The sequence below is a fragment of the Sinohyriopsis cumingii genome, chromosome 7 (genome assembly GCF_028554795.1).
Source record: "Sinohyriopsis cumingii isolate HCF-2022 chromosome 7, ASM2855479v2, whole genome shotgun sequence".
In the NCBI taxonomy this organism is placed as follows: Eukaryota; Metazoa; Mollusca; class Bivalvia; order Unionida; family Unionidae; genus Sinohyriopsis; species Sinohyriopsis cumingii.
The window spans coordinates 51,669,103-51,795,032 of record NC_142967.1 but is presented as its reverse complement, the minus strand read 5'-3'; the positions used below and the strand labels follow the sequence as shown (position 1 = coordinate 51,795,032).

The 125,930-nt window shown below is 37.0% G+C and overlaps 12 protein-coding genes and 1 pseudogene across 14 annotated transcripts; 12 read left to right on the top strand and 1 right to left on the bottom strand.

The window, feature by feature from the left end:
* The first annotated feature begins 1,378 nt into the window (after positions 1–1,378).
* LOC149795240 (uncharacterized) lies at positions 1,379–2,602 on the top strand. Its single transcript, XM_089964062.1, has one exon. It carries the CDS (start codon positions 1,850–1,852, stop codon positions 2,228–2,230), a length of 381 nt encoding a protein of 126 aa, XP_089820188.1. The 5' UTR covers positions 1,379–1,849; the 3' UTR covers positions 2,231–2,602.
* Positions 2,603–7,306: 4,704 nt separating this feature from the next.
* LOC149795239 (uncharacterized) lies at positions 7,307–9,841 on the top strand. Its single transcript, XM_089964061.1, has 2 exons — positions 7,307–7,375; positions 9,436–9,841. The coding sequence occupies exon 2, from the start codon at positions 9,445–9,447 to the stop codon at positions 9,823–9,825; it is 381 nt and encodes a 126-aa protein (XP_089820187.1). The 5' UTR covers positions 7,307–7,375; positions 9,436–9,444; the 3' UTR covers positions 9,826–9,841.
* Positions 9,842–14,923: 5,082 nt separating this feature from the next.
* LOC149795238 (uncharacterized) lies at positions 14,924–17,294 on the top strand. Its single transcript, XM_089964060.1, has 2 exons — positions 14,924–14,992; positions 16,889–17,294. Exon 2 carries the CDS (start codon positions 16,898–16,900, stop codon positions 17,276–17,278), a length of 381 nt encoding a protein of 126 aa, XP_089820186.1. The 5' UTR covers positions 14,924–14,992; positions 16,889–16,897; the 3' UTR covers positions 17,279–17,294.
* Positions 17,295–22,376: 5,082 nt separating this feature from the next.
* LOC149795237 (uncharacterized) lies at positions 22,377–24,761 on the top strand. The gene is made up of 2 exons (XM_089964059.1): positions 22,377–22,445; positions 24,356–24,761. The coding sequence occupies exon 2, from the start codon at positions 24,365–24,367 to the stop codon at positions 24,743–24,745; it is 381 nt and encodes a 126-aa protein (XP_089820185.1). The 5' UTR covers positions 22,377–22,445; positions 24,356–24,364; the 3' UTR covers positions 24,746–24,761.
* Positions 24,762–29,845: 5,084 nt separating this feature from the next.
* Positions 29,846–39,787, top strand: LOC149795236 (uncharacterized). Its single transcript, XM_089963769.1, has 3 exons — positions 29,846–29,914; positions 31,819–32,150; positions 39,475–39,787. Exons 2-3 carry the CDS (start codon positions 31,828–31,830, stop codon positions 39,785–39,787), a joined length of 636 nt encoding a protein of 211 aa, XP_089819895.1. The 5' UTR covers positions 29,846–29,914; positions 31,819–31,827.
* A 5,108-nt stretch (positions 39,788–44,895) lies between these two features.
* Positions 44,896–55,197, top strand: LOC149795235 (uncharacterized). Its single transcript, XM_089964967.1, has 3 exons — positions 44,896–44,957; positions 46,954–47,282; positions 54,510–55,197. The coding sequence occupies exons 2-3, from the start codon at positions 46,963–46,965 to the stop codon at positions 54,820–54,822; spliced, it is 633 nt and encodes a 210-aa protein (XP_089821093.1). The 5' UTR covers positions 44,896–44,957; positions 46,954–46,962; the 3' UTR covers positions 54,823–55,197.
* A 4,722-nt stretch (positions 55,198–59,919) lies between these two features.
* On the top strand, positions 59,920–62,278 carry LOC149795234 (uncharacterized). Its single transcript, XM_089964965.1, has 2 exons — positions 59,920–59,988; positions 61,889–62,278. Exon 2 carries the CDS (start codon positions 61,898–61,900, stop codon positions 62,276–62,278), a length of 381 nt encoding a protein of 126 aa, XP_089821091.1. The 5' UTR covers positions 59,920–59,988; positions 61,889–61,897.
* A 5,102-nt stretch (positions 62,279–67,380) lies between these two features.
* On the top strand, positions 67,381–69,699 carry LOC149795233 (uncharacterized). The gene is made up of 2 exons (XM_089964966.1): positions 67,381–67,442; positions 69,313–69,699. The coding sequence occupies exon 2, from the start codon at positions 69,322–69,324 to the stop codon at positions 69,697–69,699; it is 378 nt and encodes a 125-aa protein (XP_089821092.1). The 5' UTR covers positions 67,381–67,442; positions 69,313–69,321.
* A 5,099-nt stretch (positions 69,700–74,798) lies between these two features.
* LOC149795232 (uncharacterized) lies at positions 74,799–77,157 on the top strand. The gene is made up of 2 exons (XM_089964964.1): positions 74,799–74,867; positions 76,768–77,157. The coding sequence occupies exon 2, from the start codon at positions 76,777–76,779 to the stop codon at positions 77,155–77,157; it is 381 nt and encodes a 126-aa protein (XP_089821090.1). The 5' UTR covers positions 74,799–74,867; positions 76,768–76,776.
* Positions 77,158–82,253: 5,096 nt separating this feature from the next.
* On the top strand, positions 82,254–84,644 carry LOC149795231 (uncharacterized). Its single transcript, XM_089964058.1, has 2 exons — positions 82,254–82,322; positions 84,239–84,644. Exon 2 carries the CDS (start codon positions 84,248–84,250, stop codon positions 84,626–84,628), a length of 381 nt encoding a protein of 126 aa, XP_089820184.1. The 5' UTR covers positions 82,254–82,322; positions 84,239–84,247; the 3' UTR covers positions 84,629–84,644.
* A 5,090-nt stretch (positions 84,645–89,734) lies between these two features.
* Positions 89,735–92,138, top strand: LOC149795230 (uncharacterized). The gene is made up of 2 exons (XM_089964963.1): positions 89,735–89,791; positions 91,680–92,138. The coding sequence occupies exon 2, from the start codon at positions 91,689–91,691 to the stop codon at positions 92,067–92,069; it is 381 nt and encodes a 126-aa protein (XP_089821089.1). The 5' UTR covers positions 89,735–89,791; positions 91,680–91,688; the 3' UTR covers positions 92,070–92,138.
* A 5,124-nt stretch (positions 92,139–97,262) lies between these two features.
* LOC149795229 (uncharacterized) lies at positions 97,263–105,246 on the top strand (annotated as a pseudogene). Its single transcript, XR_016422042.1, has 3 exons — positions 97,263–97,636; positions 100,859–100,934; positions 104,459–105,246. The product of XR_016422042.1 is annotated as an uncharacterized LOC149795229 (transcript).
* A 2,906-nt stretch (positions 105,247–108,152) lies between these two features.
* Positions 108,153–110,953, bottom strand: LOC149795228 (uncharacterized). Of its 2 annotated transcripts, none has more exons than XM_089964961.1 (3): positions 110,845–110,953; positions 108,529–108,896; positions 108,153–108,283 (listed from the first exon to the last, which is right to left on the bottom strand). In XM_089964961.1, exons 2-3 carry the CDS (start codon positions 108,885–108,887, stop codon positions 108,277–108,279), a joined length of 366 nt encoding a protein of 121 aa, XP_089821087.1. In that variant the 5' UTR covers positions 108,888–108,896; positions 110,845–110,953; the 3' UTR covers positions 108,153–108,276. The 2 variants fall into 2 exon arrangements, with proteins under 2 accessions (XP_089821087.1, XP_089821088.1); XM_089964962.1 differs by having other exon boundaries at positions 108,529–108,893; positions 110,845–110,943.
* Positions 110,954–125,930: the final 14,977 nt, after the last annotated feature.

The window sequence follows — 125,930 nt, the reverse complement described above, 5'->3', positions numbered from 1 at the left end:
GCAAAGTTTGGATGGGTTTTTGCCAAAACATCAGCTCGCTAAAAGCATGATACATGAATGACTGCAGACTACAAAGCAGTGAAAAAGCTGGTTATTTGTTTGGGTGGAGTGTACCTGTAAGCGGCATTTAGAAAATCTCGACGCATGTCATAGACGAACGGCATTCGTCGGCTGATATGGTGAGTACACATTCACAATTGAAATTAAATAACAGTGAGAACAAATATTAACATACTATCCGTCTATCATGTCATGCCTTCTTCAGCATCATTACTGCAAACACCGTCGGATTATGGTGTCCGTTTAATGACAATCCAAATAGTGAGTCTCTAAACCAAGAAGCTTGCACATCTAATATGGCCAGTGCAAGCGCAGGCATTGATGCCGATTTTAAGGTCGTGTACTTAATTAACGGCAGATAGCATCATGCCGGTCAGCAAAATTAACGAAAACGGGATTTGGTTCATATCGCTGTTATTCGAAAGAAATTTTAAGAATGTTAGTTGTTTCACTCACAGCTGAAATAGCGAAACTATCCACATCACAATCACGGGTTGTAATTCGTTAACCACAATGGAAATCGTAGTGATGGAACATGGTGAACGCCTTTAAACCGTGGAAACGTATACATACGCGTTCACTTTGGCAGCAGTAATTAGTCTGTAGTTCCCATTAACGCCTTACATGAAATATTTACAACTAGATTTGCGCTTTTGTATGTCGCTTTAAACTGCGTCAGGTGTTTGGTCCTCAATGGGAACGCACAAGCATTGAATATTGCAACCGTTCTAACCATCTTTGGCTTCCTCAGTTGGAAATCGAACTATACCTAGCTCAAAGGCGAGAATAACTAGCAATTAGACATAGGCAAACAACAAAAATAATTTATGCAGTCATTGTGTTTATAATTGTAAGAACTTCCTTATCTGCTATTTTCTATTGTCTAACATCGCGAAACGTGATGATGGCCGCTCGTCGAGTCGACCATACACTCTCTTACCTTATATCTATCTATCTATCTATTTATCTATCTATCTCCCTCTCTCTCTCTCTCTCTCTCTCTCTCTCTCTCTCTCTCTCTCTCTCTCTCTCTCTCTATATATATATATATATATATATATATATATATATATATATATATATACTGCGTTTCAGAAGGAAGAATTGATCTTCAAACTAATGCTTATTTTCTTCTATTGCAATATATGAACTAAACGGGTGGTATAAGATATATGAAAAATGAAGTTCGTCGTCGATGGGACATTAATATTAAAAGTAGTGAAATTCTCTTAAGGAGACATCATTTTTTTTCCATCAAAACCTATTGTAAAGTCATGCGGTCTTTTAGCGAGAGTCGGGTGTATTTCTCCTTCAGAAGCATGACACTATACACACACGTATATTTTCAAGCAGCCCAGTATAGGAGATCTCGATATCATTAGGCAGTTCCAGAAGATGGTGCCCAGGAATTGACCCCATAACGGAGCTCGAATAATCTCGAGAGTATTAATTTAATATTCTAAAATTTGGAGGTGATGGAATCGATGCTTTATTAAGAAATTTACCTTGAGCACCAGTAAAAACGCATGGAATCGATATAGTTCAATTTTTGAACCTTAAATATACTTTTTTTATTATTAATATTTTAGTTTTCCATTGAGACATTTACAATTACCTTGCAACAAGGACACTATGGAAGCAAACCCCTTCGTCTTTCATTCTTTAAAGCAGAAGATATAATATCAACATGCATGCGGAGGAATCGTATAAACCACACCACGAAGGAAAACGTTTGTTACATTTAATATTGTCATTTATTTTGTAAACGTACTTTCTCTAGCAGACGGAAATGAAGACTGCACTAGTTCTCCTAGCCTGCATAGTAGGTGCTGCCGTCGGTACATTCTACGGTGGCCATGGGGGCTATGGCGGTTATGGTGGGTACGGAGGATATGGTGGCTACGACGGACATGGCGGCTATGGTGGCTATGGTGGCTACGGCGGTTATGGAGGATATGGAGGTCACGGTAGCTATGCAGGATATGGTGGATATAGTAGCGGCAGGGGCTTGGGCTGGGGATTGGGATTCGGCGGTGGATATGGGGGATATGGAGGATACAGCGGAGGCAAGGGGTGGGGTTTAGGATTCGGCGGAGGAATTGGAGGATTCGGAGGTGGATTTGGCTGGGGTAGAGGTGGCTACGGATACAGCAAACGCCATGGAAAGTAAGAAATATCAGTCTTGCCCGTAACATGTTTGTCACATCTTATGTCTGATATACGAGTTTGACTTAAACGTTAGCTTATCAACCTGAATTTCAAGTTATTCTCTACATTTATTAGCTCTCTAGATTCGAATGAACAAAGCAAATTAGTTTTCAAGATGCATATCCTTAGAAAACCAATACTGTACTTTATTTTTGCAACTCACCCACTGCAAATGCTCTTAATGCCTCTCATTTCTATTACAGATATTAGGAAAATCTCATAGAACCAAAGACGGAGACGAAAAAGAAAGGAATAGCACGCGATAATTGAATCATTTTTGTATCCATTGTTGTATGTAATGACTTAATAAATTGTTTCATTGAAGATAATAAAAGGACATTATAGTCATTATTTTATTACATTCTATAATCTCTCTCTCTCTCTCTACATAGTCAACCTTTAAACCTATTACTGTAAATAAATTTGCTCTTTCTGTAACTGTATTTGTTCTTTTTATAACTGCATTTGTCTTTCTGTCTCTCTTTCTTCCTTATCAAACTGCATTTGCATCTGTTTTTCTTTTTCTCTTTCCTGTCTCACTCTTGATCGTATTGATATCAAAACAACCGTTCAGCATGTGTTCGATACAATTATTCAACGATTGCCTGATCACAATGAATCGCAGTGTGCCATCGTCTGATTGTGTTGTTATGTTATTGCATCGGAGATGTTATTGCACCAAGAAACTCTCCGCAACGATCAACATGTAACGACTGTGGCCATCGCAGGCCGCCACGTTCATAAATTCGTTCAAAAGTAGATTGAGCTTTAGTTGCTGTCTTTGTTGATAGTTGTTCTGATTCTTTATATCTACCTGCAACGTCAGCAACAGTCAACGCGTAATTTGATGTTCGCGATTGACGTCTACCAGTTTTAATAGTATCATGTGGTAAAAACAAAATATCTACTTGATGAACTTCATTTCGAGTGTTGACATCAAAATGTTCGTACTGAATTTGTTTAGGTGGTGGCAATAAATGTGCCATATTGCCTGTCGTGCTAACCAAATTTCAGTAACAGAACGTGCGACCCCTGCTGCATCAGCAAGTTTACTAATCGCTGCTCTACCCCTCCAATATCCTCTTGGGCTATAATAGTCCATATAATAGTTATCCATGTTTAAATACAGGACCCTAGAACTAGTATACCTTTCATCGCAGACGTTATTAAAATTAGCAAACGATTCTCTGAGATATTTATCTTTTACAGACTTTAGAGTCTGAATCAACTTCACGTCTGCAATATGTCGTTGTTTGGAATTTTATTCCCAAGGTCATGAACATGGATCGCTTGATCAATCGTATATAATGGATACCCTTCAGGTCTTGTTTGATTTTTCTCGTCAAGTAGGATATCAAGACGGGTTGAAGGACCACGATAATTATATCCAGGAAGATGCTTCTCGCCAGGACACCTAGTCCATCGAGCCCCTGGTAATTGTCCCAGTGAAGCAGTGATATCCCCGCCTGTTGCATGAAGAATGCATTTGAAGTTTTTTACCACATTTCACACTCTTGCCCGTAAGTGCACGCTTTCTATTCCTCGTCGTTATTGTACTTATTTCACTGGTATTGGTGGGTACTCTGCATAGAATACAATATAATGCCATCTACTTATTATATTTCTTCGAGGGGCCCCGAGTTGTCTAAAGTGCTTATCGTTACGGAACACTGCTATGTCACCTCAGTCTGCGTGGGTTCGAGTCTCGGATTCGGCCAATGTGGGTATGTGAGAAAGCTTGACAGTAGTTTTTCGTGGGTCGGTGGTTCTTTCCGGTGTTTTTCTGGGTTCTTCCTCCACCATTACTTCTGGCCGCCATGTATAGCCTATCGTGTGCTGAAACATTGCGTTAAACCGCACAACAACAACAACAACAACAACAAACAACATGGATGTCATTGACTTCTCAGCAATAGAAAAACAAGATCCAGTCAAGCATCATCGAGCGCTACCAAATTCTATCAGAGCAATTATCATAGGTCTATAAGGGTCTGGTAAGAGGCTATTTCTACTTGGACGAGGATGGTAGTGATCGTATTGACTTTATTACGATCAACGATGCACCGTTGGTAGATGATCTCAACGAGGTATAAACATTCTCGTAGTATACGATGATGTGATACGAGACAAACAATCGAATTCAGCTCGGATATTTTCCCGAGGCAGACACAAAAACACTGGTATTATATATGTTACTCAGCGATATGTGAAAAAACCTAAAGTGATCATAAATAACTGCAACATTCTGGTGATGTTTAATGGTGTTGATACCCACACGCTAAGAAACATCCACCAGGCTTGGTATTCAGGGGACATTGATATGATGAAGCTTAAAAACTTCTTCTCAGAAGTTTAGAAACTTCTTCGCAAAAGCGCGAGCGATACCTCATGATTTTTACTATACATTTACATGATTTCCAGTCGCGATATCGCACTGGTCTCGATAATATATTTGGTCGAGAGTCCTGCCACTTGATAGCTACGTTTTTACACAGACAGTAACAGAGAAGAGGATGACGCTTAATAGTGAATGTATTGGAACGGTAAACGAGGAGGCATACAAATTAGCACACATATACATTCACCGAGACGTGCGCTCTCATAGCTATGTACAGCATAATCCTTATTCAAGTGTAGACAAAACATATGGTCACAAGTCACATCGCAATGCTACCTATAAGTTGCAAAGGTGTCTTATAACGCTTGCACATTTTGCATGGCTCATCTTTTTCTTGACGTACCAGTACTTCTGGTGCAGGTGATTCAGAAACGCAAACTTTTCATGCTTAGTTGATTGCGATTTTGGTTGGTAATGCTTGTAATAATTTTCAAATTTATATACACCTTGGTACCCATTGTAATTTTGTCTTAATCCGTTGGCCTTAAGCTCTTAAATGCTTAATAGACGATTTCTGTTCTTACAAAAGAGCTATACATTTAAGGTTTCTTTGCATCAGGGATAACCCAAAACGTATGTTAAGACGGTTACATTGAGATGCACTGCCGCTACTTTTACATCTACTGTCTTGTGCAAAGGAGACGATGTACACTTTTCCAGCGTACATACAAACAAATGCATTCTGGAGCAAGACCTGGTTTAAATTTTTTATCAGGTAGATAGTCATACATCGTGACAAGGCAATGACTTTGGCTATGCTGCCGAAGCCAGTCAAAGGTTTTATTCATATTTAAATTGTTCCAAAGAACTCGTAGGGAACAATTTCACTTGTTTTTAAAAGCTTTCCACTCTGTCTATCCCAGACGGGAACATCATATCTAAATGAAAATCCTTTATCACTTGATAGTAAACATGAAACTGATGACAACTGCGCCTTATAACATGCAGTCCTCCCCACCACCCTCCCCCCCCCCCGACCTGCTGCAGGTGGGTATAGACAGTGGATCCACAAATGATGGTCGCCTACCAAGCAAAGTTTGGATGGGTTTTTGCCAAAACATCAGCTCGCTAAAAGCATGATACATGAATGACTGCAGACTACAAAGCAGTGAAAAAGCTGGTTATTTGTTTGGGTGGAGTGTACCTGTAAGCGGCATTTAGAAAATCTCGACGCATGTCATAGACGAACGGCATTCGTCGGCTGATATGGTGAGTACACATTCACAATTGAAATTAAATAACAGTGAGAACAAATATTAACATACTATCCGTCTATCATGTCATGCCTTCTTCAGCATCATTACTGCAAACACCGTCGGATTATGGTGTCCGTTTAATGACAATCCAAATAGTGAGTCTCTAAACCAAGAAGCTTGCACATCTAATATGGCCAGTGCAAGCGCAGGCATTGATGCCGATTTTAAGGTCGTGTACTTAATTAACGGCAGATAGCATCATGCCGGTCAGCAAAATTAACGAAAACGGGATTTGGTTCATATCGCTGTTATTCGAAAGAAATTTTAAGAATGTTAGTTGTTTCACTCACAGCTGAAATAGCGAAACTATCCACATCACAATCACGGGTTGTAATTCGTTAACCATAATGGAAATCGTAGTGATGGAACATGGTGAACGCCTTTAAACCGTGGAAACGTATACATACGCGTTCACTTTGGCAGCAGTAATTAGTCTGTAGTTCCCATTAACGCCTTACATGAAATATTTACAACTAGATTTGCGCTTTTGTATGTCGCTTTAAACTGCGTCAGGTGTTTGGTCCTGAATGGGAACGCACAAGCATTGAATATTGCAACCGTTCTAACCATCTTTGGCTTCCTCAGTTGGAAATCGAACTATACCTATCTCAAAGGCGAGAATAAATAGCATTTAGACATAAGCGAACAAGAAAAATAATTTGTGCAGTCACTGTGTTTATAATTGTAATACCTTCCTTATCTGCTATTTTAGTTATCATTAAGACAGAAGAGAAATGTTAAAAGCAGCGGTGTGTCATCCGGATCAGTAAAGTGTGCATCAATGTATTTACAAACTGTGAGATAACCGTTTTATGAAGCACTATACAGACACATTGGAAACGTATACTTGGTCCATTGGAACAAGATATTAAAAGTCAGTTGAACGTACATTAGCCGTAGCATCCTTGCAATCTCATTCCTTCCTCTCTATTCACTTATTTTGAATTAACATTGAAATATTACAAGTTTTGCAGAAAGCAATAGAAATCGTGAAGTCGGATTCCTTTACAGTATGTAATTGAAAAGCAACAACAGTAATACCCTTTTCGCTAACACTGATGGCTAGTAGTTATGCTTACTATATTAGTAAATTCCAATGACATATCTGTCTTTATAGTAATGTTGAAGGTTAATAAATTAAACTTCATTAAGCTAATGAAACTCTTCACGATAGCTCTAGATGTAGACGTGGCTGTTTTGTTGTTGTTGTGAAATTATGTTTTCAAATGCTATGCGGAAAAATCCGTAAATATTTCAAGTCTCAAATTAATCTTGTTGAATAATGTGTTTCCTTCTTCTTTATCAATCATCGTCTTTGATTAAATGTGACAGATACTTAGTCTAAAATTGGTATAAAAGTGCTGCATATCTGACGAAGCAGCACAGGCAACTGCCAGTCCTTAGTCGAACGTTCAGGTCTTTAGTGTCCTTTACATCGGCACCAACCATACAGGTAAGTGACATTACTGAAAATGCTAATTAACTTTCTTGATTAATCCACATAATATACCCTTAGAAAGTTAGAAATAAATAACAATTTTAACATTTTTAGAAGATGAATGTCTTACTATACGCGAAAGGGAAGTCTCAAGAAAGGTAAACCTCTCTTGATCGTGCTTTACAGAAAAAGATACTGTTCTAAATTATTTGTAAAACATACCATTCTAGTATTGGATCTAATTACAAAATCTTTATCCACAGCCTATTTTAGCAACATTTTCATTTTGTAAGAATAAAATATTTTATGCATTCGGTAAACAATGTCTGTATCACTACGATGTCTACAAGAGCTCTAAATGTGTATAGGGATGTGCAAATCATTGCTCATATTTTATTTTAATAAGACCATTGAAAAATCAACACCTAACAATGTATTACTTCGAGGAACATAATATCGATTTACAAATAAATATTTCAATGCATCCTTTCTTTTCAATACTCTGCAGGAGCATTTTATTTTGTTTTGTATTAAAATGTTATCATCAATGTTCGTATTTAGACGCATATGTGTTTAGAAATTAGTTATTTTCATATTACGTTTTGCAAAGATGCATAGGAACAGCTGGATGATAAAGCAGATTTTTTTAATAAATGAAAAGAAGATGCATTGCACAAGTATACTTAATGATAATTACGTCCAATTTAATTCATCGTGAAAAATATCAAATAAAAGGGACCTGGGATAAGAACAGGAGATACATTTTCAGAACTTAAAAACGAAAAAATGCAGAAGACTTTTAAGGTTTAGAACCATTAGTTCTTATAGATGAGAATGTTTATTTCATATAAACAAAACATACATATTTAAATGTTAAACAGTTTACGTGTGGTGTTCATTTTATTGGTTTCACTCATCTACCTAGTAACTTGTGAAAGCTACGAAAGAGATATACAATGACAATGCAGAGCAGGAATGAAGTCTTAGATTTTCAGACTGTTAACCTAAACGTTTCACTTAAGGCTATTTAATTGTTCACTATGGAACTTAATTTGTCTAACATCGCGAAACGTGATGATGGCAGCTCGTCGAGTCGATCATTCACTTTCTTACCTTACATATATATATATATATATATATATATATATATATATATATATATATATATATATATATATATATATATATATATATATATATATATATATATATATATATATATATATATATATAGATATATATATATATATATATATACACACACACACACACATATATATATATATATATATATATATATATATATATATATATATATATATATATATATATATATATATATATATATATATATATATATATATATATATATATATATACTGCGTTTCACAAGCAATTATTGATCTTCAAACCAATGCTTATTTTCTTCTATTGCAATATATGAACTAGACGGGTGGTATAAGATATATGAAAAATGAAGTTCGTCGTCGATGGGACATTAATATTAAAAGTAGTGAAATTCTCTTAAGGAGACTTCATTTTTTTCCCATCAAAACCTATTGTAAAGTCATGCGGTCTTTTAGCGAGAGTCGGGTATATTTCTCCTTCAGAAGCATGACACTATACACACACGTATATTTTCAAGCAGCCCAGTATAGGAGATCTCGATATCATTAGGCAGTTCCAGAAGATGGTGCCCAGGAATTGACCCCATAACGGAGCTCGAATAATCTCGAGAGTATTAATTGAATATTCTAAAATTTGGAGGTGATGGAATCGATGCTTTATTAAGAAATTTACCTTGAGCACCAGTAAAAACGCATGGAATCGATATAGTTCAATTTTTGAACCTTAAATATACTTTTTTTATTATTAATATTTTAGTTTTCCATTGAGACATTTACAATTACCTTGCAACAAGGACACTATGGAAGCAAACCCCTTCGTCTTTCATTCTTTAAAGCAGAAGATATAATATCAACATGCATGCGGAGGAATCGTATAAACCACACCACGAAGCAAAACGTTTGTTTCATTTAATATTGTCATTTATTTTGTAAACGTACTTTCTCTAGCAGACGGAAATGAAGACTGCACTAGTTCTCCTAGCCTGCATAGTAGGTGCTGCCGTCGGTACATTCTACGGTGGCCATGGCGGCTATGGCGGTTATGGTGGCTACGGAGGATATGGTGGCTACGGCGGACATGGCGGCTATGGTGGCTATGGTGGCTACGGCGGTTATGGAGGATATGGAGGTCATGGTGGCTATGGAGGATATGGTGGATATAGTAGCGGCAGGGGCTTGGGCTGGGGATTGGGATTCGGCGGTGGATATGGGGGATATGGAGGATACAGCGGAGGCAAGGGGTGGGGTTTAGGATTCGGCGGAGGAATTGGAGGATTCGGAGGTGGATTTGGCTGGGGTAGAGGTGGCTACGGATACAGCAAACGCCATGGAAAGTAAGAAATATCAGTCTTGCCCGTAACATGTTTGTCACATCTTATGCCTGATATACGAGTTTGACTTAAACGTTAGCTTATCAACCTGAATTTCAAGTTATTCTCTACATTTATTAGCTCTCTAGATTCGAATGAACAAAGCAAATTAGTTTTCAAGATGCATATCCTTAGAAAACCAATACTGTACTTTATTTTTGCAACTCACCCACTGCAAATGCTCTTAATGCCTCTCATTTCTTTTACAGATATTAGGAAAATCTCATAGAACCAAAGACGGAGACGAAAAAGAAAGGAATAGCACGCGATAATTGAATCATTTTTGTATCCATTGTTGTATGTTATGACTTAATAAATTGTTTCATTGAAGATAATAAAAGGACATTATAGTCATTATTTTATTACATTCTATAATCTTTCTCTCTCTCTATATATATATAGTCAACCTTTAAACCTATTACTGTAAATAAATTTGCTCTTTCTGTAACTGTATTTGTTCTTTTTATAACTGCATTTGTCTTTCTGTCTCTCTTTCTTCCTTATCAAACTGCATTTGCATCTGTTTTTCTTTTTCTCTTTCCTGTCTCACTCTTGATCGTATTGATATCAAAACAACCGTTCAGCATGTGTTCGATACAATTATTCAACGATTGCCAGATCACAATGAATCGCAGTGTGCCATCGTCTGATTGTGTTGTTATGTTATTGCATCGGAGATGTTATTGCACCAAGAAACTCTCCGCAACGATCAACATGTAACGACTGTGGCCATCGCAGGCCGCCACGTTCATAAATTCGTTCAAAAGTAGATTGAACTTTAGTTGCTGTCTTTGTTGATAGTTGTTCTGATTCTTTATATCTACCTGCAACGTCAGCAACAGTCAACACGTAATTTGATGTTCGCGATTGACGTCTACCAGTTTTAATAGTATCATGTGGTAAAAACAAAATATCTACTTGATGAACTTCATTTCGAGTGTTGACATCAAAATGTGCGTACTGAATTTGTTTAGGTGGTGGCAATAAATGTGCCATATTGCCTGTCGTGCTAACCAAATTTCAGTAACAGAACGTGCGACCCTTGCTGCATCAGCAAATTTACTAATCGCTGCTCTACCCCTCCAATATCCTCTTGGGCTATAATAGTCCATATAATAATTATCCATGTTTAAATACAGGACCCTAGCACTAGTATACCTTTCATCGCAGACGTTATTAAAATTAGCAAACGATTATCTGAGATATTTATCTTTTACAGACTTTAGAGTCTGAATCAACTTCACGTCTGCAATATGTCGTTGTTTGGAATTTTATTCCCAAGGTCATGAACATGGATCGCTTGATCAATCGTATATAATGGATACCCTTCAGGTCTTGTTTGATTTTTCTCGTCAAGTAGGATATAAAGACGGGTTGAAAGATCACAATAATTATATCCAGGAAGATGCTTCTCGCCAGGACACCTAGTCCATCGAGCCCCTGGTAATTTTCCCAGTGAAGCAGTGATATCCCCGCCTGTTGCATGCAGAATGCATTTGTAGTTTTTGTACCACATTTAACACTCTTGCCCGTAAGTGCACGCTTTCTATTCCTCGTCGTTATTGTACTTATTTCACTGGTATTGGTGGGTACTATGCATAGAATACAATATAATGCCATCTACTTATTATATTTCTTCGAGGGGCCCCGAGTTGTCTAAAGCGGTTATCGTTACGGAACACTGCTATCTCACCTGAGTCTGCGTGGGTTCGAGTCTCGGATTCGGCCAATGTGGGTATGTGAGAAAGCTTGACAGTAGTTTTTCGTGGGTCGGTGGTTCTTTCCGGGGTTTTCCGGGGTTTTCCTCCACCATTACTTCTGGCCGCCATGTATAGCCTATCGTGTGCTGAAACATTGCATTAAACCGCACAACAACAACAAACAACATGGATGTAATTGACTTCTCAGCAATTGGAAAACAAGAGCCAGTCAAGCATCATCGAGCGCTACCAAATTCTATCAGAGCAATTATCATAGGTCTATAAGGGTCTGGTAAGAGGCTATTTCTACTTGGACGAGGATGGTAATGATCGTATTGATTTTATTACGATCAACGATGCACCGTTGGTAGATGATCTCAACGAGGTATAAACATTCTCGTAGTATACGATGATGTGATACTAGACAAACAATCGAATCCAGTTCGGATATTTTCCCGAGGCAGATACAAAAACACCGGTATTATATATGTTACTCAGCGATATGTGAAAATACGTAAAGTGATCATAGATAACTGCAATATTCTGATTTTGTTTAATGGTGTTGATACCCACACGCTAAGAAACATCCACCAGGCTTGGTATTCAGGGGACATTGATATGATGAAGCTTAAAAACTTCTTCTCAGAAGTTTAGAAACTTCTTCGCAAAAGCGCGAGCGATACCTCATGATTTTTACTATACATTTACATGATTCTCAGTCGCGATATCGCACTGGTCTCGATAATATATTTGGTCGAGAGTCCTGCCACTTGATAGCTACGTTTCTATACAGACAGTAATAGAGAAGAGGATGACGCTTAATAGTGAATGATCGGATCGGTAAACGAGGACGCATACAAATGAGCACACATATACATTCACTGAGACGTGCGCTCTCATAGCTATGTACAGCATGTTCCTTGTTCAAGTGTAGACAAAACATATGGTCACAAGTCACATCGCAATGCTACCTATAAGTTGCAAAGGTATCTTATGACGCTTGCACATTTTGCATGGCTCACCTTTTTCTTGACGTACCAATACTTCTGGTGCAGGTGATTCAAAAACGCAAACGTTTCATGGTTAGTTGATTGCGATTTTCATGCTCTTGTTGCTCTGCCAGCATTGACAGTATCGTTGGTAATGCTTGTAATAATTTTCAAATTTACATACACCTTGGTACCCATTGTAATTTTGTCTTAATCCGTTGGTCATTTGCTCTTAAATGCTTAATAGACGATTTCTGTTCTTACAAAAGAGCTATACATTTAAGGTTTCTTTGCATCAGGGATAACCCAAAACGTATGTTAAGACGATTACATTGAGCTGCACTGCCGCTACTTTTACATCTACTATCTTGTGCAAAGGAGACGATGTACACTTTTCCAGCGTACATACAAACAAATGCTTTCTGGAGTAAGACCTGGTTTAAATTTTTTATCAGGTAGATAGTCATACTTCGTGACAAGGCAATGACTTTGGCTATGCTGCCGAAGCCAGTCTAAGGTTTTATTCATATTTAAATTGTTCGAAAGAACTCGTAGGGAACAATTTCACTTGTTTTTAAAAGCTTTCCACTCTGTCTATCCCAGACGGGAACATCATATCTAAATGAAAATCCTTTATCACTTGATAGTAAACATGAAACTGATGACAACTGCGCCTTATAACAGGCAGCCCTCCCCTCTCCCCCCCCCCCCCGACTTGCTGCAGGGGGGTATAGACAGTGGATCCACAAATGGTGGTCGCCTACCAAGCAATGTTTGGATGGGTTTTTGCCAAAACATCAGCTCGCTAAAATCATGATACATGAATGACTGCAGACTACAAAGCAGTGAAAAAGCTGGTTATTTGTTTGGGTGGAGTGTACCTGTAAGCGGCATTTAGAAAATCTCGACGCATGTCATAGACGAACGGCATTCGTCGGCTGATATGGTGAGTACACATTCACAATTGAAATTAAACAACAGTGAGAACAAATATTAACATACTATCTGTCTATCATGTCATGCCTTCTTTAGCAACATTACTGTAATCGCCATCGGACTATCGTGTCCGTTTAACGACAATCCAGATAGTGAGTCTCTAAACCAAGAAGCCTGCACTTCTAATATGGCCAGTGCAAGCGCAGGCATTGATGCCGATTTTAAGGTCGTGTACTTAATTAACGATAATAGCATCATGCCGTTCAGCAAAATCAGCGAAAACGTGATTTGGTTCATATCGCTGTTATTCAAAACAAATTTTAAGAATGATAGTTGTTTCACTCACGGCTGAAACAGCGAAACTAGCCACATGACAGACACCTGATTGTAATTCAATCACCACAATGGAAATCGTAGTGATGGAACATGGTTAACGCCTTTAAGCCGTACAAACGTAGACATACGTGTTCACGTTGGCAGCAGTAATTAGTCTGTAGTTCCCATTAACGCCTTACATGAAATATTTACAACTAGATTTGCGTTTTTGTTTGTCGCTTTAAACTCCCTCAGGTGTTTGGACCTCAATGGGAACGCACAAGCATTGGAAATTGCAACCATTCTGACCATCTTTGGCTTCCTCAGTTAGAAATCGAACTATACCTATCTCGAAGGCGAGAATAAATAGCATTTAGACATAAGCGAACAAGAAAAATAATTTGTGCAGTCACTGTGTTTATAATTGTAATACCTTCCTTTTCTGATATTTTAGTTATCATTAAGAAAGAAGAGAAATGTTAAAAGCAGCGGTGTGTCATCCGGATCAGTAAAGTGTGCATCAATGTATTTACAAACTGTGAGATAACCGTTTTATGAAGCACTATACAGACACATTGGAAACGTATACTTGGTCCATTGGAACAAGATATTAAAAGTCAGTTGAATGTACATTAGCCGTAGCATCCTTGCAATCTCATTCCTTCCTCTCTATTCACTTATTTTGAATTAACATTGAAATATTACAAGTTTTGCAGAAAGCAATAGAAATCGTGAAGTCGGATCCCTTTACAGTATGAAATTGGAAAGCAACAACAGTAATACCCTTTTCGCTAACACTGATGGCTAGTAGTTATGCTTACTATATTAGTAAATTCCAATGACATATCTGTCTTTATAGTAATGTTGAAGGTTAATAAATTAAACTTCATTAAGCTAATGAAACTCTTCACGATAGCTCTAGATGTAGACGTGGCTGTTTTGTTGTTGTTGTGAAATTATGTTTGCAAATGCTATGCGGAAAAATCCGTAAATATTTCAAGTCTCAAATTAATCTTGTTGAATAATGTGTTTCCTTCTTCTTTATCAATCATCGTCTTTGATTAAATGTGACAGATACTTAGTCTAAAATTGGTATAAAAGTGCTGCATATCTGACGAAGCAGCACAGGCAACTGCCAGTCCTTAGTCGAACGTTCAGGTCTTTAGTGTCCTTTACATCGGCACCAACCATACAGGTAAGTGACATTATTGAAAATGCTAATTAACTTTCGTGATTAACCCGCATAATATACCCTTAGAAAGTTAGAAATAAATAACAATTTTAACATTTTTAGAAGATGAATGTCTTACTATACGCGAAAGGGAAGTCTCAAGAAAGGTAAACCTCTCTTGATCGTGCTTTACAGAAAAAGATACTGTTCTAAATTATTTGTAAAACATACCATTCTAGTATTGGATCTAATTACAAAATCTTTATCCACAGCCTATTTTAGCAACATTTTCATTTTGTAAGAATAAAATATTTTATGCATTCGGTAAACAATGTCTGTATCACTACGATGTCTACAAGAGCTCTAAATGTGTATAGGGATGTGCAAATCATTGCTCATATTTTATTTTAATAAGACCATTGAAAAATCAACACCTAACAATGTATTACTTCGAGGAACATAATATCGATTTACAAATAAATATTTCAATGCATCCTTTCTTTTCAATACTCTGCAGGAACATTTTATTTTGTTTTGTATTTAAATGTTATCATCAATGTTCGTATTTAGACGCATATGTGTTTAGAAATTAGTTATTTTCATATTAAGTTTTGCAAAGTTGCATAGGAACAGCTGGATGATAAAGCAGATTTTTTTAATAAATGAAAAGAAGATGCATTGCACAAGTATACTTAATGATAATTACGTCCAATTTAATTCATCGTGAAAAATATCAAATAAAAGAGACCTGGGATAAGAACAGGTAATACATCTTCAGTACTTAAAAACGAAAAAATGCAGAAGACGTTTAAGGTTTAGAACCATTAGTTCTTATAGATGAGAATGTTTATTTCATATAAACAAAACATACATATTTAAATATTAAACAGTTTACGTGTGGTGTTCATTTTATTGGTTTCACTCATCTACCTAGTAACTTGTGAAAGCTACGAAAGAGATATACAATGACAATGCAGAGCAGGAATGAAGTCTTAGATTTTCAGACTGTTAACCTAAACGTTTCACTTAAGGCTATTTAATTGTTCACTATGGAACTTAATTTGTCTAACATCGCGAAACGTGATGATGGCAGCTCGTCGAGTCGATCATTCACTTTCTTACCTTACATATATATATATATATATATATATATATATATATATATATATATATATATATATATATATATATATATATATATATATATATATATATATCTATATACTGCGTTTCACAAGCAAGAATTGATCTTCAAACTAATGCTTATTTTCTTCTATTGCAATATATGAACTAGACGGGTGGTATAAGATATATGAAAAATGAAGTTCGTCGTCGATGGGACATTAATATTAAAAGTAGTGAAATTCTCTTAAGGAGACTTCATTTTTTTCCCATCAAAACCTATTGTAAAGTCATGCGGTCTTTTAGCGAGAGTCGGGTATATTTCTCCTTCAGAAGCATGACACTATACACACACGTATATTTTCAAGCAGCCCAGTATAGGAGATCTCGATATCATTAGGCAGTTCCAGAAGATGGTGCCCAGGAATTGACCCCATAACGGAGCTCGAATAATCTCGAGAGTATTAATTGAATATTCTAAAATTTGGAGGTGATGGAATCGATGCTTTATTAAGAAATTTACCTTGAGCACCAGTAAAAACGCATGGAATCGATATAGTTCAATTTTTGAACCTTAAATATACTTTTTTTATTATTAATATTTTAGTTTTCCATTGAGACATTTACAATTACCTTGCAACAAGGACACTATGGAAGCAAACCCCTTCGTCTTTCATTCTTTAAAGCAGAAGATATAATATCAACATGCATGCGGAGGAATCGTATAAACCACACCACGAAGCAAAACGTTTGTTTCATTTAATATTGTCATTTATTTTGTAAACGTACTTTCTCTAGCAGACGGAAATGAAGACTGCACTAGTTCTCCTAGCCTGCATAGTAGGTGCTGCCGTCGGTACATTCTACGGTGGCCATGGCGGCTATGGCGGTTATGGTGGCTACGGAGGATATGGTGGCTACGGCGGACATGGCGGCTATGGTGGCTATGGTGGCTACGGCGGTTATGGAGGATATGGAGGTCATGGTGGCTATGGAGGATATGGTGGATATAGTAGCGGCAGGGGCTTGGGCTGGGGATTGGGATTCGGCGGTGGATATGGGGGATATGGAGGATACAGCGGAGGCAAGGGGTGGGGTTTAGGATTCGGCGGAGGAATTGGAGGATTCGGAGGTGGATTTGGCTGGGGTAGAGGTGGCTACGGATACAGCAAACGCCATGGAAAGTAAGAAATATCAGTCTTGCCCGTAACATGTTTGTCACATCTTATGCCTGATATACGAGTTTGACTTAAACGTTAGCTTATCAACCTGAATTTCAAGTTATTCTCTACATTTATTAGCTCTCTAGATTCGAATGAACAAAGCAAATTAGTTTTCAAGATGCATATCCTTAGAAAACCAATACTGTACTTTATTTTTGCAACTCACCCACTGCAAATGCTCTTAATGCCTCTCATTTCTTTTACAGATATTAGGAAAATCTCATAGAACCAAAGACGGAGACGAAAAAGAAAGGAATAGCACGCGATAATTGAATCATTTTTGTATCCATTGTTGTATGTTATGACTTAATAAATTGTTTCATTGAAGATAATAAAAGGACATTATAGTCATTATTTTATTACATTCTATAATCTTTCTCTCTCTCTATATATATATAGTCAACCTTTAAACCTATTACTGTAAATAAATTTGCTCTTTCTGTAACTGTATTTGTTCTTTTTATAACTGCATTTGTCTTTCTGTCTCTCTTTCTTCCTTATCAAACTGCATTTGCATCTGTTTTTCTTTTTCTCTTTCCTGTCTCACTCTTGATCGTATTGATATCAAAACAACCGTTCAGCATGTGTTCGATACAATTATTCAACGATTGCCAGATCACAATGAATCGCAGTGTGCCATCGTCTGATTGTGTTGTTATGTTATTGCATCGGAGATGTTATTGCACCAAGAAACTCTCCGCAACGATCAACATGTAACGACTGTGGCCATCGCAGGCCGCCACGTTCATAAATTCGTTCAAAAGTAGATTGAACTTTAGTTGCTGTCTTTGTTGATAGTTGTTCTGATTCTTTATATCTACCTGCAACGTCAGCAACAGTCAACACGTAATTTGATGTTCGCGATTGACGTCTACCAGTTTTAATAGTATCATGTGGTAAAAACAAAATATCTACTTGATGAACTTCATTTCGAGTGTTGACATCAAAATGTGCGTACTGAATTTGTTTAGGTGGTGGCAATAAATGTGCCATATTGCCTGTCGTGCTAACCAAATTTCAGTAACAGAACGTGCGACCCTTGCTGCATCAGCAAATTTACTAATCGCTGCTCTACCCCTCCAATATCCTCTTGGGCTATAATAGTCCATATAATAATTATCCATGTTTAAATACAGGACCCTAGCACTAGTATACCTTTCATCGCAGACGTTATTAAAATTAGCAAACGATTATCTGAGATATTTATCTTTTACAGACTTTAGAGTCTGAATCAACTTCACGTCTGCAATATGTCGTTGTTTGGAATTTTATTCCCAAGGTCATGAACATGGATCGCTTGATCAATCGTATATAATGGATACCCTTCAGGTCTTGTTTGATTTTTCTCGTCAAGTAGGATATAAAGACGGGTTGAAAGATCACAATAATTATATCCAGGAAGATGCTTCTCGCCAGGACACCTAGTCCATCGAGCCCCTGGTAATTTTCCCAGTGAAGCAGTGATATCCCCGCCTGTTGCATGCAGAATGCATTTGTAGTTTTTGTACCACATTTAACACTCTTGCCCGTAAGTGCACGCTTTCTATTCCTCGTCGTTATTGTACTTATTTCACTGGTATTGGTGGGTACTATGCATAGAATACAATATAATGCCATCTACTTATTATATTTCTTCGAGGGGCCCCGAGTTGTCTAAAGCGGTTATCGTTACGGAACACTGCTATCTCACCTGAGTCTGCGTGGGTTCGAGTCTCGGATTCGGCCAATGTGGGTATGTGAGAAAGCTTGACAGTAGTTTTTCGTGGGTCGGTGGTTCTTTCCGGGGTTTTCCGGGGTTTTCCTCCACCATTACTTCTGGCCGCCATGTATAGCCTATCGTGTGCTGAAACATTGCATTAAACCGCACAACAACAACAAACAACATGGATGTAATTGACTTCTCAGCAATTGGAAAACAAGAGCCAGTCAAGCATCATCGAGCGCTACCAAATTCTATCAGAGCAATTATCATAGGTCTATAAGGGTCTGGTAAGAGGCTATTTCTACTTGGACGAGGATGGTAATGATCGTATTGATTTTATTACGATCAACGATGCACCGTTGGTAGATGATCTCAACGAGGTATAAACATTCTCGTAGTATACGATGATGTGATACTAGACAAACAATCGAATCCAGTTCGGATATTTTCCCGAGGCAGATACAAAAACACCGGTATTATATATGTTACTCAGCGATATGTGAAAATACGTAAAGTGATCATAGATAACTGCAATATTCTGATTTTGTTTAATGGTGTTGATACCCACACGCTAAGAAACATCCACCAGGCTTGGTATTCAGGGGACATTGATATGATGAAGCTTAAAAACTTCTTCTCAGAAGTTTAGAAACTTCTTCGCAAAAGCGCGAGCGATACCTCATGATTTTTACTATACATTTACATGATTCTCAGTCGCGATATCGCACTGGTCTCGATAATATATTTGGTCGAGAGTCCTGCCACTTGATAGCTACGTTTCTATACAGACAGTAATAGAGAAGAGGATGACGCTTAATAGTGAATGATCGGATCGGTAAACGAGGACGCATACAAATGAGCACACATATACATTCACTGAGACGTGCGCTCTCATAGCTATGTACAGCATGTTCCTTGTTCAAGTGTAGACAAAACATATGGTCACAAGTCACATCGCAATGCTACCTATAAGTTGCAAAGGTATCTTATGACGCTTGCACATTTTGCATGGCTCACCTTTTTCTTGACGTACCAATACTTCTGGTGCAGGTGATTCAAAAACGCAAACGTTTCATGGTTAGTTGATTGCGATTTTCATGCTCTTGTTGCTCTGCCAGCATTGACAGTATCGTTGGTAATGCTTGTAATAATTTTCAAATTTACATACACCTTGGTACCCATTGTAATTTTGTCTTAATCCGTTGGTCATTTGCTCTTAAATGCTTAATAGACGATTTCTGTTCTTACAAAAGAGCTATACATTTAAGGTTTCTTTGCATCAGGGATAACCCAAAACGTATGTTAAGACGATTACATTGAGCTGCACTGCCGCTACTTTTACATCTACTATCTTGTGCAAAGGAGACGATGTACACTTTTCCAGCGTACATACAAACAAATGCTTTCTGGAGTAAGACCTGGTTTAAATTTTTTATCAGGTAGATAGTCATACTTCGTGACAAGGCAATGACTTTGGCTATGCTGCCGAAGCCAGTCTAAGGTTTTATTCATATTTAAATTGTTCGAAAGAACTCGTAGGGAACAATTTCACTTGTTTTTAAAAGCTTTCCACTCTGTCTATCCCAGACGGGAACATCATATCTAAATGAAAATCCTTTATCACTTGATAGTAAACATGAAACTGATGACAACTGCGCCTTATAACAGGCAGCCCTCCCCTCTCCCCCCCCCCCCCGACTTGCTGCAGGTGGGTATAGACAGTGGATCCACAAATGGTGGTCGCCTACCAAGCAATGTTTGGATGGGTTTTTGCCAAAACATCAGCTCGCTAAAATCATGATACATGAATGACTGCAGACTACAAAGCAGTGAAAAAGCTGGTTATTTGTTTGGGTGGAGTGTACCTGTAAGCGGCATTTAGAAAATCTCGACGCATGTCATAGACGAACGGCATTCGTCGGCTGATATGGTGAGTACACATTCACAATTGAAATTAAACAACAGTGAGAACAAATATTAACATACTATCTGTCTATCATGTCATGCCTTCTTTAGCAACATTACTGTAATCGCCATCGGACTATCGTGTCCGTTTAACGACAATCCAGATAGTGAGTCTCTAAACCAAGAAGCCTGCACTTCTAATATGGCCAGTGCAAGCGCAGGCATTGATGCCGATTTTAAGGTCGTGTACTTAATTAACGATAATAGCATCATGCCGTTCAGCAAAATCAGCGAAAACGTGATTTGGTTCATATCGCTGTTATTCAAAACAAATTTTAAGAATGATAGTTGTTTCACTCACGGCTGAAACAGCGAAACTAGCCACATGACAGACACCTGATTGTAATTCAATCACCACAATGGAAATCGTAGTGATGGAACATGGTTAACGCCTTTAAGCCGTACAAACGTAGACATACGTGTTCACGTTGGCAGCAGTAATTAGTCTGTAGTTCCCATTAACGCCTTACATGAAATATTTACAACTAGATTTGCGTTTTTGTTTGTCGCTTTAAACTCCCTCAGGTGTTTGGACCTCAATGGGAACGCACAAGCATTGGAAATTGCAACCATTCTGACCATCTTTGGCTTCCTCAGTTAGAAATCGAACTATACCTATCTCGAAGGCGAGAATAAATAGCATTTAGACATAAGCGAACAAGAAAAATAATTTGTGCAGTCACTGTGTTTATAATTGTAATACCTTCCTTTTCTGATATTTTAGTTATCATTAAGAAAGAAGAGAAATGTTAAAAGCAGCGGTGTGTCATCCGGATCAGTAAAGTGTGCATCAATGTATTTACAAACTGTGAGATAACCGTTTTATGAAGCACTATACAGACACATTGGAAACGTATACTTGGTCCATTGGAACAAGATATTAAAAGTCAGTTGAATGTACATTAGCCGTAGCATCCTTGCAATCTCATTCCTTCCTCTCTATTCACTTATTTTGAATTAACATTGAAATATTACAAGTTTTGCAGAAAGCAATAGAAATCGTGAAGTCGGATCCCTTTACAGTATGAAATTGGAAAGCAACAACAGTAATACCCTTTTCGCTAACACTGATGGCTAGTAGTTATGCTTACTATATTAGTAAATTCCAATGACATATCTGTCTTTATAGTAATGTTGAAGGTTAATAAATTAAACTTCATTAAGCTAATGAAACTCTTCACGATAGCTCTAGATGTAGACGTGGCTGTTTTGTTGTTGTTGTGAAATTATGTTTGCAAATGCTATGCGGAAAAATCCGTAAATATTTCAAGTCTCAAATTAATCTTGTTGAATAATGTGTTTCCTTCTTCTTTATCAATCATCGTCTTTGATTAAATGTGACAGATACTTAGTCTAAAATTGGTATAAAAGTGCTGCATATCTGACGAAGCAGCACAGGCAACTGCCAGTCCTTAGTCGAACGTTCAGGTCTTTAGTGTCCTTTACATCGGCACCAACCATACAGGTAAGTGACATTATTGAAAATGCTAATTAACTTTCGTGATTAACCCGCATAATATACCCTTAGAAAGTTAGAAATAAATAACAATTTTAACATTTTTAGAAGATGAATGTCTTACTATACGCGAAAGGGAAGCCTCAAGAAAGGTAAACCTCTCTTGAAAAAGATACTGTTCTAAATTATTTGTAAAACATACCATTCTAGTATTGGATCTAATTACAAAATCTTTATCCACAGCCTATTTTAGCAACATTTTCATTTTGTAAGAATAAAATATTTTATGCATTCGGTAAACAATGTCTGTATCACTACGATGTCTACAAGAGCTCTAAATGTGTATAGGGATGTGCAAATCATTGCTCATATTTTATTTTAATAAGACCATTGAAAAATCAACACCTAACAATGTATTACTTCGAGGAACATAATATCGATTTACAAATAAATATTTCAATGCATCCTTTCTTTTCAATACTCTGCAGGAACATTTTATTTTGTTTTGTATTTAAATGTTATCATCAATGTTCGTATTTAGACGCATATGTGTTTAGAAATTAGTTATTTTCATATTAAGTTTTGCAAAGTTGCATAGGAACAGCTGGATGATAAAGCAGATTTTTTTAATAAATGAAAAGAAGATGCATTGCACAAGTATACTTAATGATAATTACGTCCAATTTAATTCATCGTGAAAAATATCAAATAAAAGAGACCTGGGATAAGAACAGGTAATACATCTTCAGTACTTAAAAACGAAAAAATGCAGAAGACGTTTAAGGTTTAGAACCATTAGTTCTTATAGATGAGAATGTTTATTTCATATAAACAAAACATACATATTTAAATATTAAACAGTTTACGTGTGGTGTTCATTTTATTGGTTTCACTCATCTACCTAGTAACTTGTGAAAGCTACGAAAGAGATATACAATGACAATGCAGAGCAGGAATGAAGTCTTAGATTTTCAGACTGTTAACCTAAACGTTTCACTTAAGGCTATTTAATTGTTCACTATGGAACTTAATTTGTCTAACATCGCGAAACGTGATGATGGCAGCTCGTCGAGTCGATCATTCACTTTCTTACCTTACATATATATATATATATATATATATATATATATATATATATATATATATATATATATATATATATATATATATATATATATATATATATATATATATATATATATATATATATATATATCTATATACTGCGTTTCACAAGCAAGAATTGATCTTCAAACTAATGCTTATTTTCTTCTATTGCAATATATGAACTAGACGGGTGGTATAAGATATATGAAAAATGAAGTTCGTCGTCGATGGGACATTAATATTAAAAGTAGTGAAATTCTCTTAAGGAGACTTCATTTTTTTCCCATCAAAACCTATTGTAAAGTCATGCGGTCTTTTAGCGAGAGTCGGGTATATTTCTCCTTCAGAAGCATGACACTATACACACACGTATATTTTCAAGCAGCCCAGTATAGGAGATCTCGATATCATTAGGCAGTTCCAGAAGATGGTGCCCAGGAATTGACCCCATAACGGAGCTCGAATAATCTCGAGAGTATTAATTGAATATTCTAAAATTTGGAGGTGATGGAATCGATGCTTTATTAAGAAATTTACCTTGAGCACCAGTAAAAACGCATGGAATCGATATAGTTCAATTTTTGAACCTTAAATATACTTTTTTTATTATTAATATTTTAGTTTTCCATTGAGACATTTACAATTACCTTGCAACAAGGACACTATGGAAGCAAACCCCTTCGTCTTTCATTCTTTAAAGCAGAAGATATAATATCAACATGCATGCGGAGGAATCGTATAAACCACACCACGAAGCAAAACGTTTGTTTCATTTAATATTGTCATTTATTTTGTAAACGTACTTTCTCTAGCAGACGGAAATGAAGACTGCACTAGTTCTCCTAGCCTGCATAGTAGGTGCTGCCGTCGGTACATTCTACGGTGGCCATGGCGGCTATGGCGGTTATGGTGGCTACGGAGGATATGGTGGCTACGGCGGACATGGCGGCTATGGTGGCTATGGTGGCTACGGCGGTTATGGAGGATATGGAGGTCATGGTGGCTATGGAGGATATGGTGGATATAGTAGCGGCAGGGGCTTGGGCTGGGGATTGGGATTCGGCGGTGGATATGGGGGATATGGAGGATACAGCGGAGGCAAGGGGTGGGGTTTAGGATTCGGCGGAGGAATTGGAGGATTCGGAGGTGGATTTGGCTGGGGTAGAGGTGGCTACGGATACAGCAAACGCCATGGAAAGTAAGAAATATCAGTCTTGCCCGTAACATGTTTGTCACATCTTATGCCTGATATACGAGTTTGACTTAAACGTTAGCTTATCAACCTGAATTTCAAGTTATTCTCTACATTTATTAGCTCTCTAGATTCGAATGAACAAAGCAAATTAGTTTTCAAGATGCATATCCTTAGAAAACCAATACTGTACTTTATTTTTGCAACTCACCCACTGCAAATGCTCTTAATGCCTCTCATTTCTTTTACAGATATTAGGAAAATCTCATAGAACCAAAGACGGAGACGAAAAAGAAAGGAATAGCACGCGATAATTGAATCATTTTTGTATCCATTGTTGTATGTTATGACTTAATAAATTGTTTCATTGAAGATAATAAAAGGACATTATAGTCATTATTTTATTACATTCTATAATCTTTCTCTCTCTCTATATATATATAGTCAACCTTTAAACCTATTACTGTAAATAAATTTGCTCTTTCTGTAACTGTATTTGTTCTTTTTATAACTGCATTTGTCTTTCTGTCTCTCTTTCTTCCTTATCAAACTGCATTTGCATCTGTTTTTCTTTTTCTCTTTCCTGTCTCACTCTTGATCGTATTGATATCAAAACAACCGTTCAGCATGTGTTCGATACAATTATTCAACGATTGCCAGATCACAATGAATCGCAGTGTGCCATCGTCTGATTGTGTTGTTATGTTATTGCATCGGAGATGTTATTGCACCAAGAAACTCTCCGCAACGATCAACATGTAACGACTGTGGCCATCGCAGGCCGCCACGTTCATAAATTCGTTCAAAAGTAGATTGAACTTTAGTTGCTGTCTTTGTTGATAGTTGTTCTGATTCTTTATATCTACCTGCAACGTCAGCAACAGTCAACACGTAATTTGATGTTCGCGATTGACGTCTACCAGTTTTAATAGTATCATGTGGTAAAAACAAAATATCTACTTGATGAACTTCATTTCGAGTGTTGACATCAAAATGTGCGTACTGAATTTGTTTAGGTGGTGGCAATAAATGTGCCATATTGCCTGTCGTGCTAACCAAATTTCAGTAACAGAACGTGCGACCCTTGCTGCATCAGCAAATTTACTAATCGCTGCTCTACCCCTCCAATATCCTCTTGGGCTATAATAGTCCATATAATAATTATCCATGTTTAAATACAGGACCCTAGCACTAGTATACCTTTCATCGCAGACGTTATTAAAATTAGAAAACGATTATCTGAGATATTTATCTTTTACAGACTTTAGAGTCTGAATCAACTTCACGTCTGCAATATGTCGTTGTTTGGAATTTTATTCCCAAGGTCATGAACATGGATCGCTTGATCAATCGTATATAATGGATACCCTTCAGGTCTTGTTTGATTTTTCTCGTCAAGTAGGATATAAAGACGGGTTGAAAGATCACAATAATTATATCCAGGAAGATGCTTCTCGCCAGGACACCTAGTCCATCGAGCCCCTGGTAATTTTCCCAGTGAAGCAGTGATATCCCCGCCTGTTGCATGCAGAATGCATTTGTAGTTTTTGTACCACATTTAACACTCTTGCCCGTAAGTGCACGCTTTCTATTCCTCGTCGTTATTGTACTTATTTCACTGGTATTGGTGGGTACTATGCATAGAATACAATATAATGCCATCTACTTATTATATTTCTTCGAGGGGCCCCGAGTTGTCTAAAGCGGTTATCGTTACGGAACACTGCTATCTCACCTGAGTCTGCGTGGGTTCGAGTCTCGGATTCGGCCAATGTGGGTATGTGAGAAAGCTTGACAGTAGTTTTTCGTGGGTCGGTGGTTCTTTCCGGGGTTTTCCGGGGTTTTCCTCCACCATTACTTCTGGCCGCCATGTATAGCCTATCGTGTGCTGAAACATTGCATTAAACCGCACAACAACAACAAACAACATGGATGTAATTGACTTCTCAGCAATTGGAAAACAAGAGCCAGTCAAGCATCATCGAGCGCTACCAAATTCTATCAGAGCAATTATCATAGGTCTATAAGGGTCTGGTAAGAGGCTATTTCTACTTGGACGAGGATGGTAATGATCGTATTGATTTTATTACGATCAACGATGCACCGTTGGTAGATGATCTCAACGAGGTATAAACATTCTCGTAGTATACGATGATGTGATACTAGACAAACAATCGAATCCAGTTCGGATATTTTCCCGAGGCAGATACAAAAACACCGGTATTATATATGTTACTCAGCGATATGTGAAAATACGTAAAGTGATCATAGATAACTGCAATATTCTGATTTTGTTTAATGGTGTTGATACCCACACGCTAAGAAACATCCACCAGGCTTGGTATTCAGGGGACATTGATATGATGAAGCTTAAAAACTTCTTCTCAGAAGTTTAGAAACTTCTTCGCAAAAGCGCGAGCGATACCTCATGATTTTTACTATACATTTACATGATTCTCAGTCGCGATATCGCACTGGTCTCGATAATATATTTGGTCGAGAGTCCTGCCACTTGATAGCTACGTTTCTATACAGACAGTAATAGAGAAGAGGATGACGCTTAATAGTGAATGATCGGATCGGTAAACGAGGACGCATACAAATGAGCACACATATACATTCACTGAGACGTGCGCTCTCATAGCTATGTACAGCATGTTCCTTGTTCAAGTGTAGACAAAACATATGGTCACAAGTCACATCGCAATGCTACCTATAAGTTGCAAAGGTATCTTATGACGCTTGCACATTTTGCATGGCTCACCTTTTTCTTGACGTACCAATACTTCTGGTGCAGGTGATTCAAAAACGCAAACGTTTCATGGTTAGTTGATTGCGATTTTCATGCTCTTGTTGCTCTGCCAGCATTGACAGTATCGTTGGTAATGCTTGTAATAATTTTCAAATTTACATACACCTTGGTACCCATTGTAATTTTGTCTTAATCCGTTGGTCATTTGCTCTTAAATGCTTAATAGACGATTTCTGTTCTTACAAAAGAGCTATACATTTAAGGTTTCTTTGCATCAGGGATAACCCAAAACGTATGTTAAGACGATTACATTGAGCTGCACTGCCGCTACTTTTACATCTACTATCTTGTGCAAAGGAGACGATGTACACTTTTCCAGCGTACATACAAACAAATGCTTTCTGGAGTAAGACCTGGTTTAAATTTTTTATCAGGTAGATAGTCATACTTCGTGACAAGGCAATGACTTTGGCTATGCTGCCGAAGCCAGTCTAAGGTTTTATTCATATTTAAATTGTTCGAAAGAACTCGTAGGGAACAATTTCACTTGTTTTTAAAAGCTTTCCACTCTGTCTATCCCAGACGGGAACATCATATCTAAATGAAAATCCTTTATCACTTGATAGTAAACATGAAACTGATGACAACTGCGCCTTATAACAGGCAGCCCTCCCCTCTCCCCCCCCCCCCCCCGACTTGCTGCAGGTGGGTATAGACAGTGGATCCACAAATGGTGGTCGCCTACCAAGCAATGTTTGGATGGGTTTTTGCCAAAACATCAGCTCGCTAAAATCATGATACATGAATGACTGCAGACTACAAAGCAGTGAAAAAGCTGGTTATTTGTTTGGGTGGAGTGTACCTGTAAGCGGCATTTAGAAAATCTCGACGCATGTCATAGACGAACGGCATTCGTCGGCTGATATGGTGAGTACACATTCACAATTGAAATTAAACAACAGTGAGAACAAATATTAACATACTATCTGTCTATCATGTCATGCCTTCTTTAGCAACATTACTGTAATCGCCATCGGACTATCGTGTCCGTTTAACGACAATCCAGATAGTGAGTCTCTAAACCAAGAAGCCTGCACTTCTAATATGGCCAGTGCAAGCGCAGGCATTGATGCCGATTTTAAGGTCGTGTACTTAATTAACGATAATAGCATCATGCCGTTCAGCAAAATCAGCGAAAACGTGATTTGGTTCATATCGCTGTTATTCAAAACAAATTTTAAGAATGATAGTTGTTTCACTCACGGCTGAAACAGCGAAACTAGCCACATGACAGACACCTGATTGTAATTCAATCACCACAATGGAAATCGTAGTGATGGAACATGGTTAACGCCTTTAAGCCGTACAAACGTAGACATACGTGTTCACGTTGGCAGCAGTAATTAGTCTGTAGTTCCCATTAACGCCTTACATGAAATATTTACAACTAGATTTGCGTTTTTGTTTGTCGCTTTAAACTCCCTCAGGTGTTTGGACCTCAATGGGAACGCACAAGCATTGGAAATTGCAACCATTCTGACCATCTTTGGCTTCCTCAGTTAGAAATCGAACTATACCTATCTCGAAGGCGAGAATAAATAGCATTTAGACATAAGCGAACAAGAAAAATAATTTGTGCAGTCACTGTGTTTATAATTGTAATACCTTCCTTTTCTGATATTTTAGTTATCATTAAGAAAGAAGAGAAATGTTAAAAGCAGCGGTGTGTCATCCGGATCAGTAAAGTGTGCATCAATGTATTTACAAACTGTGAGATAACCGTTTTATGAAGCACTATACAGACACATTGGAAACGTATACTTGGTCCATTGGAACAAGATATTAAAAGTCAGTTGAATGTACATTAGCCGTAGCATCCTTGCAATCTCATTCCTTCCTCTCTATTCACTTATTTTGAATTAACATTGAAATATTACAAGTTTTGCAGAAAGCAATAGAAATCGTGAAGTCGGATCCCTTTACAGTATGAAATTGGAAAGCAACAACAGTAATACCCTTTTCGCTAACACTGATGGCTAGTAGTTATGCTTACTATATTAGTAAATTCCAATGACATATCTGTCTTTATAGTAATGTTGAAGGTTAATAAATTAAACTTCATTAAGCTAATGAAACTCTTCACGATAGCTCTAGATGTAGACGTGGCTGTTTTGTTGTTGTTGTGAAATTATGTTTGCAAATGCTATGCGGAAAAATCCGTAAATATTTCAAGTCTCAAATTAATCTTGTTGAATAATGTGTTTCCTTCTTCTTTATCAATCATCGTCTTTGATTAAATGTGACAGATACTTAGTCTAAAATTGGTATAAAAGTGCTGCATATCTGACGAAGCAGCACAGGCAACTGCCAGTCCTTAGTCGAACGTTCAGGTCTTTAGTGTCCTTTACATCGGCACCAACCATACAGGTAAGTGACATTATTGAAAATGCTAATTAACTTTCGTGATTAACCCGCATAATATACCCTTAGAAAGTTAGAAATAAATAACAATTTTAACATTTTTAGAAGATGAATGTCTTACTATACGCGAAAGGGAAGTCTCAAGAAAGGTAAACCTCTCTTGATCGTGCTTTACAGAAAAAGATACTGTTCTAAATTATTTGTAAAACATACCATTCTAGTATTGGATCTAATTACAAAATCTTTATCCACAGCCTATTTTAGCAACATTTTCATTTTGTAAGAATAAAATATTTTATGCATTCGGTAAACAATGTCTGTATCACTACGATGTCTACAAGAGCTCTAAATGTGTATAGGGATGTGCAAATCATTGCTCATATTTTATTTTAATAAGACCATTGAAAAATCAACACCTAACAATGTATTACTTCGAGGAACATAATATCGATTTACAAATAAATATTTCAATGCATCCTTTCTTTTCAATACTCTGCAGGAACATTTTATTTTGTTTTGTATTTAAATGTTATCATCAATGTTCGTATTTAGACGCATATGTGTTTAGAAATTAGTTATTTTCATATTAAGTTTTGCAAAGTTGCATAGGAACAGCTGGATGATAAAGCAGATTTTTTTAATAAATGAAAAGAAGATGCATTGCACAAGTATACTTAATGATAATTACGTCCAATTTAATTCATCGTGAAAAATATCAAATAAAAGAGACCTGGGATAAGAACAGGTAATACATCTTCAGTACTTAAAAACGAAAAAATGCAGAAGACGTTTAAGGTTTAGAACCATTAGTTCTTATAGATGAGAATGTTTATTTCATATAAACAAAACATACATATTTAAATATTAAACAGTTTACGTGTGGTGTTCATTTTATTGGTTTCACTCATCTACCTAGTAACTTGTGAAAGCTACGAAAGAGATATACAATGACAATGCAGAGCAGGAATGAAGTCTTAGATTTTCAGACTGTTAACCTAAACGTTTCACTTAAGGCTATTTAATTGTTCACTATGGAACTTAATTTGTCTAACATCGCGAAACGTGATGATGGCAGCTCGTCGAGTCGATCATTCACTTTCTTACCTTACATATATATATATATATATATATATATATATATATATATATATATATATATATATATATATATATATATATATATATATATATATATATATATATATATATATATACTGCGTTTCACAAGCAAGAATTGATCTTCAAACTAATGCTTATTTTCTTCTATTGCAATATATGAACTAGACGGGTGGTATAAGATATATGAAAAATGAAGTTCGTCGTCGATGGGACATTAATATTAAAAGTAGTGAAATTCTCTTAAGGAGACTTCATTTTTTTCCCATCAAAACCTATTGTAAAGTCATGCGGTCTTTTAGCGAGAGTCGGGTATATTTCTCCTTCAGAAGCATGACACTATACACACACGTATATTTTCAAGCAGCCCAGTATAGGAGATCTCGATATCATTAGGCAGTTCCAGAAGATGGTGCCCAGGAATTGACCCCATAACGGAGCTCGAATAATCTCGAGAGTATTAATTGAATATTCTAAAATTTGGAGGTGATGGAATCGATGCTTTATTAAGAAATTTACCTTGAGCACCAGTAAAAACGCATGGAATCGATATAGTTCAATTTTTGAACCTTAAATATACTTTTTTTATTATTAATATTTTAGTTTTCCATTGAGACATTTACAATTACCTTGCAACAAGGACACTATGGAAGCAAACCCCTTCGTCTTTCATTCTTTAAAGCAGAAGATATAATATCAACATGCATGCGGAGGAATCGTATAAACCACACCACGAAGCAAAACGTTTGTTTCATTTAATATTGTCATTTATTTTGTAAACGTACTTTCTCTAGCAGACGGAAATGAAGACTGCACTAGTTCTCCTAGCCTGCATAGTAGGTGCTGCCGTCGGTACATTCTACGGTGGCCATGGCGGCTATGGCGGTTATGGTGGCTACGGAGGATATGGTGGCTACGGCGGACATGGCGGCTATGGTGGCTATGGTGGCTACGGCGGTTATGGAGGATATGGAGGTCATGGTGGCTATGGAGGATATGGTGGATATAGTAGCGGCAGGGGCTTGGGCTGGGGATTGGGATTCGGCGGTGGATATGGGGGATATGGAGGATACAGCGGAGGCAAGGGGTGGGGTTTAGGATTCGGCGGAGGAATTGGAGGATTCGGAGGTGGATTTGGCTGGGGTAGAGGTGGCTACGGATACAGCAAACGCCATGGAAAGTAAGAAATATCAGTCTTGCCCGTAACATGTTTGTCACATCTTATGCCTGATATACGAGTTTGACTTAAACGTTAGCTTATCAACCTGAATTTCAAATTATTCTCTACATTTATTAGCTCTCTAGATTCGAATGAACAAAGCAAATTAGTTTTCAAGATGCATATCCTTAGAAAACCAATACTGTACTTTATTTTTGCAACTCACCCACTGCAAATGCTCTTAATGCCTCTCATTTCTTTTACAGATATTAGGAAAATCTCATAGAACCAAAGACGGAGACGAAAAAGAAAGGAATAGCACGCGATAATTGAATCATTTTTGTATCCATTGTTGTATGTTATGACTTAATAAATTGTTTCATTGAAGATAATAAAAGGACATTATAGTCATTATTTTATTACATTCTATAATCTTTCTCTCTCTATATATATATATAGTCAACCTTTAAACCTATTACTGTAAATAAATTTGCTCTTTCTGTAACTGTATTTGTTCTTTTTATAACTGCATTTGTCTTTCTGTCTCTCTTTCTTCCTTATCAAACTGCATTTGCATCTGTTTTTCTTTTTCTCTTTCCTGTCTCACTCTTGATCGTATTGATATCAAAACAACCGTTCAGCATGTGTTCGATACAATTATTCAACGATTGCCAGATCACAATGAATCGCAGTGTGCCATCGTCTGATTGTGTTGTTATGTTATTGCATCGGAGATGTTATTGCACCAAGAAACTCTCCGCAACGATCAACATGTAACGACTGTGGCCATCGCAGGCCGCCACGTTCATAAATTCGTTCAAAAGTAGATTGAACTTTAGTTGCTGTCTTTGTTGATAGTTGTTCTGATTCTTTATATCTACCTGCAACGTCAGCAACAGTCAACACGTAATTTGATGTTCGCGATTGACGTCTACCAGTTTTAATAGTATCATGTGGTAAAAACAAAATATCTACTTGATGAACTTCATTTCGAGTGTTGACATCAAAATGTGCGTACTGAATTTGTTTAGGTGGTGGCAATAAATGTGCCATATTGCCTGTCGTGCTAACCAAATTTCAGTAACAGAACGTGCGACCCCTGCTGCATCAGCAAATTTACTAATCGCTGCTCTACCCCTCCAATATCCTCTTGGGCTATAATAGTCCATATAATAATTATCCATGTTTAAATACAGGACCCTAGCACTAGTATACCTTTCATCGCAGACGTTATTAAAATTAGCAAACGATTATCTGAGATATTTATCTTTTACAGACTTTAGAGTCTGAATCAACTTCACGTCTGCAATATGTCGTTGTTTGGAATTTTATTCCCAAGGTCATGAACATGGATCGCTTGATCAATCGTATATAATGGATACCCTTCAGGTCTTGTTTGATTTTTCTCGTCAAGTAGGATATAAAGACGGGTTGAAAGATCACAATAATTATATCCAGGAAGATGCTTCTCGCCAGGACACCTAGTCCATCGAGCCCCTGGTAATTTTCCCAGTGAAGCAGTGATATCCCCGCCTGTTGCATGCAGAATGCATTTGTAGTTTTTGTACCACATTTAACACTCTTGCCCGTAAGTGCACGCTTTCTATTCCTCGTCGTTATTGTACTTATTTCACTGGTATTGGTGGGTACTATGCATAGAATACAATATAATGCCATCTACTTATTATATTTCTTCGAGGGGCCCCGAGTTGTCTAAAGCGGTTATCGTTACGGAACACTGCTATCTCACCTGAGTCTGCGTGGGTTCGAGTCTCGGATTCGGCCAATGTGGGTATGTGAGAAAGCTTGACAGTAGTTTTTCGTGGGTCGGTGGTTCTTTCCGGGGTTTTCCGGGGTTTTCCTCCACCATTACTTCTGGCCGCCATGTATAGCCTATCGTGTGCTGAAACATTGCATTAAACCGCACAACAACAACAAACAACATGGATGTAATTGACTTCTCAGCAATTGGAAAACAAGAGCCAGTCAAGCATCATCGAGCGCTACCAAATTCTATCAGAGCAATTATCATAGGTCTATAAGGGTCTGGTAAGAGGCTATTTCTACTTGGACGAGGATGGTAATGATCGTATTGATTTTATTACGATCAACGATGCACCGTTGGTAGATGATCTCAACGAGGTATAAACATTCTCGTAGTATACGATGATGTGATACTAGACAAACAATCGAATCCAGTTCGGATATTTTCCCGAGGCAGATACAAAAACACCGGTATTATATATGTTACTCAGCGATATGTGAAAATACGTAAAGTGATCATAGATAACTGCAATATTCTGATTTTGTTTAATGGTGTTGATACCCACACGCTAAGAAACATCCACCAGGCTTGGTATTCAGGGGACATTGATATGATGAAGCTTAAAAACTTCTTCTCAGAAGTTTAGAAACTTCTTCGCAAAAGCGCGAGCGATACCTCATGATTTTTACTATACATTTACATGATTCTCAGTCGCGATATCGCACTGGTCTCGATAATATATTTGGTCGAGAGTCCTGCCACTTGATAGCTACGTTTCTATACAGACAGTAATAGAGAAGAGGATGACGCTTAATAGTGAATGATCGGATCGGTAAACGAGGACGCATACAAATGAGCACACATATACATTCACTGAGACGTGCGCTCTCATAGCTATGTACAGCATGTTCCTTGTTCAAGTGTAGACAAAACATATGGTCACAAGTCACATCGCAATGCTACCTATAAGTTGCAAAGGTATCTTATGACGCTTGCACATTTTGCATGGCTCACCTTTTTCTTGACGTACCAATACTTCTGGTGCAGGTGATTCAAAAACGCAAACGTTTCATGGTTAGTTGATTGCGATTTTCATGCTCTTGTTGCTCTGCCAGCATTGACAGTATCGTTGGTAATGCTTGTAATAATTTTCAAATTTACATACACCTTGGTACCCATTGTAATTTTGTCTTAATCCGTTGGTCATTTGCTCTTAAATGCTTAATAGACGATTTCTGTTCTTACAAAAGAGCTATACATTTAAGGTTTCTTTGCATCAGGGATAACCCAAAACGTATGTTAAGACGATTACATTGAGCTGCACTGCCGCTACTTTTACATCTACTATCTTGTGCAAAGGAGACGATGTACACTTTTCCAGCGTACATACAAACAAATGCTTTCTGGAGTAAGACCTGGTTTAAATTTTTTATCAGGTAGATAGTCATACTTCGTGACAAGGCAATGACTTTGGCTATGCTGCCGAAGCCAGTCAAAGGTTTTATTCATATTTAAATTGTTCGAAAGAACTCGTAGGGAACAATTTCACTTGTTTTTAAAAGCTTTCCACTCTGTCTATCCCAGACGGGAACATCATATCTAAATGAAAATCCTTTATCACTTGGTAGTAAACATGAAACTGATGACAACTGCGCCTTATAACAGGGAGCCCTCCCCTCCCCCCCCCCCCGACTTGCTGCAGGTGGGTATAGACAGTGGATCCACAAATGGTGGTCGCCTACCAAGCAATGTTTGGATGGGTTTTTGCCAAAACATCAGCTCGCTAAAATCATGATACATGAATGACTGCAGACTACAAAGCAGTGAAAAAGCTGGTTATTTGTTTGGGTGGAGTGTACCTGTAAGCGGCATTTAGAAAATCTCGACGCATGTCATAGACGAACGGCATTCGTCGGCTGATATGGTGAGTACACATTCACAATTGAAATTAAACAACAGTGAGAACAAATATTAACATACTATCTGTCTATCATGTCATGCCTTCTTTAGCAACATTACTGTAATCGCCATCGGACTATCGTGTCCGTTTAACGACAATCCAGATAGTGAGTCTCTAAACCAAGAAGCCTGCACTTCTAATATGGCCAGTGCAAGCGCAGGCATTGATGCCGATTTTAAGGTCGTGTACTTAATTAACGATAATAGCATCATGCCGTTCAGCAAAATCAGCGAAAACGTGATTTGGTTCATATCGCTGTTATTCAAAACAAATTTTAAGAATGATAGTTGTTTCACTCACGGCTGAAACAGCGAAACTAGCCACATGACAGACACCTGATTGTAATTCAATCACCACAATGGAAATCGTAGTGATGGAACATGGTTAACGCCTTTAAGCCGTACAAACGTAGACATACGTGTTCACGTTGGCAGCAGTAATTAGTCTGTAGTTCCCATTAACGCCTTACATGAAATATTTACAACTAGATTTGCGTTTTTGTTTGTCGCTTTAAACTCCCTCAGGTGTTTGGACCTCAATGGGAACGCACAAGCATTGGAAATTGCAACCATTCTGACCATCTTTGGCTTCCTCAGTTAGAAATCGAACTATACCTATCTCGAAGGCGAGAATAAATAGCATTTAGACATAAGCGAACAAGAAAAATAATTTGTGCAGTCACTGTGTTTATAATTGTAATACCTTCCTTTTCTGATATTTTAGTGATCATTAAGAAAGAAGAGAAATGTTAAAAGCAGCGGTGTGTCATCCGGATCAGTAAAGTGTGCATCAATGTATTTACAAACTGTGAGATAACCGTTTTATGAAGCACTATACAGACACATTGGAAACGTATACTTGGTCCATTGGAACAAGATATTAAAAGTCAGTTGAATGTACATTAGCCGTAGCATCCTTGCAATCTCATTCCTTCCTCTCTATTCACTTATTTTGAATTAACATTGAAATATTACAAGTTTTGCAGAAAGCAATAGAAATCGTGAAGTCGGATCCCTTTACAGTATGAAATTGGAAAGCAACAACAGTAATACCCTTTTCGCTAACACTGATGGCTAGTAGTTATGCTTACTATATTAGTAAATTCCAATGACATATCTGTCTTTATAGTAATGTTGAAGGTTAATAAATTAAACTTCATTAAGCTAATGAAACTCTTCACGATAGCTCTAGATGTAGACGTGGCTGTTTTGTTGTTGTTGTGAAATTATGTTTGCAAATGCTATGCGGAAAAATCCGTAAATATTTCAAGTCTCAAATTAATCTTGTTGAATAATGTGTTTCCTTCTTCTTTATCAATCATCGTCTTTGATTAAATGTGACAGATACTTAGTCTAAAATTGGTATAAAAGTGCTGCATATCTGACGAAGCAGCACAGGCAACTGCCAGTCCTTAGTCGAACGTTCAGGTCTTTAGTGTCCTTTACATCGGCACCAACCATACAGGTAAGTGACATTATTGAAAATGCTAATTAACTTTCGTGATTAACCCGCATAATATACCCTTAGAAAGTTAGAAATAAATAACAATTTTAACATTTTTAGAAGATGAATGTCTTACTATACGCGAAAGGGAAGTCTCAAGAAAGGTAAACCTCTCTTGATCGTGCTTTACAGAAAAAGATACTGTTCTAAATTATTTGTAAAACATACCATTCTAGTATTGGATCTAATTACAAAATCTTTATCCACAGCCTATTTTAGCAACATTTTCATTTTGTAAGAATAAAATATTTTATGCATTCGGTAAACAATGTCTGTATCACTACGATGTCTACAAGAGCTCTAAATGTGTATAGGGATGTGCAAATCATTGCTCATATTTTATTTTAATAAGACCATTGAAAAATCAACACCTAACAATGTATTACTTCGAGGAACATAATATCGATTTACAAATAAATATTTCAATGCATCCTTTCTTTTCAATACTCTGCAGGAACATTTTATTTTGTTTTGTATTTAAATGTTATCATCAATGTTCGTATTTAGACGCATATGTGTTTAGAAATTAGTTATTTTCATATTAAGTTTTGCAAAGTTGCATAGGAACAGCTGGATGATAAAGCAGATTTTTTTAATAAATGAAAAGAAGATGCATTGCACAAGTATACTTAATGATAATTACGTCCAATTTAATTCATCGTGAAAAATATCAAATAAAAGAGACCTGGGATAAGAACAGGTAATACATCTTCAGTACTTAAAAACGAAAAAATGCAGAAGACGTTTAAGGTTTAGAACCATTAGTTCTTATAGATGAGAATGTTTATTTCATATAAACAAAACATACATATTTAAATATTAAACAGTTTACGTGTGGTGTTCATTTTATTGGTTTCACTCATCTACCTAGTAACTTGTGAAAGCTACGAAAGAGATATACAATGACAATGCAGAGCAGGAATGAAGTCTTAGATTTTCAGACTGTTAACCTAAACGTTTCACTTAAGGCTATTTAATTGTTCACTATGGAACTTAATTTGTCTAACATCGCGAAACGTGATGATGGCAGCTCGTCGAGTCGATCATTCACTTTCTTACCTTACATATATATATATATATATATATATATATATATATATATATATATATATATATATATATATATATATATATATATATATATATATATATATATATATATATATATATATATATATATATATATATATATATATATATATATATATATATATATATATATATATATATATATATATATATATATATATATATATATATATATATATATATATATATATATATATCTATATACTGCGTTTCACAAGCAAGAATTGATCTTCAAACTAATGCTTATTTTCTTCTATTGCAATATATGAACTAGACGGGTGGTATAAGATATATGAAAAATGAAGTTCGTCGTCGATGGGACATTAATATTAAAAGTAGTGAAATTCTCTTAAGGAGACTTCATTTTTTTCCCATCAAAACCTATTGTAAAGTCATGCGGTCTTTTAGCGAGAGTCGGGTATATTTCTCCTTCAGAAGCATGACACTATACACACACGTATATTTTCAAGCAGCCCAGTATAGGAGATCTCGATATCATTAGGCAGTTCCAGAAGATGGTGCCCAGGAATTGACCCCATAACGGAGCTCGAATAATCTCGAGAGTATTAATTTAATATTCTAAAATTTGGAGGTGATGGAATCGATGCTTTATTAAGAAATTTACCTTGAGCACCAGTAAAAACGCATGGAATCGATATAGTTCAATTTTTGAACCTTAAATATACTTTTTTTATTATTAATATTTTAGTTTTCCATTGAGACATTTACAATTACCTTGCAACAAGGACACTATGGAAGCAAACCCCTTCGTCTTTCATTCTTTAAAGCAGAAGATATAATATCAACATGCATGCGGAGGAATCGTATAAACCATACCACGAAGCAAAACGTTTGTTTCATTTAATATTGTCATTTATTTTGTAAACGTACTTTCTCTAGCAGACGGAAATGAAGACTGCACTTCTCCTAGCCTGCATAGTAGGTGCTGCCGTCGGTACATTCTACGGTGGCCATGGCGGCTATGGCGGTTATGGTGGCTACGGAGGATATGGTGGCTACGGCGGACATGGCGGCTATGGTGGCTATGGTGGCTACGGCGGTTATGGAGGATATGGAGGTCATGGTGGCTATGGAGGATATGGTGGATATAGTAGCGGCAGGGGCTTGGGCTGGGGATTGGGATTCGGCGGTGGATATGGGGGATATGGAGGATACAGCGGAGGCAAGGGGTGGGGTTTAGGATTCGGCGGAGGAATTGGAGGATTCGGAGGTGGATTTGGCTGGGGTAGAGGTGGCTACGGATACAGCAAACGCCATGGAAAGTAAGAAATATCAGTCTTGCCCGTAACATGTTTGTCACATCTTATGCCTGATATACGAGTTTGACTTAAACGTTAGCTTATCAACCTGAATTTCAAGTTATTTTCTACATTTATTAGCTCTCTAGATTCGAATGAACAAAGCAAATTAGTTTTCAAGATGCATATCCTTAGAAAACCAATACTGTACTTTATTTTTGCAACTCACCCACTGCAAATGCTCTTAATGCCTCTCATTTCTTTTACAGATATTAGGAAAATCTCATAGAACCAAAGACGGAGACGAAAAAGAAAGGAATAGCACGCGATAATTGAATCATTTTTGTATCCATTGTTGTATGTTATGACTTAATAAATTGTTTCATTGAAGATAATAAAAGGACATTATAGTCATTATTTTATTACATTCTATAATCTTTCTCTCTCTATATATATATATAGTCAACCTTTAAACCTATTACTGTAAATAAATTTGCTCTTTCTGTAACTGTATTTGTTCTTTTTATAACTGCATTTGTCTTTCTGTCTCTCTTTCTTCCTTATCAAACTGCATTTGCATCTGTTTTTCTTTTTCTCTTTCCTGTCTCACTCTTGATCGTATTGATATCAAAACAACCGTTCAGCATGTGTTCGATACAATTATTCAACGATTGCCAGATCACAATGAATCGCAGTGTGCCATCGTCTGATTGTGTTGTTATGTTATTGCATCGGAGATGTTATTGCACCAAGAAACTCTCCGCAACGATCAACATGTAACGACTGTGGCCATCGCAGGCCGCCACGTTCATAAATTCGTTCAAAAGTAGATTGAACTTTAGTTGCTGTCTTTGTTGATAGTTGTTCTGATTCTTTATATCTACCTGCAACGTCAGCAACAGTCAACACGTAATTTGATGTTCGCGATTGACGTCTACCAGTTTTAATAGTATCATGTGGTAAAAACAAAATATCTACTTGATGAACTTCATTTCGAGTGTTGACATCAAAATGTGCGTACTGAATTTGTTTAGGTGGTGGCAATAAATGTGCCATATTGCCTGTCGTGCTAACCAAATTTCAGTAACAGAACGTGCGACCCCTGCTGCATCAGCAAATTTACTAATCGCTGCTCTACCCCTCCAATATCCTCTTGGGCTATAATAGTCCATATAATAATTATCCATGTTTAAATACAGGACCCTAGCACTAGTATACCTTTCATCGCAGACGTTATTAAAATTAGCAAACGATTATCTGAGATATTTATCTTTTACAGACTTTAGAGTCTGAATCAACTTCACGTCTGCAATATGTCGTTGTTTGGAATTTTATTCCCAAGGTCATGAACATGGATCGCTTGATCAATCGTATATAATGGATACCCTTCAGGTCTTGTTTGATTTTTCTCGTCAAGTAGGATATAAAGACGGGTTGAAAGATCACAATAATTATATCCAGGAAGATGCTTCTCGCCAGGACACCTAGTCCATCGAGCCCCTGGTAATTTTCCCAGTGAAGCAGTGATATCCCCGCCTGTTGCATGCAGAATGCATTTGTAGTTTTTGTACCACATTTAACACTCTTGCCCGTAAGTGCACGCTTTCTATTCCTCGTCGTTATTGTACTTATTTCACTGGTATTGGTGGGTACTATGCATAGAATACAATATAATGCCATCTACTTATTATATTTCTTCGAGGGGCCCCGAGTTGTCTAAAGCGGTTATCGTTACGGAACATTGCTATCTCACCTGAGTCTGCGTGGGTTCGAGTCTCGGATTCGGCCAATGTGGGTATGTGAGAAAGCTTGACAGTAGTTTTTCGTGGGTCGGTGGTTCTTTCCGGGGTTTTCCGGGGTTTTCCTCCACCATTACTTCTGGCCGCCATGTATAGCCTATCGTGTGCTGAAACATTGCATTAAACCGCACAACAACAACAAACAACATGGATGTAATTGACTTCTCAGCAATTGGAAAACAAGAGCCAGTCAAGCATCATCGAGCGCTACCAAATTCTATCAGAGCAATTATCATAGGTCTATAAGGGTCTGGTAAGAGGCTATTTCTACTTGGACGAGGATGGTAATGATCGTATTGATTTTATTACGATCAACGATGCACCGTTGGTAGATGATCTCAACGAGGTATAAACATTCTCGTAGTATACGATGATGTGATACTAGACAAACAATCGAATCCAGTTCGGATATTTTCCCGAGGCAGATACAAAAACACCGGTATTATATATGTTACTCAGCGATATGTGAAAATACGTAAAGTGATCATAGATAACTGCAATATTCTGATTTTGTTTAATGGTGTTGATACCCACACGCTAAGAAACATCCACCAGGCTTGGTATTCAGGGGACATTGATATGATGAAGCTTAAAAACTTCTTCTCAGAAGTTTAGAAACTTCTTCGCAAAAGCGCGAGCGATACCTCATGATTTTTACTATACATTTACATGATTCTCAGTCGCGATATCGCACTGGTCTCGATAATATATTTGGTCGAGAGTCCTGCCACTTGATAGCTACGTTTCTATACAGACAGTAATAGAGAAGAGGATGACGCTTAATAGTGAATGATCGGATCGGTAAACGAGGACGCATACAAATGAGCACACATATACATTCACTGAGACGTGCGCTCTCATAGCTATGTACAGCATGTTCCTTGTTCAAGTGTAGACAAAACATATGGTCACAAGTCACATCGCAATGCTACCTATAAGTTGCAAAGGTATCTTATGACGCTTGCACATTTTGCATGGCTCACCTTTTTCTTGACGTACCAATACTTCTGGTGCAGGTGATTCAAAAACGCAAACGTTTCATGCTTAGTTGATTGCGATTTTCATGCTCTTGTTGCTCTGCCAGCATTGACAGTATCGTTGGTAATGCTTGTAATAATTTTCAAATTTACATACACCTTGGTACCCATTGTAATTTTGTCTTAATCCGTTGGTCATTTGCTCTTAAATGCTTAATAGACGATTTCTGTTCTTACAAAAGAGCTATACATTTAAGGTTTCTTTGCATCAGGGATAACCCAAAACGTATGTTAAGACGATTACATTGAGCTGCACTGCCGCTACTTTTACATCTACTATCTTGTGCAAAGGAGACGATGTACACTTTTCCAGCGTACATACAAACAAATGCTTTCTGGAGTAAGACCTGGTTTAAATTTTTTATCAGGTAGATAGTCATACTTCGTGACAAGGCAATGACTTTGGCTATGCTGCCGAAGCCAGTCTAAGGTTTTATTCATATTTAAATTGTTCGAAAGAACTCGTAGGGAACAATTTCACTTGTTTTTAAAAGCTTTCCACTCTGTCTATCCCAGACGGGAACATCATATCTAAATGAAAATCCTTTATCACTTGATAGTAAACATGAAACTGATGACAACTGCGCCTTATAACAGGCAGCCCTCCCCTCTCCCCCCCCCCCCCCCCGACTTGCTGCAGGTGGGTATAGACAGTGGATCCACAAATGGTGGTCGCCTACCAAGCAATGTTTGGATGGGTTTTTGCCAAAACATCAGCTCGCTAAAATCATGATACATGAATGACTGCAGACTACAAAGCAGTGAAAAAGCTGGTTATTTGTTTGGGTGGAGTGTACCTGTAAGCGGCATTTAGAAAATCTCGACGCATGTCATAGACGAACGGCATTCGTCGGCTGATATGGTGAGTACACATTCACAATTGAAATTAAACAACAGTGAGAACAAATATTAACATACTATCTGTCTATCATGTCATGCCTTCTTTAGCAACATTACTGTAATCGCCATCGGACTATCGTGTCCGTTTAACGACAATCCAGATAGTGAGTCTCTAAACCAAGAAGCCTGCACTTCTAATATGGCCAGTGCAAGCGCAGGCATTGATGCCGATTTTAAGGTCGTGTACTTAATTAACGATAATAGCATCATGCCGTTCAGCAAAATCAGCGAAAACGTGATTTGGTTCATATCGCTGTTATTCAAAACAAATTTTAAGAATGATAGTTGTTTCACTCACGGCTGAAACAGCGAAACTAGCCACATGACAGACACCTGATTGTAATTCAATCACCACAATGGAAATCGTAGTGATGGAACATGGTTAACGCCTTTAAGCCGTACAAACGTAGACATACGTGTTCACGTTGGCAGCAGTAATTAGTCTGTAGTTCCCATTAACGCCTTACATGAAATATTTACAACTAGATTTGCGTTTTTGTTTGTCGCTTTAAACTCCCTCAGGTGTTTGGACCTCAATGGGAACGCACAAGCATTGGAAATTGCAACCATTCTGACCATCTTTGGCTTCCTCAGTTAGAAATCGAACTATACCTATCTCGAAGGCGAGAATAAATAGCATTTAGACATAAGCGAACAAGAAAAATAATTTGTGCAGTCACTGTGTTTATAATTGTAATACCTTCCTTTTCTGATATTTTAGTGATCATTAAGAAAGAAGAGAAATGTTAAAAGCAGCGGTGTGTCATCCGGATCAGTAAAGTGTGCATCAATGTATTTACAAACTGTGAGATAACCGTTTTATGAAGCACTATACAGACACATTGGAAACGTATACTTGGTCCATTGGAACAAGATATTAAAAGTCAGTTGAATGTACATTAGCCGTAGCATCCTTGCAATCTCATTCCTTCCTCTCTATTCACTTATTTTGAATTAACATTGAAATATTACAAGTTTTGCAGAAAGCAATAGAAATCGTGAAGTCGGATCCCTTTACAGTATGAAATTGGAAAGCAACAACAGTAATACCCTTTTCGCTAACACTGATGGCTAGTAGTTATGCTTACTATATTAGTAAATTCCAATGACATATCTGTCTTTATAGTAATGTTGAAGGTTAATAAATTAAACTTCATTAAGCTAATGAAACTCTTCACGATAGCTCTAGATGTAGACGTGGCTGTTTTGTTGTTGTTGTGAAATTATGTTTGCAAATGCTATGCGGAAAAATCCGTAAATATTTCAAGTCTCAAATTAATCTTGTTGAATAATGTGTTTCCTTCTTCTTTATCAATCATCGTCTTTGATTAAATGTGACAGATACTTAGTCTAAAATTGGTATAAAAGTGCTGCATATCTGACGAAGCAGCACAGGCAACTGCCAGTCCTTAGTCGAACGTTCAGGTCTTTAGTGTCCTTTACATCGGCACCAACCATACAGGTAAGTGACATTATTGAAAATGCTAATTAACTTTCGTGATTAACCCGCATAATATACCCTTAGAAAGTTAGAAATAAATAACAATTTTAACATTTTTAGAAGATGAATGTCTTACTATACGCGAAAGGGAAGTCTCAAGAAAGGTAAACCTCTCTTGATCGTGCTTTACAGAAAAAGATACTGTTCTAAATTATTTGTAAAACATACCATTCTAGTATTGGATCTAATTACAAAATCTTTATCCACAGCCTATTTTAGCAACATTTTCATTTTGTAAGAATAAAATATTTTATGCATTCGGTAAACAATGTCTGTATCACTACGATGTCTACAAGAGCTCTAAATGTGTATAGGGATGTGCAAATCATTGCTCATATTTTATTTTAATAAGACCATTGAAAAATCAACACCTAACAATGTATTACTTCGAGGAACATAATATCGATTTACAAATAAATATTTCAATGCATCCTTTCTTTTCAATACTCTGCAGGAACATTTTATTTTGTTTTGTATTTAAATGTTATCATCAATGTTCGTATTTAGACGCATATGTGTTTAGAAATTAGTTATTTTCATATTAAGTTTTGCAAAGTTGCATAGGAACAGCTGGATGATAAAGCAGATTTTTTTAATAAATGAAAAGAAGATGCATTGCACAAGTATACTTAATGATAATTACGTCCAATTTAATTCATCGTGAAAAATATCAAATAAAAGAGACCTGGGATAAGAACAGGTAATACATCTTCAGTACTTAAAAACGAAAAAATGCAGAAGACGTTTAAGGTTTAGAACCATTAGTTCTTATAGATGAGAATGTTTATTTCATATAAACAAAACATACATATTTAAATATTAAACAGTTTACGTGTGGTGTTCATTTTATTGGTTTCACTCATCTACCTAGTAACTTGTGAAAGCTACGAAAGAGATATACAATGACAATGCAGAGCAGGAATGAAGTCTTAGATTTTCAGACTGTTAACCTAAACGTTTCACTTAAGGCTATTTAATTGTTCACTATGGAACTTAATTTGTCTAACATCGCGAAACGTGATGATGGCAGCTCGTCGAGTCGATCATTCACTTTCTTACCTTACATATATATATATATATATATATATATATATATATATATATATATATATATATATATATATATATATATATATATATATATGTATATATATATATATATATATATATATATATATATATATATATATATATATATATATATATATATATATATATATATATATATATATATATATATATATATATATATATCTATATACTGCGTTTCACAAGCAAGAATTGATCTTCAAACTAATGCTTATTTTCTTCTATTGCAATATATGAACTAGACGGGTGGTATAAGATATATGAAAAATGAAGTTCGTCGTCGATGGGACATTAATATTAAAAGTAGTGAAATTCTCTTAAGGAGACTTCATTTTTTTCCCATCAAAACCTATTGTAAAGTCATGCGGTCTTTTAGCGAGAGTCGGGTATATTTCTCCTTCAGAAGCATGACACTATACACACACGTATATTTTCAAGCAGCCCAGTATAGGAGATCTCGATATCATTAGGCAGTTCCAGAAGATGGTGCCCAGGAATTGACCCCATAACGGAGCTCGAATAATCTCGAGAGTATTAATTTAATATTCTAAAATTTGGAGGTGATGGAATCGATGCTTTATTAAGAAATTTACCTTGAGCACCAGTAAAAACGCATGGAATCGATATAGTTCAATTTTTGAACCTTAAATATACTTTTTTTATTATTAATATTTTAGTTTTCCATTGAGACATTTACAATTACCTTGCAACAAGGACACTATGGAAGCAAACCCCTTCGTCTTTCATTCTTTAAAGCAGAAGATATAATATCAACATGCATGCGGAGGAATCGTATAAACCATACCACGAAGCAAAACGTTTGTTTCATTTAATATTGTCATTTATTTTGTAAACGTACTTTCTCTAGCAGACGGAAATGAAGACTGCACTTCTCCTAGCCTGCATAGTAGGTGCTGCCGTCGGTACATTCTACGGTGGCCATGGCGGCTATGGCGGTTATGGTGGCTACGGAGGATATGGTGGCTACGGCGGACATGGCGGCTATGGTGGCTATGGTGGCTACGGCGGTTATGGAGGATATGGAGGTCATGGTGGCTATGGAGGATATGGTGGATATAGTAGCGGCAGGGGCTTGGGCTGGGGATTGGGATTCGGCGGTGGATATGGGGGATATGGAGGATACAGCGGAGGCAAGGGGTGGGGTTTAGGATTCGGCGGAGGAATTGGAGGATTCGGAGGTGGATTTGGCTGGGGTAGAGGTGGCTACGGATACAGCAAACGCCATGGAAAGTAAGAAATATCAGTCTTGCCCGTAACATGTTTGTCACATCTTATGCCTGATATACGAGTTTGACTTAAACGTTAGCTTATCAACCTGAATTTCAAGTTATTTTCTACATTTATTAGCTCTCTAGATTCGAATGAACAAAGCAAATTAGTTTTCAAGATGCATATCCTTAGAAAACCAATACTGTACTTTATTTTTGCAACTCACCCACTGCAAATGCTCTTAATGCCTCTCATTTCTTTTACAGATATTAGGAAAATCTCATAGAACCAAAGACGGAGACGAAAAAGAAAGGAATAGCACGCGATAATTGAATCATTTTTGTATCCATTGTTGTATGTTATGACTTAATAAATTGTTTCATTGAAGATAATAAAAGGACATTATAGTCATTATTTTATTACATTCTATAATCTTTCTCTCTCTATATATATATATAGTCAACCTTTAAACCTATTACTGTAAATAAATTTGCTCTTTCTGTAACTGTATTTGTTCTTTTTATAACTGCATTTGTCTTTCTGTCTCTCTTTCTTCCTTATCAAACTGCATTTGCATCTGTTTTTCTTTTTCTCTTTCCTGTCTCACTCTTGATCGTATTGATATCAAAACAACCGTTCAGCATGTGTTCGATACAATTATTCAACGATTGCCAGATCACAATGAATCGCAGTGTGCCATCGTCTGATTGTGTTGTTATGTTATTGCATCGGAGATGTTATTGCACCAAGAAACTCTCCGCAACGATCAACATGTAACGACTGTGGCCATCGCAGGCCGCCACGTTCATAAATTCGTTCAAAAGTAGATTGAACTTTAGTTGCTGTCTTTGTTGATAGTTGTTCTGATTCTTTATATCTACCTGCAACGTCAGCAACAGTCAACACGTAATTTGATGTTCGCGATTGACGTCTACCAGTTTTAATAGTATCATGTGGTAAAAACAAAATATCTACTTGATGAACTTCATTTCGAGTGTTGACATCAAAATGTGCGTACTGAATTTGTTTAGGTGGTGGCAATAAATGTGCCATATTGCCTGTCGTGCTAACCAAATTTCAGTAACAGAACGTGCGACCCCTGCTGCATCAGCAAATTTACTAATCGCTGCTCTACCCCTCCAATATCCTCTTGGGCTATAATAGTCCATATAATAATTATCCATGTTTAAATACAGGACCCTAGCACTAGTATACCTTTCATCGCAGACGTTATTAAAATTAGCAAACGATTATCTGAGATATTTATCTTTTACAGACTTTAGAGTCTGAATCAACTTCACGTCTGCAATATGTCGTTGTTTGGAATTTTATTCCCAAGGTCATGAACATGGATCGCTTGATCAATCGTATATAATGGATACCCTTCAGGTCTTGTTTGATTTTTCTCGTCAAGTAGGATATAAAGACGGGTTGAAAGATCACAATAATTATATCCAGGAAGATGCTTCTCGCCAGGACACCTAGTCCATCGAGCCCCTGGTAATTTTCCCAGTGAAGCAGTGATATCCCCGCCTGTTGCATGCAGAATGCATTTGTAGTTTTTGTACCACATTTAACACTCTTGCCCGTAAGTGCACGCTTTCTATTCCTCGTCGTTATTGTACTTATTTCACTGGTATTGGTGGGTACTATGCATAGAATACAATATAATGCCATCTACTTATTATATTTCTTCGAGGGGCCCCGAGTTGTCTAAAGCGGTTATCGTTACGGAACATTGCTATCTCACCTGAGTCTGCGTGGGTTCGAGTCTCGGATTCGGCCAATGTGGGTATGTGAGAAAGCTTGACAGTAGTTTTTCGTGGGTCGGTGGTTCTTTCCGGGGTTTTCCGGGGTTTTCCTCCACCATTACTTCTGGCCGCCATGTATAGCCTATCGTGTGCTGAAACATTGCATTAAACCGCACAACAACAACAAACAACATGGATGTAATTGACTTCTCAGCAATTGGAAAACAAGAGCCAGTCAAGCATCATCGAGCGCTACCAAATTCTATCAGAGCAATTATCATAGGTCTATAAGGGTCTGGTAAGAGGCTATTTCTACTTGGACGAGGATGGTAATGATCGTATTGATTTTATTACGATCAACGATGCACCGTTGGTAGATGATCTCAACGAGGTATAAACATTCTCGTAGTATACGATGATGTGATACTAGACAAACAATCGAATCCAGTTCGGATATTTTCCCGAGGCAGATACAAAAACACCGGTATTATATATGTTACTCAGCGATATGTGAAAATACCTAAAGTGATCATAGATAACTGCAATATTCTGATTTTGTTTAATGGTGTTGATACCCACACGCTAAGAAACATCCACCAGGCTTGGTATTCAGGGGACATTGATATGATGAAGCTTAAAAACTTCTTCTCAGAAGTTTAGAAACTTCTTCGCAAAAGCGCGAGCGATACCTCATGATTTTTACTATACATTTACATGATTCTCAGTCGCGATATCGCACTGGTCTCGATAATATATTTGGTCGAGAGTCCTGCCACTTGATAGCTACGTTTCTATACAGACAGTAATAGAGAAGAGGATGACGCTTAATAGTGAATGATCGGATCGGTAAACGAGGACGCATACAAATGAGCACACATATACATTCACTGAGACGTGCGCTCTCATAGCTATGTACAGCATGTTCCTTGTTCAAGTGTAGACAAAACATATGGTCACAAGTCACATCGCAATGCTACCTATAAGTTGCAAAGGTATCTTATGACGCTTGCACATTTTGCATGGCTCACCTTTTTCTTGACGTACCAATACTTCTGGTGCAGGTGATTCAAAAACGCAAACGTTTCATGGTTAGTTGATTGCGATTTTCATGCTCTTGTTGCTCTGCCAGCATTGACAGTATCGTTGGTAATGCTTGTAATAATTTTCAAATTTACATACACCTTGGTACCCATTGTAATTTTGTCTTAATCCGTTGGTCATTTGCTCTTAAATGCTTAATAGACGATTTCTGTTCTTACAAAAGAGCTATACATTTAAGGTTTCTTTGCATCAGGGATAACCCAAAACGTATGTTAAGACGATTACATTGAGCTGCACTGCCGCTACTTTTACATCTACTATCTTGTGCAAAGGAGACGATGTACACTTTTCCAGCGTACATACAAACAAATGCTTTCTGGAGTAAGACCTGGTTTAAATTTTTTATCAGGTAGATAGTCATACTTCGTGACAAGGCAATGACTTTGGCTATGCTGCCGAAGCCAGTCTAAGGTTTTATTCATATTTAAATTGTTCGAAAGAACTCGTAGGGAACAATTTCACTTGTTTTTAAAAGCTTTCCACTCTGTCTATCCCAGACGGGAACATCATATCTAAATGAAAATCCTTTATCACTTGATAGTAAACATGAAACTGATGACAACTGCGCCTTATAACAGGCAGCCCTCCCCTCTCCCCCCCCCCCCGACTTGCTGCAGGTGGGTATAGACAGTGGATCCACAAATGGTGGTCGCCTACCAAGCAATGTTTGGATGGGTTTTTGCCAAAACATCAGCTCGCTAAAATCATGATACATGAATGACTGCAGACTACAAAGCAGTGAAAAAGCTGGTTATTTGTTTGGGTGGAGTGTACCTGTAAGCGGCATTTAGAAAATCTCGACGCATGTCATAGACGAACGGCATTCGTCGGCTGATATGGTGAGTACACATTCACAATTGAAATTAAACAACAGTGAGAACAAATATTAACATACTATCTGTCTATCATGTCATGCCTTCTTTAGCAACATTACTGTAATCGCCAACGGACTATCGTGTCCGTTTAACGACAATCCAGATAGTGAGTCTCTAAACCAAGAAGCCTGCACTTCTAATATGGCCAGTGCAAGCGCAGGCATTGATGCCGATTTTAAGGTCGTGTACTTAATTAACGATAATAGCATCATGCCGGTCAGCAAAATCAGCGAAAACGTGATTTGGTTCATATCGCTGTTATTCAAAACAAATTTTAAGAATGATAGTTGTTTCACTCACGGCTGAAACAGCGAAACTAGCCACATGACAGACACCTGATTGTAATTCAATCACCACAATGGAAATCGTAGTGATGGAACATGGTTAACGCCTTTAAGCCGTACAAACGTAGACATACGTGTTCACGTTGGCAGCAGTAATTAGTCTGTAGTTCCCATTAACGCCTTACATGAAATATTTACAACTAGATTTGCGTTTTTGTTTGTCGCTTTAAACTCCCTCAGGTGTTTGGACCTCAATGGGAACGCACAAGCATTGGAAATTGCAACCATTCTGACCATCTTTGGCTTCCTCAGTTAGAAATCGAACTATACCTATCTCGAAGGCGAGAATAAATAGCATTTAGACATAAGCGAACAAGAAAAATAATTTGTGCAGTCACTGTGTTTATAATTGTAATACCTTCCTTTTCTGATATTTTAGTTATCATTAAGAAAGAAGAGAAATGTTAAAAGCAGCGGTGTGTCATCCGGATCAGTAAAGTGTGCATCAATGTATTTACAAACTGTGAGATAACCGTTTTATGAAGCACTATACAGACACATTGGAAACGTATACTTGGTCCATTGGAACAAGATATTAAAAGTCAGTTGAATGTACATTAGCCGTAGCATCCTTGCAATCTCATTCCTTCCTCTCTATTCACTTATTTTGAATTAACATTGAAATATTACAAGTTTTGCAGAAAGCAATAGAAATCGTGAAGTCGGATCCCTTTACAGTATGAAATTGGAAAGCAACAACAGTAATACCCTTTTCGCTAACACTGATGGCTAGTAGTTATGCTTACTATATTAGTAAATTCCAATGACATATCTGTCTTTATAGTAATGTTGAAGGTTAATAAATTAAACTTCATTAAGCTAATGAAACTCTTCACGATAGCTCTAGATGTAGACGTGGCTGTTTTGTTGTTGTTGTGAAATTATGTTTGCAAATGCTATGCGGAAAAATCCGTAAATATTTCAAGTCTCAAATTAATCTTGTTGAATAATGTGTTTCCTTCTTCTTTATCAATCATCGTCTTTGATTAAATGTGACAGATACTTAGTCTAAAATTGGTATAAAAGTGCTGCATATCTGACGAAGCAGCACAGGCAACTGCCAGTCCTTAGTCGAACGTTCAGGTCTTTAGTGTCCTTTACATCGGCACCAACCATACAGGTAAGTGACATTATTGAAAATGCTAATTAACTTTCGTGATTAACCCGCATAATATACCCTTAGAAAGTTAGAAATAAATAACAATTTTAACATTTTTAGAAGATGAATGTCTTACTATACGCGAAAGGGAAGTCTCAAGAAAGGTAAACCTCTCTTGATCGTGCTTTACAGAAAAAGATACTGTTCTAAATTATTTGTAAAACATACCATTCTAGTATTGGATCTAATTACAAAATCTTTATCCACAGCCTATTTTAGCAACATTTTCATTTTGTAAGAATAAAATATTTTATGCATTCGGTCAACAATGTCTGTATCACTACGATGTCTACAAGAGCTCTAAATGTGTATAGGGATGTGCAAATCATTGCTCATATTTTATTTTAATAAGACCATTGAAAAATCAACACCTAACAATGTATTACTTCGAGGAACATAATATCGATTTACAAATAAATATTTCAATGCATCCTTTCTTTTCAATACTCTGCAGGAACATTTTATTTTGTTTTGTATTTAAATGTTATCATCAATGTTCGTATTTAGACGCATATGTGTTTAGAAATTAGTTATTTTCATATTAAGTTTTGCAAAGTTGCATAGGAACAGCTGGATGATAAAGCAGATTTTTTTAATAAATGAAAAGAAGATGCATTGCACAAGTATACTTAATGATAATTACGTCCAATTTAATTCATCGTGAAAAATATCAAATAAAAGAGACCTGGGATAAGAACAGGTAATACATCTTCAGTACTTAAAAACGAAAAAATGCAGAAGACGTTTAAGGTTTAGAACCATTAGTTCTTATAGATGAGAATGTTTATTTCATATAAACAAAACATACATATTTAAATATTAAACAGTTTACGTGTGGTGTTCATTTTATTGGTTTCTCTCATCTACCTAGTAACTTGTGAAAGCTACGAAAGAGATATACAATGACAATGCAGAGCAGGAATGAAGTCTTAGATTTTCAGACTGTTAACCTAAACGTTTCACTTAAGGCTATTTAATTGTTCACTATGGAACTTAATTTGTCTAACATCGCGAAACGTGATGATGGCAGCTCGTCGAGTCGATCATTCACTTTCTTACCTTACACATATATATATATATATATATATATATATATATATATATATATATATATATATATATATATATATATATATATATATATATATATATATATATATATATATATATATATATATATATATATATATACTGCGTTTCACAAGCAAGAATTGATCTTCAAACTAATGCTTATTTTCTTCTATTGCAATATATGAACTAGACGGGTGGTATAAGATATATGAAAAATGAAGTTCGTCGTCGATGGGACATTAATATTAAAAGTAGTGAAATTCTCTTAAGGAGACTTCATTTTTTTCCCATCAAAACCTATTGTAAAGTCATGCGGTCTTTTAGCGAGAGTCGGGTATATTTCTCCTTCAGAAGCATGACACTATACACACACGTATATTTTCAAGCAGCCCAGTATAGGAGATCTCGATATCATTAGGCAGTTCCAGAAGATGGTGCCCAGGAATTGACCCCATAACGGAGCTCGAATAATCTCGAGAGTATTAATTTAATATTCTAAAATTTGGAGGTGATGGAATCGATGCTTTATTAAGAAATTTACCTTGAGCACCAGTAAAAACGCATGGAATCGATATAGTTCAATTTTTGAACCTTAAATATACTTTTTTTATTATTAATATTTTAGTTTTCCATTGAGACATTTACAATTACCTTGCAACAAGGACACTATGGAAGCAAACCCCTTCGTCTTTCATTCTTTAAAGCAGAAGATATAATATCAACATGCATGCGGAGGAATCGTATAAACCACACCACGAAGCAAAACGTTTGTTTCATTTAATATTGTCATTTATTTTGTAAACGTACTTTCTCTAGCAGACGGAAATGAAGACTGCACTAGTTCTCCTAGCCTGCATAGTAGGTGCTGCCGTCGGTACATTCTACGGTGGCCATGGCGGCTATGGCGGTTATGGTGGCTACGGAGGATATGGTGGCTACGGCGGACATGGCGGCTATGGTGGCTATGGTGGCTACGGCGGTTATGGAGGATATGGAGGTCATGGTGGCTATGGAGGATATGGTGGATATAGTAGCGGCAGGGGCTTGGGCTGGGGATTGGGATTCGGCGGTGGATATGGGGGATATGGAGGATACAGCGGAGGCAAGGGGTGGGGTTTAGGATTCGGCGGAGGAATTGGAGGATTCGGAGGTGGATTTGGCTGGGGTAGAGGTGGCTACGGATACAGCAAACGCCATGGAAAGTAAGAAATATCAGTCTTGCCCGTAACATGTTTGTCACATCTTATGCCTGATATACGAGTTTGACTTAAACGTTAGCTTATCAACCTGAATTTCAAGTTATTCTCTACATTTATTAGCTCTCTAGATTCGAATGAACAAAGCAAATTAGTTTTCAAGATGCATATCCTTAGAAAACCAATACTGTACTTTATTTTTGCAACTCACCCACTGCAAATGCTCTTAATGCCTCTCATTTCTTTTACAGATATTAGGAAAATCTCATAGAACCAAAGACGGAGACGAAAAAGAAAGGAATAGCACGCGATAATTGAATCATTTTTGTATCCATTGTTGTATGTTATGACTTAATAAATTGTTTCATTGAAGATAATAAAAGGACATTATAGTCATTATTTTATTACATTCTATAATCTTTCTCTCTCTCTATATATATATAGTCAACCTTTAAACCTATTACTGTAAATAAATTTGCTCTTTCTGTAACTGTATTTGTTCTTTTTATAACTGCATTTGTCTTTCTGTCTCTCTTTCTTCCTTATCAAACTGCATTTGCATCTGTTTTTCTTTTTCTCTTTCCTGTCTCACTCTTGATCGTATTGATATCAAAACAACCGTTCAGCATGTGTTCGATACAATTATTCAACGATTGCCAGATCACAATGAATCGCAGTGTGCCATCGTCTGATTGTGTTGTTATGTTATTGCATCGGAGATGTTATTGCACCAAGAAACTCTCCGCAACGATCAACATGTAACGACTGTGGCCATCGCAGGCCGCCACGTTCATAAATTCGTTCAAAAGTAGATTGAACTTTAGTTGCTGTCTTTGTTGATAGTTGTTCTGATTCTTTATATCTACCTGCAACGTCAGCAACAGTCAACACGTAATTTGATGTTCGCGATTGACGTCTACCAGTTTTAATAGTATCATGTGGTAAAAACAAAATATCTACTTGATGAACTTCATTTCGAGTGTTGACATCAAAATGTGCGTACTGAATTTGTTTAGGTGGTGGCAATAAATGTGCCATATTGCCTGTCGTGCTAACCAAATTTCAGTAACAGAACGTGCGACCCTTGCTGCATCAGCAAATTTACTAATCGCTGCTCTACCCCTCCAATATCCTCTTGGGCTATAATAGTCCATATAATAATTATCCATGTTTAAATACAGGACCCTAGCACTAGTATACCTTTCATCGCAGACGTTATTAAAATTAGCAAACGATTATCTGAGATATTTATCTTTTACAGACTTTAGAGTCTGAATCAACTTCACGTCTGCAATATGTCGTTGTTTGGAATTTTATTCCCAAGGTCATGAACATGGATCGCTTGATCAATCGTATATAATGGATACCCTTCAGGTCTTGTTTGATTTTTCTCGTCAAGTAGGATATAAAGACGGGTTGAAAGATCACAATAATTATATCCAGGAAGATGCTTCTCGCCAGGACACCTAGTCCATCGAGCCCCTGGTAATTTTCCCAGTGAAGCAGTGATATCCCCGCCTGTTGCATGCAGAATGCATTTGTAGTTTTTGTACCACATTTAACACTCTTGCCCGTAAGTGCACGCTTTCTATTCCTCGTCGTTATTGTACTTATTTCACTGGTATTGGTGGGTACTATGCATAGAATACAATATAATGCCATCTACTTATTATATTTCTTCGAGGGGCCCCGAGTTGTCTAAAGCGGTTATCGTTACGGAACACTGCTATCTCACCTGAGTCTGCGTGGGTTCGAGTCTCGGATTCGGCCAATGTGGGTATGTGAGAAAGCTTGACAGTAGTTTTTCGTGGGTCGGTGGTTCTTTCCGGGGTTTTCCGGGGTTTTCCTCCACCATTACTTCTGGCCGCCATGTATAGCCTATCGTGTGCTGAAACATTGCATTAAACCGCACAACAACAACAAACAACATGGATGTAATTGACTTCTCAGCAATTGGAAAACAAGAGCCAGTCAAGCATCATCGAGCGCTACCAAATTCTATCAGAGCAATTATCATAGGTCTATAAGGGTCTGGTAAGAGGCTATTTCTACTTGGACGAGGATGGTAATGATCGTATTGATTTTATTACGATCAACGATGCACCGTTGGTAGATGATCTCAACGAGGTATAAACATTCTCGTAGTATACGATGATGTGATACTAGACAAACAATCGAATCCAGTTCGGATATTTTCCCGAGGCAGATACAAAAACACCGGTATTATATATGTTACTCAGCGATATGTGAAAATACGTAAAGTGATCATAGATAACTGCAATATTCTGATTTTGTTTAATGGTGTTGATACCCACACGCTAAGAAACATCCACCAGGCTTGGTATTCAGGGGACATTGATATGATGAAGCTTAAAAACTTCTTCTCAGAAGTTTAGAAACTTCTTCGCAAAAGCGCGAGCGATACCTCATGATTTTTACTATACATTTACATGATTCTCAGTCGCGATATCGCACTGGTCTCGATAATATATTTGGTCGAGAGTCCTGCCACTTGATAGCTACGTTTCTATACAGACAGTAATAGAGAAGAGGATGACGCTTAATAGTGAATGATCGGATCGGTAAACGAGGACGCATACAAATGAGCACACATATACATTCACTGAGACGTGCGCTCTCATAGCTATGTACAGCATGTTCCTTGTTCAAGTGTAGACAAAACATATGGTCACAAGTCACATCGCAATGCTACCTATAAGTTGCAAAGGTATCTTATGACGCTTGCACATTTTGCATGGCTCACCTTTTTCTTGACGTACCAATACTTCTGGTGCAGGTGATTCAAAAACGCAAACGTTTCATGGTTAGTTGATTGCGATTTTCATGCTCTTGTTGCTCTGCCAGCATTGACAGTATCGTTGGTAATGCTTGTAATAATTTTCAAATTTACATACACCTTGGTACCCATTGTAATTTTGTCTTAATCCGTTGGTCATTTGCTCTTAAATGCTTAATAGACGATTTCTGTTCTTACAAAAGAGCTATACATTTAAGGTTTCTTTGCATCAGGGATAACCCAAAACGTATGTTAAGACGATTACATTGAGCTGCACTGCCGCTACTTTTACATCTACTATCTTGTGCAAAGGAGACGATGTACACTTTTCCAGCGTACATACAAACAAATGCTTTCTGGAGTAAGACCTGGTTTAAATTTTTTATCAGGTAGATAGTCATACTTCGTGACAAGGCAATGACTTTGGCTATGCTGCCGAAGCCAGTCTAAGGTTTTATTCATATTTAAATTGTTCGAAAGAACTCGTAGGGAACAATTTCACTTGTTTTTAAAAGCTTTCCACTCTGTCTATCCCAGACGGGAACATCATATCTAAATGAAAATCCTTTATCACTTGATAGTAAACATGAAACTGATGACAACTGCGCCTTATAACAGGCAGCCCTCCCCTCTCCCCCCCCCCCCGACTTGCTGCAGGTGGGTATAGACAGTGGATCCACAAATGGTGGTCGCCTACCAAGCAATGTTTGGATGGGTTTTTGCCAAAACATCAGCTCGCTAAAATCATGATACATGAATGACTGCAGACTACAAAGCAGTGAAAAAGCTGGTTATTTGTTTGGGTGGAGTGTACCTGTAAGCGGCATTTAGAAAATCTCGACGCATGTCATAGACGAACGGCATTCGTCGGCTGATATGGTGAGTACACATTCACAATTGAAATTAAACAACAGTGAGAACAAATATTAACATACTATCTGTCTATCATGTCATGCCTTCTTTAGCAACATTACTGTAATCGCCATCGGACTATCGTGTCCGTTTAACGACAATCCAGATAGTGAGTCTCTAAACCAAGAAGCCTGCACTTCTAATATGGCCAGTGCAAGCGCAGGCATTGATGCCGATTTTAAGGTCGTGTACTTAATTAACGATAATAGCATCATGCCGTTCAGCAAAATCAGCGAAAACGTGATTTGGTTCATATCGCTGTTATTCAAAACAAATTTTAAGAATGATAGTTGTTTCACTCACGGCTGAAACAGCGAAACTAGCCACATGACAGACACCTGATTGTAATTCAATCACCACAATGGAAATCGTAGTGATGGAACATGGTTAACGCCTTTAAGCCGTACAAACGTAGACATACGTGTTCACGTTGGCAGCAGTAATTAGTCTGTAGTTCCCATTAACGCCTTACATGAAATATTTACAACTAGATTTGCGTTTTTGTTTGTCGCTTTAAACTCCCTCAGGTGTTTGGACCTCAATGGGAACGCACAAGCATTGGAAATTGCAACCATTCTGACCATCTTTGGCTTCCTCAGTTAGAAATCGAACTATACCTATCTCGAAGGCGAGAATAAATAGCATTTAGACATAAGCGAACAAGAAAAATAATTTGTGCAGTCACTGTGTTTATAATTGTAATACCTTCCTTTTCTGATATTTTAGTTATCATTAAGAAAGAAGAGAAATGTTAAAAGCAGCGGTGTGTCATCCGGATCAGTAAAGTGTGCATCAATGTATTTACAAACTGTGAGATAACCGTTTTATGAAGCACTATACAGACACATTGGAAACGTATACTTGGTCCATTGGAACAAGATATTAAAAGTCAGTTGAATGTACATTAGCCGTAGCATCCTTGCAATCTCATTCCTTCCTCTCTATTCACTTATTTTGAATTAACATTGAAATATTACAAGTTTTGCAGAAAGCAATAGAAATCGTGAAGTCGGATCCCTTTACAGTATGAAATTGGAAAGCAACAACAGTAATACCCTTTTCGCTAACACTGATGGCTAGTAGTTATGCTTACTATATTAGTAAATTCCAATGACATATCTGTCTTTATAGTAATGTTGAAGGTTAATAAATTAAACTTCATTAAGCTAATGAAACTCTTCACGATAGCTCTAGATGTAGACGTGGCTGTTTTGTTGTTGTTGTGAAATTATGTTTGCAAATGCTATGCGGAAAAATCCGTAAATATTTCAAGTCTCAAATTAATCTTGTTGAATAATGTGTTTCCTTCTTCTTTATCAATCATCGTCTTTGATTAAATGTGACAGATACTTAGTCTAAAATTGGTATAAAAGTGCTGCATATCTGACGAAGCAGCACAGGCAACTGCCAGTCCTTAGTCGAACGTTCAGGTCTTTAGTGTCCTTTACATCGGCACCAACCATACAGGTAAGTGACATTATTGAAAATGCTAATTAACTTTCGTGATTAACCCGCATAATATACCCTTAGAAAGTTAGAAATAAATAACAATTTTAACATTTTTAGAAGATGAATGTCTTACTATACGCGAAAGGGAAGTCTCAAGAAAGGTAAACCTCTCTTGATCGTGCTTTACAGAAAAAGATACTGTTCTAAATTATTTGTAAAACATACCATTCTAGTATTGGATCTAATTACAAAATCTTTATCCACAGCCTATTTTAGCAACATTTTCATTTTGTAAGAATAAAATATTTTATGCATTCGGTAAACAATGTCTGTATCACTACGATGTCTACAAGAGCTCTAAATGTGTATAGGGATGTGCAAATCATTGCTCATATTTTATTTTAATAAGACCATTGAAAAATCAACACCTAACAATGTATTACTTCGAGGAACATAATATCGATTTACAAATAAATATTTCAATGCATCCTTTCTTTTCAATACTCTGCAGGAACATTTTATTTTGTTTTGTATTTAAATGTTATCATCAATGTTCGTATTTAGACGCATATGTGTTTAGAAATTAGTTATTTTCATATTAAGTTTTGCAAAGTTGCATAGGAACAGCTGGATGATAAAGCAGATTTTTTTAATAAATGAAAAGAAGATGCATTGCACAAGTATACTTAATGATAATTACGTCCAATTTAATTCATCGTGAAAAATATCAAATAAAAGAGACCTGGGATAAGAACAGGTAATACATCTTCAGTACTTAAAAACGAAAAAATGCAGAAGACGTTTAAGGTTTAGAACCATTAGTTCTTATAGATGAGAATGTTTATTTCATATAAACAAAACATACATATTTAAATATTAAACAGTTTACGTGTGGTGTTCATTTTATTGGTTTCACTCATCTACCTAGTAACTTGTGAAAGCTACGAAAGAGATATACAATGACAATGCAGAGCAGGAATGAAGTCTTAGATTTTCAGACTGTTAACCTAAACGTTTCACTTAAGGCTATTTAATTGTTCACTATGGAACTTAATTTGTCTAACATCGCGAAACGTGATGATGGCAGCTCGTCGAGTCGATCATTCACTTTCTTACCTTACATATATATATATATATATATATATATATATATATATATATATATATATATATATATATATATATATATATATATATATATATATATATATATATCTATATACTGCGTTTCACAAGCAAGAATTGATCTTCAAACTAATGCTTATTTTCTTCTATTGCAATATATGAACTAGACGGGTGGTATAAGATATATGAAAAATGAAGTTCGTCGTCGATGGGACATTAATATTAAAAGTAGTGAAATTCTCTTAAGGAGACTTCATTTTTTTCCCATCAAAACCTATTGTAAAGTCATGCGGTCTTTTAGCGAGAGTCGGGTATATTTCTCCTTCAGAAGCATGACACTATACACACACGTATATTTTCAAGCAGCCCAGTATAGGAGATCTCGATATCATTAGGCAGTTCCAGAAGATGGTGCCCAGGAATTGACCCCATAACGGAGCTCGAATAATCTCGAGAGTATTAATTGAATATTCTAAAATTTGGAGGTGATGGAATCGATGCTTTATTAAGAAATTTACCTTGAGCACCAGTAAAAACGCATGGAATCGATATAGTTCAATTTTTGAACCTTAAATATACTTTTTTTATTATTAATATTTTAGTTTTCCATTGAGACATTTACAATTACCTTGCAACAAGGACACTATGGAAGCAAACCCCTTCGTCTTTCATTCTTTAAAGCAGAAGATATAATATCAACATGCATGCGGAGGAATCGTATAAACCACACCACGAAGCAAAACGTTTGTTTCATTTAATATTGTCATTTATTTTGTAAACGTACTTTCTCTAGCAGACGGAAATGAAGACTGCACTAGTTCTCCTAGCCTGCATAGTAGGTGCTGCCGTCGGTACATTCTACGGTGGCCATGGCGGCTATGGCGGTTATGGTGGCTACGGAGGATATGGTGGCTACGGCGGACATGGCGGCTATGGTGGCTATGGTGGCTACGGCGGTTATGGAGGATATGGAGGTCATGGTGGCTATGGAGGATATGGTGGATATAGTAGCGGCAGGGGCTTGGGCTGGGGATTGGGATTCGGCGGTGGATATGGGGGATATGGAGGATACAGCGGAGGCAAGGGGTGGGGTTTAGGATTCGGCGGAGGAATTGGAGGATTCGGAGGTGGATTTGGCTGGGGTAGAGGTGGCTACGGATACAGCAAACGCCATGGAAAGTAAGAAATATCAGTCTTGCCCGTAACATGTTTGTCACATCTTATGCCTGATATACGAGTTTGACTTAAACGTTAGCTTATCAACCTGAATTTCAAATTATTCTCTACATTTATTAGCTCTCTAGATTCGAATGAACAAAGCAAATTAGTTTTCAAGATGCATATCCTTAGAAAACCAATACTGTACTTTATTTTTGCAACTCACCCACTGCAAATGCTCTTAATGCCTCTCATTTCTTTTACAGATATTAGGAAAATCTCATAGAACCAAAGACGGAGACGAAAAAGAAAGGAATAGCACGCGATAATTGAATCATTTTTGTATCCATTGTTGTATGTTATGACTTAATAAATTGTTTCATTGAAGATAATAAAAGGACATTATAGTCATTATTTTATTACATTCTATAATCTTTCTCTCTCTATATATATATATAGTCAACCTTTAAACCTATTACTGTAAATAAATTTGCTCTTTCTGTAACTGTATTTGTTCTTTTTATAACTGCATTTGTCTTTCTGTCTCTCTTTCTTCCTTATCAAACTGCATTTGCATCTGTTTTTCTTTTTCTCTTTCCTGTCTCACTCTTGATCGTATTGATATCAAAACAACCGTTCAGCATGTGTTCGATACAATTATTCAACGATTGCCAGATCACAATGAATCGCAGTGTGCCATCGTCTGATTGTGTTGTTATGTTATTGCATCGGAGATGTTATTGCACCAAGAAACTCTCCGCAACGATCAACATGTAACGACTGTGGCCATCGCAGGCCGCCACGTTCATAAATTCGTTCAAAAGTAGATTGAACTTTAGTTGCTGTCTTTGTTGATAGTTGTTCTGATTCTTTATATCTACCTGCAACGTCAGCAACAGTCAACACGTAATTTGATGTTCGCGATTGACGTCTACCAGTTTTAATAGTATCATGTGGTAAAAACAAAATATCTACTTGATGAACTTCATTTCGAGTGTTGACATCAAAATGTGCGTACTGAATTTGTTTAGGTGGTGGCAATAAATGTGCCATATTGCCTGTCGTGCTAACCAAATTTCAGTAACAGAACGTGCGACCCCTGCTGCATCAGCAAATTTACTAATCGCTGCTCTACCCCTCCAATATCCTCTTGGGCTATAATAGTCCATATAATAATTATCCATGTTTAAATACAGGACCCTAGCACTAGTATACCTTTCATCGCAGACGTTATTAAAATTAGCAAACGATTATCTGAGATATTTATCTTTTACAGACTTTAGAGTCTGAATCAACTTCACGTCTGCAATATGTCGTTGTTTGGAATTTTATTCCCAAGGTCATGAACATGGATCGCTTGATCAATCGTATATAATGGATACCCTTCAGGTCTTGTTTGATTTTTCTCGTCAAGTAGGATATAAAGACGGGTTGAAAGATCACAATAATTATATCCAGGAAGATGCTTCTCGCCAGGACACCTAGTCCATCGAGCCCCTGGTAATTTTCCCAGTGAAGCAGTGATATCCCCGCCTGTTGCATGCAGAATGCATTTGTAGTTTTTGTACCACATTTAACACTCTTGCCCGTAAGTGCACGCTTTCTATTCCTCGTCGTTATTGTACTTATTTCACTGGTATTGGTGGGTACTATGCATAGAATACAATATAATGCCATCTACTTATTATATTTCTTCGAGGGGCCCCGAGTTGTCTAAAGCGGTTATCGTTACGGAACACTGCTATCTCACCTGAGTCTGCGTGGGTTCGAGTCTCGGATTCGGCCAATGTGGGTATGTGAGAAAGCTTGACAGTAGTTTTTCGTGGGTCGGTGGTTCTTTCCGGGGTTTTCCGGGGTTTTCCTCCACCATTACTTCTGGCCGCCATGTATAGCCTATCGTGTGCTGAAACATTGCATTAAACCGCACAACAACAACAAACAACATGGATGTAATTGACTTCTCAGCAATTGGAAAACAAGAGCCAGTCAAGCATCATCGAGCGCTACCAAATTCTATCAGAGCAATTATCATAGGTCTATAAGGGTCTGGTAAGAGGCTATTTCTACTTGGACGAGGATGGTAATGATCGTATTGATTTTATTACGATCAACGATGCACCGTTGGTAGATGATCTCAACGAGGTATAAACATTCTCGTAGTATACGATGATGTGATACTAGACAAACAATCGAATCCAGTTCGGATATTTTCCCGAGGCAGATACAAAAACACCGGTATTATATATGTTACTCAGCGATATGTGAAAATACGTAAAGTGATCATAGATAACTACAATATTCTGATTTTGTTTAATGGTGTTGATACCCACACGCTAAGAAACATCCACCAGGCTTGGTATTCAGGGGACATTGATATGATGAAGCTTAAAAACTTCTTCTCAGAAGTTTAGAAACTTCTTCGCAAAAGCGCGAGCGATACCTCATGATTTTTACTATACATTTACATGATTCTCAGTCGCGATATCGCACTGGTCTCGATAATATATTTGGTCGAGAGTCCTGCCACTTGATAGCTACGTTTCTATACAGACAGTAATAGAGAAGAGGATGACGCTTAATAGTGAATGATCGGATCGGTAAACGAGGACGCATACAAATGAGCACACATATACATTCACTGAGACGTGCGCTCTCATAGCTATGTACAGCATGTTCCTTGTTCAAGTGTAGACAAAACATATGGTCACAAGTCACATCGCAATGCTACCTATAAGTTGCAAAGGTATCTTATGACGCTTGCACATTTTGCATGGCTCACCTTTTTCTTGACGTACCAATACTTCTGGTGCAGGTGATTCAAAAACGCAAACGTTTCATGCTTAGTTGATTGCGATTTTCATGCTCTTGTTGCTCTGCCAGCATTGACAGCATCGTTGGTAATGCTTGTAATAATTTTCAAATTTACATACACCTTGGTACCCATTGTAATTTTGTCTTAATCCGTTGGTCATTTGCTCTTAAATGCTTAATAGACGATTTCTGTTCTTACAAAAGAGCTATACATTTAAGGTTTCTTTGCATCAGGGATAACCCAAAACGTATGTTAAGACGGTTACATTGAGATGCACTGCCGCTACTTTTACATCTACTATCTTGTGCAAAGGAGACGATGTACACTTTTCCAGCGTACATACAAACAAATGCTTTCTGGAGTAAGACCTGGTTTAAATTTTTTATCAGGTAGATAGTCATACTTCGTGACAAGGCAATGACTTTGGCTATGCTGCCGAAGCCAGTCAAAGGTTTTATTCATATTTAAATTGTTCGAAAGAACTCGTAGGGAACAATTTCACTTGTTTTTAAAAGCTTTCCACTCTGTCTATCCCAGACGGGAACATCATATCTAAATGAAAATCCTTTATCACTTGGTAGTAAACATGAAACTGATGACAACTGCGCCTTATAACAGGCAGCCCTCCCCTCCCCCACCCCCCGACTTGCTGCAGGTGGGTATAGACAGTGGATCCACAAATGGTGGTCGCCTACCAAGCAATGTTTGGATGGGTTTTTGCCAAAACATCAGCTCGCTAAAATCATGATACATGAATGACTGCAGACTACAAAGCAGTGAAAAAGCTGGTTATTTGTTTGGGTGGAGTGTACCTGTAAGCGGCATTTAGAAAATCTCGACGCATGTCATAGACGAACGGCATTCGTCGGCTGATATGGTGAGTACACATTCACAATTGAAATTAAACAACAGTGAGAACAAATATTAACATACTATCTGTCTATCATGTCATGCCTTCTTTAGCAACATTACTGTAATCGCCATCGGACTATCGTGTCCGTTTAACGACAATCCAGATAGTGAGTCTCTAAACCAAGAAGCCTGCACTTCTAATATGGCCAGTGCAAGCGCAGGCATTGATGCCGATTTTAAGGTCGTGTACTTAATTAACGATAATAGCATCATGCCGGTCAGCAAAATCAGCGAAAACGTGATTTGGTTCATATCGCTGTTATTCAAAACAAATTTTAAGAATGATAGTTGTTTCACTCACGGCTGAAACAGCGAAACTAGCCACATGACAGACACCTGATTGTAATTCAATCACCACAATGGAAATCGTAGTGATAGAACATGGTTAACGCCTTTAAGCCGTACAAACGTAGACATACGTGTTCACGTTGGCAGCAGTAATTAGTCTGTAGTTCCCATTAACGCCTTACATGAAATATTTACAACTAGATTTGCGTTTTTGTTTGTCGCTTTAAACTCCCTCAGGTGTTTGGACCTCAGTGGGAACGCACAAGCATTGGAAATTGCAACCGTTCTGACCATCTTTGGCTTCCTCAGTTAGAAATCGAACTATACCTATCTCAAAGGCGAGAATAAATAGCATTTAGACATAAGCGAACAAGAAAAATAATTTGTGCAGTCACTGTGTTTATAATTGTAATACCTTCCTTTTCTGATATTTTAGTGATCATTAAGAAAGAAGAGAAATGTTAAAAGCAGCGGTGTGTCATCCGGATCAGTAAAGTGTGCATCAATGTATTTACAAACTGTGAGATAACCGTTTTATGAAGCACTATACAGACACATTGGAAACGTATACTTGGTCCATTGGAACAAGATATTAAAAGTCAGTTGAATGTACATTAGCCGTAGCATCCTTGCAATCTCATTCCTTCCTCTCTATTCACTTATTTTGAATTAACATTGAAATATTACAAGTTTTGCAGAAAGCAATAGAAATCGTGAAGTCGGATCCCTTTACAGTATGAAATTGGAAAGCAACAACAGTAATACCCTTTTCGCTAACACTGATGGCTAGTAGTTATGCTTACTATATTAGTAAATTCCAATGACATATCTGTCTTTATAGTAATGTTGAAGGTTAATAAATTAAACTTCATTAAGCTAATGAAACTCTTCACGATAGCTCTAGATGTAGACGTGGCTGTTTTGTTGTTGTTGTGAAATTATGTTTGCAAATGCTATGCGGAAAAATCCGTAAATATTTCAAGTCTCAAATTAATCTTGTTGAATAATGTGTTTCCTTCTTCTTTATCAATCATCGTCTTTGATTAAATGTGACAGATACTTAGTCTAAAATTGGTATAAAAGTGCTGCATATCTGACGAAGCAGCACAGGCAACTGCCAGTCCTTAGTCGAACGTTCAGGTCTTTAGTGTCCTTTACATCGGCACCAACCATACAGGTAAGTGACATTATTGAAAATGCTAATTAACTTTCGTGATTAACCCGCATAATATACCCTTAGAAAGTTAGAAATAAATAACAATTTTAACATTTTTAGAAGATGAATGTCTTACTATACGCGAAAGGGAAGTCTCAAGAAAGGTAAACCTCTCTTGATCGTGCTTTACAGAAAAAGATACTGTTCTAAATTATTTGTAAAACATACCATTCTAGTATTGGATCTAATTACAAAATCTTTATCCACAGCCTATTTTAGCAACATTTTCATTTTGTAAGAATAAAATATTTTATGCATTCGGTAAACAATGTCTGTATCACTACGATGTCTACAAGAGCTCTAAATGTGTATAGGGATGTGCAAATCATTGCTCATATTTTATTTTAATAAGACCATTGAAAAATCAACACCTAACAATGTATTACTTCGAGGAACATAATATCGATTTACAAATAAATATTTCAATGCATCCTTTCTTTTCAATACTCTGCAGGAACATTTTATTTTGTTTTGTATTTAAATGTTATCATCAATGTTCGTATTTAGACGCATATGTGTTTAGAAATTAGTTATTTTCATATTAAGTTTTGCAAAGTTGCATAGGAACAGCTGGATGATAAAGCAGATTTTTTTAATAAATGAAAAGAAGATGCATTGCACAAGTATACTTAATGATAATTACGTCCAATTTAATTCATCGTGAAAAATATCAAATAAAAGAGACCTGGGATAAGAACAGGTAATACATCTTCAGTACTTAAAAACGAAAAAATGCAGAAGACGTTTAAGGTTTAGAACCATTAGTTCTTATAGATGAGAATGTTTATTTCATATAAACAAAACATACATATTTAAATATTAAACAGTTTACGTGTGGTGTTCATTTTATTGGTTTCACTCATCTACCTAGTAACTTGTGAAAGCTACGAAAGAGATATACAATGACAATGCAGAGCAGGAATGAAGTCTTAGATTTTCAGACTGTTAACCTAAACGTTTCACTTAAGGCTATTTAATTGTTCACTATGGAACTTAATTTGTCTAACATCGCGAAACGTGATGATGGCAGCTCGTCGAGTCGATCATTCACTTTCTTACCTTACATATATATATATATATATATATATATATATATATATATATATATATATATATATATATATATATCTATATACTGCGTTTCACAAGCAAGAATTGATCTTCAAACTAATGCTTATTTTCTTCTATTGCAATATATGAACTAGACGGGTGGTATAAGATATATGAAAAATGAAGTTCGTCGTCGATGGGACATTAATATTAAAAGTAGTGAAATTCTCTTAAGGAGACTTCATTTTTTTCCCATCAAAACCTATTGTAAAGTCATGCGGTCTTTTAGCGAGAGTCGGGTATATTTCTCCTTCAGAAGCATGACACTATACACACACGTATATTTTCAAGCAGCCCAGTATAGGAGATCTCGATATCATTAGGCAGTTCCAGAAGATGGTGCCCAGGAATTGACCCCATAACGGAGCTCGAATAATCTCGAGAGTATTAATTTAATATTCTAAAATTTGGAGGTGATGGAATCGATGCTTTATTAAGAAATTTACCTTGAGCACCAGTAAAAACGCATGGAATCGATATAGTTCAATTTTTGAACCTTAAATATACTTTTTTTATTATTAATATTTTAGTTTTCCATTGAGACATTTACAATTACCTTGCAACAAGGACACTATGGAAGCAAACCCCTTCGTCTTTCATTCTTTAAAGCAGAAGATATAATATCAACATGCATGCGGAGGAATCGTATAAACCATACCACGAAGCAAAACGTTTGTTTCATTTAATATTGTCATTTATTTTGTAAACGTACTTTCTCTAGCAGACGGAAATGAAGACTGCACTTCTCCTAGCCTGCATAGTAGGTGCTGCCGTCGGTACATTCTACGGTGGCCATGGCGGCTATGGCGGTTATGGTGGCTACGGAGGATATGGTGGCTACGGCGGACATGGCGGCTATGGTGGCTATGGTGGCTACGGCGGTTATGGAGGATATGGAGGTCATGGTGGCTATGGAGGATATGGTGGATATAGTAGCGGCAGGGGCTTGGGCTGGGGATTGGGATTCGGCGGTGGATATGGGGGATATGGAGGATACAGCGGAGGCAAGGGGTGGGGTTTAGGATTCGGCGGAGGAATTGGAGGATTCGGAGGTGGATTTGGCTGGGGTAGAGGTGGCTACGGATACAGCAAACGCCATGGAAAGTAAGAAATATCAGTCTTGCCCGTAACATGTTTGTCACATCTTATGCCTGATATACGAGTTTGACTTAAACGTTAGCTTATCAACCTGAATTTCAAGTTATTTTCTACATTTATTAGCTCTCTAGATTCGAATGAACAAAGCAAATTAGTTTTCAAGATGCATATCCTTAGAAAACCAATACTGTACTTTATTTTTGCAACTCACCCACTGCAAATGCTCTTAATGCCTCTCATTTCTTTTACAGATATTAGGAAAATCTCATAGAACCAAAGACGGAGACGAAAAAGAAAGGAATAGCACGCGATAATTGAATCATTTTTGTATCCATTGTTGTATGTTATGACTTAATAAATTGTTTCATTGAAGATAATAAAAGGACATTATAGTCATTATTTTATTACATTCTATAATCTTTCTCTCTCTATATATATATATAGTCAACCTTTAAACCTATTACTGTAAATAAATTTGCTCTTTCTGTAACTGTATTTGTTCTTTTTATAACTGCATTTGTCTTTCTGTCTCTCTTTCTTCCTTATCAAACTGCATTTGCATCTGTTTTTCTTTTTCTCTTTCCTGTCTCACTCTTGATCGTATTGATATCAAAACAACCGTTCAGCATGTGTTCGATACAATTATTCAACGATTGCCAGATCACAATGAATCGCAGTGTGCCATCGTCTGATTGTGTTGTTATGTTATTGCATCGGAGATGTTATTGCACCAAGAAACTCTCCGCAACGATCAACATGTAACGACTGTGGCCATCGCAGGCCGCCACGTTCATAAATTCGTTCAAAAGTAGATTGAACTTTAGTTGCTGTCTTTGTTGATAGTTGTTCTGATTCTTTATATCTACCTGCAACGTCAGCAACAGTCAACACGTAATTTGATGTTCGCGATTGACGTCTACCAGTTTTAATAGTATCATGTGGTAAAAACAAAATATCTACTTGATGAACTTCATTTCGAGTGTTGACATCAAAATGTGCGTACTGAATTTGTTTAGGTGGTGGCAATAAATGTGCCATATTGCCTGTCGTGCTAACCAAATTTCAGTAACAGAACGTGCGACCCCTGCTGCATCAGCAAATTTACTAATCGCTGCTCTACCCCTCCAATATCCTCTTGGGCTATAATAGTCCATATAATAATTATCCATGTTTAAATACAGGACCCTAGCACTAGTATACCTTTCATCGCAGACGTTATTAAAATTAGCAAACGATTATCTGAGATATTTATCTTTTACAGACTTTAGAGTCTGAATCAACTTCACGTCTGCAATATGTCGTTGTTTGGAATTTTATTCCCAAGGTCATGAACATGGATCGCTTGATCAATCGTATATAATGGATACCCTTCAGGTCTTGTTTGATTTTTCTCGTCAAGTAGGATATAAAGACGGGTTGAAAGATCACAATAATTATATCCAGGAAGATGCTTCTCGCCAGGACACCTAGTCCATCGAGCCCCTGGTAATTTTCCCAGTGAAGCAGTGATATCCCCGCCTGTTGCATGCAGAATGCATTTGTAGTTTTTGTACCACATTTAACACTCTTGCCCGTAAGTGCACGCTTTCTATTCCTCGTCGTTATTGTACTTATTTCACTGGTATTGGTGGGTACTATGCATAGAATACAATATAATGCCATCTACTTATTATATTTCTTCGAGGGGCCCCGAGTTGTCTAAAGCGGTTATCGTTACGGAACATTGCTATCTCACCTGAGTCTGCGTGGGTTCGAGTCTCGGATTCGGCCAATGTGGGTATGTGAGAAAGCTTGACAGTAGTTTTTCGTGGGTCGGTGGTTCTTTCCGGGGTTTTCCGGGGTTTTCCTCCACCATTACTTCTGGCCGCCATGTATAGCCTATCGTGTGCTGAAACATTGCATTAAACCGCACAACAACAACAAACAACATGGATGTAATTGACTTCTCAGCAATTGGAAAACAAGAGCCAGTCAAGCATCATCGAGCGCTACCAAATTCTATCAGAGCAATTATCATAGGTCTATAAGGGTCTGGTAAGAGGCTATTTCTACTTGGACGAGGATGGTAATGATCGTATTGATTTTATTACGATCAACGATGCACCGTTGGTAGATGATCTCAACGAGGTATAAACATTCTCGTAGTATACGATGATGTGATACTAGACAAACAATCGAATCCAGTTCGGATATTTTCCCGAGGCAGATACAAAAACACCGGTATTATATATGTTACTCAGCGATATGTGAAAATACGTAAAGTGATCATAGATAACTGCAATATTCTGATTTTGTTTAATGGTGTTGATACCCACACGCTAAGAAACATCCACCAGGCTTGGTATTCAGGGGACATTGATATGATGAAGCTTAAAAACTTCTTCTCAGAAGTTTAGAAACTTCTTCGCAAAAGCGCGAGCGATACCTCATGATTTTTACTATACATTTACATGATTCTCAGTCGCGATATCGCACTGGTCTCGATAATATATTTGGTCGAGAGTCCTGCCACTTGATAGCTACGTTTCTATACAGACAGTAATAGAGAAGAGGATGACGCTTAATAGTGAATGATCGGATCGGTAAACGAGGACGCATACAAATGAGCACACATATACATTCACTGAGACGTGCGCTCTCATAGCTATGTACAGCATGTTCCTTGTTCAAGTGTAGACAAAACATATGGTCACAAGTCACATCGCAATGCTACCTATAAGTTGCAAAGGTATCTTATGACGCTTGCACATTTTGCATGGCTCACCTTTTTCTTGACGTACCAATACTTCTGGTGCAGGTGATTCAAAAACGCAAACGTTTCATGCTTAGTTGATTGCGATTTTCATGCTCTTGTTGCTCTGCCAGCATTGACAGTATCGTTGGTAATGCTTGTAATAATTTTCAAATTTACATACACCTTGGTACCCATTGTAATTTTGTCTTAATCCGTTGGTCATTTGCTCTTAAATGCTTAATAGACGATTTCTGTTCTTACAAAAGAGCTATACATTTAAGGTTTCTTTGCATCAGGGATAACCCAAAACGTATGTTAAGACGATTACATTGAGCTGCACTGCCGCTACTTTTACATCTACTATCTTGTGCAAAGGAGACGATGTACACTTTTCCAGCGTACATACAAACAAATGCTTTCTGGAGTAAGACCTGGTTTAAATTTTTTATCAGGTAGATAGTCATACTTCGTGACAAGGCAATGACTTTGGCTATGCTGCCGAAGCCAGTCTAAGGTTTTATTCATATTTAAATTGTTCGAAAGAACTCGTAGGGAACAATTTCACTTGTTTTTAAAAGCTTTCCACTCTGTCTATCCCAGACGGGAACATCATATCTAAATGAAAATCCTTTATCACTTGATAGTAAACATGAAACTGATGACAACTGCGCCTTATAACAGGCAGCCCTCCCCTCTCCCCCCCCCCCCCCGACTTGCTGCAGGTGGGTATAGACAGTGGATCCACAAATGGTGGTCGCCTACCAAGCAATGTTTGGATGGGTTTTTGCCAAAACATCAGCTCGCTAAAATCATGATACATGAATGACTGCAGACTACAAAGCAGTGAAAAAGCTGGTTATTTGTTTGGGTGGAGTGTACCTGTAAGCGGCATTTAGAAAATCTCGACGCATGTCATAGACGAACGGCATTCGTCGGCTGATATGGTGAGTACACATTCACAATTGAAATTAAACAACAGTGAGAACAAATATTAACATACTATCTGTCTATCATGTCATGCCTTCTTTAGCAACATTACTGTAATCGCCATCGGACTATCGTGTCCGTTTAACGACAATCCAGATAGTGAGTCTCTAAACCAAGAAGCCTGCACTTCTAATATGGCCAGTGCAAGCGCAGGCATTGATGCCGATTTTAAGGTCGTGTACTTAATTAACGATAATAGCATCATGCCGGTCAGCAAAATCAGCGAAAACGTGATTTGGTTCATATCGCTGTTATTCAAAACAAATTTTAAGAATGATAGTTGTTTCACTCACGGCTGAAACAGCGAAACTAGCCACATGACAGACACCTGATTGTAATTCAATCACCACAATGGAAATCGTAGTGATGGAACATGGTTAACGCCTTTAAGCCGTACAAACGTAGACATACGTGTTCACGTTGGCAGCAGTAATTAGTCTGTAGTTCCCATTAACGCCTTACATGAAATATTTACAACTAGATTTGCGTTTTTGTTTGTCGCTTTAAACTCCCTCAGGTGTTTGGACCTCAATGGGAACGCACAAGCATTGGAAATTGCAACCATTCTGACCATCTTTGGCTTCCTCAGTTAGAAATCGAACTATACCTATCTCGAAGGCGAGAATAAATAGCATTTAGACATAAGCGAACAAGAAAAATAATTTGTGCAGTCACTGTGTTTATAATTGTAATACCTTCCTTTTCTGATATTTTAGTTATCATTAAGAAAGAAGAGAAATGTTAAAAGCAGCGGTGTGTCATCCGGATCAGTAAAGTGTGCATCAATGTATTTACAAACTGTGAGATAACCGTTTTATGAAGCACTATACAGACACATTGGAAACGTATACTTGGTCCATTGGAACAAGATATTAAAAGTCAGTTGAATGTACATTAGCCGTAGCATCCTTGCAATCTCATTCCTTCCTCTCTATTCACTTATTTTGAATTAACATTGAAATATTACAAGTTTTGCAGAAAGCAATAGAAATCGTGAAGTCGGATCCCTTTACAGTATGAAATTGGAAAGCAACAACAGTAATACCCTTTTCGCTAACACTGATGGCTAGTAGTTATGCTTACTATATTAGTAAATTCCAATGACATATCTGTCTTTATAGTAATGTTGAAGGTTAATAAATTAAACTTCATTAAGCTAATGAAACTCTTCACGATAGCTCTAGATGTAGACGTGGCTGTTTTGTTGTTGTTGTGAAATTATGTTTGCAAATGCTATGCGGAAAAATCCGTAAATATTTCAAGTCTCAAATTAATCTTGTTGAATAATGTGTTTCCTTCTTCTTTATCAATCATCGTCTTTGATTAAATGTGACAGATACTTAGTCTAAAATTGGTATAAAAGTGCTGCATATCTGACGAAGCAGCACAGGCAACTGCCAGTCCTTAGTCGAACGTTCAGGTCTTTAGTGTCCTTTACATCGGCACCAACCATACAGGTAAGTGACATTATTGAAAATGCTAATTAACTTTCGTGATTAACCCGCATAATATACCCTTAGAAAGTTAGAAATAAATAACAATTTTAACATTTTTAGAAGATGAATGTCTTACTATACGCGAAAGGGAAGTCTCAAGAAAGGTAAACCTCTCTTGATCGTGCTTTACAGAAAAAGATACTGTTCTAAATTATTTGTAAAACATACCATTCTAGTATTGGATCTAATTACAAAATCTTTATCCACAGCCTATTTTAGCAACATTTTCATTTTGTAAGAATAAAATATTTTATGCATTCGGTAAACAATGTCTGTATCACTACGATGTCTACAAGAGCTCTAAATGTGTATAGGGATGTGCAAATCATTGCTCATATTTTATTTTAATAAGACCATTGAAAAATCAACACCTAACAATGTATTACTTCGAGGAACATAATATCGATTTACAAATAAATATTTCAATGCATCCTTTCTTTTCAATACTCTGCAGGAACATTTTATTTTGTTTTGTATTTAAATGTTATCATCAATGTTCGTATTTAGACGCATATGTGTTTAGAAATTAGTTATTTTCATATTAAGTTTTGCAAAGTTGCATAGGAACAGCTGGATGATAAAGCAGATTTTTTTAATAAATGAAAAGAAGATGCATTGCACAAGTATACTTAATGATAATTACGTCCAATTTAATTCATCGTGAAAAATATCAAATAAAAGAGACCTGGGATAAGAACAGGTAATACATCTTCAGTACTTAAAAACGAAAAAATGCAGAAGACGTTTAAGGTTTAGAACCATTAGTTCTTATAGATGAGAATGTTTATTTCATATAAACAAAACATACATATTTAAATATTAAACAGTTTACGTGTGGTGTTCATTTTATTGGTTTCTCTCATCTACCTAGTAACTTGTGAAAGCTACGAAAGAGATATACAATGACAATGCAGAGCAGGAATGAAGTCTTAGATTTTCAGACTGTTAACCTAAACGTTTCACTTAAGGCTATTTAATTGTTCACTATGGAACTTAATTTGTCTAACATCGCGAAACGTGATGATGGCAGCTCGTCGAGTCGATCATTCACTTTCTTACCTTACACACATATATATATATATATATATATATATATATATATATATATATATATATATATATATATATATATATATATATATATATATATATATATATATATATACTGCGTTTCACAAGCAAGAATTGATCTTCAAACTAATGCTTATTTTCTTCTATTGCAATATATGAACTAGACGGGTGGTATAAGATATATGAAAAATGAAGTTCGTCGTCGATGGGACATTAATATTAAAAGTAGTGAAATTCTCTTAAGGAGACTTCATTTTTTTCCCATCAAAACCTATTGTAAAGTCATGCGGTCTTTTAGCGAGAGTCGGGTATATTTCTCCTTCAGAAGCATGACACTATACACACACGTATATTTTCAAGCAGCCCAGTATAGGAGATCTCGATATCATTAGGCAGTTCCAGAAGATGGTGCCCAGGAATTGACCCCATAACGGAGCTCGAATAATCTCGAGAGTATTAATTTAATATTCTAAAATTTGGAGGTGATGGAATCGATGCTTTATTAAGAAATTTACCTTGAGCACCAGTAAAAACGCATGGAATCGATATAGTTCAATTTTTGAACCTTAAATATACTTTTTTTATTATTAATATTTTAGTTTTCCATTGAGACATTTACAATTACCTTGCAACAAGGACACTATGGAAGCAAACCCCTTCGTCTTTCATTCTTTAAAGCAGAAGATATAATATCAACATGCATGCGGAGGAATCGTATAAACCACACCACGAAGCAAAACGTTTGTTTCATTTAATATTGTCATTTATTTTGTAAACGTACTTTCTCTAGCAGACGGAAATGAAGACTGCACTAGTTCTCCTAGCCTGCATAGTAGGTGCTGCCGTCGGTACATTCTACGGTGGCCATGGCGGCTATGGCGGTTATGGTGGCTACGGAGGATATGGTGGCTACGGCGGACATGGCGGCTATGGTGGCTATGGTGGCTACGGCGGTTATGGAGGATATGGAGGTCATGGTGGCTATGGAGGATATGGTGGATATAGTAGCGGCAGGGGCTTGGGCTGGGGATTGGGATTCGGCGGTGGATATGGGGGATATGGAGGATACAGCGGAGGCAAGGGGTGGGGTTTAGGATTCGGCGGAGGAATTGGAGGATTCGGAGGTGGATTTGGCTGGGGTAGAGGTGGCTACGGATACAGCAAACGCCATGGAAAGTAAGATATATCAGTCTTGCCCGTAACATGTTTGTCACATCTTATGCCTGATATACGAGTTTGACTTAAACGTTAGCTTATCAACCTGAATTTCAAGTTATTCTCTACATTTATTAGCTCTCTAGATTCGAATGAACAAAGCAAATTAGTTTTCAAGATGCATATCCTTAGAAAACCAATACTGTACTTTATTTTTGCAACTCACCCACTGCAAATGCTCTTAATGCCTCTCATTTCTTTTACAGATATTAGGAAAATCTCATAGAACCAAAGACGGAGACGAAAAAGAAAGGAATAGCACGCGATAATTGAATCATTTTTGTATCCATTGTTGTATGTAATGACTTAATAAATTGTTTCATTGAAGATAATAAAAGGACATTATAGTCATTATTTTATTACATTCTATAATCTTTCTCTCTCTCTATATATATATATAGTCAACCTTTAAACCTATTACTGTAAATAAATTTGCTCTTTCTGTAACTGTATTTGTTCTTTTTATAACTGCATTTGTCTTTCTGTCTCTCTTTCTTCCTTATCAAACTGCATTTGCATCTGTTTTTCTTTTTCTCTTTCCTGTCTCACTCTTGATCGTATTGATATCAAAACAACCGTTCAGCATGTGTTCGATACAATTATTCAACGATTGCCAGATCACAATGAATCGCAGTGTGCCATCGTCTGATTGTGTTGTTATGTTATTGCATCGGAGATGTTATTGCACCAAGAAACTCTCCGCAACGATCAACATGTAACGACTGTGGCCATCGCAGGCCGCCACGTTCATAAATTCGTTCAAAAGTAGATTGAACTTTAGTTGCTGTCTTTGTTGATAGTTGTTCTGATTCTTTATATCTACCTGCAACGTCAGCAACAGTCAACACGTAATTTGATGTTCGCGATTGACGTCTACCAGTTTTAATAGTATCATGTGGTAAAAACAAAATATCTACTTGATGAACTTCATTTCGAGTGTTGACATCAAAATGTTCGTACTGAATTTGTTTAGGTGGTGGCAATAAATGTGCCATATTGCCTGTCGTGCTAACCAAATTTCAGTAACAGAACGTGCGACCCCTGCTGCATCAGCAAATTTACTAATCGCTGCTCTACCCCTCCAATATCCTCTTGGGCTATAATAGTCCATATAATAATTATCCATGTTTAAATACAGGACCCTAGCACTAGTATACCTTTCATCGCAGACGTTATTAAAATTAACAAACGATTATCTGAGATATTTATCTTTTACAGACTTTAGAGTCTGAATCAACTTCACGTCTGCAATATGTCGTTGTTTGGAATTTTATTCCCAAGGTCATGAACATGGATCGCTTGATCAATCGTATATAATGGATACCCTTCAGGTCTTGTTTGATTTTTCTCGTCAAGTAGGATATAAAGACGGGTTGAAAGATCACAATAATTATATCCAGGAAGATGCTTCTCGCCAGGACACCTAGTCCATCGAGCCCCTGGTAATTTTCCCAGTGAAGCAGTGATATCCCCGCCTGTTGCATGCAGAATGCATTTGTAGTTTTTGTACCACATTTAACACTCTTGCCCGTAAGTGCACGCTTTCTATTCCTCGTCGTTATTGTACTTATTTCACTGGTATTGGTGGGTACTATGCATAGAATACAATATAATGCCATCTACTTATTATATTTCTTCGAGGGGCCCCGAGTTGTCTAAAGCGGTTATCGTTACGGAACACTGCTATCTCACCTGAGTCTGCGTGGGTTCGAGTCTCGGATTCGGCCAATGTGGGTATGTGAGAAAGCTTGACAGTAGTTTTTCGTGGGTCGGTGGTTCTTTCCGGGGTTTTCCGGGGTTTTCCTCCACCATTACTTCTGGCCGCCATGTATAGCCTATCGTGTGCTGAAACATTGCATTAAACCGCACAACAACAACAAACAACATGGATGTAATTGACTTCTCAGCAATTGGAAAACAAGAGCCAGTCAAGCATCATCGAGCGCTACCAAATTCTATCAGAGCAATTATCATAGGTCTATAAGGGTCTGGTAAGAGGCTATTTCTACTTGGACGAGGATGGTAATGATCGTATTGATTTTATTACGATCAACGATGCACCGTTGGTAGATGATCTCAACGAGGTATAAACATTCTCGTAGTATACGATGATGTGATACTAGACAAACAATCGAATCCAGTTCGGATATTTTCCCGAGGCAGATACAAAAACACCGGTATTATATATGTTACTCAGCGATATGTGAAAATACCTAAAGTGATCATAGATAACTGCAATATTCTGATTTTGTTTAATGGTGTTGATACCCACACGCTAAGAAACATCCACCAGGCTTGGTATTCAGGGGACATTGATATGATGAAGCTTAAAAACTTCTTCTCAGAAGTTTAGAAACTTCTTCGCAAAAGCGCGAGCGATACCTCATGATTTTTACTATACATTTACATGATTCTCAGTCGCGATATCGCACTGGTCTCGATAATATATTTGGTCGAGAGTCCTGCCACTTGATAGCTACGTTTCTATACAGACAGTAATAGAGAAGAGGATGACGCTTAATAGTGAATGATCGGATCGGTAAACGAGGACGCATACAAATGAGCACACATATACATTCACTGAGACGTGCGCTCTCATAGCTATGTACAGCATGTTCCTTGTTCAAGTGTAGACAAAACATATGGTCACAAGTCACATCGCAATGCTACCTATAAGTTGCAAAGGTATCTTATGACGCTTGCACATTTTGCATGGCTCACCTTTTTCTTGACGTACCAATACTTCTGGTGCAGGTGATTCAAAAACGCAAACGTTTCATGGTTAGTTGATTGCGATTTTCATGCTCTTGTTGCTCTGCCAGCATTGACAGTATCGTTGGTAATGCTTGTAATAATTTTCAAATTTACATACACCTTGGTACCCATTGTAATTTTGTCTTAATCCGTTGGTCATTTGCTCTTAAATGCTTAATAGACGATTTCTGTTCTTACAAAAGAGCTATACATTTAAGGTTTCTTTGCATCAGGGATAACCCAAAACGTATGTTAAGACGGTTACATTGAGCTGCACTGCCGCTACTTTTACATCTACTATCTTGTGCAAAGGAGACGATGTACACTTTTCCAGCGTACATACAAACAAATGCTTTCTGGAGTAAGACCTGGTTTAAATTTTTTATCAGGTAGATAGTCATACTTCGTGACAAGGCAATGACTTTGGCTATGCTGCCGAAGCCAGTCAAAGGTTTTATTCATATTTAAATTGTTCGAAAGAACTCGTAGGGAACAATTTCACTTGTTTTTAAAAGCTTTCCACTCTGTCTATCCCAGACGGGAACATCATATCTAAATGAAAATCCTTTATCACTTGGTAGTAAACATGAAACTGATGACAACTGCGCCTTATAACAGGCAGCCCTCCCCTCCCCCCCCCCCGACTTGCTGCAGGTGGGTATAGACAGTGGATCCACAAATGGTGGTCGCCTACCAAGCAATGTTTGGATGGGTTTTTGCCAAAACATCAGCTCGCTAAAATCATGATACATGAATGACTGCAGACTACAAAGCAGTGAAAAAGCTGGTTATTTGTTTGGGTGGAGTGTACCTGTAAGCGGCATTTAGAAAATCTCGACGCATGTCATAGACGAACGGCATTCGTCGGCTGATATGGTGAGTACACATTCACAATTGAAATTAAACAACAGTGAGAACAAATATTAACATACTATCTGTCTATCATGTCATGCCTTCTTTAGCAACATTACTGTAATCGCCATCGGACTATCGTGTCCGTTTAACGACAATCCAGATAGTGAGTCTCTAAACCAAGAAGCCTGCACTTCTAATATGGCCAGTGCAAGCGCAGGCATTGATGCCGATTTTAAGGTCGTGTACTTAATTAACGATAATAGCATCATGCCGTTCAGCAAAATCAGCGAAAACGTGATTTGGTTCATATCGCTGTTATTCAAAACAAATTTTAAGAATGATAGTTGTTTCACTCACGGCTGAAACAGCGAAACTAGCCACATGACAGACACCTGATTGTAATTCAATCACCACAATGGAAATCGTAGTGATGGAACATGGTTAACGCCTTTAAGCCGTACAAACGTAGACATACGTGTTCACGTTGGCAGCAGTAATTAGTCTGTAGTTCCCATTAACGCCTTACATGAAATATTTACAACTAGATTTGCGTTTTTGTTTGTCGCTTTAAACTCCCTCAGGTGTTTGGACCTCAGTGGGAACGCACAAGCATTGGAAATTGCAACCGTTCTGACCATCTTTGGCTTCCTCAGTTAGAAATCGAACTATACCTATCTCAAAGGCGAGAATAAATAGCATTTAGACATAAGCGAACAAGAAAAATAATTTGTGCAGTCACTGTGTTTATAATTGTAATACCTTCCTTTTCTGATATTTTAGTGATCATTAAGAAAGAAGAGAAATGTTAAAAGCAGCGGTATGTCATCCGGATCAGTAAAGTGTGCATCAATGTATTTACAAACTGTGAGATAACCGTTTTATGAAGCACTATACAGACACATTGGAAACGTATACTTGGTCCATTGGAACAAGATATTAAAAGTCAGTTGAATGTACATTAGCCGTAGCATCCTTGCAATCTCATTCCTTCCTCTCTATTCACTTATTTTGAATTAACATTGAAATATTACAAGTTTTGCAGAAAGCAATAGAAATCGTGAAGTCGGATCCCTTTACAGTATGAAATTGGAAAGCAACAACAGTAATACCCTTTTCGCTAACACTGATGGCTAGTAGTTATGCTTACTATATTAGTAAATTCCAATGACATATCTGTCTTTATAGTAATGTTGAAGGTTAATAAATTAAACTTCATTAAGCTAATGAAACTCTTCACGATAGCTCTAGATGTAGACGTGGCTGTTTTGTTGTTGTTGTGAAATTATGTTTGCAAATGCTATGCGGAAAAATCCGTAAATATTTCAAGTCTCAAATTAATCTTGTTGAATAATGTGTTTCCTTCTTCTTTATCAATCATCGTCTTTGATTAAATGTGACAGATACTTAGTCTAAAATTGGTATAAAAGTGCTGCATATCTGACGAAGCAGCACAGGCAACTGCCAGTCCTTAGTCGAACGTTCAGGTCTTTAGTGTCCTTTACATCGGCACCAACCATACAGGTAAGTGACATTATTGAAAATGCTAATTAACTTTCGTGATTAACCCGCATAATATACCCTTAGAAAGTTAGAAATAAATAACAATTTTAACATTTTTAGAAGATGAATGTCTTACTATACGCGAAAGGGAAGTCTCAAGAAAGGTAAACCTCTCTTGATCGTGCTTTACAGAAAAAGATACTGTTCTAAATTATTTGTAAAACATACCATTCTAGTATTGGATCTAATTACAAAATCTTTATCCACAGCCTATTTTAGCAACATTTTCATTTTGTAAGAATAAAATATTTTATGCATTCGGTAAACAATGTCTGTATCACTACGATGTCTACAAGAGCTCTAAATGTGTATAGGGATGTGCAAATCATTGCTCATATTTTATTTTAATAAGACCATTGAAAAATCAACACCTAACAATGTATTACTTCGAGGAACATAATATCGATTTACAAATAAATATTTCAATGCATCCTTTCTTTTCAATACTCTGCAGGAACATTTTATTTTGTTTTGTATTTAAATGTTATCATCAATGTTCGTATTTAGACGCATATGTGTTTAGAAATTAGTTATTTTCATATTAAGTTTTGCAAAGTTGCATAGGAACAGCTGGATGATAAAGCAGATTTTTTTAATAAATGAAAAGAAGATGCATTGCACAAGTATACTTAATGATAATTACGTCCAATTTAATTCATCGTGAAAAATATCAAATAAAAGAGACCTGGGATAAGAACAGGTAATACATCTTCAGTACTTAAAAACGAAAAAATGCAAAAGACGTTTAAGGTTTAGAACCATTAGTTCTTATAGATGAGAATGTTTATTTCATATAAACAAAACATACATATTTAAATATTAAACAGTTTACGTGTGGTGTTCATTTTATTGGTTTCACTCATCTACCTAGTAACTTGTGAAAGCTACGAAAGAGATATACAATGACAATGCAGAGCAGGAATGAAGTCTTAGATTTTCAGACTGTTAACCTAAACGTTTCACTTAAGGCTATTTAATTGTTCACTATGGAACTTAATTTGTCTAACATCGCGAAACGTGATGATGGCAGCTCGTCGAGTCGATCATTCACTTTCTTACCTTACACATATATATATATATATATATATATATATATATATATATATATATATATATATATATATATATATATATATATATATATATATATATATATATCTATATATATCTATATATATATACTGCGTTTCACAAGCAAGAATTGATCTTCAAACTAATGCTTATTTTCTTCTATTGCAATAGTTGAACTAGACGGGTGGTATAAGATATATGAAAAATGAAGTTCGTCGTCGATGGGACATTAATATTAAAAGTAGTGAAATTCTCTTAAGGAGACTTCATTTTTTTCCCATCAAAACCTATTGTAAAGTCATGCGGTCTTTTAGCGAGAGTCGGGTATATTTCTCCTTCAGAAGCATGACACTATACACACACGTATATTTTCAAGCAGCCCAGTATAGGAGATCTCGATATCATTAGGCAGTTCCAGAAGATGGTGCCCAGGAATTGACCCCATAACGGAGCTCGAATAATCTCGAGAGTATTAATTGAATATTCTAAAATTTGGAGGTGATGGAATCGATGCTTTATTAAGAAATTTACCTTGAGCACCAGTAAAAACGCATGGAATCGATATAGTTCAATTTTTGAACCTTAAATATACTTTTTTTATTATTAATATTTTAGTTTTCCATTGAGACATTTAAAATTACCTTGCAACAAGGACACTATGGAAGCAAACCCCTTCGTCTTTCATTCTTTAAAGCAGAAGATATAATATCAACATGCATGCGGAGGAATCGTATAAACCACACCACGAAGCAAAACGTTTGTTTCATTTAATATTGTCATTTATTTTGTAAACGTACTTTCTCTAGCAGACGGAAATGAAGACTGCACTAGTTCTCCTAGCCTGCATAGTAGGTGCTGCCGTCGGTACATTCTACGGTGGCCATGGCGGCTATGGCGGTTATGGTGGCTACGGAGGATATGGTGGCTACGGCGGACATGGCGGCTATGGTGGCTATGGTGGCTACGGCGGTTATGGAGGATATGGAGGTCATGGTGGCTATGGAGGATATGGTGGATATAGTAGCGGCAGGGGCTTGGGCTGGGGATTGGGATTCGGCGGTGGATATGGGGGATATGGAGGATACAGCGGAGGCAAGGGGTGGGGTTTAGGATTCGGCGGAGGAATTGGAGGATTCGGAGGTGGATTTGGCTGGGGTAGAGGTGGCTACGGATACAGCAAACGCCATGGAAAGTAAGAAATATCAGTCTTGCCCGTAACATGTTTGTCACATCTTATGCCTGATATACGAGTTTGACTTAAACGTTAGCTTATCAACCTGAATTTCAAGTTATTCTCTACATTTATTAGCTCTCTAGATTCGAATGAACAAAGCAAATTAGTTTTCAAGATGCATATCCTTAGAAAACCAATACTGTACTTTATTTTTGCAACTCACCCACTGCAAATGCTCTTAATGCCTCTCATTTCTTTTACAGATATTAGGAAAATCTCATAGAACCAAAGACGGAGACGAAAAAGAAAGGAATAGCACGCGATAATTGAATCATTTTTGTATCCATTGTTGTATGTAATGACTTAATAAATTGTTTCATTGAAGATAATAAAAGGACATTATAGTCATTATTTTATTACATTCTATAATCTTTCTCTCTCTCTCTATATATATATAGTCAACCTTTAAACCTATTACTGTAAATAAATTTGCTCTTTCTGTAACTGTATTTGTTCTTTTTATAACTGCATTTGTCTTTCTGTCTCTCTTTCTTCCTTATCAAACTGCATTTGCATCTGTTTTTCTTTTTCTCTTTCCTGTCTCACTCTTGATCGTATTGATATCAAAACAACCGTTCAGCATGTGTTCGATACAATTATTCAACGATTGCCAGATCACAATGAATCGCAGTGTGCCATCGTCTGATTGTGTTGTTATGTTATTGCATCGGAGATGTTATTGCACCAAGAAACTCTCCGCAACGATCAACATGTAACGACTGTGGCCATCGCAGGCCGCCACGTTCATAAATTCGTTCAAAAGTAGATTGAACTTTAGTTGCTGTCTTTGTTGATAGTTGTTCTGATTCTTTATATCTACCTGCAACGTCAGCAACAGTCAACACGTAATTTGATGTTCGCGATTGACGTCTACCAGTTTTAATAGTATCATGTGGTAAAAACAAAATATCTACTTGATGAACTTCATTTCGAGTGTTGACATCAAAATGTGCGTACTGAATTTGTTTAGGTGGTGGCAATAAATGTGCCATATTGCCTGTCGTGCTAACCAAATTTCAGTAACAGAACGTGCGACCCCTGCTGCATCAGCAAATTTACTAATCGCTGCTCTACCCCTCCAATATCCTCTTGGGCTATAATAGTCCATATAATAATTATCCATGTTTAAATACAGGACCCTAGCACTAGTATACCTTTCATCGCAGACGTTATTAAAATTAGCAAACGATTATCTGAGATATTTATCTTTTACAGACTTTAGAGTCTGAATCAACTTCACGTCTGCAATATGTCGTTGTTTGGAATTTTATTCCCAAGGTCATGAACATGGATCGCTTGATCAATCGTATATAATGGATACCCTTCAGGTCTTGTTTGATTTTTCTCGTCAAGTAGGATATAAAGACGGGTTGAAGGATCACAATAATTATATCCAGGAAGATGCTTCTCGCCAGGACACCTAGTCCATCGAGCCCCTGGTAATTTTCCCAGTGAAGCAGTGATATCCCCGCCTGTTGCATGCAGAATGCATTTGTAGTTTTTGTACCACATTTAACACTCTTGCCCGTAAGTGCACGCTTTCTATTTCTCGTCGTTATTGTACTTATTTCACTGGTATTGGTGGGTACTATGCATAGAATACAATATAATGCCATCTACTTATTATATTTCTTCGAGGGGCCCCGAGTTGTCTAAAGCGGTTATCGTTACGGAACACTGCTATCTCACCTGAGTCTGCGTGGGTTCGAGTCTCGGATTCGGCCAATGTGGGTATGTGAGAAAGCTTGACAGTAGTTTTTCGTGGGTCGGTGGTTCTTTCCGGGGTTTTCCGGGGTTTTCCTCCACCATTACTTCTGGCCGCCATGTATAGCCTATCGTGTGCTGAAACATTGCATTAAACCGCACAACAACAACAAACAACATGGATGTAATTGACTTCTCAGCAATTGGAAAACAAGAGCCAGTCAAGCATCATCGAGCGCTACCAAATTCTATCAGAGCAATTATCATAGGTCTATAAGGGTCTGGTAAGAGGCTATTTCTACTTGGACGTGGATGGTAATGATCGTATTGATTTTATTGCGATCAACGATGCACCGTTGGTAGATGATCTCAACGAGGTATAAACATTCTCGTAGTATACGATGATGTGATACTAGACAAACAATCGAATCCAGTTCGGATATTTTCCCGAGGCAGATACAAAAACACCGGTATTATATGTTACTCAGCGATATGTGAAAATACGTAAAGTGATCATAGATAACTGCAATATTCTGATTTTGTTTAATGGTGTTGATACCCACACGCTAAGAAACATCCACCAGGCTTGGTATTCAGGGGACATTGATATGATGAAGCTTAAAAACTTCTTCTCAGAAGTTTAGAAACTTCTTCGCAAAAGCGCGAGCGATACCTCATGATTTTTACTATACATTTACATGATTCTCAGTCGCGATATCGCACTGGTCTCGATAATATATTTGGTCGAGAGTCCTGCCACTTGATAGCTCCGTTTCTACACAGACAGTAATAGAGAAGAGGATGACGCTTAATAGTGAATGATCGGATCGGTAAACGAGGACGCATACAAATGAGCACACATATACATTCACTGAGACGTGCGCTCTCATAGCTATGTACAGCATGTTCCTTGTTCAAGTGTAGACAAAACATATGGTCACAAGTCACATCGCAATGCTACCTATAAGTTGCAAAGGTATCTTATGACGCTTGCACATTTTGCATGGCTCACCTTTTTCTTGACGTACCAATACTTCTGGTGCAGGTGATTCAAAAACGCAAACGTTTCATGCTTAGTTGATTGCGATTTTCATGCTCTTGTTGCTCTGCCAGCATTGACAGCATCGTTGGTAATGCTTGTAATAATTTTCAAATTTACATACACCTTGGTACCCATTGTAATTTTGTCTTAATCCGTTGGTCATTTGCTCTTAAATGCTTAATAGACGATTTCTGTTCTTACAAAAGAGCTATACATTTAAGGTTTCTTTGCATCAGGGATAACCCAAAACGTATGTTACGACGATTACATTGAGATGCACTGCCGCTACTTTTACATCTACTATCTTGTGCAAAGGAGACGATGTACACTTTTCCAGCGTACATACAAACAAATGCTTTCTGGAGTAAGACCTGGTTTAAATTTTTTATCAGGTAGATAGTCATACTTCGTGACAAGGCAATGACTTTGGCTATGCTGCCGAAGCCAGTCAAAGGTTTTATTCATATTTAAATTGTTCGAAAGAACTCGTAGGGAACAATTTCACTTGTTTTTAAAAGCTTTCCACTCTGTCTATCCCAGACGGGAACATCATATCTAAATGAAAATCCTTTATCACTTGGTAGTAAACATGAAACTGATGACAACTGCGCCTTATAACAGGGAGCCCTCCCCTCCCCCCCCCCCGACTTGCTGCAGGTGGGTATAGACAGTGGATCCACAAATGGTGGTCGCCTACCAAGCAATGTTTGGATGGGTTTTTGCCAAAACATCAGCTCGCTAAAATCATGATACATGAATGACTGCAGACTACAAAGCAGTGAAAAAGCTGGTTATTTGTTTGGGTGGAGTGTACCTGTAAGCGGCATTTAGAAAATCTCGACGCATGTCATAGACGAACGGCATTCGTCGGCTGATATGGTGAGTACACATTCACAATTGAAATTAAACAACAGTGAGAACAAATATTAACATACTATCTGTCTATCATGTCATGCCTTCTTTAGCAACATTACTGTAATCGCCATCGGACTATCGTGTCCGTTTAACGACAATCCAGATAGTGAGTCTCTAAACCAAGAAGCCTGCACTTCTAATATGGCCAGTGCAAGCGCAGGCATTGATGCCGATTTTAAGGTCGTGTACTTAATTAACGATAATAGCATCATGCCGGTCAGCAAAATCAGCGAAAACGTGATTTGGTTCATATCGCTGTTATTCAAAACAAATTTTAAGAATGATAGTTGTTTCACTCACGGCTGAAACAGCGAAACTAGCCACATGACAGACACCTGATTGTAATTCAATCACCACAATGGAAATCGTAGTGATGGAACATGGTTAACGCCTTTAAGCCGTACAAACGTAGACATACGTGTTCACGTTGGCAGCAGTAATTAGTCTGTAGTTCCCATTAACGCCTTACATGAAATATTTACAACTAGATTTGCGTTTTTGTTTGTCGCTTTAAACTCCCTCAGGTGTTTGGACCTCAATGGGAACGCACAAGCATTGGAAATTGCAACCATTCTGACCATCTTTGGCTTCCTCAGTTAGAAATCGAACTATACCTATCTCAAAGGCGAGAATAAATAGCATTTAGACATAAGCGAACAAGAAAAATAATTTGTGCAGTCACTGTGTTTATAATTGTAATACCTTCCTTTTCTGATATTTTAGTTATCATTAAGAAAGAAGAGAAATGTTAAAAGCAGCGGTGTGTCATCCGGATCAGTAAAGTGTGCATCAATGTATTTACAAACTGTGAGATAACCGTTTTATGAAGCACTATACAGACACATTGGAAACGTATACTTGGTCCATTGGAACAAGATATTAAAAGTCAGTTGAATGTACATTAGCCGTAGCATCCTTGCAATCTCATTCCTTCCTCTCTATTCACTTATTTTGAATTAACATTGAAATATTACAAGTTTTGCGGAAAGCAATAGAAATCGTGAAGTCGGATCCCTTTACAGTATGAAATTGGAAAGCAACAACAGTAATACCCTTTTCGCTAACACTGATGGCTAGTAGTTATGCTTACTATATTAGTAAATTCCAATGACATATCTGTCTTTATAGTAATGTTGAAGGTTAATAAATTAAACTTCATTAAGCTAATGAAACTCTTCACGATAGCTCTAGATGTAGACGTGGCTGTTTTGTTGTTGTTGTGAAATTATGTTTGCAAATGCTATGCGGAAAAATCCGTAAATATTTCAAGTCTCAAATTAATCTTGTTGAATAATGTGTTTCCTTCTTCTTTATCAATCATCGTCTTTGATTAAATGTGACAGATACTTAGTCTAAAATTGGTATAAAAGTGCTGCATATCTGACGAAGCAGCACAGGCAACTGCCAGTCCTTAGTCGAACGTTCAGGTCTTTAGTGTCCTTTACATCGGCACCAACCATACAGGTAAGTGACATTATTGAAAATGCTAATTAACTTTCGTGATTAACCCACATAATATACCCTTAGAAAGTTAGAAATAAATAACAATTTTAACATTTTTAGAAGATGAATGTCTTACTATACGCGAAAGGGAAGTCTCAAGAAAGGTAAACCTCTCTTGATCGTGCTTTACAGAAAAAGATACTGTTCTAAATTATTTGTAAAACATACCATTCTAGTATTGGATCTAATTACAAAATCTTTATCCACAGCCTATTTTAGCAACATTTTCATTTTGTAAGAATAAAATATTTTATGCATTCGGTAAACAATGTCTGTATCACTACGATGTCTACAAGAGCTCTAAATGTGTATAGGGATGTGCAAATCATTGCTCATATTTTATTTTAATAAGACCATTGAAAAATCAACACCTAACAATGTATTACTTCGAGGAACATAATATCGATTTACAAATAAATATTTCAATGCATCCTTTCTTTTCAATACTCTGCAGGAACATTTTATTTTGTTTTGTATTTAAATGTTATCATCAATGTTCGTATTTAGACGCATATGTGTTTAGAAATTAGTTATTTTCATATTAAGTTTTGCAAAGTTGCATAGGAACAGCTGGATGATAAAGCAGATTTTTTTAATAAATGAAAAGAAGATGCATTGCACAAGTATACTTAATGATAATTACGTCCAATTTAATTCATCGTGAAAAATATCAAATAAAAGAGACCTGGGATAAGAACAGGTAATACATCTTCAGTACTTAAAAACGAAAAAATGCAAAAGACGTTTAAGGTTTAGAACCATTAGTTCTTATAGATGAGAATGTTTATTTCATATAAACAAAACACACATATATAAATATTAAACAGTTTACGTGTGGTGTTCATTTTATTGGTTTCACTCATCTACCTAGTAACTTGTGAAAGCTACGAAAGAGATATACAATGACAATGCAGAGCAGGAATGAAGTCTTAGATTTTCAGACTGTTAACCTAAACGTTTCACTTAAGGCTATTTAATTGTTCACTATGGAACTTAATTTGTCTAACATCGCGAAACGTGATGATGGCAGCTCGTCGAGTCGATCATTCACTTTCTTACCTTATATATATATATATATATATATATATATATATATATATATATATATATATATATATATATATATATATATATATATATATATATATATATACTGCGTTTCACGAGCAAGAATTGATCTTCAAACCAATGCTTATTTTCTTCTATTGCAATATATGAACTAGACGGGTGGTATAAGATATATGAAAAATGAAGTTCGTCGTCGATGGGACATTAATATTAAAAGTAGTGAAATTCTCTTAAGGAGACTTCATTTTTTTCCCATCAAAACCTATTGTAAAGTCATGCGGTCTTTTAGCGAGAGTCGGGTATATTTCTCCTTCAGAAGCATGACACTATACACACACGTATATTTTCAAGCAGCCCAGTATAGGAGATCTCGATATCATTAGGCAGTTCCAGAAGATGGTGCCCAGGAATTGACCCCATAACGGAGCTCGAATAATCTCGAGAGTATTAATTTAATATTCTAAAATTTGGAGGTGATGGAATCCATGCAATATTAAGAAATTTACCTTGAGCACCAGTAAAAACGCATGGAATCGATATAGTTCAATTTTTGAACCTTAAATATACTTTTTTTATTATTAATATTTTAGTTTTCCATTGAGACATTTACAATTACCTTGCAACAAGGACACTATGGAAGCAAACCCCTTCGTCTTTGATTCTTTAAAGCAGAAGATATAATATCAACATGCATGCGGAGGAATCGTATAAACCACACCACGAAGCGAAACGTTTGTTTCATTTAATATTGTCATTTATTTTGTAAACGTACTTTCTCTAGCAGACGGAAATGAAGACTGCACTAGTTCTCCTAGCCTGCATAGTAGGTGCTGCCGTCGGTACATTCTACGGTGGCCATGGCGGCTATGGCGGTTATGGTGGCTACGGAGGATATGGTGGCTACGGCGGACATGGCGGCTATGGTGGCTATGGTGGCTACGGCGGTTATGGAGGATATGGAGGTCATGGTGGCTATGGAGGATATGGTGGATATAGTAGCGGCAGGGGCTTGGGCTGGGGATTGGGATTCGGCGGTGGATATGGGGGATATGGAGGATACAGCGGAGGCAAGGGGTGGGGTTTAGGATTCGGCGGAGGAATTGGAGGATTCGGAGGTGGATTTGGCTGGGGTAGAGGTGGCTACGGATACAGCAAACGCCATGGAAAGTAAGAAATATCAGTCTTGCCCGTAACATGTTTGTCACATCTTATGTCTGATATACGAGTTTGACTTAAACGTTATCTTATCAACCTGAATTTCAAGTTATTCTCTACATTTATTAGCTCTCTGGATTCGAATGAACAAAGCAAATTAGTTTTCAAGATGCATATCCTTAGAAAACCAATACTGTACTATATTTTTGCAACTCACCCACTGCAAATGCTCTTAATGCCTCTCATTTCTTTTACAGATATTAGGAAAATCTCATAGAACCAAAGACGGAGACGAAAAAGAAAGGAATAGCATGCGATAATTGAATCATTTTTGTATCCATTGTTGTATGTAATGACTTAATAAATTGTTTCATTGAAGATAATAAAAGGACATTATAGTCATTATTTTATTACATTCTATAATCTGTCTCTCTCTCTATATATATATATAGTCAACCTTCTAACCTATTACTGTAAATAAATTTGCTCTTTCTGTAACTGTATTTGTTCTTTTTATAACTGCATTTGTCTTTCTGTCTCTCTTTCTTCCTTATCAAATTGCATTTGCATCTGCTTTTCTTTTTCTCTTTCCTGTCTCTCTTTATCGTATTGATATCAAAACAACCGTTCAGCATGTGTTCGATACAATTATTCAACCATTGCCTGATCACAATGAATCGCAGTGTGCCATCGTCTGATTATGTTGTTATGTTATTGCATCGGAGATGTTATTGCACCAAGAAACTCTCCGCAACGATCAACATGTAACGACTGTGGCCATCGCAGGCCGCCACGTTCATAAATTCGTTCAAAAGTAGACTGAGCTTTAGTTGCTGTCTTTGTTGATAGTTGTTCTGATTCTTTATATCTACCTGCAACGTCAGCAACAGTCAACGCGTACTTTGATGTGCGCGATTGACGTCTACCAGTTTTAATAGTATCATGTGGTAAAAACAAAATATCTACTTGATGAACTTCATTTCGAGTGTTGACATCAAAATGTTCGTACTGAATTTGTTTAGGTGGTGGCAATAAATGTGCCATATTGCCTGTCGTTCTAACCAAATTTCAGTAACAGAACGTGCGACCCCTGCTGCATCAGCAAATTTACTAATCGCTGCTCTACCCCTCCAATATCCTCTTGGGCTATAATAGTCCATATAATAATTATCCATGTTTAAATACAGGACCCTAGCACTAGTATACCTTTCATCGCAGACGTTATTAAAATTAGCAAACGATTCTCTGAAATATTTATCTTTTACAGACTTTAGAGTCTGAATCAACTTCACGTCTGCAATATGTCGTTGTTTGGAATTTTATTCCCAAGGTCACGAACATGGATCGCTTGATCAATCGTATATAATGGATACCCTTCAGGTCTTGTTTGATTTTTCTCGTCAAGTAGGATATCAAGACGGGTTGAAGGACCACGATAATTATATCCAGGAAGATGCTTCTCGCCAGGACACCTAGTCCAACGAGCCCCTGGCAATTGTCCCAGTGAAGCAGTGATATCCCCGCCTGTTGCATGAAGAATGCATTTGAAGTTTTTTACCACATTTCACACTCTTGCCTGTAAGTGCACGCTTTCTATTCCTCGTTGTTATTGTACTTATTTCACTGGTATTGGTGGGTACTCTGCATAGAATAGAATATAATGCCATCTACTTATTATATTTCTTCGAGGGACCCCGAGTTGTCTAAAGCGCTTATCGTTACGGAACACTGCTATCTCACCTGAGTCTGCGTGGGTTCGAGTCTCGGATTCGGCCAATGTGGGTATGTGAGAAAGCTTGACAGTAGTTTTTCGTGGGTCGGTGGTTCTTTCCGGAGTTTTTCTGGGTTCTTCCTCCACCATTACGTCTGGCCGCCATGTATAGCCTATCGTGTGCTGAAACTTTGCATTAAACCGCACAACAACAACAACAACAACAACAAACAACATGGATGTCATTGACTTCTCAGCAATAGAAAAACAAGATCCAGTCAAGCATCATCGAGCGCTACCAAATTCTATCAGAGCAATTATCATAGGTCTATAAGGGTCTGGTAAGAGGCTATTTCTACTTGGACGAGGATGGTAGTGATCGTATTGACTTTATTACGATCAACGATGCACCGTTGGTAGATGATCTCAACGAGGTATAAACATTCTCGTAGTATACGATGATGTGATACTAGACAAACAATCGAATTCCGTTCGGATATTTTCCCGAGGCAGACACAAAAACACCGGTATTATATATGTTACTCAGCGATATGTGAAAATACCTAAAGTGATCATAAATAACTGCAACATTCTTTTGATGTTTAATGGTGTTGATACCCACACGCTAAGAAACATCCACCAGGCTTGGTATTCAGGGGACATTGATATGATGAAGCTTAAAAACTTCTTCTCAGAAGTTTATTAACTTCTTCGCAAAAGCGCGAGCGATACCTCATGATTTTTACTATACATTTACATTATTCTCAGCCGCGATATCGCACTGGTCTCGATAATATATTTGGTCGAGAGTCCTGCCACTTGATAGCTACGTTTTTACACAGACAGTAACAGAGAAGAGGATGACGCTTAATAGTGAATATATCGGATCGGTAAACGAGGATGCATGCAAATTAGCAAACACATACATTCACTGAGACCTGCGCTCTCATAGCTATGTTCAGCATGTTCCTTGTTCAAGCGTAGACAAAATATATGGTCACAAGTCACATCGCAATGCTACCTATAAGTTGCAAAGGTATCTTATGACACTTGCACATTTTGCATGGCTCACCTTTTTCTTGACGTACCAATGCTTCTGGTGCAGGTGATTCAAAAACGCAAACTTTTCATGCTTAGTTGATTGCGATTTTCTTGCTCTTGTTCCTTTGCCAACATTGACAGCATCGTTGGTAATTCTTGTAATAATTTTCATATTACATACACCTTGGTACCCATTGTAATTTTGTCTTAATCCGTTGGTCATTTGCTCTTAAATGCTTAATAGACGATTTCTGTTCTTACAAAAGAGCTATACATTTAAGGTTTCTTTGCATCAGGGATAACCCAAAACGTATGTTAAGACGGTTACATTGAGCTGCACTGCCGCTACTTTTACATCTACTGTCTTGTGCAAAGGAGACGATGTACACTTTTCCAGCGTACATACAAACAAATGCTTTCTGGAGCAAGACCTGGTTTAAATTTTTTATCAGGTAGATTGTCATACATCTTGACAAGGCATTTACCACCTGAGAGCAAACATGAAACTGATGACAACTACGCCTTATAACAGGCCGCCCTCCCCTGACTTTCTGCAGGTGGGTATAGACAGTGGATCCACAAATGGTGGTCGCCTACCAAGCAGCAAAGTTTGGATGTTTTTTTGCAAATACATCAGCTCGCTAAAAAACATGATCCATGAATGACTGCAGACTACAAAGCAGTGATAAAGCTGGTTATTTGTTTCGGTGGAGTGTACCTGTAAGCGGCATTTAGAAAATCTCGACGCATGTCATAGACGAACGGCATTCGTCGGCTGATATGGTGGAGTACACATTCACAATTGAAATTAAATAACAGTGAGAACAAATATTAACATACTATCCGTCTATCATGTCATGCCTTCTTTAGCAACATTACTGCAAACGCCGTCGGATTATGGTGTCCGTTTAATGACAATCCAAATAGTGAGTCTCTAAACCAAGAAGCTTGCACATCTAATATGGCCAGTGCAAGCGTAGGCATTGATGCCGATTTTAAGGTCGTGTACTTAATTAACGGCAGATAGCATCATGCCGGTCAGCAAAATTAACGAAAACGGGATTTGGTTCATATCGCTGTTATTCGAAAGAAATTTTAAGAATGTTAGTTGTTTCACTCACAGCTGAAATAGCGAAACTATCCACATCACAATCACGGGTTGTAATTCGTTAACCACAATGGAAATCGTAGTGATGGAACATGGTGAACGCCTTAAAACCGTGGAAACGTATACATACGCGTTCACTTTGGCAGCAGTAATTAGTCTGTAGTTCCCATTAACGCCTTACATGAAACATTTACAACTAGATTTGCGCTTTTGTATGTCGCTTTAAACTGCGTCAGGTGTTTGGTCCTCAATGGGAACGCACAAGCATTGAATATTGCAACCATTCTAACCATCTTTGGCTTCCTCAGTTGGAAATCGAACTATACCTAGCTGAAAGACGAGAATAACTAGCAATTAGACATAGGCAAACAACAAAAATAATTTATGTAGTCATTGTGTTTATAATTGTAAGAACTTCCTTATCTGCTATTTTCTATTGTCTAACATCGCGAAACGTGATGATGGCCGCTCGTCGAGTCGACCATTCACTTTCTTACCTTATATCTATCTATCTATCTATCTATCTATCTATCTATCTATCTATCTATCTATCTATCTATCTATATATATATATATATATATATATATATATATATATATATATATATATATATATATATATATATATATATATATATATATATATATATATATATATACTGCGTTTCACAAGCAAGAATTGATCTTCAAACTAATGCTTATTTTCTTCTATTGCAATAGTTGAACTAGACGGGTGGTATAAGATATATGAAAAATGAAGTTCGTCGTCGATGGGACATTAATATTAAAAGTAGTGAAATTCTCTTAAGGAGACATCATTTTTTTCCCATCAAAACCTATTGTAAAGTCATGCGGTCTTTTAGCGAGAGTCGGGTATATTTCTCCTTCAGAAGCATGACACTATACACACACGTATATTTTCAAGCAGCCCAGTATAGGAGATCTCGATATCATTAGGCAGTTCCAGAAGATGGTGCCCAGGAATTGACCCCATAACGGAGCTCGAATAATCTCGAGAGTATTAATTTAATATTCTAAAATTTGGAGGTGATGGAATCGATGCTTTATTAAGAAATTTACCTTGAGCACCAGTAAAAACGCATGGAATCGATATAGTTCAATTTTTGAACCTTAAATATACTTTTTTTATTATTAATATTTTATTTTTCCATTGAGACATTTACAATTACCTTGCAACAAGGACACTATGGAAGCAAACCCTTTCTTCTTTCATTCTTTAAAGCAGAAGATGTAATATCAACATGCATGCGGAGGAATCGTATAAACCACACCACGAAGCAAAACGTTTGTTACATTTAATATTATCATTTATTTTGTAAACGTACTTTCTCTAGCAGACGGAAATGAAGACTGCACTAGTTCTCCTAGCCTGCATAGTAGGTGCTGCCGTCGGTACATTCTATGGTGGCCATGACGGCTATGGCGGTTATGGTGGCTACGGCGGACATGTCGGCTATGGTGGCTATGGTGGCTACGGCGGTTATGGAGGATATGGAGGTCACGGTGGCTATGGAGGATATGGTGGATATAGTAGCGGCAGGGGCTTGGGCTGGGGATTGGGATTCGGCGGTGGATATGAGGGATATGGAGGATACAGCGGAGGCAAGGGGTGGGGTTTAGGATTCGGCGGAGGAATTGGAGGATTCGGAGGTGGATTTGGCTGGGGTAGAGGTGGCTACGGATACAGCAAACGCCATGGAAAGTAAGAAATATCAGTCTTGCTCGTAACATGTTTTCACATCTTATGTCTGATATACGAGTTTGACTTAAACATTAGCTTATCAACCTGATTTTCAAGTTATTCTCTACATTTATTAGCTCTTTAGATTCGAATGAACAAAGCAAATTAGTTTTCAAGATGCATATCCTTAGAAAACCAATACTGTACTTTATTTTTGCAACTCAACCAGTGGAAATGCTCTTAATGCCTCTCATTTCTTTTACAGATATTAGGAAAATCTCATAGAACCAAAGACGGAGACGAAAAAGAAAGGAATAGCACGTGATTTTTGAATCATTTTTGTATCCATTGTTGTATGTAATGACTTAATAAATTGTTTCATTGAAGATAATAAAAGGACATTATAGTCATTATTTTATTACATTCTATAATCTCTCTCTCTCTCTCTCGCTCTCTACATAGTCAACCTTTGAACCTATTACTGTAAATAAATTTGCTCTTTCTGTAACTGTATTTGTTCTCTTTATAACTGCATTTGTCTTTCTGTCTCTCTTTCTTCCTTATCAAACTGCATTTGCATCTGTTTTTGTTTTTCCATTTCCTGTCCCCTTGCGCACATTTATATCAAAACAACCGTTCAGCATGTGTTCGATAGAATCATTCAACGATTGCCTGATCACAATGAATCGCAGTGTGCCATCGTCTGATTGTGTTGTTATGTTATTGCATCGGAGATGTTATTGCACCAAGAAACTCTCCGCAAGGATCAACATGTAATGACTGTGGCCATCGCAGGCCGCCACGTTCATAAATTCGTTCAAAAGTAGATTGAACTTTAGTTGCTGTCTTTGTTGATAGTTGTTCTGATTCTTTATATCTACCTGCAACGTCAGCAACAGTCAACGCGTACTTTGATGTGCGCGATTGACGTCTACCAGTTTTAATAGTATCATGTGGTAAAAACAAAATATCTACTTGATGAACTTCTTTCCGAGTGTTGACATCAAAATGTGCGTACTGAATTTGTTTAGGTGGTGGCAATAAATGTGCCATATTGCCTGTCGTGCTAACCAAATTTCAGTAACAGAACGTGCGACCCCTGCTGCATCAGCAAGTTTACTAATCGCTGCTCTACCCCTCCAATATCCTCTTGGGCTATAATAGTCCATATAATAGTTATCCATGTTTAAATACAGGACCCTAGCACTAGTATACCATTCATCGCAGACGTTATTAAAATTAGCAAACGATTCTCTGAGATATTTATCTTTTACAGACTTTAGAGTCTGAATCAACTTCACGTCTGCAATATGTCGTTGTTTGGAATTTTATTCCCAAGGTCATGAACATGGATCGCTTGATCAATCATATATAATGGATGCCCTTCAGGTCTTGTTTGATTTTTCTCGTCAAGTAGGATATCAAGACGGGTTGAAGGACCACGATAATTATATCCAGGAAGATGCTTCTCGCCAGGACACCTAGTCCATCGAGCCCCTGGTAATTTTCCCAGTGAAGCAGTGATATCCCCGCCTGTTGCATGAAGAATGCATTTGAAGTTTTTTACCACATTTCACACTCTTGCCTGTAAGTGCACGCTTTCTATTCCTCGTCGTTATTGTACTTATTTCACTGGTATTGGTGGGTGCTCTGCATAGAATACAATATAATGCCATCTACTTATTATATTTCTTCGAGGGGCCCCGAGTTGTCTAAAGCGCTTATCGTTACGGAACACTGCTATGTCACCTCAGTCTGCGTGGGTTCGAGTCTCGGATTCGGCCAATGTGGGTATGTGAGAAAGCTTGACAGTAGTTTTTCGTGGGTCGGTGGTTCTATCGAGGGGTTTTCTGGGTTCTTCTTCTACCATTAGTTCTGGCCGCCATGTATAGCCTATCGTATGCTGAAACATTGCGTTAAACCGCACAACAACAACAACAGCAAACAACATGGACCTCATTGACTTCTCAGCAATAGAAAAACAAGATCCAGTCAAGCATCATCGAGCGCTACCAAATTCTATCAGAGCAATTATCATAGGTCTATAAGTTTCTGGTAAGAGGCTATTTCTACTTGGACGAGGATGGTAGTGATCGTATTGATTTTATTATGATCAACGATGCACCGTTGGTAGATGATCTCAACGAGGTATAAACATTCTCGTAGTATACGATGATGTGATACTAGACAAACAATCGAATTCAGTTCGGATATTTTCCCGAGGCAGACACAAAAACACCGGTATTATATATGTTACTCAGCGATATGTGAAAATACCTAAAGTGATCATAAATAACTGCAACATTCTTTTGATGTTTAATGGTGTTGATACACACACGCTAAGAAACATCCACCAGGCTTGGTATTCAGGGGACATTGATATGATGAAGCTTAAAAACTTCTTCTCAGAAGTTTAGAAACTTCTTCGCAAAAGCGCGAGCGATACCTCATGATTTTTACTATACATTTACATTATTCTCAGCCGCGATATCGCACTGGTCTCGATAATATATTTGGTCGAGAGTCCTGCCACTTGATAGCTACGTTTTTACACAGACAGTAACAGAGAAGAGGATGACGCTTAATAGTGAATGTATCGGATCGGTAAACGAGGATGCATGCAAATTAGCAAACACATACATTCACTGAGACCTGCGGTCTCATAGCTATGTTCAGCATGTTCCTTGTTCAAGTGTAGACAAAACATATGGAAACAAGTCACATCGCAATGCTACCTATAAGTTGCAAAGGTATCTTATGACGCTTGCACATTTTGCATGGCTCACGTTTTTCTTGACGTACCAATACTTCTGGTGCAGGTGATTCAAAAACAGAAACTTTTCATGCTTAGTTGATTGCGATTTTCATGTTCTTGTTCCTTTGCCAACACTGACAGCATCGTTGGTAATTCTTGTAATAATTTTCATATTACATACACTCTTAAATGCTTAATAGACGATTTCTGTTCTTACAAAAGAGCTATACATTTAAGGTTTCTTTGCATCAGGGATAACCCAAAACGTATGTTAAGACGGTTACATTGAGATGCACTGCCGCTACTTTTATATCTACTGTCTTGTGCAAAGGAGACGATGTACACTTTTCCAGCGTACATACAAACAAATGCTTTCTGGAGCAAGACCTGGTTTAAATTTTTTATCAGGTAGATTGTTATACATCTTGACAAGGCATTTACCACCTGAGAGCAAACATGAAACTGATGACAACTACGCCTTATAACAGGCCGCCCTCCCCTGACTTTCTGCAGGTGGGTATAGACAGTGGATCCACAAATGGTGGTCGCCTACCAAGCAGCAAAGTTTGGATGTTTTTTTGCAAATACATCAGCTCGCTAAAAAACATGATCCATGAATGACTGCAGACTACAAAGCAGTGATAAAGCTGGTTATTTGTTTCGGTGGAGTGTACCTGTAAGCGGCATTTAGAAAATCTCGACGCATGTCATAGCCGAACGGCATTCGTCTGCTGTAATGGTGGAGTACACATTCACATTTGAAATTAAATAACAGTGAGAACAAATATTAACATAATAACTGTCCATCATGTCATGCCTTCTTTAGCAACATTACTGTAATCGCCATCGGACTATCGTGTCCGTTTAATGACAATCCAGATAGTGAGTCTCTAAACCAAGAAGCCTGCACTTCTAATATGGCCAGTGCAAGCGTAGGCATTGATGCCGATTTTAAGGTCGTGTACTTAATTAACGATAATAGCATCATGCCGGTCAGCAAAATCAGATAAAAACGTGATTTAGTTCATATCGCTGTTATTCCAAAGAAATTTTAAGAATGTTAGCTGTTTCACTCACAGCTGAAACAGCGAAACTAGCCACATGACAGATACCTGATTGTAATTCAATCACCACAATGGAAATCGTAGTGATGGAACATGGTTAACGCCTTTAAGCCGTACAAACGTAGACATACGTGTTCACGTTGGCAGCAGTAATTAGTCTGTAGTTCCCATTAACGCCTGACATGAAATATTTACAACTAGATTTGCGTTTTTGTTTTTCGCTTTAAACTCCCTCAGGTGTTTGGACCTCAATGGGAACGCACAGGCATTGGAAATTGCAACCATTCTGATCATCTTTGGCTTCCTCAGTTAGAAATCGAACTATACCTAGCTCAAAGGCGAGAATAAATAGCATTTAGACATAAGCGAACAACAAAAATAATTTGTGCAGTCACAGTGTTTATAATTGTAATATCTTCCTTATCTGCTATTTTTGTTATCATTAAGAAAGAAGAGAAATGTTAACAACAGCGGTGTGTCATCCGGATCAGTAAAGTGTGCATCAATGTATTTACAAACTGTGAGATAACCGTTTTATGAAGCACTATACAGACACATTGGAAACGTATACTTGGTCCATTGGAACAAGATATTAAAAGTCAGTTGAATGTATATTAGCCGTAGCATCCTTGCAATCTCATTCCTTCCTCTCTATTCACTTATTTTGAATTAACATTGAAATATTACGAGTTTTGCAGAAAGCAATAGAAATCGTGAAGTCGGATCCCTTTACAGTATGAAATTGGAAAGCAACAACAGTAATACCCTTTTCGCTAACTCTGATGGCTAGTAGTTATGCTTACTATATTAGTAGATTCCAATGACATATCTGTCTTTATAGTAATGTTGAAGGTTAATAAATTAAACTTCATTAAACTAATGAAACTCTTCACGATAGCTCTAGATGTAGACGTGGCTGTTTTGTTGTTGTTGTTAAATTATGTTTGCAAATGCTATGCGGAAAAATCCGTAAATATTTCAAGTCTCAAATTAATCTTGTTGAATAACGTGTTTCCTTCTTCTTTATCAATCATCGTCTTTGATTAAGTGTGACAGATACTTAGTCTAAAATTGGTATAAAAGTGCTGCATATCTGACGAAGCAGCACAGGCAACTGCCAGTCCTTAGTCGAACGTTCAGGTCTTTAGTGTCCTTTACATCGGCACCAACCATACAGGTAAGTGACATTATTGAAAATGCTAATTAACTTTCGTGATTAACCCACATAATATAACCTTAGAAAGTTAAACATAAATGACAAATTTAACATTTTTAGAAGATGAATGCCTTAGCATACGAGTAAGGAACGTCTCAAGAAAGGTAAACCTCTCTTCATTCTGCCTTACAGAAAAAGATACTGTTCTAAATTATTTGTAAAACATACCATTCTAGTATTGGATCTAATTACAAAATCTTTATCCACAGCCTATTTTAGCAACATTTTCATTTTGTAAGAATAAAATATTTTATGCATTCGGTAAACAATGTCTGTATCACTACGATGTCTACAAGGGCTCTAAATGTGTATAGGGATGTGCAAATCATTGCTCTTGTTTTGTTGTAATAAGACCATTGAAAAATCAACACCTAACAATGTATTACTTCGAGGAACACAATATCGATTTACAAATAAATATTTCAATGTATAATTTCTTTTCAACACTCTATCTGAGCTTTTTATTTTGTTTTGTATTTAAATGTTATCATCAATGTTCGCATTAAGTTGCATAAATGTTTAGAAATTAGTTATTTTCATATTACTTTTTACAAAGTTGCATAGCGTTTAGGAACATCTGGAAGATAAAGCGGATTTTTTCAAGAACTTAAAAGAAGATGCATTGCACAAGTATACTTAAGAATAAGTATGTCCAATTTCATTCATCGTGAAAAATATCAAATAAAAGAGACGTGGCATCAGAAAAGGAGATGTATGTTTTAGAACCATTAGTTCTGATAGATGAGAAAGTTTATTTGATATAAACAAAACATACATATTTAAATGTTAAACAGTTTACGTGGGGTTTTCATTTTATTGGCTTTAATCATCTACCTAGTAACTTGACAATGCAGAGCAGGAATGAAGTCTTAGATTTTTATACTGTAAACCCTAACAGTTTCTCTTAAGGTTATTTAATTGTTCGCTATGAAACTTAATTTGTCTAACATCGCGAAACGTGATGATGGCGATTCGCCGAGTTGATCATTCACTTCCTTAGCTAATATATATATATATATATATATATATATATATATATATATATATATATATATATATATATATATATATATATATATATATATATATATATATATATATATATATATATATACTGCGTTTCACAAGCAAGAATTGATCTTGAAACTAATGTTTGTTTTATTCTATTGCATTATATGAACTAGACGGGTGGTATAAGATATATGAAAAATGAAGTTCATCGTAGACGGGACATTGATATTAGAAGTAGTCAAATTTTCTTAAGCAGACATCATTTTCCGCCAATCAAAACATATTGCAAAGTCATGCGGTCTTTTAGCGAGAGTCAGGTATATATTTCGTTTAGAAGCATGCACACTATACACACACGTATATTTTCAACCCGCTCAGTATAGTAGATCTCGATATCATTATGCAGTTCCAGAAGATGGTGCCCAGGAATTGACCCCATAACGCAGCTCGAATAATCTCGAGAGTATTAATTTAATATTCTAACATTTGGAGGTGACGGAATCGATGCTTTATTAACAAATTTGCGTTGAGCACCAGTAAAATCGCATGGAATCGATACAGTTCAAGTTTGGAACCTTAAAATATATTTATTTATTATTGATATTTTAGTTTTCCATTGAGACATTTACAATTACCTTGCAACATAGGGACAATGCAAGCGAACCCTTTCTTCTTTCATTCTTAAAAGCAGATGTAATAACAACATGAATGCAGAGGAACCGTATAAACCACACAACGACGCAAAACGTTTATTACATTTAATATTGTTATTTATTTTGTAAACGTACTTTCTCTAGCAGACGGAAATGAAGACTGCACTAGTTCTCCTAGCCTGCATAGTAGGTGCTGCCGTCGGTACATTCTACGGTGGCCATGGCGGCTATGGCGGTTATGGTGGCTACGGAGGATATGGTGGCTACGGCGGACATGGCGGCTATGGTGGCTATGGTGGCTACGGCGGTTATGGAGGATATGGAGGTCACGGTGGCTATGGAGGATATGGCGGATACCGTGGCGGCAATGGCTTGGGCTGGGGATTGGGACTCAGCGGTTAATATGGGGGATATGGAGGATACAGTGGAGACAATTGGTGGGGTTAAGGACTCGGCGGAGGAATTGGAGGATTCGGAGGTGGATTTGGCTGGGGTAGAGGTGGTGGTTTAGGTGGCTACGGATACAGCAAACGCCATGGAAAGTAGGAAATATCATTCTTGACCCGTAACATGTTTGTCACATCTTATGTCTGATGTACGAGTATGAGTTAAACATTAGCTTATCAACCTCAATTGTAACTTATTCGCTACATTTATTAGCTCTCTAGATTCGAATGAACAAAGCAAATTAGTTTTCAAGATACATATTCTTAGAAAAACAATATGCATTTTATTTTAGCAACTCAACCAGTGCAAATGCTCTTAATGCCTCTCATTTCTTTTACAGATATTAGGAAAATCTCATACAACCAAAGTCGGAGACGAAAACGAAAGGAATAACACGCGATAATTGAATCATTTTTGTATCCATTGTTGTATATAATGACTTAATAACTATGTTTGATTGAAGATAATAAAAGGATATTATAGTCTTTATATTATCCCTCTCTCTCTTTCTCTCTCTCTCTCTATATATAGTCAACCTTTAAACCTAAACCACAGCTGATGGTGCGCTTTGTTGACCGTGTGTGCTAATTCATTCGTCGATTTATCATCAAGTTTTTTGACAATCATGTTAAATAACTACCTTTAAATTTAACGATTCTTGTAGCAAACTGTGGTTCAATTAATGCTAGTAAGTTTAATAAATGGCAAAATACGCCAATAATGAAATCAATAATACCATCATTAAATTTCTTTATTATGATATTGCTAAAGGTTTTAAGAAAGTTTAAAATTACTCCAATTGACCCATGCATTGATTTGAACGAACACAAGAAGAAACGTAGTACTGACAAGATGACAACTTTGAAACCATGTAGTGTTCGCATATAGGGCCGGAGCAGCAGAGGGGGTGTACAGACCACTTTTAGGAGAAGTCCATTTATAAAATTAACCCTTACGACAAAATGTTCCACAAACGTCAAGAACACTAAACCGAAACCTCTAACCGGGTTAGCGTAATTTTAGTATTTTTTCTAATGACGCTTGTTTTTCAAATTTATATGCGTAACCGTTTACCAATCCGGGACATTCACTATTAGGCGTTATCCTCTTCTCTGTTGCTGTGTGTCTAAAAAATGTAGCGATCAAGTGGCAGGTCTCTCGACCAAATATATTATCGAGACCAATGCGATATCGCCGCTGAGAATCATGTAAATGTATAGTAAAAATCACGAGGAATCGCTCGGGCGTTTGCAAAGTGGTTTCTAAACTTCTGAGAAGAAGATTTTAAGCTTCATCATATCAATATCCCCTGAATACCAAGCCTGGAGGATGTTTCTTAGCGTGTGGGTATCAACACCATTAAACATCACCAGAATATTGCAGTTATCTCTGATGACTTTAGGTTTTTTCACATATCGCTGAGTAACATATATAATACCGGTGTTTTTGTGTCAGCCTTGGGAAAATTTACGAGCTGGATTCGATTGTTTGTCTAGTATCACATCATCTTATACTACGAGAAGGTTCATACCTCGTTGAGATCATCTACCAATGGTGCATCGTTGATCGTAATAAAATCAATAATATCACTACCATCCTCGTCCGACATTTTTGAATTTTCGTTGAAATCTTTAGGCAAGTCGTACCATCTCTGATCATCTACAGATGGTTCCATTAAATACAACTTATCCCACTCATAGGCATCTCATTATCAGGTTAAGTAGCAATTGCGTCTTACCAGACCCTTATAAACCTATGATAATTGCTCTGATAGAATTTGGTAGCGCTCGATGATGCTTGACTGGATCTTGTTTTTCTATTGCTGAGATGTCAATGAGATCCATGTCGAAGAATATTTATTGTTGTTGTTGTGTGGTTTAACGCATTTTGTCAGCAAGACGATAGGCTATACATGGCGGCCAGTCGTAATCGTGGAGGAAGAATCCGGGAAAACCCCGGAAAGAACCACCGACCCACAAAACACTACTGTCAAGCTTTCCCACAAACCCACATTGACCGAATCCGAGATTCTAATCCACGCAGACAGAGGTGAGATAGCAGTGTTCCGTAACGATAAGCGCTTTAGACAACTCGGGGCCCCTCGAAGAAATATAATAAGTAGATGGCTTTATATTGCATTATATGCAGAGCGCCCACCAATACCAGTGAAATAAGTACAATAACGACGAGAAATAGAAAGCGTGCACTAACAGGCAAGTGTGTGAAATGTGGTACAAAAATACAAATGCATTTTTCATGCAACAGGCGGGGATATCACTGCTTCATTGGGACAATTACTAGGGGCTCGATGGACTAGGTGTCCTGGCGAGAAGCATCTTCCTGGATATAATTATTGTGGTCCTTCAACCCGTCTTGATATCCTACTTGACGAGAAAAATCAAACAAGACCTAAAGGGTATCCATTATAATATGATTGATCAAGCGTGCCATGTTCATGACGTTGGGTATAAAATTCCAAACAACGACATATTGCAGACGTGAAGTTGATTCAGACTCTAAAGTCTGTAAAAGATAAATATCTCAGAGAATCGTTTGCTAATTTTAATAACGTTTGTGATGAAAGGTATAGTAGTGCTAGGGGCATGTACGTAACCATGGATAACTATTATATGGACTCAGTTTATTATAGCCCAAGAGGATACTAGTGGGGTAGAGCAGCGATTAGTAAACTTGCTGATGCAGCAGGGGTCGCACGTTCTGTTACTGAAATTTGGTTAGCACGACATGGCACATTTATTTGCCACCACCTAAACAAATTCAGTACGCACATTTTGATGTAGACACTCCCAATGAAGTTCATCAAGTAGATATTTTGACTTTACCACATGATACTATTAAAACTGGTAGACGTCAATCGCGCACATCAAATTACGCGTTGACTGTTGTTGACGTTGCAAGTAGATATAAAGAATCAGAACAACTATCAATAAGGAATGCAACTAAAGATCGGTCTACTTTTGAACGAATTTATGAACGTGGTGGCCTGCGATGGCCACAGCCGCTACAGGTTGATCGTGGCGGAGAGTTTCTTGGTGAATAACATCTCTGATGCAATAACATAACAACACAATCAGACGATTGCACCTCGTGATTCATTGTGATCAGGAAATCGTTGAGCAGTTTTATCGAACACATGCTGAACGATTGTTTTGATATCAATACGATCAAGAGAGACAGGAGAGAGAAAAAGTAAAACAGATGGAAATGCATTTTGATAAGGAAGAAAGAGAGACAGAAAGACAAATGCAATTACAAAAAGAACAAATACAGTTACAGAAAGAGCAAATCTATTTACAGTTGGAGGTTTAACGGTTGACTATGTAGAGAGAGAGAGATTATAGAATGTAATAAAAGAATGACTATAATGTCCTTTTATTATCTTCATTATACTTGTTTATTAAGTCATTATATACAACAATGGATGCAAAAATGATTCAATTATCGCGTGTTATTCCTTTCTTTTTCGTCTCCGTCTTTGGTTCTATGAGATTTTCCTAATATCTGTAAAAGAAATGAGAGGCATTAAGAGCATTTGCACTGGTTGAGTTGCTAAAATAAAATACAGTATTGGTTTTCTAAGGATATGTATCTTGAAAACTAATTTGCTTTGTTCATTCAAATCCAGAGACCTAATAAATGTAGAGAATAACTTGAAATTCAGGTTGATAAGCTAATGTTTAAGTCAAACTCGTATATCAGACATAAGATGTGACAAACATGTTACGGGCAAGACTGATATTTCTTACTTTCCATGGCGTTTGCTGTATCCGTAGCCACCTCTACCCCAGCCAAATCCACCTCCGAATCCTCCAATTCCTCCGCCGAATCCTAAACCCCACCCCTTGCCTCCGCTGTATCCTCCATATCCCCCATATCCACCGCCGAATCCCAATCCCCAGCCCAAGCCCCTGCCGCTACTATATCCACCATATCCTCCATAGCCACCGTGACCTCCATATCCTCCATAACCGCCGTAGCCACCATAACCACCATAGCCGCCATGTCCGCTGTAGCCACCATAACCGCCATAGCCGCCAAAGCCACCGTAGATTGTACCGACGGCAGCACCTACTATGCAGGCTAGGAGAACTAGTGCAGTCTTCATTTCCGTCTGCTAGAGAAAGTACGTGTACAAAATAAATGACAATATTAAATATAATAAACGTTTTGCGTCGTGTTTTGTTTTATACGGTTCCCCTGCATGCATGTTGTTATTACATTTTCTGCTTTTATGAATGAAAGAAGAAAGGGTTTGCTTGCATAGTGTCTATGTCGCAAGGTAATTGTAAATGTCTCAATGGAAAACTAAAATATCAATAATAAATAAATATATTTTAAGATTCAAAAATTAAACTATATCGATTCCATGTTTTTTTCTTCTGGTTCTCAACGCAAATTTTTTAATAAAGCATCCATTCCATCACCTCCAAATGTTAGAATATTAAATTAATACTCTGGAGAGTATTCGAGCTGCGTTATGGGGTCAATTCCTGGGCACCATCTTCTGGAACTGCCTACTGATATCGTGATCTCATATACTGGGTTGCTTGAAAATGTACGTGTGTGTATAGTGTACATGCTTCTAAACTAGAAATATACCCGAATCTCGCTAAAAGACCGCATGACTTTACAATAGGTTTTGATGGGAACAGATGATGTCTCCTTAAGAAATTTTGACTACTTCTAATATCAATGTCCCATCGACGACGAACTTCATTTTTCATATATCTTATACCACCCGTCTATTTCATATATTGGAATAGAAACGCAATATATATATATATATATATATATATATATATATATATATATATATATATATATATATATATATATATATATATATATATATATATATATATATATATATATATATATATATATATATATATATATATATATATATATATATATATATATATATATATATATATATATATATATATATATTCATATATATATGAAAGTGAATGATCGACTCGGCGAAGGGCCATCATCACGTTTCGCGATGTTAGACAAATTAAGTTCCATAGCGAACAATTAAATGGCCTTAAGTGAAACGTTTAGGGTTTACTGTCTGAAAATCTAAGACTTCATTCCTGCTCTTCAATGGTATTGCATATCTGTTTCGTAGCTTTCTCATGTTACTAGGCAGATGATTAAAACTAATAAAATGAAAACCCTACGTGAACGGTTTAATATTTTAATGTGCATGTTTTGTTTATATCAAATGAACTTTCTCATCTGTAAGATCTAATGGTTCTAACCCTTTAAAATCTTCAGCATTTATTAGTTGTTATGTTCTGAAGATGTCTCTCCTTTTATTATGCCAGGTCTCTTTTATTTGATATTTTTCACGATGAATTAAATTGGACATACTTATTCTTAAGTATACTTGTGCAATGCATCTTCTTTTAAGTTCTTGAAAAAGTCCGCTTTGTCTTCCAGCTGTTCCTAAACGCTATGCAACTTTGCAAAGCATAATATGAAAATAACTAATTTCTAAACACATGCGATTTCATACGAACATTGATGATACAATTTAAATACAAAACAAAACAAAATGCACAGACAGAGTGTTGAAAAGAAAAGATGCATTGGAATATTGATTTGTAAATCGATAGTATGTTCCTCGAAGTAATACACTGTTAGGTGTTGATTTTTCAATGGTCTTATTAAAACAAAACATCAGCAATGATTTTCTCATCTCTGTACACGTTTGCAGCTCTTGTAGACATCATAGTGATACAGACATTGTTTACCGAATGCATAAAATATTTTATTTTTACAAAATGAAAATGTTGCAACAATAGGCTGTGGATAAAGAGTTTGTAATTTGATCAAAGATTAGAATGGTATGTTTTACAAATAATTTAGAACAGTATCTTTTTCTGTAAAGCACGATCAAGAGAGGTTTACCTTTCTTGAGACTTCCCTTTCGCGTATAGTAAGACATTCATCTTCTAAAATTGTTAAATTTGTCATTTATCTTTAACTTTCTAAGGGTATGTTATATGGGTTAATCATGAAAGTTACTTAGCATTTTCAATAATTTCACTTACCTGTAAGGGTGGTTCCGATGTAAAGGACACTAAAGACCTGAACGTTCGACTAAGGACTGGTAGTTGCCTGTGCTGCTTCGTCAGATATGCAGCACTTTTATACCAATTTTAGACTAAGTATCTGTCAAATTTAATCAAAGACGATGACTGATAAAGAAGAGGGAAACACATTATTCAACATGATTGATTTGAGACTTGAAATTTTGATGGATTTTCCGCATAGCATTTGCAAACATAATTTCAACAAAAAAACCCACAACATCCACGTCGAAATTTAGAGCAAGCTTAATAAAGTTAAATTCATTAGCATTTTACATTACTGTAAGGACAGATAGATATGTCATTGGAATTTACTAATATAGTAAGCATAACTACTAGTTATCAGTGTTAGCGAAAAGGGTATTACTGTTGTTGCTTTCCAATTTCATAATGTAAAGGGATCCGACTTCACGATTTCTATTCCTTTTAGCAATATTCGTAAAATTTCAATGTTAATTCAAAGATGTGAGAGAAAGAGATTGCAAGGATTCTAAGGCTAATGTACATTCAGCTGACTTTTAATATCTTGTTCCAATGGATCAAGTATACGTTTCCAATGTTTCTGTATAATGCTTCATAAAACCGCTATGTCACCGAAGGAAAGACACTGACGTACACTTTATTGATTGAGATGATATAACGCTGTTGTTAACATTTGTCTTCTTTGCTAATGATAACTAAAAATAGCAGGTAAGGAAGGTATTAAAATTATAAACACAATGATTGCACAAATTAGTTTTGTTGCTCGTCTATGTCTAAATGCTATTTATTCTCGCCTTTGAGCTAGGTATAGTTCGATTTCTAACTGAGGAAGCCAAAGATGGTTAGAATTGTTGCAATTTCCAATGCTTGTGCCTTCCAATTGAGGTTCAAACACCTGACCGAGTTTAAAGCGACAAACAAAGACGCAAATCTAGTTGTAAATATTTCATGTAAGGCGTTAATGGGAACTACAGACTAATTACTGCTGCAAACATGAACAGGTATGTCTACGTTTTTACGGTTTAAATGCGTTAACCATGTTCCATTACTACGATTTCCATTGTGGCTTATGTAAAACAATCCGGTGTCTGTGATGGGGCTAGTTCCGCTGTTTCAGGTGCGAGTGAAACAATTAACATAAAATTTGTTTTGAATAACAGCGATATGAACCAAATCACGATTTCGTTAATTTTGCTGACCGGCATGATGTTATCTGCCGTTAATTAAGTACACGACCTTAAAATCGACATCAGTGCCTGCGCATGCATTGGCCGTATTAGATGTGGAAGCTTTTTTGTTCAGAGACTCACTATCTGGATTTTCATTAAACGGACACGATAGTCTGATGGCGTTTACAGTAATGTTGCTAAATAAGGCATTATATGATAGACGGATAGTCTGTTAATATTTCTTTCTCACTGTTATTTAATTTCAATTGTGAATGTGTACTCCACCACATCAGCCGACGAATGCCGTTCGTCTCTGACATGCGTTGAGATTTTCTGAATGCCGCTGTCAGGTACACTCCAACCAAACAAATAACCAGCTTGGTCACTGCTTTGTAGTTTGTAGTCATTCATGTATCATGTTTTTAGCGAGCTGATGTAGAGGCGAAAACCATCCAAACTTTGCTGCTTGGTAGGTGACTACCATTTGTGGATCCCCTGTCTATACCACCTGCAGCAAGTCAGGGGAGGGCTGCCTGCCTGTTACATGGCGCAGTTGTTACCAGTTTCATGATTACTTTCAGGTGATAAAGGATTTTTCATTTAGATATGATGTTCCCGTCTGGGATAGACAGAGTCTAAAGCTTTTAAAAATAAGTGAAATCGTTCCTTACAATTTCTTTGGAACAATTTAAATATGAGTAAAACCTTTGACTGGCTTCGGCAGAATTGCCAAAGCCAATGCCTTGTTACGATGTATAACTATCTACCTGATAAAAATTTTAAACCAGGTCGTGCTTACGCAAATTCCAGATAGTATTTGTTTGTATGTACGCTGGAAAGATGTACATCGGTTCCTTTGCTCAAGACAGTGGATCTAAAAGTAGCGGCAGTTCATCTCAATATAACGGTCTTAACATACGTTTTGGTTTATCCCGGATGCAAAGAAACCTTAAATGTATAGCTCTTTTGTAAGAACAGAAATCGTCTATTAAGCATATAAGAGCAAATTTCCAATGGATTTAGACAACACTAAAATGGGTACCAACTTTTATGTAAATTTAAAAATTATTACAAGCACCACCAACGATGCTGTTAATGCTGGAGGAGCAACAAGAGCATGAAAAGCGCTATCAAGCCCGCCAGTAACTCTGCCGCTTCTATCTTTTAGGTGGCATGCCATAATACTGCCATCGGTATCGAAAAGCGCGACAAAAACCTTTACTTTAAATGTTTTCAGCATCAAGTCCTACTGTTCTAAATTAAATATTATATATATATATATATATATATATATATATATATATATATATATATATATATATATATATATATATATATATATATATATATATATATATATATATATATATATATATATATATATATATATATATATATATATATATATATATATATATATATATATATATATCATCATCATCATTGGCGACTCGGTCTCGAAAGACCATGCGAATAGCGCCCTTGGGGTGTTGCCTGTCTCTGTTGGCAACGTCTGCTGTGGCTGTGCAGGCCTATACGTGAGTGACAGTCCCTACTGCAGTTGGTGCAGACATACTGGGAAGTCTGCATTACTGTGGTTGCTGTTGCGTTCTTCTTTCTCCTACGTTTCTCTGCCACCAACTGGCCTCTCCTCGCATCAGCGACTGATATGCCATTGTTTACCATCAGTCTCCAGGTGCCTCGGTCCTCAGCCAGCTCTTCCCAGCCATCGGGTGAAATGTTGCATGCCTTCATGTCCCTCTTGCACACATCTTTGAAACGGAGTGAGGGGCGTCCGACTCTTCTCATGCCAGTGGCCAGCTGTCCATATAAGATGTCCTTTGGCAGCCTTCCATCCTCCATGCGTCGGACGTGACCCAGCCATCGAAGGCGGCGTTTAATTAGCAGGGAGTACATGCTGGGGGTTCTTGCACGCTGCAGGATCTCGCTGTGTGGAACACGGTCTTGCCAGCTGATTTTCAGGATGCGTTTTAGGCACCGTATATGGAAGGAGTTGAGCCGGCGTTCTTGCCTCATGTAGGTACTCCACGTCTCACTTCCATATAGAAGGGTGCTGAGAACGCAGGCCTGGTAGACTCGAACCTTGGTGTGCTCTGTCAGCGCGTTGTTTTCCCAAACCCTCTTTGTTAATCGAGCCATGATGGTGTTTGCCTTTCCAAGCCTTCTGTCCAGCTCCATATCAATCGAGAGAGTGTTGCTGATGGTTGACCCTAGGTAGGTAAAGTTGTTGACTGCTTCCAGGGTGACACCGTTGATTTTGATTGAAGGGGCAATGGTGGTATCTTGCACGCTGACATTTGTTTTTTCCAAGCTGATTGTGAGACCAAAGTGCGTGCAGGCAACAGCAAAACGGTCTCCCAGTCTCTGGAGGGCTTCCTCGGTGTGGGCCACAAGAGCTGCGTCATCTGCAAAAAGCATCTCCCTGATGAGCACAGCTCTCACTTTGGTCTTTGAGCGCAGTCGTGCCAGGTTGAACAGGCTCCCATCAGACCTGGTGTGTAGATATATGCCATCCGTGGACGTGTCGAAGGCGTAGGACAGGAGCAGGGAGAAGAAGATCCCAAAAAGTGTTGGTGCCAGCACGCAGCCCTGCTTCACACCACTGTTAATTGGGAAGGAAGTTGAGGATGATCCATCGTACATGACTGTTCCCTTCATATCTGCATGGAAAGAGATTATCATGCTGAGGAGTTTTGGGGGGCAACCGATCTTACTCAGAAGTTCAAAAAGGCCCTTCCTGCTGACCAAGTCAAAGGCCTTGGTGAGGTCGATGAACATCATGTAGAGTGGTTGACCTTGCTCTCTGCTCTTCTCTTGGAGTTGTCGTAGGGAGAAGATCATGTCTGTCGTCGACCTGCCTGCTCTGAAGCCGCACTGTGATTCCGGGTACACACGGTCTGCCAGCAACTGCAGCCTGTTGAGTATGATGCGGGCGTACACTTTACCAACAATACTCAAGAGCGAGATCCCTCTGTAATTATTACAGTCACTGCGGTCGCCCTTGTTTTTGTAAAGGGTCACAATTGTGGCATCACGCATGTCTTGGGGGACTACTCCTTCCTCCCAGCAGCGGCAAAGTAGCTCGTGCAGTGGTTTAATCAATGCTGGTTTTCCACGTTTGATAGCTTCGGGTGGGATGCTGTCACTACCTGGTGCTTTGTTGTTTGGAAGGCAGTCGATTGCTTTGCTGAGCTCCTCTAAGGTTGGCACTTTGTCGAGCTCTTCCATGGTGGGCAGATTCTTTATGCTGCTGAGGGCTGCATCAGTGACTGACGTTTCTTGGGAGTATAGTTCTGAGTAGTGCTCCACCCATCTGGCCATCTGTTGCCCACGGTCTGTGATCTTCTCTCCCGTCAGGGATTTCAGGGGAGCGACCCCTTTCACTGTAGGGCCTAGAGCCTTCTTGATGCCACTGTACATGCCTTGGATGTGTCCGGACTCGGCACTTCGCTGGATCCCTTCACACAGTTGTTGCCAGTACTCGTTTGCACACTGTCTAGCAATGCGTTGGGTGTTACTTCGGGCACTTCTGAGAGCAGCAAGCGTCCGTTCATTAGGGCATTTTTTGTAAGCTATGAAGGCTTTTCGTTTCTCCTCGATTTGTGGTTCCATCCTTGATAGGTGTGCATTGAACCAGTCCTGGCTGGGTCGTTCCTTCTTGCCAAACATTGACATAGCTGTACTGTAGATGGCACCCTTCATGGCGTTCCACTTGGCTGTAGCGTCATACTCAGGCAGGTCCTGGAGAGCCTTGTTCAGGGCAGACACATACTCCTCCACCTTGGCAGGGACTGACATCTGTGCAGTGTTTATGCGAAGACATCCTTTTGGTTTTGTGCGGTGTAGCACATGTGGCTGTAGTCGCACTCTGCTGCTCACAAGGGCATGGTCGGAGTCACAGTCTGCACTGTGGTAGGTTCTGGTGGAGAGGACGCTGTTAAGGGCAGAGCGCCTGGTGATGACCAAGTCGAGTTGGTGCCAGTGATGAGATCTGGGGTGTTTCCATGACACTTTGTGTTGTGGCTTACACTTGAAGAAGGTGTTTGTGATGCACAGGCCATGGTAGGTGCATAGCTCCAGCAGTCTCTGGCCGTTTTCGTTGGTCTTTCCAGTGCCATGATATCCGAGGCAGGTAGGCCAGGACTCGTGGTCCGCACCTACTCTGGCATTAAAGTCGCCGAGGAGGAATAGTGGTTCATTTTTGGGGCATCCTTTGATCTGTTCGTCCAGCTGCCCATAGAACTGATCCTTCACGTCTTCTGATGACATGAGGGTTGGGGCGTAGACACTGATGATGTTGACAGGACCTGAAGTAGTGGTGAGGCGGATGGACAAGAGACGCTCAGTGCCCCTTGTTGGAGGTTCACTGCGGTCGCCCTTGTTTTTGTATATATAATGCATAATCTATTTCTTATACTCGTGTAGATATAAACAGGCATTGATAGACATCTTTTTGGTCGCAATTTGGTTGACAAGAGTACATTTACATTTAAAACGCACTCTATGAATATCAACAGTTTCGTCTGTGGGTATCCTTATATGTTCGTTTGTTATTTGACATAGTATGCTTTGTTTATATCCAAAAAATAACGTTCCTTGTACAAGAAATACTTATTGCCATCCATTGTTGCATTTCTTGTATGTGTTAAACCTAAGTAAAATAGTTTTAATGTATTTATTACAACATAAATATTACATAAACATATTTGTTAAAGAACATTAGAATTTCTCCCTCGAATAATAATAATAATAATAATAATAATAATAATAATAATAACATACGTTTTTTAGCTCTCTAGATTCGAATGAATAAAGCAAATTAGTTTTCAAGATACATATTCTTAGAAAAACAATATGCATTTTATTTTAGCTCTTCGGCCTATATAACTAAATACAAAACAAGTTAATATAATGTGTGCCATGGTTAATAGAAGTTAAATGTAGTGTTCATCATGAGTATATATACATAATTTTCAATAAAGGTGTATTATTTTATAAAGATGTTGCTACCTCTAAGTAAAGTATTCACCATTTGTTTGAGTTATGCAAGATTTCTAAGACTAAAAGCCAAATTGATGTAGTGAGAATGATTTCTTATAATTAATATATTGCAATGGCTCATTAGGGATACATATTTTTCTACAGACGGAAAGAGATAATAAACTTCAGTGAAGTATTTCTTTATTATATGGTCGTAAGCTGGAAAAAACAAACAAAATGGAATTCATCTTCTAACATAAAAACATTATTTTTACGACATAGTTTATAGACTTGGCAAAGATGTGGCTTTGCTTTTTCTGGTGATCTACAGGGCATTATTAATATCTATGATGTGTTTCGCTGATGGCTAATACAACACAAGTTAAACAACCAGGTGGAGGGGGTGCAGGAAGTATGAAGGAGTAAAACAAATTCCATTATATAAACTAAACCGGAGCCCCGAGTGGCCGAGTGGTCTGAAGCGCTCTCCGTTACGGATCACTGCCATCTCACCTCTGTCTGCGCCGGTTCGAGTCTCGGATTCAGCCAATGTGGGTACTTGAGAAAGCTTGTCAGTAGCTTCTCGTGGGTCGGTGGTTCTTTCCCGGGTTTTCCCGGGTTCTTCCTCCACCATTAATACTGGCCGCCATGCATAGCCTATCGTGTGCTGAAAAATGGCGTTAAACCCCACAACAACAACAATAAACTAAAGCGACGTACAAAATTGGGGGTTATTTTTAATTGTACATCAAATTCAATCGTATCGACCGAAGTTACCCATTTCACAAATGAATTTTTCATACTAGTACACGTTTCTGCTCGTTTGCTAAAGATGATACGATGGATGCATGGATAAATTAACCGCTGGTGCAACATACGGGAAAAGTTCTTTTTTTCCACATTAGCATACAATAGCTGGCCTGACCCTTTATACATTCGTTTAATGTTACTTTTATTTGTGCCAGTCCAACATTTGCTAAGTGGTACAAAATGTTGTTCAGTTCATATTATTTATTGCGAATCCTGTCATGCATAACATGCACGAATTTAATGTTTCAGAAATTTAATACTGGCAAAGTCGAATGAATGAGCATAGCTGCAATAACATTCCCGACGACCTTAGAATTAATAAGAACGGTTCAATATAAAAAGAAAATAATAATTATTTATATCATTTCAACGCAAACCCTCTTCTATCTCCAGCACGGAGTGACGGAAGTTTTACAAAGAATACATGTTTAAATCCGTGACAAAAAGAAGCCACATTAATAACAATCAGTGCAATTTGAGATATAGTTTATAGGCTTGGGAAACATGTACTTTATTCATTCCGGGCGATTTTCAAAGAATTATTTATAGATACGTGTACAGCATAAAAGTTAAACAATGGAGAAACTGAGATATGAACAAACATAATTTCAGTTACATAAAGCTTTAAGAAAAGCATAAACGTACAAAACAGGATAATATTCGTTGTACTGTAAACATTCGTGTCTACCGTAGATATCTGTCATAACTTAGCAGCAGTGATGTTGGAATTGGATCAAGTTGACATAACTTTGGTGCACTCTTCATCAGGATTGTACGTACAAAATCAATAGAGACAGGTTCAAATGCTGCTAATGGTTGCTGCTCAAATTGTGTATCCCAACTGTATGGTGACGACGAGTCAATTGAAATTATGGCATCAAGCCTATCTCTAATGGTTTGTACTTTGTCACGGAAGAAATTTGCAAACATGTCCGGAAGGTCGACTGGAGAGAAGGTAGTAGGAAGTGGTACATTTGTTCCTTAACATTAGCTTGTTAGTAATCTCGAAGAGCTCTTTGCAGCTGGAACTTTCCATGCTCTAAGTACTGTCGTGGGCTGATTTCGCTGTATGGACTATATTTGTGGCATTCTTCTTAGAGGGTTCATTGATTTGCTTATGAATAGTGGGTCTGGTGGAAAGCCGAAATCAGTGTATTATACAATTTATAAATGTTTCATGTATAAAGGAACTGAATTTGTTTGATTGTTTGGACACAATCACTAAATTTTGATAAGAAAAAATGGATCTTGTTTGGATCTTGTTTAACACATGTTTATAATAAATACAAATTCGCATCCTATCAATGAGATGTGCAGTCAGAATGTATACATATATATATATGATAAAATATTAAAAACAATAAAAGCAGAACATGGCCAATTTATAAAACATAAGAAACGAATATAAATTCCAATCTCTTAAAAGACGATTCTTGGATGTGGCGAAAAAAAATGAAACAGAGCCCACAGTCACGTGTATTAGTAAGAAAGAAGACAAAGGAAAAGACTACTGAAAAAAGAGAGAATACCAGGAAGAAAAGCGGGTTTATTTATCCCACCACTATCAAAAGCAAAAAATATACACTAAAACACACATACAAGAAAATAATAACACTTTGTCTGGAAGAGAAGAAGAAAACTTATAACTGGAAATAATTCAAACGAAGAAGCATATTTCCTCAAATAACGCTTGAATCAATCATCATCAGAAAAACTGTGTGTAATATATGTAAACAAGAAGACACACTACCAAAAAGCACAAATACAAATGAAATTAGGCAGTGTATGAAACCTAAAGGACAAGCAATTGTAAACTTGAATATTCTAAATAATCATTGAAGATTTAAAATTTAGTTCCAAATACATTAAGCTACTAAAATATTTGATTTTCTTCAGATCAATATTTATTTTATTTCCATTCCAGATAGGTGCAAGACCATAGTCCAAGGAATTCCACATTGTCTTGTCCTTTTTCCTGCAGCCTTTGGGGTTAGTATAGTCATCACTTCTACTAGTGGATGAGATGCGTATGATGCGAGCTGGACTCGTCCTCCCACAAAAGTAACCTCTTTAAAGAATAACGTCAGCGCAAAAAAATACCAAAACTCAGTTATACGTCCTCAAGCGTAACATAATTATCATAACACATTTTCAAATATTCCAGGATTAACAGCACCATGCTCAAAATGTTAATACTACTGTCTCTTCTTTGACTTTGCTCCTTGGCTGAGGTAAAATAAATAAAATGAAGTTCGCCCGTTTTGAAACGCGTTTTCAGTATTGTATTGTATTCATGTTGTTTTAATTTTGTTTCTGATGGTAATGACCATAACAGAATTGACACCAGCAAGAACTAGGAAAGAACCAAAAATAATTAAAAATGCATAAGTAAGGAGTGAGCAACATGTATATTTATCTCATGGCTTGTGATTGGTAATATCTTTGCTCACATTGCAGAACAAAATACATGTATTTTGATACCCCCAACCATATATGAAAACACAAAAATCTAAACTGCTGGCAAAGAGTTTGACACAGTACTCAAGGGTATCTAAGCTGTACAATTAAAATAACTGTCTCAACACAAATTAAATTTTATAAGTATCTCGTTATCGAATTCAACGATCAAATAATTTATCGATATCACAATGAGAGATAAATCTTGCAGAAGATGGCGAGTAAATTGAAATTAAAAAATTGGGAAAAATATTAGGAGATCACTTTCATCTAATTGCTAACTATAAAGTTCAGCTAATATTTTGTATATGGCACTGTGAAATGCATGTTTATGTAAGGTAGAAACTTTTAAAACGTCAGTAGTAAACATTAAATACGATTGCAAGTTCTTCTTATAAATTTATAGATTTTGCAAACTAATATTTAACACATCTGGTTAAAATATAAACGAAGACCCATTTTAGAGATACTGAAACAAGTGGGAACCCTGATATCAATAATTCAAAAAAAATATACACATTCTTGCATCTGAATGGATGCATTTGGCGAAGGATAGATAGCGCCTAAGAAGCAAATTGAAATGTCTATAAACATTGGAACGACAAATAAAATTGTTTGATACCCAGTTTGATTGGGGTGTAATTGATTATTTCGACAGTGAAACACTAGGAGATCTTCGTGACTATTATGTGAGGATTGTACATTGATGTTCAGTGATTTTCCCATAGGTTACAACCACTGTCCAGTATTATTATGCTCCTAAATTAGCACTCGATTCAGGTCTAAGCTGTCTGATATAAAACTTGTATTATGACATATCCATCCTGATATACTCTGGAATATGACAGGGATGTATCATCATATCAACCAATGTACCAAAGGAAAGAATACATACAATGCTACAGAATAAACAAAATGGGATCGGGTACGAAATAAAAAGGCCAATGTCACTAGCTCTGAGATGGGAAGCAAGGAGCGTTTTTCTGATGAGGAGCGTCCTATTTACAAACTCAGTCAACTAAAGAACATAAATATATGTTTTAAATATTTTTGTTTTTCACAATATCGGACCACTGTGATACTGATTCTCTTTTATAAGAACATCTGAAGGTGCCAAAGGTAACTTTTGTAAAGACTAATTCGTTTCTCCAGGACAAACGTAATCATGGATATAATTGATTTAAAGTTTAAATAAGACGGTATGCGATGGTACTGGTAAATATGAAAAAACAATTGCAAAGAGGGTGATTAAGTCTGTAAATAAAGAGACTGGCAAAGAAATAATATTCCTGTCGATGTATGCAGCTGCCAAATATTTCGATATTCAATCAAAGTCAGTATAATTTGTTGCAAATAAAATATACAAATCGGCTTTTTCAAAAAAGTATAAACAAAAAATAATTTTATATTATTTTTGAGAGAGATAACTGTCAAGTTAAGCTTTCTCTGGTAGAGTAATTAATCAGTTAGCTCGATTGTATTTACCAACTATTTCTTTGAAAAAATTTGCTCATCATTCAGTAATGAATTACTCATGATACAACTGTCAATTTATCATTTCAAACTGATTGATGCTGGTCGGTTTCCGGTACGACACTAAAAAAGTCATCGTGCAAGGGTTTGCAGACGAAAATAAAAGTTGCGCCACCTATTAAGATATATAAAAAAGAGAAAGTTGCATTTCTTATTCCTTCGACATGCAGATGCATTAGAAAATTATTACAGAATATATAAACTTTTTCTCGCGCTCCAGGCTAAATTAAAGTTTCCTCACTTGTCAGGTACAAATCAATCAACGAACCAATAAACCAAGATATATATATATATATATATATATATATATATATATATATATATATATATATATATATATATATATATATATATATATATATATATATATATATATATATATATATATATATATATGTTGAATGGGTACTTTAAATCATATAGATACAAATAATTTATGTTTGTCCTACACAATGCATTACATATTTTTCTAGTGTAAGTGAGGCCTAGAAAACCAAACTAACACTGGCCTGAAACAATGTTTTACCGTTTAGAATTTTAGTGACAAATTATAAAATTAGCTCGACTTTCATTTTGAATTCTGATGTTGGGTTAAGTTAAACATTTTACTCAATCGCTCTTTGATAGCGAATAAATGGCGCCTACGTTTACTATGATTTCGAGGCCACAACTTTAAAGTCTAGTGACATGAATACAGGTTATGCCCCACTTAACCACGCGTGTCACACTGACAGATAAAACAATCAATGATTATGAAAGTGATGAGGACATACATGTATGTACCTCAAAGCACGTGAATGAACAGTGATAACTAGGTAGGAACTAGAGGGTCATCAGATTTACCTTGTCAAAAGAGAAACATTTTCATTGATGTGTCTCACCTTTCAAAAACCAAATTCCAAACAATACCAAACATGACCTAAAATATATTAACTTAATCTCACAAAGAGCCAAGTGACTCAGCTGGTATTTTAAAGCAAGTTTCAGTAACGTATTACATATAATGTTTCCTTTTCACTTTTCGCTCTAATGTTTTGTAACATTTCTCTCTTTCTTTACATTTTTGACCTCTTCAAATTCTAACAGTTTATGTACAAATGCTTTCGGCATTCCCTCTTAAAGAACTAACAGGAGTCGATAGGGATGATTTCGCTAAGGCAGCTTTTTCGAAGGACATGTGATTACGCCCGTCTGTAAGCCTCCATTGAGCTGTAGTTATATCTAGTTATTTCTGTCCAACTTTTCATTCGGAATTTCCTATTATAATGTCAAACCTTGCTTTATCGAACAGCATTGATCACACATTGGCCATTCTTTACACGGATGACCCACAATTTTTCAAACAATGTCAGTCTAAACAAACTATAATATAGACTATTCATTTGCTTAAAAAATGTTCAAGTGACGAACAACCAAAAATATATGAGTTTATTTAAAAAGGATGGTGGGGTACACCAGTCAGTGTGGTCTTTATATATACCATGAGATAATCTTCTAGAATATTGACCAATCGAATTTAGTTGAATCCACATAATTACAAAGGGCATATCACCATTACATTTTAGTTGCATTCCATGATTACATTTATGAATTAACTGCAAAAATGTTTAATAACTGCCAAATACGCCTGTCAGCATTTTGATTCTCAAACCTAATGGGCATAGGTGGCAGTAGCGAAACGCCATAAACTATTGTTCACATTTGAATAAGGTCACTGTCTTTTACCGTTGGTCAGATCTAGTCAGTCAAAGCCATAAGTCTTCGCGAATAATACATTTTCTAAGCATATTTTTGTGTATTAATTTTCTATATTAGGTGTACTTTTAATCATTATTTTAAAATGATCATCATTAAGTTCATAGACCAATACTGTCCCTCTGAAAAACATAGCTAAAACCTTTTCTGCTTCACATGAGACATTGGCATTACATGTCACACTGTTGGTATTTATAGGTTTTATCATTTCATGCCATCATCCAATGTTCTTACAGAAGAATATTATGGGTTGTTTTGTCATTTTGAGAAATTGTACTTTCAAATTAGCTGGTATTAAAATTTATTTTCCGATAATGATTTTGGTAATGCTCTTTGGGGAAGGATAACGTGTGTATTGTGGGTTCTATACTAATGATAATGTTATGTGTTACCATATTTTGTGCACCAAAAATGTTGCTTGCGCAAAAAATAAACTTCTCAATGGGCTGGTACACCTCTCTGGTCATAAACTAAAAGAAACAAGCAAAACTGAAATGGTTTTGTAAACCGAAAAAAACCAATTGAATTTACAATGTGAGGGAACTAAAAGTTGAAATGAACTTACTTTTTTTAATCTAATCCAAAACACTCCTGGAAAAGTTCACTTAAAAGTCCCAAAAGAATTAACTGTTCCCATAGAAATTGCAGATGCAAGATAATGTTGGTCAGCCAACAGTCCTGGTGTGTCAAAATGGCGTCTAAAACTTCTTTGAATAATTCACAACAGTTCCAAAATAATATTATAGTCTAATGAGTACATAATATTGCCCATGAAGAATTCAATCAAATGTTGTTGTTTTTTCCTCTCAGATAATATACAACATTAAATACGTCTGCAAATTGTTGTTAGAAAATAATACAACAAATAAGAATAAGATATCTTCCCAGTATTGAGCTACTTATCTACAGGCGCAAAGTCACAACACGCATATCGCCTCGACTGCAATGTGACAAATTGCAAATTTCCAACATCGCAAAAGATCTCACTTGATTTAACTCATCTAATGGGGTCTAACGTAAATTTACTTTTAAAAATTTGTATTATGTATTCCATTTTGAATCCTTGTATAGCTGATTGTACTCTTCAGAGGGACATCATGGATCATTCATTACCTACCCAAATCTCTTACAGACAAGCTGTTAATATTAAATAGAAACCAGGTACGTGTCAGACGTGTATAGTTATGCATTCCTTTAATATAAACTTCAAGTCAGAGTTCAAACTTTCACCTAGAATTTATTTCGTTACCGAAACGTTTCTTAAAGGAGGTATTTACAAACATTAATACTAATTAAGCTTTTGTATGATTGGGAAAATATTTAACAAGCTTATGGCTTAGATTCTAACTAAAGTCATGTGTCTAAAATTACCCATAGACAAGTTCATTTTGGTTGTTTGTGTATGCGTGTAGAAACACTTCTACGTGGTTTATGATAAATAATGAGTTTGTGTACAATCTTAGAAAATGGCTTATTTGGGCTTCGCTTGATATTTTTGTGTATATTTTATCTGTATATGATAGTTATGGACACTTTCATTCACGTACGCGTTTTCTCGTTTGAAGGATGGTTTTCTTCGTTTTGGTGTATTTGCAATATAAAGTGGTTCTTCATGGGTCTATCAATTTTCGACTCTTTCTTGAAGAAAAATGAACAGTCGGTACAGCCAAAGTTCAAAACTGATAGGGGCCATGCATCTAATTGGTCGGGTAAAGGCGATGGAGTCATGAATATACTGACGTAGAGGTTAATTCGATACGTTCTAGATTGTTAAGATTATTAAGTGGAAAAGTTCAAGAGAGCACGGAAGGAGAATAAACGTAAGTGGGGGCGGAGTAAAGGAAAATAGAATTTACATTCCACAGTACACGAACGGAACGGGCGCAAGAGAGAAGAAAAGAAATTAAAGAAGAAGAAGAAAGTGCATAAAAAGAACAAAGTCAATACAATACAGGATTGTAAGATAGAGGCATATGAACCTTTTTTAGACGTTTTGTTACTCCGTCCGCCCAATACTTGGATGAAATGTGAATTTAGTACAAAACAGGCCAGGGAGATTTGGTTATCACGAAATGTTTTTTTTTCTTAAGTCCATGTGGTCTTTTTTGGAGGACGTGTTTAAGTTCCTGATACGATGTTTTTCTGGATGAAACCTATCTGGTGCATACTGTCCTAACAATAAATATTCAACAAAATGAGATGTATTGTTTGAACATATTGAAAATCATATTTTGAACTTTTTGTCGAAGCATGTTTTATTCGCACATTGTTTAAGGCGTCATATCAGTGATTAGTCAAGCTATTGTTCAAACAATTCAACAATATATATTCATATTCGTT

Coding starts and splice junctions, on each gene's coding strand:
- LOC149795232 (XM_089964964.1), top strand. CDS start 76,777: ATGAAGACTGCACTAGTTCTCCTAGCCTGCATAGTAGGTGCTGCCGTC.
- LOC149795235 (XM_089964967.1), top strand. CDS start 46,963: ATGAAGACTGCACTTCTCCTAGCCTGCATAGTAGGTGCTGCCGTCGGT. Junction 47,283..54,509: donor GGAGGAATTGGAGGATTCGG/AGGTGGATTTGG, acceptor CTACGGTGGCCA/TGGCGGCTATGGCGGTTATG.
- LOC149795237 (XM_089964059.1), top strand. CDS start 24,365: ATGAAGACTGCACTAGTTCTCCTAGCCTGCATAGTAGGTGCTGCCGTC.
- LOC149795238 (XM_089964060.1), top strand. CDS start 16,898: ATGAAGACTGCACTAGTTCTCCTAGCCTGCATAGTAGGTGCTGCCGTC.
- LOC149795233 (XM_089964966.1), top strand. CDS start 69,322: ATGAAGACTGCACTTCTCCTAGCCTGCATAGTAGGTGCTGCCGTCGGT.
- LOC149795231 (XM_089964058.1), top strand. CDS start 84,248: ATGAAGACTGCACTAGTTCTCCTAGCCTGCATAGTAGGTGCTGCCGTC.
- LOC149795240 (XM_089964062.1), top strand. CDS start 1,850: ATGAAGACTGCACTAGTTCTCCTAGCCTGCATAGTAGGTGCTGCCGTC.
- LOC149795230 (XM_089964963.1), top strand. CDS start 91,689: ATGAAGACTGCACTAGTTCTCCTAGCCTGCATAGTAGGTGCTGCCGTC.
- LOC149795234 (XM_089964965.1), top strand. CDS start 61,898: ATGAAGACTGCACTAGTTCTCCTAGCCTGCATAGTAGGTGCTGCCGTC.
- LOC149795228 (XM_089964961.1), bottom strand. CDS start 108,887: ATGAAGACTGCACTAGTTCTCCTAGCCTGCATAGTAGGTGCTGCCGTC.
- LOC149795236 (XM_089963769.1), top strand. CDS start 31,828: ATGAAGACTGCACTAGTTCTCCTAGCCTGCATAGTAGGTGCTGCCGTC. Junction 32,151..39,474: donor GGAGGAATTGGAGGATTCGG/AGGTGGATTTGG, acceptor CTACGGTGGCCA/TGGCGGCTATGGCGGTTATG.
- LOC149795239 (XM_089964061.1), top strand. CDS start 9,445: ATGAAGACTGCACTAGTTCTCCTAGCCTGCATAGTAGGTGCTGCCGTC.